We start from the raw sequence: 126,603 nt of genomic DNA on the forward strand, positions 1-126,603 counted from the left end.
GGAAATGGGATGAATTTATGTTTAACTTAATATACATACCATATAGATGTTTACATACAGAACTATTTATAGATGTGTGTGTGTGTATGTGCGTGTGTGTGTGGTTTAGTATTTACACACACAATTTTTCTTCTGTCAGCTGAGCAGGCCTAGAAGCTACAACATCCCAATATCAGTGAGCATATCCAGCACCCAGATCTTGTTTTCCAATACCCCTCTCCAACAAAAGGAACCAGGACTCCTTGGAAAAATGGATGGTTCTAGAGTTGGGAAAGGAAATATACAAACAAGCCTGGGATCAAAAAGTAGGAAAGTGCTCACACATACACAATACACACAATGGTGAGGGCATATCCAAGAGCAAGGATGACAGCTGGAAAAGCTCCTAACAGCCGAAGTTGGAACAATTTGAGCAACTAAAGTAATATTGGATTATAACTCAAAGTATAAAATAAATGCTCCTGAATTCATACTGATACAAATAAGGACTAAATAAATAATCAGAGAAGACTAGTCAAATCTCCTGTACAGAAGAATTCCAAATAATTTATGCACATAGTTGCCCTCAAGAAGTAGAGCATAACACCCAGTCCTTAAATATGGGTTGTGCATAGTGACTTCCTTCCAAAGATTACAGGGTTGGGAGTGGATGGACAGATTCACTTTAGAAGGGAGAAACCTGACAGTCGGTGGTGTCTCAGTCAGGTAATCAAAGTTAATATCATCGGTGATAAGCCATGTTGATATCATGTCCTTTGGATACAATATGATGAGAATGGTGCTGTGCCTCTGTGGTCTTTCTCTTCAAAACATGTAACCCAAGTGTCATCACCAAAGAAATATCAGAGAAATCCCAGGTGAAAGACATTTTACAAAATACCTGAAAAGTATTTCTCAAAACTGAAGATAATAATAAAAAACACAAAAAGTGTGAGAAATTGTCATAGCTAAGAGGAGCCTAAAGAGACATGACTACTAGATAGAAAGTTTATTTTTTAAACCCATGGAAACAATAAATGTTAGATAATGCTAGCTAGAACACAGAACACCTTGAAGAGTCTACTCAAATAAAATATAGGCAGGAGGGATAAGTTGGGAATTGGGATTGACATATACACACTACTATAAAATGGATAACTAATAAGAACCTGCTGTATAGCACCAGGAACTCAGTACTCTGTAAAGACATACATGGGCATGGAATCTAAAAAAGAGTGACTATATGTATATGTATAACTGATTCACTTTGCTGTACAGCAGGAACTAACACAACCTTGTAAATCAACTATATTCCACTGCTGCTGCTGCTGCCAAGTCGCTCCAGGCGTGTCCGACTCCGTGCGACCCCATAGCCGGCAGCCCACCAGGCTCCCCCATCCCTGGGATTCTCCAGGCAAGAACACTGGAGTGGGTTGCCATTTCCTTCTCCAGTGAGTGAAAGGGAAAAGTGAAAGGGAAGTCGCTCAGTCATGTCTGACTCTTAGTGACCCCATGGACTGCAGACTACCAGGCTCCTCCATCCATGGGATTTTCCAGGCAAGAGTGCTGGAGTGGGGTGCCATTGCCTTCTCCAATATTCCAATAGAAACTAGTTAAAATAAAATGTATAGAAATACTTTTTGATAGGAATTTTTCATTCAAATTCATTCATTATAAATACAGACTGAGGATAATAAAGCTGGATCTTTGGATGAACAAATGACAGAAAAGTATACATTTTAGTAAAATCTTATTTTAGGGTGACAAAATAATCTCATCAAATTCTTATTAAAAGAAGATGATTAGAAACTAGTGTGAATGATATCTTATCTAGTATCACCACTTCTAATTTAAAAATTTAAGCCTACAAATAATATGAAAAGACATTAGATGTTATTCTTGTTGAGTATTAAAACACTGGGGGAAAATGAAAATTTCCTCATGGAATAAACTCATAATGTTTTATGCCCCCAAAAGTCTAAAAAGCAGTTTAATCCCAGACCCATTCCCTGCCTCACCAGACAGGTGGTAAACTGTTCTGCACCTCAGCAGAAACCTGAAGCTTCACTATCTGAAGATAAAATAAGGATTTCCAGACAGGAAGAGAGCAGACATAAATGAGTATGGAGTATTTAAAATAGGGATGAAATGGAAATTTACTTATTAGATGTTGAACTTCTAGGCTTCTTCTCCCATTCAAATCCCAAAGTACTAGTAGCGAGGTCCAGCAAGGACTGGATAAGAAGTCTCCCCTCAAAAATGTTGGCCCAATTACCCTAGAAAGAAGCACACCCTCCCCTCCCCCACATCCCCAAACACAAACACAGACAGAGTGTACAGTCAGATTCTGGTGTCTTCCTCAGACAAGAAGGCAAACAAGAATCCCCTGTTGTTAGGGGAGAGCCTCTACTAAGAAATAAAAGCACTTTGGAAAAAAACAGAGGGTTGCAGGGAGAGGAACACTTCAGGAAAAAACTGTCATGAATATCTTCAGAGAGATGGGAAGAATTTTTCTATACATGAAACAAAAAGAAGGAACTATTAAAAAGAACATGTAGAGAACAAAAATGAACTCTTAGAAGTTAAACATATAATAATAATAGAAGCTCAGTACATTAATAAAATAAAAAGACACGTCAAAGATTGAGAGAAAATATCTGCAAAACACAATTTGATAGAGGCTTATGTCTAAAATATACAAAGAATTCTTAAAACTGAACAATAAAAAAACCAACCAACTAAAAAATAGGCAAAAGATGTGAACAGATACCTTCTCAAAGAAGATATATTGATGGCAAATAAACATATGAAAAGATGCTCAAAATTATATGTCAGTGACTTACAAATTAAAATAGTGAGATACCGCTATACACCTTGGAGAAGGAAATGGCAACCCACTCCAGTACTCTTGCCTGGAAAATCCCATGGATGGAGGAACTGGTGGGCTACAGTCCATGGGGTTGCAGAGTCGGACGTGACTGAGAGACTTCACTTTCACTTTTTTCTCACTATACGCCTATTAGAATATCTGAAAGCCTGATCACACCAAATGCTGGTGAAGATGCGAAATGACAGGAACTCTTATTTATTGCTGGTGGGAATGCAAAATGGTACAGCCACTTTGGAAGACAGTCTGAAATTTCTTACAAAACTGAGTATAGATTTACCATACAATCCAGAGATGGTGCTCCTTGCTATTCACTTAAATGAGTTGAAAACCTAAGTCCACACAAAAACCTACACACAAAGGTTTACAGCAACTTTATTCAGAGTTGCCAAAAGCTAGCATCAACCAAGATGCCCTTCAGTAGATGAATTAAAAAGTATCATTACAGCCCAGTCTCTCAGCTCCTTCACAGTAGCTGTCTCTTTGGCCTTTTTACGTCTTCATTTCCAGGACTTGAATTTACTGCCATGCCCTGAAGAAGGGAAGCTCTTTGTGGGAGGACTCAACTTCAGCCCTGATGGGCGCACTCTGGAAGATCATTTCAGCATCTTCTGACCTGTTTCTGGGGTGGTCAAGGTCAAAGACTGGAAGACACAGCTATCCCAGGGTTTTGGTTTCACCACCTTCAACAGTCCAGAGTGTGCCTCTGATGCTATGAGAGCCTTGAATGGAAAGTCTCTGATAATTGTCAGATCCATGTAGACCACTCGGGCAAGTTGGCCTCGGGGAACAAGAGGAGGTGACTTTGAGCCTGTGGGTGTGGTCACAGTTACTCTAGAGGAGGTGGGGACCGGGACTATGGAAGTGACAAGTATGACAGTTGACCTGGAGGATATGGATATGGACATGGAAGATCCACAGACTATGGTGGCAGAAGTCAGGGTGGTTATGACCACTATTTAGGAGGAAATTACAGGGACAATTATGACAACTGAGATGCATGCACATCCCGTGTAGATACACAAGAATAAAACTTCTGATCCAGGACCATCCTTCCAAATGGCTGTATTTATAAAGATTTTTGGAGCTGCACGGAAACATCTGTTTTTAGTACATCTACCTCTTTTTTCAATTGAGCTCCCAAGGTAGCTTGTTAAAGACCTTTCAGAAAGCTCCATGTGTTTTAAAATTTTTTTTCTCCTGTTTAAAGAAAAATTCTGAGACATTTGTAGAGTCTGGGTATTTTTTTCCTTTTTTACCACTTTTTCAGTTCAGGCTCCCAGGGTTATTTGGTTCTGACCAAAAAAAAAAAAAATGTTTAACTAGATGGATTGTTTTAAATAAAGCACATCTAGGAACATTTTTTAAAAACCTGTACACAATTTTTAATCATTGTTGGGAAATAATTTCCAACGGTTAACTATAAGAAATCAAGAACATGACTGAAATGTGAAGTGAAGTACTAGTCACTCAGTCGTGTCTGACACTTTGCGACCCCATGGACTGTTATAGCCTGCCAGGCTCCTCTGTGCTTGGAATTCTCCAGGCAAGAATACTGGAATGGGTTGCCATTCTCTTCTCCAGGGGATCTTCCCAATCCAGGGATCGAACCTAGGTCTCCTGCACTGCAGGCAGATTCTTCACCATCTGAGCTACCAGGGAAGGCCAAGAACATGATTACTTAGAGGTTTTTTCACTGCAGCACTCTGTCTGATTATATGGAAGTTTCTTTTTTTGTTTGTTCGGCTGTGCTGCATGGATTGCAGGATTTTAGTTCCCTGACCAGGGATTGAACCTGGGCCACAGCAGTGAGAGATGGAATTCGTAACCCCTAGGCTGCTGGGAAACTCCCTCATTTTTTTCTTAATACTGAAAATAAAAAATGTTCTGTTGTGTCTCACGTAACATTTAGGATATCCTTCACCAGGATGATTAAAAAGATGAAACCTGAAAACAAAACAAAAATAACAACACAAGCAAGTTATTTTGAAATATGCAAGTAAATACCAGAATTGTTTAAACAATTGAAAACGGTTGCCTCTGGGGAAAAATTAATAGTGAGGATGGGGTGGAAAACTAGTTTTTGTTGTAATGACAGAAGGATTTGCCTCTTAAGCCATGTTAGTGGCTCCCTGTGATAAAAATTAAAAAATTAAAATTAAAAAGAAAATGACTGTAGAGAAAGGAAGAGACACAGATAGACTGAGCACCAGCTCGGAGTCAGTGTCGCTCCAGACCTGTTCTCATGCTTTGTCTCATGCAAACCCCGTCTGCCATAAAGGCATCTACCACTTTCCTATGATCCAGATGAGGAAACAGAGGCCCAGAGACGCCAAGAGCCTGCCTGGGGACACACGTCTAAGAGCTGCTCAATCTGTGCATTCCTCTGTTTCCACCACTTTCAGCAGCTCCTACTAGCACATTATTATCATTTTCTCTGGGTTAGTTCCTCTACGGAGAAAAGGTCTTCCCCCAAAGCCTTCCTCCAGCCTCTGCTGACTTGGGGACAGAACTTTGTCAGTGACTTGATACAATCCAGATGGAAGGTTCCACTTGGCTCCCAAAGCATGCCTTTTGGGAACACTGAGATTTGCAGATAAGCCTTGGGATGTGAGTGGAGAACAAGTAAATAGGAGGGGATGGAATATGAAGGCTGAGAGAAGGACAGTCACTCGGGGATGCGTGTGAGCCTGACGGAGCAGCTCCTCCACAGCTGTCAGGCCCACGGCCAGGCTTTGGGGCTCGGCCACCAGCCCAGAATCTTAGAGTCACAGACACATGCGCTCCACCCATTCACAAATTCCGGAAACGCTTTTGAAGACCCAGGGGCAGGCAGTGGGGTGGGAGCTAGGGTATGGTGTTGAATCAGACACAGACCTCTGCCTTGAAAGGTTCATAGACTAGCAAATGAGACAGAAACATGTACAGATGGATAGCCAAATATTTATGATCCAGTGGGATCATAAATAAACATTACAGGGACAGAGTACAGGAAGAAGACAAAAGAAGAGTCCTTGTTATGGAGGAACTGACATAGGGCTGGGTCGTGATAAATGAACAGACGCATGCCAGCAAAAGAAGTTGGGAGGGGCCCCCTAGGCAGAGAAAAGAGCAGGTGCAAAGGCACAGCAGCTCGAATGGATGGTGAATCACAGAAGCACGATGAAAGGAGCTCTCACGGCTCTTTGGAGCAGCCCCGTGGAGCTCGGAGGAGCTGTGTCCTGAGATATGGCATTCATTCCTGGTCACTCTCCTTCCTTGTGCTGTGACCTAAACAAAGTCATCTTGCCTTTCTGAGCCTCAGTTTCTTCCTATATTATAATGGGGATGGTTTATTTTGATTTTTTAACAACATGAAAATAATATATTACACTGTAGGTTTTTTTTGTAATTAAAAAAATGTTATGCCCATTATGTCATGGAAAACAAGGTTCTTGCTCCAGTCCTTTCTACCACTGACTCATTGCCTCAAGGAAACCTCGTTTAACCATTTATCTTATTATTTAGGTGATAAGCCTCTGAAACACTAAATAAAATGCTGATGGTTCCATTTATTTTTTAAAATATATGTTTATCTTATTTATTTGGCTGTGCCGGGTCTCAGTTGCAGCAAGAACATGGGATCTTCACCCTGCAGCTGTGGCGTGTGGAATCTTTAGTTGTAATGTGTGGATTCTTAGCCAGCATGTTGCCTGACCAGGGAACTAGAACCCAGGCCCCCTGCATTGAGAATGCAGAGTTTTAGCCACCAGGGAAGTCCTGTGGTTCCATTTGTTGATTTACGGACTTTAGGTAATCTATGGATTCCCTGGTATGACAAACAAAAATTTAGTTCACAAAACATCCTCCTTTTTCTCTTCCTCCGTTTCATCACCTGCCTGTGAATCTGTCTAGTCTATGTCTTCTGTTTACCTCTGAACATTTAAAGAATGTACTTACACTTCTATCCCTTGTTTTATCAACTCTAGTCAATATCTCAACAATCTTGAATGAGAATGAAGCTATTAACACACCTACTTTTTATTTCACTTCCCCATCTCTAACACAAGTATTCCGCTGACTATGCATTTATTTTTTTATTGTCAAAAATGTTAACATTGGCATTCTATCTTCAGTCATCACTAAGTTTCTATGCTCTGTAAATTGTTTCTAAAAGTCAAAAATAGTGTTTACATTCTTATGACTACATATGGTTTCCTATGTAATCAATAGGATACTGTAATTACACTGTGAGGCAAATGTGATAACCACTACACTGCGGAAACTATAATTACATTGTCTCTATTTTTTTTTCTTTTTTCCCTTGGAGCTTATAACTGCCTTTCTTTCTCCTTATATCGTCTTATTTTGCCCTGTCCCTAAGTTTTTCCAGTGTCTCAAGGATAATACGGAAGCTAGAGAATTTCTAGATTGTAAGCGCCTCGGGAGCTGGCATTTTCCTCTGTTTGGGCACTGCTGTGTATCCTCAATCTGCCATCTTGAACCTGAAGTCAGAATAGTTTTCAATCTACCTCTCAAGAGTATTTTAAAACTGCAGTTGTACCAAAACAACTTTATATATGTCAAGTACTATCAATGTAAAACTGTTATTTCCATTATTTCTATTTAATTTTATTGTTTTTGTTTAAATGCAGTAAGCTTCTCCATCACTTCCCAGATGAATGACTTCTTCAAATTCTGTGTGTGGTAACGAGAGGCTCACTTTCTATATTTAGGCATCTCTGATTCCTAGAACATCTTTCCTCTATGAAGTTTACATTTTCCTCACTGAAAGTTCTTGCTACTGGGTCTAGTTCTTCTTTCTAGTGTCTCAGAGTGTAGGGCAGCTCACTTCTTCATGGACCAGTCCTTCAGGACAGCCACATCACGACCTTCTTGGTGCTCATGTGTAGAATGTACTCCCAGCTCCTTCCTTCATCACCCCACCATGCAACTTTCCACCCTTCACTCGCATGACCTTGCTGCCCAAAGGGCAGCACCTACAACTGTCCACAGGTTCTAGGCCCATCTGAGTCCTCACAGCAGACAGTAGATATATGAATGGCATCATTTTCTTAAACTCTCAACCCTTAAAACATCATGAGGACCAAATGTAGAAAACCACCACCTCTCTCTTTCATTTAAAATGTCGTGTATCGATATTACACAAAATACGTACCAAAAGTCCAGTATTGATACTCTGCCTTAGTACTGCAATCACAACACAGCCGCCTAGCATGGAGTTGTTCTCAAACCAAGTCCTCACATCAGCTTGCTCCCCAAACTCCAGCCCAAGAACACAAGCTGGTCTGTGGTGAATTTTTCATTTGTTTGCACAAAACAGAAAAACTGAGGGCAACAGAATGAAAGTTCCATAAAGTTAAATTTATTAATGCAGAGGACTTTTCTTTATTTGGACACTCTGTTCCTCTTCCTTATTTTGGTATTAAAATAAAAAGTATCGATATTAAGATGTGTATTAAAACTGTTTTATAAAATGATGAGTGATTCCCACTCAAAGGTTCCAGGAACTACATTTTGGGAAAACTGAAGTGCAGATCAGATAATATTCTAATGGACTTCTTGGAAACTAAAATGTGGGGAGTCTTATGTAGTCTTCCAAATTGCAGACTGCGGTGGGGTAGATGGTACTTACAGGCCCTATTCAGTCCTGTCCGACTCCTTCCAACCCCACGGACTGTAGCCCGCCAAGCTCCTCTGTCCATGGGGATTCTCCAAGCAAGAATACTGGAATGGGTTGCTATGCCTTCCTCCAGGGGATCTTCCTGACCCACGTCTCCTGCTTGGCAGGCAGATTCTTTACCACTGAGCCACCTGAAAGACTTTTTAAAGATACGTTAATTCCATGTGAGAGGCTCAACCTCCAAGAATCAAATATGCTGTGTTTCCTCAAATGATGAACCCATTACAGAGAAATGACTATGGAGAACAGGGGAGAAAATGAGGAAGAGGTTTGATGGGGTAAGATCATGGAAAGCCTTCAACATTAGTTTTTGGTGCTGCCTGTGTATGAGAGGAAGCTGGGCTGAGTATGAAACATGCATGTTCCTGGGCCCCAGCTCCTGATGAGAGGTCTGGAGCAGGGTCCAGAAATGTATGTGTCTACAGACTGGTACCCGTGTGAGGGCTCTAAGGACCACACTTTGAGAACATGGAGTGCAGATGAGACCTGTCCACGAACAGAAGACCTGGAAGCTACAGATATCATGCATAGACTCAAACCTCTGATCAGATTGAGGGCTAGGAGCTGAGAACCTAGAGGCAACTCCTTACAGGCTCGGAGGAATGGGGGCGGGGAGAGCGGAGCTATCTTCTTTCTATCAGAGGAGAGGACATCCCAGCAAAGCCCCTTGTCCTCCCCCTGGTGTCTGAATGAGATACTGCAAGTCAAGGCTCACAGACAGAGCGATGGGTGAGCAGCTGCCCTGGGAAAGTGGACAAGGTTCAGCTCGTCTTGCCTCTTCCAGAAAACTTCTCTTAACTTTATTCTATCATCTATGCTCCTAAAGCCCTCATTTCTGAAACACACCACCTCTCTCTACCAAGCCTCCTGCTGATGTCTCTGAAATGGTTATTTTAATGCTTGTGGGGATGTAAAAAGCTTTATCTCAGAAAGCCTTGGGGATACCTTCTAAGCTGGAGATATGCATATAGTACTTAGAGTTATGAAGATAGCAACCAAGGAACAAATGCCAGCGATGCAGCTGGACAGGGAGAAAGGGAAAAGGAAGATAGAGTAATCTCTCATCTAATACAGCCAAACCTCGAGAGTAGATAAATTAGGATACAGCAGAAAGGTTGCGTACTCTGACTCTCCATTTCTATGACAGTGTGCAAAAGGCAAAATCTTGCAGACATAAGTTGGATCAATGGTTGTTAGGGAAGATTTGGGGATGAGCTGGAGAAGGTAAATGCTTTGTAATCAGACTTGGAGGCAGGAAGAGTGGAAAATATACTGGGGGGCAGAAGTGGGCTAGAGAAAGTCCCAGAAAGCATTCTACCTCTTAGGCCATGCCATAACGGTGGGGGAGAAACTTTTGGGCCATGCACAGCACTCTCCCAGCTCTGCCTTGGCAGCTAACTAATGTCTTAGGGATGTGAGAGGCCCAGGAAGAGACGCTGCCAAGGATTTCAAGAGGGGAAGGTCATAGGATCTTGTGTAGGAGTGAGAACAACAATAAGAGCAGCTGATGAACTTGTCTTCCAATGCAGGAGACATAAGAGACACGGGTTTGATCCCTGCATCAGGAAGATCCCCTGGAGGGGGGCATGGCAACCCACTCCAGTATTCTTGCCTAGAGGATCCCATGGACAGAGAAGCCTGGCAGGCTACAGTCCATCAGGTCACAAAGAGTTGGACATGACTGAGGCAACTTAGCATGCGTGCAGTACTTGACTCAAGCTTCCCACGCGCCAGGCATTGTGTGCTATAGACATCTAATCCTCACAGATGTTTTTGGCATTATTGCTGTTGTTGTTCAGTCTCTAAGTTGTGTCCGACTCTTTGTGACCCCATGGACTGCAGCACACCAGGCTTTCCTGTCTTTCACTATCTCCTGGAGTTTGCTCAAACTCATGTTCATTGAGTAGGTGACACTATCCAACCATTTCATCCTCTGTTTCCCCCTTCTCCTCCTGCCTTCAGTCTTTCCCAGCATCATTATTATCCCCATGTAACAAAGGAAACTGCTGGATCCCAGGCACGGTAGGTAGTCTGCACAGAGTAACACAGCTAAAAAGAGAGAAGAGGATTTGAACACAGGCACCTCTGGCTCCAGTGCCCTTGCCCTTACCCAACACCATGCAGGCCATATCCCATCATCCCAGTGATGGCAGAGTCTCTTCTGCCACCTTCCTCCCATGTGCCCATCCTGCTTTGGCTGGCATACTTCTGTTGGTGGGTACTCACAATTTCCCAGGGAAGGTCACACCACAATGGACTTGAAATTGACCTCAATGCATTTACCCATAACCCAGTTACTCCTTCCAGTCCTGAGTCCTTCATGCTGCCCATCAAACATTTCCATCAGCTCCTGGGCACTGGGGGGTTTGCACTTCCAGCCCCCTGAAACTACATGCTTCCACGTGACTTCCTTCAACCAATAAAATGTGAAGTTTTAGAAGCCAGTGTGCGGTTCACCTCTTGCTACAGTGTTGAGGGTAGTGGAGGGAGAGAGGGGGCTCTAGCCGAACTATTTCGAATCCTAAAATATGATGCTGTGAAAGTGCTTCACTCAATATGCCAGCAAATTTGGAAAACTCAGCAGTGGCCACAGGACTGGAAAAGGTCAGTTTTCATTCCAATCCCTAAGAAAGGCAATGCCAAAGAATGCTCAAACTATCGCACACTTGCACTCATCTCACATGCTAGCAAACTAATGCTCAAAATTCTCCAAGTGAGGCTTCTAGAGTAGGTGAATGGAGAACTTCCAGATGTTCAAGCTGAATTTAGAAAAGGCACAGGAACCAGAGATCAAATTGCCAACATGTGTAGGATCATAGAAAAAGCAAGAGAATTCCAGAAAAACATCTACTTCTGTTTTATTGACTATGGCAAAGCCTTTGACTGTGTGGATCACAACAAACTGGAAAATTCTTCAAGAGATGGGAATACCAGACCACATGACCTGCCTCCTGAGAAATCTGCATGCAGTTCAAGAAGAAACAGTTAGAACCAGACTTGGAACAACAGACTGGTTCCAAATAGGAAAAGGAGTACATCAAGGCTATACATTGTCACCCTGCATATTTAACTTATATGCAGAGTACATGATGGCACCCCACTCCAGTACTCTTGCCTGGAAAATCCCATGGATGGAGGAGCCTGGTGGGCTGCAGTCCATGGGGTTGCGAAGAGTCAGACATGACTGAGCAACTTCACTTTCACTTTTCACTTTCATGCATTGGAGAAGGAAATGGCAACCCACTCCAGTGTTCTTGCCTGGAGAATGCCAGGGTCGGCGGAGCCTGGTGGGCTGCTGTCAGTGGGGTCGCACAGAGTCGGACACGACTGAAGTGACTTAGTAGCAGCAGCAGCAGCAGCAGAGTACACCATGAGAAACACTGGGCTGGGTGAAACACAAACTGGAATCAGGATTGCTGGGAGAAATATTAATAGCCTCAGATATGCAGATGACACCACACTTACGGCAGAAAGTAAAAAACTAAAGAGCCTCTTGATGAAAGTGAAAGAGGAGAGTGGAAAAGTTGACTTAAAACTCAACATTCAAAAAACTAAGATCATGGCATCTGGTCCCATTACTTCATGGCAAATAGATGGGGAAACAATGGAAACAGTGTGAGACTTTATTTTTGGGGGGCTTCAAAATCACTGCAGATGGTGATTACAGCCACGAAATTAAAAGACGCTTACTCCTTGGAAGGAAAGCTACGACAAACCTAGACAGCATATTAAAAAGCAGAGACATCACTTTGCCAACAAAGGTCTGTCTAGTTAAGGCTATGGTTTTTCCAACAGTCATGTATGGATGTGAGAGTTGGACCACAAAGAAAGCAGAGCGCCAAAGAATTGATGCTTTTGAACTGTGGTGTTGGAGAAGACTCTTGAGAGTCCCTTGGACTGCAAGGAGATCCAACCAGTCAATCCTAAAGGAAATCAGTCCTGAATATTCATTGGAAGGACTGATGCTGAAGCTGAAGCTCCAATATTCTGGCCACCTGATGCAAAGAACTGACTTGTTTGAAAAGACCCTGATGCTGGGAAAGATTGAGGGTAGGAGGAGAAAGGGATGACAGAGGATGAGATAGTTGGATAGCATCACTGACTCGATGGATGAGTTTAATTTGAGCAGGCTCCAGGAGTTGGTGATGGACAGGGAAGCCTGGCATGCTGCAGTCCATGGGGTTGAAAAGAGTTAGACACGACTGAATAACTGAACTGAAGTGAACTGAGGGGAGGGGAGGGAGGGTGGGGAATCATGTCTGGAGGAAAGCCCCCTTGGCTTGGATTCCTAAATGACTAGGATGAGCGGAGTCCCTCCTGTCCCGTACTGGGACATGAGCAAGAAATGAGCCTTGAGTGTGTAAGCCACTGAGATTTGGGGATTGTTCATCATCACAGCCAAACCTAGCCTGTCCTGACTGACTTGGTCCCACAGAGTAAGTCACTATGCTCCAAGCCAGCACCAATGCAGCCTCCTCTGAGCCTTCTCTAAGCTACCCACTCCTGTCTTTTCAACTGAGCCTCTTAGGACTGAGTTTGCTGACTTGTCACCTGATCTTTTCTTCTGTACAGACTGCAATGTGAGAACAAGTCCAGGCGCAATTGGCAAAGCCCATTACCTCTCCCCACCTCCTCAGCCCTCGGCCTCAGCCTTGCAGTGATTATACTGAGCTTGAGGCAGGCAGAAAAGGCTAGTCTTGTCCCTGGGTTCCATTCTGACCTGCCTGTTTCCAATTTTTTGGTGGTGGTGATTTAGTCACTAAGTCGTCTCTGACTCTTTGCGACCCCATGGACTGTAGCCCACCAGGCTCCTCTGTCTATGGGATTTCCCAGGCAAGAATACTGGAGTGGGTTGCCATTTCCCTCTCCAGGGGATCTTCCTGACCCAGGGATTGAACTGACATCTCCTGCTTGGTAGGCAGATTCTTTATCACTGAGTGACCCAGGAAGCCTCTGGGCCCTGGCTAAAGACAGAATTTAGGATTTAGAATTAGAGTGACCTGGATTTATATCTTGGCTCTGCTACTAACTTACCGAGTTACTGTGGGCGTTACTTAACCTCTCTGAGCCTGTTTTCAAAAAAAAGATGTAAATGATAAGACCAACCTTGAGATAGTTGTATCAGCCAAGCGCCCAGCTCTTCCCTGGTATCTAGTGGGCCTGTACAGATGTCATTTCCCTTCTTTTCCTCCTAAACCCCATGTCTTTCAGGCTCACAAAGCGGGGGGAGGAGAAGGCATTTTTGGAATGAGGCCCAGGCGGCTCCTATACCATTGCAGTGCTCCCTGAGTCTCAGGCCAGTCGGAGGGCCCCTTCCACCTCCTCTCCCAGGTTGCAGCTGTCTGCTCCCCCTACCCCCATCTCAGGGGGGCTGCCCCGTGGGGCTGGGAGAGAGGGAAGTGGACGCCAGGCTGCAGATGTTCAGAGCTCAGAGAAGGCTGCTGAGCTAATCCCAGGGCTGCTGGCGAGACTGGGCCAGCGCCTCAGAAGTGGGCTTCCAAGAGGCCCTCTCCTGCCTGCCGGCGGCCTGTGGCTCGGCTCGAATTTCCAAGGCCCCAGCTCCGGAACAGCTGCATGGCTTCCCCTCCCTTCCTCCGTGTTCTCTCCTCTCTTCTCCTGACATGAGTCAAGGAGACTGTTGAGCAGGGCTAGCCAGGGGTCTGGAAAGAATCCAGAAGGCTCCCAGACACTCAGCTCAGGTCTCTGAAACCCCAGGGAGCTCAGACACATGGGGTTTCTCGGGCCTCTCTGCTTGTTTCCTGCGGCTCTTCATTTGGCCAAAAACCTCAGGACTGACTTTGATGTTTGGATTGGTGTCTGCCCCTTTGCTCCCTGCCTGGCTGGCCTTCCCAAGATACCTCCCCAGTGTGGCAGGCGGAGCCAGACTTGGGGTGGGGCCTCTTGGTTCAGCGGCACCCCCACCTACAAGCCTTCCCAGCCTCATCCTCCCCACCCCCAGGTCCCTAAATATCTCCCAGGGTTGAACCTCTGACTTCCCTTTCCACACCCCCATCAAAAGCCCCCCACCCTGCCCTCCAGCAGAGGTGTGTGTGTGTGGGCGCTCGCCACCGTTTCCTGAACATTTGGTACATGAAAAGCTTGTTTTCTTTTTTCCTCAACTATCTTGCTTTTTCCTCTCTGACAAATAAGGAAATGGAAAACCAGAGAGACTAACTTCTTCACAGAAATATGAAGTGGCAAAATTAGGATTTGAACTCACTTCTGATGTGCTGATGACTTTTGAGCCCGTGGGCCCTCTCCACCCAGCCTCCTGGCCTGGTCAACACCAGTCCGGTCCCCTGGCCTGGAGCACACAGTGGGGCTGCATGATTCACCCCGACCTGGACCATGAGTGTCCCACGAGCCGTGGATGTGTGTGCCCTTTCAGCTGAACACATTTGGCCAAGCGTTGGAATGAGGAGAGGATGATAGAGGATGATAGAGCTGGTGATTTAGGAAGCGGGCGATGGGAGGACCAAATCGACCACCCTCGGCTGGGTTCCTGTCTCCAGCTCAACACATGCTCCTTTTCATGCTGGGAGCGATTCTGAGTGAACATAAGGGTCCGTTCAGGTGTGACCTTGAAGCACAAGCCAGCTGCCACTCAGGGATCTGACCCACGCCCGTATCCTCCTGGGCGGGGCAGGCTTGTATCCATAGGGCCCTGTGTAAGGAGGAAGACTGGGAGTGGGGCAGAGGGGAAACTTGTCTGAAGTGGTTTGGGAGGATTATAGCCCTGCCATGGCAGTGCAATGGGCTGAGTTGAGGTCTAGCCACCCATGGAAGAGCTGCATTGTAGGGGCACTGGGAACCTCACAGCTCCTCCTCTGTGAAGGGGCGTTATTTTCTCATCTGCTCAGTGGGGGGTGGTATACAGTAAGTACTAGCTAAATAGGGATGGCGGCATTAAGCTGAGTGAATCCCTGGAAGGACGGACTCGGCATGAGGGGGCTTAAGAACCCTCTGCCGGCACTCAGGGCTGGCCTGGAATTGAAGATGGGTTGAATCTCAGTGATAGAAGAGGAAGGGGTATTGGCGGGCCAGTGGTGGGATCTGGAGGCAGTAGAGGTTGGGGAAGAAGGGGTGGTGCTGAGATTAATGCGTTAACTCAATTTATGAAAATTAAAATTCATGTTATAGAATTCACTGCTTTAAAGTTATAATTAAGTGGCATTTAGCACATTCACCTCCAGTACTCTTGGCTGGAAACTCCCATGGGCGGAGGAGCCTGGTGGGCTGCAGTCCATGGGGTTGCGAAGAGTCGGAGACGACTGAGTGACTTCCCTTTCACTTTTCACTTTCATGCATTGGAGAAGAAAATGGCAACCCACTCTAGTATTGTTGCCTGGAGAATCCCAGGGATAGGGGAGCCTGGTGGGCTGCCGTCTATGGGGTCGCACAGAGTCGGACAAGACTCAAGTGACTTAGCAGCAGCAGCAGCACATTCACAATAGCATGCAACTGCCACCTTTACCTAGTTCTAAAACATTTTCATCATCCCCAAAGGAGACCCCTTACTCATTAAGCCATCGCTCCCCAGTCTCCCCTCTGCCCAGCCCCTGGCCACCACCCAGGCTGTTTTCTGTTTCTTGGATTTACCTATACTGGTTCAGATACATGGATTCAAACAACATGTGACCTTGTATGACTGACTTCTTGCACTCAGCGTAATGTTCATCCATGTTGCTGCATGAATCAGTATTCCATTCTTTTCTTATGACTGAACAACATTCCGTTGGATGGATACACCTCATCTTGTTTATTCATCATTCAACCATTCTCATTGTTGGTGGATGTTTGGGGTGTTTCCTCCATTGGACCCGTTTTGAGGCAAAAGTCACTAATAAGCTGAGGTCCCGCCATCATCACTCAAACCTTAGAGTGAGTAGCACTTCAAGCAAGTTCCCCCATGAAGTCACAGTCCCCCTATGAAGTCCTTTCCTGCCCAGGCAGCTGCTATGGTGGCCGCAGTGGCATGCTGGAGCGGCTGCTGGGCAGCATGCCCTGCAGAGCAGCTGAGTCGCTTGGCCTCCATTCAGATCCCCTGACCCAGGGAAGAGGGAAAGAGGATGGGAAGAGAAGGGAAAGTGGAGGAAAGCAAGCTGAGCATGAGTTCCCACGGAGGCCTCTGGAAGCTCCTGGCCTGTGAGTAGAGTCCACCGTGTAGGAAGCCTAGCTTCCTAGTGAGACACTAGAGCCCAACTGACCACCATCAGCTGGACGGGGCTTGTCCGAGTGGGGAAACTGAGCCCCAGGGAGTGGCAGTGGCTTGAAGAACCTGGAGCCAAACCAGAGATCAAAGCTGGATGATTCCCAGCCTTGGCGGGCTCTGCCCTCCTGACATCAGCATGGGGCCTGGTGCAGGCTTAGAGGGGCTGCCCCATCTCTCCGGTGGGCCTGTTCCTCAACTGGAAGCAGGTAAGGGGTCTGTCTCTTTCTATCATATGTGGGGGACAGAAGAGGAAGGAGCAAGCACTGGATCTAGAGCCCTGGGTTCAAGCCACCCTCCAGCAAGCCCTCCCACCCTCACAGCTTCCCTTCCCCACCCCCCACCTGTAAAGTGGAAACTTTAGCTCCCTGGCAGGTGGTGATGGGGTCCAGACGAGTCCATACATGGGACACAGGTAGCAGGCTCTAAAGTCCTATGCCAACTCTTGGTTCACTGTGGCCCCAGCAGGCAAGATCTGGCCATCCTATCCTGGAAGAAGGGCTGTCCCAAGAGTGTGTTTATCTCACCCGGCTCTGGGCCAATAACGCACTTGATCCAACCCGGCCCCCAGCCACAGCTCCAGCCCCAAGGAAAGAACAGCACCCCGTCTGTATTAATCGCCTCCCCCGACTCCGTGCCAGACTTGGGCTAAATTAAATGCATCCCCAGCCAGCAGCTCCGTCCCCAGAAACTGAACACATCCCTCCCAGCTCCCCTCCCACCCACAGCTGTGCCCTCCCATGAGGCCGGTGGCTGGGAGCCTGACAGGCCTCGATCCGAATCCCTGGAGCTGCCCTCTGGCCTCTGGCTGACCCCAGCAGGACCGAGTACACTCCCCAACACCCCTCACCATGGCTTGGCCTAGGTGGGAGGTTGGCATCAAGTCCCTCCATCCTTCCTTCCTTCTTTCCACAAACATTTTGAGTGTCTTCTAAACATCCTGCTTCCTCTCCTCTAAGTACATGAAAAACCAAACACGTGCCTGCCCTCCTGGAGCTTACATTCTAGTAAGGAGAGTTAGAATGAGAGACAAAGAGGAAACAAATCAGGTAAATCACACAAAGTGTTAGAAGGCGAAAAGCACTCTTTTAAAAGAGATAAAAGACACCAGCGTGAGGGGTCAGGGTGCAGGTGGGTGAGCATGAAAGGCGATTTGCCATCTGAAAGGGGAAGGTGGGCTAGGCCTCACTAAGAGGCTGACTGCCGAGGAGGCCCGGCCGTCCCCACCAGTGAGGCTGATGTTTGTAGGGCGCTGGTGGCAGGTGCTCGTTCTGACCGTTTCCAGGGGCGGGGAGGGCAGAGTTGTTGACGTGGCCATTCCATCCAGCTCCGGGCTGGCTCCTCCCGTCCTAGGCAGGGAGGGGTTCTCTTGTGGGTGGAAGTCCCAAGGGAGCAGGGCAGCTGGCCTGGCCCAGAGGGGACCTGCAGTTGGGGACGAGCCAGTGTGAAATCCCGGTCTGTGCCAAGGATGCCGGCCTGTTCAGAACAGAGGAAGCCCCAGCTGACACTGAACCAGGCCTCAGCTGGGCAAACTGACCAACGAGGTGGGGACGCCGGGGCGAGCACCTGGGAGCTGCAAGCCACGACACACACACTGCTAAGGTGTGAGCCTCCTGTCCTGGCTGCCTCTGTGCCAGACCTGCCATCTGCACATACACACACTCACACACACACACACACACACACACACTTTTTCTTTCTAGCACACATATGGCATATCACGCATCCATCAGCACACGTGAGAATGTACCCATAACACTCACTGAACCAGCAGACTCAGAAAGACCCACGATCACACTCATGTACAAGAATATCACAACACTGACACACAACACACATACACAATATATCACACACGCACCAACCATTATGTCACACACATTCACACTCCCACACACCCTCAAATGAAGACTCAACACACACACACACACACAACTCCACACACACATGCTACTCCGCACAGGCACACACATACCACACATCACCAACACACATTATATACCCAGTCATCACATAACTCACACGCCATACACACCCCACACTTTGTGGTAAAGTACAGGCCTGAAGAGTCCAGACAAGCTCTCTGAAACTGCCTTTGTCACTCACGGAACTGGGCCACCATGATGTGTCCCCTGACAACCAGGGCAGGGAGGAGGGAGACCTTCAGCATTTTCTAAGTGTTGTTTCATAAAACGTCCACTAAAGAAGAGTTTTTCTTTCACCATGCAGAGGTCTCTGGGACAAGAAGAAGATCTGGCATAAATACCAGAAACTGGGCCTTACTCCTAGCCTGGCTGGCTCCGAGTGACACGTCACTGGGTACGTTTCTCTACCCCTGGAAAGCTCGGTTTCTTCATCTGCAAAATGAGAATGAAAAATGTTTATTCCAAACTTCTCAGATGGAGTGAAACTCTGAGAAATTGCTTTGTAAGCTGAAGAAATATCAACACAAAATAGACGTCAGAAATTCATACAAATGGTCTAAGCTTTGTTGTTCCTCCCTCATCCCCACCCCCTCACACTTCCTGTCAAGTCCAGGCATCCTACACTCATCAGGGAGGCTTGAGCAGTGGCCCTGGCTGCTTCCAGGGGAAGCTTAATGGAGTTACACAGGAAGTGAGATGGTGCTGCACGATGGGCCATCTCTGTCTTCTCAATTCAGAACCCAGCAGGAAGTGATTCTTACCAGCAACTGCCATGGGCTGTCAGGGGCTGAGAAGTCACAGCCACGATGGGGAGAACACCCACTGGGGAGAAGACACAGAGCCGCAGTATCCTAACCCAGCCCCAGCCTGCCCCACCCTACTCGGGGCTGACACTTCGCAGAGATCACTGGAAGGACATTCACACTGGAAGAGAGCTTCTCTGTGCAAGGTAACAGCTGCTCTGAGCCATCACAGGGATGGGGGTCCTAGGCAAGAAGGGAGGAACTAGGTCCCTGTGGAGTGCTATCAGAACATGCAGTAAGCTCTTGAAGCCTTCTCAAAGATGGGGACTCTGTACTTCTCAAAATCCATAAAGGCTGTAATAAGTTTGGTGGGCACAGGACCGCAGCTGGAGCCACTTGCTACTTTGCATCTCTCTCAGGTAACAATCCTCAGGGCAGCCGTGTGGGCTCAGGGCAGCAGCCCTGTGTCTTCGGGTGACAGGCTCTCCACAGCTTCTCTGCCCTCATCTTCATGGTCCAAACTGGCCCACTGATGTGTCTGCATTCCAGACAGCGGGATCCTGTGGCACAGCCTGCAGTCTCGATCACAAAAGGCAAGGAAAGGAGCCCTTACACTGCTCATTCTCTGTTGTCGCCCCTTCCACGTTTTTCTTTCCTTGTCTCTTGGCTCTGTGCTGGGGTGACCTCATCCCTGCAGACTGAGTCCTCCTGGCTCTTCAGCCTCTGGCTTCTGGTTGGGTTAATGAGGAAGGGGAAGGGGGATTCTGGAAGGTAAAAGGAAAGAGCACTGGGCTATCTCTCCCGTGCTCCCCACTCTCTTTTCATCAGCATGTCTCTACCTGCAAGTGTGACCTCCATGATCAGGGTTCCCTCAGGAGACCCCTCCTCCATGGCTTCTGCTCTCAAGGGGCCTGGAATACAATTTTCTCTCCTAACCCCTTCAATGGGGGCTTCCCCTCGCTGCTAGTCTCTACGAGCCTCTTGCTTCCTTGCCTGTTCCCCTAACCTGCCCACACTCTGTCAATAGTTTTTATTACAGCATCTTCGTGGGCACCACCTGCACTGGTTCTGTTTCCTGAAGAGACCTTAATGGACACAGCCCTCAAGGGAAAATGATGTCTAAATGCCTGGAGCAGATAGAATATGCTGGACTCTTGCAATCTAAGCTCTGGACCATCAGCAATGACTCTTCTCCCTCCTTTCTCCTTGCAGATTCTGCCTTCTCCTACATTTCTTTCTAGATGTGCCCTGTGTCTCCACAGACTTAACCTGAACACATAGGTGGAACTTAGCACCTTCCCTCAAAAGAATGCAATCAAACCTTCCACTTCAGTACCTGAATGAGTTGGCTGAGAAGGGAGGACCCAGGATGAAGAGACTGATGTTCTCAGCCTCCATCAAAAGCTTGGGGGTCTCAGGCTCACCTATCAACATCCCATCTCTTGCAGAAATCACACGAGCAGCCTCTTTGGAGGATGGCCAACCAATTTCTGCTTGTGCCCTACTGGTGACAGGGAGCTCAGTGCCTCTTGAAGCAGTCCATTCTATTTGTACATGGCTTGCTCTCAAACTAGTGAGAATCAAAGTCTATCTCCGCCCAGTTTCTACCCACAGGACACAGTCGTGACTGTTACACAACTATGGTGACTGAAGATGTCAGTAACTGTGTCCTCCTGAGTCTCCTTCTCTCCATGCATCGTGTGTCTAACCCAGCCTCCCTATTACTTTCAGGGGCCTTCCTCCCTCCCTCCTTCCCTTCTTTCCCTGATATAAATAGTTTACAGACTATTTCCTGGGGAGATGGAAGAAGAATAACATCTCACCTCACACAGCAGAAACTTACTAACATTTCCCCTTAAACATTTTGATTTTCCTTTCAAAATTCCTTTATCCTTATGTATCTTTCTGTATCCTGCTGATACTTACCTTTCTTCCCCTTCGCTGTCCCCTTCTCCAAAGTGGTCGTGTCTGTCCCCCTGGGACTCAGAATCCCTCCATAGCCTCCAGGCCCACAGCCTAGTCTGTGAGACTGTACTTTTCTCAGTCACCACCAGAGGTCTCCCTACTTGAGTTTGGTTTGCACCCATCTCAAGCCGCAGTGAAGATAGCTGTGAAAAGAGAAGCGAAGGGCAAAGGAGAAAAGGAAAGATATACCTATTTGAATGCAGAGTCCCAAAGAATAGCAAGGAGAGATAAGAAAACCTTCCCCAATTGTATGCAAAGAAATAGAGAAAAACAATAGAATGGGAAAGACTAGAGATCTCTTCAAGAAAATTAGAGAGATACCAAGGGAACATTTCATGCAAAGATGGGCACAATAAAGGACAGAAATGGTATGGACCTAACAGAAGCAGAAGATATTACAAAGAGGTGGCAAGAATACACAGAAGAACCATACAAAAAAGATCTTCAGGACCCAGATAATAATGATAGTGTGATCACTCACCTAGAGCCAGACATCTTGGAATGCGAAGTCAAGGGGGCCTTAGGAAGCATCACTGAGAACAAAGCTAGTGGAGATGATGGAATTCCAGTTGAGCTATTTCAAATCCTAAAAGATGATGCTGTGAAAAGTGCTGCACTCAATACGCTAGCAAATTTGGAAAACTCAGCAGTGGCTATAGGACTGGAAAAGGTCAGTTTTCATTCCAATCCCAAAGAAAGGCAATGTCAAAGAATGCTCAAACTACTGCACAATTGCACTCATCTCACACACTTGCAAAATAATGCTCAAAATTCTCCAAGCCAAGCTTCAACAGTATATGAACCATGAACCTCCAGATGTTCAAGCTGGATTTAGAAAAGGCAGAGGAATAAGAGATCAAATTGCCAACATCCATTGGATCACAGAAAAAGTGAGAGAATTCCAGAAAAACATCTACTTCTGCTTTATTGACTATGCCAAAGCCTTTGACTGTGTGGATCACAATAAACTGTGGAAAATTCTGGAAGAGATGGGCATACCAGACCACCTGACCTGCCTCTTGAGAAACCTGGATGCAAGTCAGGAAAGAACAGTTAGAACTGGACATGGAACAACAGGTTAGTTCCAGATCAGGAAAGGAGTACATCAAGGCTGTATATTTTCACCCTGCTTATTTAACTCACATGCGGAGTACATCGTGAGAAATGCTGGACTGGATAAAGTACAAGCTGGAATCAAGATTGCTGGGAGAAATATCAATAACCTCAGATATGCAGATGATACCACACTTATGGCAGAAAGTAAAGAGGAACTAAAGAGCCTCTTGATGAAAGTGAAAGTGGAGAGTGAAAAAGCTGGCTTAAAACTCAACATTCAGAAAACTAAGATCATGGCATCTGGTCCCATCACTTTATGGCAAATAGATGGTGAAACAATGGAAACCGTAACAGACTTTGTTTTGGGGGGGGGGCTCCAAAATCACTGCAGATGGTGACTGCAGCCATGAAATTAAAAGAAGCTTGCTCCTTGGAAGAAAAGTTATGACCAATTTAGAGAGCATATTAAAAAACAGAGACATTACTTTGCCAAGAAAGATCCATCTAGTCAAAGCTTTGGTTTTCCAATAGTCATGTACGCATGTGAGAGTTGGACTATAAAGAAAGCTGAGCTCCAAAGAATTGATGCTTTTGAACTGTGGTGTTGGAGAAGACTCTTGAGAGTCCCTTGGACTGCAAGGAAGTCCAACCAGTCCATCCTAAAGGATATCAGTCCTGAATATTCATTGGAAAGACTGCTGCTGAAGCTCCAATACTTTGGCCACCTGATGTGAAGAATTGACTCATTTGAAAAGACTGATGCTAGGAGGGATTGAGGGCAGGAGGAGAAGGGTGAGACGGTTGGATGGCATCACCGACTCAATGGACATGAGTTTGAGTAAGCTCAGGGAGTTGGTGATGGACAGGGAGGCCTTGCGTGCTGCAGTCCATGGGGTTGCAGAGTCGAACATGACTGAGCGACTGAACTGAACTGAACGGAACAAGCAGCAGTGCTCTTTGGACTGTAGTTTTATCCATGCTCTTCCCTCTCAGAACTGTCCTTGTACCAGTGTCTATTTTTAGCCATCTGGGCTAAAATATCCATCTATAGAGCTCTTAATCATCTTTCAGATATCAGCTGATGTGGGGTCTCTGGGAAGCGTTCCTGACACCCCCCCTTACCACTGTGGTCCTGCACAGTGAGGTAATACGGCCTCAGCATCCTCTGGACTCTGACTACAGTACTCATTGCATGGTATCCTCCGTGAAATGGCTTTTCCATCCTTGAACATCTGTGCGGTGGACAGTCTCAACACCAAGTACAGGCCTTGTGTAATATACTGAGCAACATGAAATAGGACTGTCACCTCCCGTGTCCTTGGTTTTGCGTCCTTGTAGCTAAAGATGGTAAAGAGGTTTTGCTTTATTTTAGTTTTGGCGCCAACCCAAATTCCCATACTTTACCCCAAGGATTCTTCCTGAATCAGATCTTCCCTAATCCTGAATTTGTGAAATTAGTTTTTTGAATCCAAGGAGAGAATGTTAACAAAGAGAGAATTTCTCCTTGTTCATTTTGGCTTTTCATCCATCTTTACAAGATCTCTGTGGATCTTGAATGTGTCTATAGCACAGATCCCCAGGTTTGGTGTTCGTGAAGTGTTAGTCGGTCAGTCGTGTCTGACTTTTTGTGACCCCATAGACTGTAGCCCACCAGGTTCCTCTGTCCATGTGACTTCCCAGGCAAGAATACTGGAGTGGGTTGCTATTCCCTTCTCCAGGGGATCTTCCCCACCCAGGGATTGAACCTGGGTCTCCCGCACTGCAGGCAGATTCTTTACCGACTGAGCTGCCAGAGAAGCCCTTGATGCAAACTATCAGCTTTAGTAAATCTAGCCTGTCAGTATCAGTTATCACTGTCACAACTGGTGTTCATGGAGCTCCACTGTACACTTGTTAAGGCTGTACCTTCCCCTGTGACCCCTAGCTGGAGCCTGAATTGTGTGTGTTTTTAGTCTCTCAGTCATGTCTGACTCTTTGTGACCCCATGGGGTGTAACCTGCCAGGGTCCTCTCTCCATAGAATTCTCTAGGCAGGAATACTGGAGTGGGCTGCCATTCCCCTCTCCAGGGGATCTTCCCAACCCAGGGACCAAACCCAGGTCTCCTTCATTCCAGGCAGATTCTTTACCATCTAGCCACCAGGGAAGCCCAGCTGGAGCCTACAACCAGCAAGACACAGCAGCTTCCTCTCCTTTGAAGGCCCGCTCTGAACAGTTCTGTTAGCTGTCTTTATTCTCAAAGTCAACCAAATTCTAAGATACTCTCCCATAACCTTGGACACACAGTAGGTGCTCAAGAAATGTTAGTTCCCTTTTACCCCATATGATGATCTCAATACCTTCTTGTTACACATTAGTTCAATGAAGAAATTATGTCCTACAAGATACAAAGACTTTAAAAGTACATTGACTTCATCAAAAGAAAAAAATTAAAAAGACATGCTTTCTTCCCAGAAGGAGCTTAAATTAAGATATAAAGAAACAAGTAATCAATGATAAGTTGCTGTAAACACGTGTTACATGGTCCCTTCTTCCAAATTTTTGAAAATTCTTTATGTAATTAAATTCCTGTGATATTTTAGAATGTAGTGGTATCTCAGTCCTCCTGGGGATAACCATAAACAGAACAAGCATTTGTACCAAAGGAGCCAGCAGTAAAAAATCTGCTGGCAATACAGGAGACACGGATTCGATCCCTGAATCAGGAAGATACTCTGGAGAAGTAAATGGCAACCCACTCCAGTATTCTTGCCTGGGAAATCGCATAGACAGAGAAGCCAGGAAGCCTGCAGTCCATGGGGCTGCAAAGAGTCAGTCATGGTTGAGCGATGAACCACAGCAACACGACTGCTGCTGCTGCTAAGTCGCAACGACCCTAAAGTGAAACCCACCAGGTGACAAGCACCACTCATGTACAGAGACCCGCCAATAGACGTCTAGTGTCTCACTGAAGTATTTCCAGAAATCATCACAGAGTTTTAACGTAAAAGATGGAGGCCAAACAAAAACAACCCACCTGCAAAACAACTTAGAAAACACAAAAACCACACAGGTAGAAGAAAAACTAAAACTATGCCAGTCACATACTCAGAAACAAGAGCAGGTAGTTAAAAAAAAAAAAGGAATGGTCACAGGACAAAAATATCCAATGAATTTTCTTTAAGAAAAAGCAGAGATGACAATTCCATAGAATATAAAAGTAAAGGAATTCTCCAAAACTTAGTATGAGAAGAAAAAGAAATAGAAAATGGGAGGGGAAAAAAATGAGAAAATTAGAAAATTCGTCCAGAGAGGCAGCATTTGATAAGTAGAGCTTCCAGAAAGAAATAAGAGAAAAACAGATTAAGGAAAGACTTTTTCGGTAAATAATTAAAAAAAAAAAAACCTTTCTGAAATAGACAGGCGTGAGTTTTCAGGTTGAAAGGACACCCAAAGCGCCCTGTGAAATGGACAAATTCATACACAATACACCACCAGGATATTACAGACCCCAGGAATAAAAAGCAAGTTCCTAGAAAAAAATTGAATAAAAAATACAAAAATATCAAGACTTAGACATTAGACTTCTTAATAAAATCATACCCCATAGGCAAAGCAGGTATGCCTTCAAAACTCAGCAGAAATGTTTTCCAACATGAAACTAGATATCCAGACAAAATATCACTCACGTTTGTGGGTAGAGATATTTACACACGTGCAAGACTTCCAAAAACTTACCTTCTGAGAATTCTTTCTCAGGAAACTAGTAGAGGATGTACTGAAAAAAAAAAAAAAAGAGTAAATCAGGAAGGAGGAAGTTGCTAAGGGATCCAGGAAAACAGAAGAAAATGGCAACGAGAATGCCCAGGATGACTGTTCAAAAAAACAAAAAAATTCAATCTAGCAACCGTGCAGCGAGCCTGCAGAGCCAACACAGAAGAGGGCAGGTCAGAAAGCTCCAGGCCAGGAAAAGGATCTCCAAGGCACTGCTATTTACAGAATATTTTACATGTGATGTAAGAGTTGGGAATGAAACATTCTGAGTACATAAACATATTGAAATTACTAAAGAAAAAATTATTTATTCCAAGAAAATTTCTAAATGCACAAATTAGGAAAAGTAATTATGGTATACTTCAAAATGACTAACAATTACAGAGTCACCTTTGGAGGGAAATTGAAATGACATCATCTCACCCCACCAAATTAGCAAAACTTAAAAAAAACTGACAATATCAAGTGCTTGCAGTGAATCTGGTGAACAGGAATACCTTCCCTCCTACACACACACACACACACACACACACACATGTGAACACACGCACTTTTAACATGAGTTTTGACTGGTGGAACCTCTTGGGATAAATAGTAATTATCTATAAAGTTGAAAATGCACATGGTCTGCCACCCAACAATGCCACTCCCTGATTATATACTTGACAAAAATTATGTGTATGAATGTCCAAGGCAGCAAGAAACTGGAAACAATTCAAATGTCCATATGCTGTAGAATGTGTAAATAAATGGCAATATGTTCATATAATAGGATACTTCGAAGACAATGATATGGCTCCTATTAAAGTTGGTGGAGTCTACACAGGTGTTTGTTTCATTCTTCCTTGAAGAAATCTTTCCAATTCCTCTGTCCCTGCCCCTGACCAGACGTCAGGAGTTGAGACACCTAGAGATCTGGAGATTAACTGGCTTCACAAATAAGGGGACAAGAAGAGGACACGTGTCAGGCTTTCCATGGGTGTCTTCTGAGACCCTCATCTTGGTCTGCCTAGGGTGCCCTCCTTTCCTTCTCAGTACCCACCTGTAACAACCTCTTTTATCTTTTAACGGCCGTCCTTCCAAATCCTTCGTTCATCCACCTGATGAGAAAACTGAAGTTGAGAGCAGCCGAAGCCTGTGCTTGGGGAACACAGCCATTGAGAAGCAGCCCTGGCTCTCTGGAACCCATGCCCTCTTTACAGGCAGCGTGCATGCCCAGTCTCTTCAGTCATGTCTGACTCTTTGTGACTCTATAGACTGTAACTCGCCAGCTCCTCTGTCCATGGAATTTTCCTGGCAAGAATACTGGAGCGGGTTGCCATGCCTTCCTGCAGAGGATCTTTCCGACCCATGGATTGAACTCACGTCTCCTGCATCTCCTGCACTGCAGGCAGATTCTTTACCACTGAGCCACCAGGGAAGCCCTTACAGGCAAGGTTCAAGGATAACTTATATCTGCATTCAGACCACCCTTGAAGAGGGTGGATCCTTTATAAACAGTGCATGCTTTTGTGCTCAGCTGTGTCAGATTCTGTGACCCCATGGACTGTAGCCCACCAGGCTCCTCTTTTCACAGAATTTTCCAAGCAAGAATACTGGAGGGGTTGCCATTTCCTTCTCCAGGGCATCTTCCCGACCCAGGGATCAAACCCAGGTCTCCTGGAAGTCTCCTGCATTGACAGGAGGATTCTTTACCACTAAGTCACCTGGAAAGCCGCCTGTAAACAGTAGGTGCTCAGTAAATGCCACTTCCTCTCTCCGATCCTTAGGTGAGTTTAAATTTGTTGCTGTTCAGTCACTCAGTCGTGCCCGACTCTTTCCGACCCCATGGATTGCAGCTCGCCAGGCTTCCCTGTCCTTCACCGTCTCCCCGAGCTTGCTCAGACTCAGGTCCATTGAGTCGGTGATGCCATCCAAGCATCTTCTCTAGTTCTAGCACTGTAAAACTGTGAATATTTGGGTGCTGCTATACAAAAGGTGACCAGCAGATGGCAGAATTGAGCTTTCCCGGCTCCTAACGTCCCTATGGCAAGGATAAGGGGAGAAAAGTTGGTTGTCCTTTTGCCATCTCCGAACTCCGGAATGCCTCCGAAATGCCCATTGCTCCCGTTTGAAGCACCGTCCTCCCACTCCTTTGGTGAAAAGATGTAGTGAGCATCTGCAGAAGCTGCAGTTTGGGACACGCTGGTGGAAGAACACAGGGAAATCCAACAAGGACTTTAACCTTTTACTCTCTGCGTGTGCTCGGTCTTGCCCAACTGTTCGCGACCTGATGGGCTGCAGCCCGCCAGGCTCCTCTGTCCATGGGATTCTCCAGGCAAGGATACTGGAGTGCGTTGCCATTTCCTTCTTCAGGGGATCTTCCCGACTCAGGGATCGGAACCCTCCTTGGAGGCTTAAAATGCTGGTGTAAAACAGTTGCAGGGAAAGTGGCTGACTTAAGGTTCCAGTTTTCGCTTGGGGAAACTGAGGCTCAGAGAGCCAAGGTGATGTGCTCCGGAACACACAGCTAGGTCAGATTTTCTGGCTCCTAATTCAAGGGACCAGGTTAGTTTCTCAAAGGCAAAATCTACTCTGAAGGCACTTTCAGTTCACATACGCAGACAGGAAATCTGCAAGTTAAAAAATAATTCAGAATGCCCCACCTCCCCGCAAAAGTTCAGTGCTTTGGGAAGGCTTTCCTGTAGTTGCCTTGGATCCATAGAGGAGCCTACATTTGGATAACTTCCCCTCCAAGTGCTCTTCACCTGAGGTCTGTGAACACCCTAGGAGTAGTATCCCCTCCCAACCCCAACAAGCAAAGGAAATTATCTATATATGAGCACATGCATGAGCATATGGATCCACACTAATTATGTTCCCAGCTTTCTTCAAATGCCCCAAGGTGTCTGTGCTAGTTATTCATGTATTTTCCTCAACTCCAAGTTCACTCACCAATACCTACTCTGTGATAATGGGCAGAATTCCCACAGGCGACTCTCCTCTACAGTGAGCATAAATGCTATAACGTAAGCTTTCTTAGGAGAGGGTGCTGGGAGAACACCGCAGGAGGAAGGGGCAGTTCTTGCTGGTTTGGGCAGGCGGAGGGCATCCTGTGGTGCTCTGCCCCAGCCACGTGCCCAGAAGGGCCTCCAGTGACTTTTGCAGTCCTGCCTGGCCTGGTGATCACTTTCCCATGACCCTCCCAATACAGACACTGTACGTTCTGTGCCACCTGCCTACACCGCCACTCAACTCCCTCTATCTGTCCACATACCCACCTACCAGGTTGCTTTCTGCTTGTCCAGCAGATGCCAATTAGCTTTGGCCCAGGCACCAGCTAATCTCTCTGCCTCCAGTGGGGCCATGACACCTCCTCCAGCAAGGTTTGATCCCCAGCCTGGGGAGGGACCTCCTTCATGGGCCCTCTTTCTCAGCTGAAGGAAGAGTAGCCCTACAGGGGTCCACTTATGTTTTAGATATTTATGATGTGTCCTTAGTATTGTCTCTTTGTGACCCAGGGACTGTAGCCCCCTAGGCTCCTCTGTCCATGGGATTTTCCAGCAGGAATACTGGAGTGGGTTGCCATTTCCTCCTCCAGGGGATCTTCCCAACCCAGGGATTGAATCCTGCATCGGCAGGTGGATTCTTTACCGCTAGCTCCACCAGGAAGACTTTACATCCTATAGTTACTCTTTGATCATAGTGTATGTAATACTCTTCATATCAAACTTCCATTTCTTAAACCCTATGTGGTTTCTGCCTCCTGATTGGACCCGGAGTGATACTTGTGTACTTGTGGCCCTTAAAATATTAAGATCCATCTGATCTAGCCCCAGATATAACAAAAATATAAAACTCACAGCTCCCTGCTGAGCACACAGAGAACAATGTGTTACTACCATATGTTGGGGATGGAGGTCAGTTTCCCTGTTGCCACAGAAGGTTGGCAGCTCTGGACAATCTCCCTTACATGGTCTCTCTGGCCTGCTTAGCTTAGCTGCATGCTCTCTGGTGGAGCAGTAAAATAACGAGCAATTAAGAGCATCATTTACAGAGCACACATTTCAAATGGCATGCAAGGGTTTTATGTGTACTATTAGCTCCATTTTACAGATGGAAAAAAAAAAAAAAAAAGCAAAGATCTAAAGAAGTTAGAAACTTGCCCAAAGTTTCACAGTTGGCCCAGGGAGTGCTAGAATTTGAACCCCCAGTATACCCAGTTCCAAAGCCCCAAACTCTAAGTGACCATGATGTATTTCTTCATAGCAACTACCCATTGCAATGTCGAGCTCTGGGCTAGATGATTCACAGTGGTTATATAATGTATTTCCTGTAGTAACTGTGTTTGGTAAGCAGTTCTATACACTTAGAGATGAAGAGAGCTTCTTATCCAAGGTCACTTAGCTAGTGAGTGTGGAGGTAGGGTTTGATGTTAGCTCTCTGACTCCAGAGCCTTTTTTTTTTTTCCATAATGTTGGAATTAGTAAGGACTGTCTTTATTAAACATACAAGAGCAGGTATAAAGAAAATTGTTAAAAGACTTGATTACACACATAGGCTGAATTTCATACCCATATACATAAGTTGTTGTTCAGTTGTTAAAGCGTGCCCGACTCTGTCACCCCACAGCCACAGTACGCCAGGGTCCTCTGTCCTCCAGGATCTCCTGGAGTTTGCTCAAATTCATGTCCATTGAATCAGTGATGTCATCCAACCATCTCATCCTCTGCCACCCCCGCAGAAGACTTTACCCTAAACAGATACTATAATAACAATCTCTAATGGCAAAAGATAGCAAAAATAAAATTTAAAAACCAACAATGGCTTGGAAAAAAAATTTATATATGTGCAGTGTGAAGTTCAGAGCCCACATTTTTAACTTCTACAGTGTACTATTTCCCAGCTCATATAATAGATGTGAACTTGGGGTAAGAATGCACCTTGACCCGGGGACCACGATGAAACAAACAGAAAGCACAGGGTGCTTGACTTCATATTCAGTGCCCATCGGTTTCCAATCATGTCCTGTGTGTTACCTGATAGGAATCTGATGAGGGAGAAGGATATAGGACCAGCTATGTCTTTCTCCTCTTGCCATTGCCCTACTACACCTGACCCTAAACCTCACTCTAAGGAAGAGGGATGATCTGAAGGCACCTCTATAGGACTGGTTTGGAGGAACCTATGTTTGTCTCCAACTCTCCTCCAGGGGATTCTTGGACACTTAACATGGCAGGTATGGTCCCCTAGAGCATCTTGCCAGTCCTGTATGCTCTGATTCCATGCTCAACCTGAGTGATGAGTCTCCTTTGTATGATCTCGTAGTTATTCTCTGGGCTTCCCAGGGGGTGCTAGTGGTAAAGAACCTGCCCGCCAATGCAGGAGATGTAAGAGAACTGGGTTCAACCCCTGGGTTGGGAAGATCCTCTGGAGGAGGGCATGACAACCTGCCCCAGTATTCTTGCCTGGAGAATCCCATGGACAGAGGATCCTGGTGGGCTATGATTCCATAGAGTCATAAAGAGTTGGACACAACTGAAGCGACTTAGCACACAGGTACACATGGTTGTTTTAGTGACCTAGCACCTGATAGAGGGAAAGATGACACAGTATAAGATTCAGAGTATTTGCAGCTTGCTAAGAAAAATCAACCATTCCAGATAGTAAGACCAAAGAGCAGATTCCCTTCTACGAGAGGTCCACATGGAGTGGCCACTGTGAATGATTCCACTAAGCGATGCCCTCAACAACATCCCAACAACAGATAGGGGATCAGTGTTCAAAACTGTATTATGTATAATGTTCCTGAGTGTAGGTCAAAGGCCTCCAGCCAAAGCAGAAAGCATGGAAAGGACTTCTCCAAGAAGCCATGAGTTCTAGTCAAAGACCAGAACTCTACTGCTGTGGCTGAATCGGTGATATATTTAAGAACACATGTCTAGAGATTGAACAGAATACATACTTTATAGGCACAAACAGCATTTCACCTAGCCAAGCTTTTGAAAAGTCCTTTGTGGCTGTGGGTTTTAGATTCTACTTGGAATGGTGGTGCTTTCCATTGCCAGTTAAGAAATGAGCCGCATGCCTTAATAATAAACTGGGCTGGGACTTTGATTCAGTCCTCTTATGAAAACTCAGGCGCCGACAAGTACATGTTCCTAAAAGAAGGCCAACCCACATCCCCTCCAAAGTGCGTCAAGGGAGTCCTTGCCGGCAGAGCCAAGATTTGCTTTGGGAGGAATTTTGAGAGTTGTCTAGCCATGCAACAAGTAATGGAGGTAATTGAAGCCCCACAGTTCAACATCCTAAAGTGAGACAGCAATAAAAATTAGCCTGGAAAAATGGTAAAGCGGGTTGCTAACCATCTACTCTGTTTGGCAACATGTGCAAAAATCTGCAGCACATTTCATTTTGAGCAACAGATCCTGCTAGTTAAACTGGTTGTGGAATGTCCTCCCAAAGTAACTAAATAAACTTACTATTTATAATTATTTTCTATAAATCTCCCTAAAGTTGGAGGCTATCTATTAATATCATAATTATTATTTCAGATCCAGAACTGGTAGCCCTTGTTTCCGGAGATAATTAGTAGTATCAACTGTCTGTTAAGACTATTCCTGGTCCATGACATGAAAATCAGGTAATTTACATCCCAGAGACTGCTGGGCTTTCTGCTTTCCAGAGCAGGGCAGGATGGCATGGTAAGACCACATTTAACTACCTGCCTGACCCAGACACTGACCCTGCAGAACTGACTCTGGCTGGTGGGCTGCAACTGAGTCCAGCAGGAACATCAGTGGTTTCAACAGCCAAAAGTGGTTTCAGTTGATTAAAGATCGAGTTAAGAATGATCTAGTCAATTTACTAGACTATTTACGGCCCAATCATAATTGCTGAATAAAGCTAACTGTGATTGTGTGCCCAGTTGCTCAGTTGTCCATCTCTTTGCAACCCCATGGACTGTATCCCACCAGCCTCCTCTTTTCATGGGATTTTCCAGGCAAGAACACTGGAGTGGGTTTCCACTCCCTTCTCCAGGGATCTTCCTGATCCAGGGACCAAACCCACCTCTCCTGCGTCTCCCGCATTGGCAGGCAGATTCTTTATCACCGAGACACCTGGGAAGTGCTAAAGCTACTTAGATCTTTAAAAAAGAAGAAGAAGAAGAAGATCAAGTTAATAATAAAAGAAGCCAGGACACATCTTTAGTTGACTGGGCTGGAAATTACAAATAATGTAGACCATATTTTTCGCTACATATGGTGTCAGAGGCTGGGAAAGGATCAGCAAAAGTCATAAACCATTTAATCCAATTTTTGGCAGACTTTGTCTCAAGACCCTATAAATTATAGCAGATGACTATGCATGCATGGAGAAAGTCAGGCTTGTAAATTATTAAACCAAAGCCAAACTGATAGATGTTGCTCATACTTGTTGGAGCAACTCACCCTAGTTTGCCAGAGACTTTTCCAGTCTGACTCTGAATGTCCAGTGTCCTGAAAAACCCTCAGTCCCTGGCAAACCAGGATGGTGGGTCACCCTATCTGGAGCCTTCCTCACAAGCTGGTGATCCTAGGCTGGACATCTACATTTGGGAACTGCCTGGAATCTCTGCCTGGGAGTAGGGTTTGTCGACCAATGGAGTTTGCTGCAGGCTGTTTAACCGTCCATCAGTGCTGACACTGAGGGAAACAGTAAATAATCAGTCACTGAAGGATGTTTGTCTGAGATGCTCATTTTCTGCACAAATGAATCCTCCAGTTCCCTGCTTGTGGATGGTAAATCAGATTGCTGACTTCCCAGGGTCTGAGGTACCATTATTCAATATGCAAATTTCTGTTTATTCCTTGCTTAGCCCAGTATCTTACCTCCTTCTTTCAAATTCATTGCCTTATATTTCTCCAAAGAAGACATACAGATGGCTAACAAACACATGAAAAGATGCTCAACATCACTCATTATCAGAGAAATGCAAATCAAAACCACAATGAAGTACCATCTCACGCCGGTCAGAATGGCTGCAATCCAAAAGTCTACAAACAAAAATGCTGGAGAGGGTGAGGAGAAAAAGGAACCCTCTTATACTGTTGGTGGGAATGCAAACTAGTACAGGAACTATGGAGAACACTGTGGAGATTCCTTAAAAAACTGGAAATAGAAGTGCCATACAACCCAGCAATCCCACTGCTGGGCATACACACCGAGGAAACCAGAATGGAAAGAGACACGTGTACCCCAATGTTCATCACAACACTGTTTACAATAGCCAGGACATGGAAGCAACCTAGATGTCCATCAGCGGATGAATGGATAAGAAAGCTGTGGTACATATACGCAATGGAATATTACTCAGCCATTAAAAATAATACATTTGAATCAGTTCTAATGAGGTGGATGAAACTGGAACCTATTATACAGACTGAAGTAAGCCAGAAAGAAAAACACCAATACAGTATATACTAAGGCATATATATGGAACTTAGAAAGATGGTAATGAACTTCCTGATGATCAAGCTGGTTTTAGAAAAGGCAGAGGAACCAGAGATCAAATTATCAACATCTGCTGGATCATGGAAAAAGCAAGAGAGTTCCAGAAAAACATCTATTTCTCCTTTATTGACTATGCCAAAGCCTTTGACTGTGGATCACAATAAACTGTGGAAAATTCTGAAAGAGATGGGAATACCAGACCACCTGACCTGCCTCTTGAGAAATCTGTATGCAGGTCAGGAAGCAACAGTTAGAACTGGACATGGAACAACAGACTGGTTCCAAATAGGAAAAGGAGTTCGTCAAGGCTGTATATTGTCACCCTGTTTATTTAACTTATATGCAGAGTACCTCATGAGAAACGCTGGACTGGAAGAAACACAAGCTGGAATCAAGATTGCCAGGAGAAATATCAATAAGCTCAGATATGCAGATGACACCACCCTTATGGTAGAAAGTGAAGAGGAACTAAAAAGCCTCTTGATGAAAGTGAAAGTGGAGAGTGAAAAAGTTGACTTAAAGCTCAACATTCAGAAGACGAAGATCATGGCATCCAGTCCCATCATTTCTTGGGAAATAGATGGGGAAACAGTGGAAACAGTGTCATACTTTATTTTTTGGGGGGTCCAAAATCACTACAGATGGTGACTGCAGCCATGAAATTAAGAGACGCTTACTCCTTGGAAGGAAAGTTATGACCAACCTAGATAGCGTATTCAAAAGCAGAGACGTTACTTTGCCAACAAAGGTTCGTCTAGTCAAGGCTATGGTTTTTCCTGTGGTCGTGTATGGATGTGAGAGTTGGACTGTGAAGAAGGCTGAGTGCCCAAGAATTGATGCTTTTGAACTGTGGTGTTGGAGAAGACTCTTGAGAGTCCCTTGGACTGCAGGGAAATCCAACCAGTCCATTCTGAAGGAGATCAGCCCTGGGATTTCTTTGGAAGGAATGATGCTAAAGCTGAAACTCCAGTACTTTGGCCACCTGATGTGAAGAGTTGACTCATTGGAAAAGACTCTGATGCTGGGAGGGATTGGGGGCAGGAGGAGAAGGGGACGACAGAGGATGAGATGGCTGGATGGCATCACTAACTCAATGGACGTGAGTCTGAGTGAACTCTGGGAGTTGGTGATGGACAGGGAGGCCTGACGTGCTACGATTCATGGGGTCGCAAAGAGTCGGACACGACTGAGCGACTGAACTGAACTGAACTGAATGATAACCCTGTATTCGAGATAGCAAAAGAGACACAGATGTATAGAACAGTCTTTTGGACTCTGTAGGAGAAGGCGAGGGTGGGATGATTTAAGAGAATAGCATTGAAACATGTATATTATCATATGTGAAATAGATCGCCAGTCCAGGTTTGATGCATGAGACAGGGTGCTCAGGGCTGGTGCACTGGAAGGACCCTGAGGGATGGGATGGGGAGGGAGGTGGGAGGGGGGTTCAGGATGGAAACACGTGTACACCTATGGCTGATTCATGTGAATGTATGGCAAAAACCACCACAATATTGTAAAGTAATTAGCCTCCAATTAAAAAACAAAAACAAGAACAAAAACAAGTTCATTGCCTTACATGTACCATTCTGCAGTCCCCACAGTTCAACATATGTGACAAATAAGTCTCCCTTTTCCCATATCTCCCTGAAGGAAACAGAGAAAGTGATCTAGAGTTTTCACCCATGCCCTGCAGCCCTGTGAGCAGTCTTACATGTACCTTACATTTTCAAGGGCTGAGTCTTGCTGAGACTCTGGGGGTGGGGTGGAGAGAAATAGCTGGCTTCTCCTGGTTTTCTCCCCCTGGGGGCAATTGACATTTTGAGAGAGATTAGAGCTGTATAAGCTGCTGCAAAGGGAGAGGCAGAGCCTGCCATCTGAACTGTTCCTCCCTACAATAGCTTGCTTACTTCTGCAAATCCTACAAGAACAGATAACGACGTAAAACACTACGAAGTAAAAACATGTGAAGCCTCTCCCATGAGGAATCCACGGAAACCAGGGGCTTGCAACTTCATGGTGGTGATTCTGGCAGCTGCTAAGCCGCTTCAGTCGTGTCTAGAGATGGCAGCCCACCACGCTCCCCCGCCCCTGGGATTCTCCAGGCAAGAACACTGGAGTGGGTTGCCATTTCCTTCTCCAATGCATGAAAAGTGAAAAGTGAAAGTGAAGTCGCTCAGTCGTGTCTGACTCCTAGCGACCCCATGGACTGCAGCCCACCAGGCTCCTCTGTCCCTGGGATTTTCCAGGCAAGAGTGCTGGAGTGGGGTGCCATTGGAAAGCAAATAGCTGCCAGAGCTCTAGCCTGGACGCCTTGACAGAGGTGGTATCTCACTGGAGATATAGAACCCAGAGGGAAAGCAGATTGAGAGGGAAAGATGGTTAGTTCACTTTTTGACATTATAAGTGTGAGTTTTTGGAGGAATATTTTGGTAAAGGTATATAGCAGTTATTGATTCACACATTTGTAATTCTAGTATCAATCCCCTGTTTAAATGAAAGAATTCAAACAATCCAAAGGAAGGTAGAAAAACAAAAAAGAAACAAAGAGAAAGTATATACCATGTGATATTCAACATATCATGCGCCACCTGTAAGGCTTAATGCCTCTTTTGTTGCTGGATCCAGGGGAAGGTCAAGGGTGGGGTACTGTAAGATCTCAAGGCAACAACTATTTACTGAACAGGATGGAATTTTTTCAATTTGTTATATCAGTCCTGAGCGCATACACACACACACACACACACACACGTACACACACACACACACATACACAAATATAACAACATAAAAGGGGTGGATATAAATCTCAGTATTTCTGTAGTCATTATCCATATAAGCTGGTTAAACTCACCAATTAAAAGCAGATACTCAGATCTGTTTCTTAAATCTTGTAAAAAATAATTGTATGGCCTTTCCAAGAGGAAACAACAACAAAAGATTCTAAGAATAAATAAGTCTAACATTCAACTCTAGAAACCAGATAAAGAAAACTAGAGCAAGCACGAAGAAAGTAGAAGGAACAAAAGTACCAAGATAAAAGCAGAAATAAAAGGAATAGATCCTTAAAAAAAAAAAAAACAGGATTCACATGATTTTAAAAATTAGAAGATTCCCTAATTGGTAAAGAATCTACCTGCAGTGCGGGAGACCTGGGTTTGATCCCTGGGTTGGGAAGACTCCCTGGAGAAAGGAAAGGCTACTCACTCCAATATTCTAGCCTGGAGAATTCCACGGACTGTATAATCCATGGGGTCGCAGAGAGTCTGGCACCTACTCAGTGACCTTCACTTTCACTTTGCAAAGTCTGACAAGACTGATCAGCGGACTTTCTGGACCCCAGCCTCTCACCTGCCGCTCATTTACCCCGGGGTCCTTTTTGCAAGTCTCTATTGTGTGAGGTATTTACAACTTAATATTTTTTTCCCATTAAAGAAGAACTGTATTTAGTGCTCGCTTCGGCAGCACATATACTTAAGAAGAACTGTATTTAGAGTAATGGGATTTTCTTTTGTGCCTCTTCCTGAGGCACCTAGTACTGGGCTGGTCATGTTGGCTGGGTCACCTTGGCTGTATTCAACCATGGTCAGTTGAGTGAATCAATGTGAAAAAGATTTAATACAGTACTACTCAGAGGTCTACAGCACCTGACAGTTTTACAAGGCACTTACTTTCCCTTGCTTCGATGTTGCATCAGCCCTGAGCAAGAATGAAGTAGAGGTTACTTTACATATTGTTTAGATTAATTTGAACATTTTACAGGTGAGAAAACCAATGCTTGGAGAACGCATCCCTTCCAAGTGTCAGAATGGAAACTAGAACCCAGGTGTTTGAACACCAAATCTAGTCTTTTCCCCACATGGTGTTCCTATCAAGTCACAAAACCCAGCGGCAACTATTCTGGCTTCCAGGGGCTCAGTTATAAGGCAGAAAAGTTTGTGCTACACAAAGAAAGAATTCCAGGGTAAATGACTTTACTTATCTATCAACGTCGTATTTAAAAGCATTCGCTCAGTCAGGAGAAAAATGAGCCAAAAAAAAAAAAAAAACCAAAAAACAACTCGCTTTTGCAATTACCTAGAAGCTGGGACGCACAGAGTCGGACACGACTGAAGCGACTTAGCAGCAGCAGCAGCAGGAGCTGGGAACACCGCGGGTCGGGGGTGCTGGGTGTTCAGGCTTTTGGGCTGGACCGGTGCCACGTGAACTTACCAGACAAAACCCCCAGCCCAGAGAGAGAGCCATGCAACAGATAAGCCCTCCCCGCCCCCGCCCCCGAAAAGCTGCGGGTTCGGCTGGGCGCTTCAAGCGGGCGCCCGCACTAACAACGCTGCAGGCGCCCCCATCAGAGTAACAACAATCCTGCCAGAGTCGCCTTGTGCCTCTGACCCTTTCTGCTCTTTTTCTGCTTCGGGGAGCGTTTCCTTCGAGCCGCTCGCGAGCCATTGGCCTGCATTTCACCCTCACCCGCCCAATCATCTCCAAAAAATGCAGTACAGTCCCAAAAAAGAGCCGCGCCTTGGGGGAAGTGGGGGTGTTGGAGAGGCTGCGGAAGATGACTGGATGGATACCCAGGGTTCTTAGCTGGGCTCCTGCGGCCAAGCCTGCACCAGGGACCCTGAGCGCAGCACACGGACCTGGCATCCTCCTCGGCATGTCCAGCTCCTTCGCTATTAAAATGCAAATCGAACCAGTAGCTTTGTTTTTAACGGCCCCAAATGGGCAACAATCTAAAAGTCCCTTGTAAGGAGCTAAGTAACAAAGAATGATGACGCGCAAAACCGCTCCTATTGTGCAGCGGTTGGGAAGAACCAAGTTGATCCCGGTGCACTTGCTACCTAAGACCCTCGAATATATAGTGACTAAAAATCCACGTTGCAGAAAAACACAGCAGCAGCGTTTTGTAAACAGTACATCTACCTGCTGTACGAAAGATACGCCTGAAAGTGGGCTGAGAGAATGAAGGCTGAATTTGTTTTTTAAAACTATATTATGGATGCTTAGTCGCTTCAGTCCTGTCGGACTCTTAGCGACCCCCGGGACTGTAGCCGGCCAGGCTCCTCTGTCCAAGAGATTTCCCAGGCAAGAATACTGGAGTGGGCTGCCATTTAAATAATATTTAATATACATTATATTTTAAAATAAGTACAATAAACATACTAATATATTATATAGATGATCTTTTTTTTCAACAAATAAACTTTATTTTCTAGAACAGTTTGTTACAAAAAATTTCAGATAGAGTTCTCATAAACTCCAGTTTCTTCTATTAACATCTTTTATTAGCAGGGTGTTTTGCCACAATGAATGAGCCAGTATTGATGAATTATTATCAATTAACCTCCATACTTTATTCAGGTGTCCTTCAGTTCAGTTCAGTCGCTCAGTCGTGTCCGACTCTTTGCGACCCCATGAATCGCAGCACACCAGGCCTCCCTGTCCATCACCAACTCCTAGAGTTCACTGAGACTCATGTCCATCGAGTCAGTGATGCCATCCAGCCATCTCATCCTCTGTCGTCCCCTTCTCCTCCTGCTGCCAATCCCTCCCAGCATCAGAGTCTTTTCCAATGAGTCAACTCTTCACATCAGGTGGCCAAAGTACTGGAGTTTCAGCTTTAGCATCATTTCTTCCAAAGAAATCTCAGGGCTGATCTCCTTCAGAATGGACTGGTTGGATCTCCTTGGCAGTCCAAGGGACTCTCAAGAGTCTTCTCCAACACCACAGTTCAAAAGCATCAATTCTTCGGCACTCAGCTTTCTTCGCAGTCCAACTCTCACATCCATACACGACCACAGGAAAAACCATAGCCTTGACTAGACGAACCTTTGTTGGCAAAGTAATGTCTCCGCTTTTGAATATGCTATCTAGGTTGGTCATAACTTTCCTTCCAAGGAGTAAGCGTCTTTTAATTTCATGGCTGCAGTCACCATCTGCAGTGATTTTGGAGCCCCCCAAAATAAAGTCTGACACTGTTTCCACTGTTTCCCCATCTATTTCCCATGAAGTGATGGGACCGGATGCCATGATCTTCATCTTCTGAATGTTGAGCTTTAAGCCAACTTTTTCACTCTCCACTTTCACTTTCATCAAGACGCTTTTTAGTTCCTCTTCACTTTCTACCATAAGGGTGGTGTCATCTGCATATCTGAGGTTATTGATATTTCTCCTGGCAATCTTGATTCCAGCTTGTGCTCCTTCCAGTCCAGCATTTCTCATGATGTACTCTGCGTATAAGTTAAATAAGTAGGGTGACAATATACAGCCTTGACATACTCCTTTTCCTATTTGGAACCAGTCTGTTGTTCCGTGTCCAGTTCTAACTGTTGCTTCCTGCCCTGCATACAGATTTCTCAAGAGGCAGGTCAGGTGGTCTGGTATTCCCATCTCTTTCAGAATTTTCCACAGTTTATTGTGATCCACACAGTCAAAGGCTTTGGCATAGTCAATAAAGGAGAAATAGATGTTTTACTGGAACTCTCTTGCTTTTTCAATGATCCAGAGGATGCTGGTAATTTGATCTCTGGTTCCTCTGCCTTTTTTAAAACCAGCTTGAACAACTGGAAGTTCACTGTTCTTAGTATTTATCTAATGTCCTTGGTGACTCAGACGGTAAAGGGTATGCCTGCAATGCGGGAGATCCGGGTTCAACCCCCAGGTCGGGAAGGTCCCCTGGAGAATGAAATGGCAACCCACTCTAGTACTCTTGCCTAGAAAATTCCATGGATGGAGGAGCCTGGTGGGCTACAGTCCATGGGGTTGCAAAGAGTCAGACATGACTGAGCGACTTCACTCACTCACTCAATGTCCTTTTTCCAGGATCCTATCCAGGATACCAGATTACATTTAGTTTTCACATTTTCTCAGGCTTCTCTTGGCTGTACCAATGTGTCTCAGACTTTCCTTGGTTTTGATGATCTTGACAATTTTGAGGAATACTGGTCAAGTATTTTGTAAAATATCCCTGAACCAGGATTAATCGTGTTTTTCTCACGACTAGATTAGGATTATGCATTTTTGAAAAGAAGACCACAATCTGTACATACTATCACTGTTGATCTATCATTCTTGACGTTGACCTTGATCAGCCGGCTGAGATATTAATAGTTGACTGCAATGGCACCCCACTCCAATACTCTTGCCTGGAAAATCCCAGGGACAGAGGAGCCTGGTGGGCTGCAGTCCATGGGGTCGCTAGGAGTCAGACACGACTGAGCGACTTCACTTTCACTTTTCACTTTCATGCATTGGAGGAGGAAATGGCAACCCACTCCAGTGTTCTTGCCTGGAGAATCCCAGGGACGGGGGAGCCTGGTGGGCTGCCGTCTCTGGGGTCGCACAGAGTCGGACACGACTGAAGCGACTTAGCAGCAGCAGCAGCAGCAGTTTCTGCACCATAAAGCTTCTCTCCCCCACCTCCACTTCCATCCTGTTGTGTCACTTTTTAATGTACAGAGTCAATAAGGAAGGTACACTGAGCTGGAGGGGGCTTGGGGAAATCCCCTCCCCCGGAGTGAGGCGCAGGGCAGGACAGGTCAAGGAAGGCGGTGCGGCGAACCGGTTCTTCGCCGACCTACTGGCGCCTGCCGTAACCTCTCGCGGCGGAAGGCCTGTGGCTTCCTTCCCAGACTAGCCGACACATTCCGTAGTGTGCTGGCCCAGAAAGACTCTCACCTGGGGGCGGGGCCGCGTGCATACCACGCCCCGGCCCCGCCCACCTCGGCCCCCGCCCCTCCGTGGCGCACGCGGCCCCGCCCCGGGGCACGTTGGTCCTCGGCCCGGGGTTTTCCGGCCAGTGGGCTCCTCCTCCGGCCCCGCCCTGACGGCTGAGGAGCCTGCGGGTCGCGAGTTCCCTGAGTGCTCCGAGTGTGGAAGTGGGACAAAACTCGAGGCCGGTTGGAGGTGCTGCGCCTGGGACGCCCGGAGAGAGAGCTGCTTCTGCCCGCGTCCCACGTCTCCCCTCGCGACTCCCCACTGCCCCGTGGCCAGGTGAGTGAGGGTTGTCCGGCTTGAGGCGGGCACGGGACGGGGCGGAGGCAGGGCGCCGCGACCCCCGCCGGGAGGCCCCGGTCTGCCCCGCGCCACCTTCAGCCCGGCCCTGCGGCTTCCTGGTTACACAGCATGGGGGTAAAGGCGCGGGTGTCGGGCTGTCCCGGACGGGCTTCGTCGGCCTTCCTGCCCAGCTCTGTCAGCGGCTGGGGGCCCTCCTTGTGGGGTGGGCGGTGCACAGGCGGGGCCCCAGTGGCCAGGGCCGCGTGATTGTGAGGCTCCGCTGGGGTCCGGGGCTCAGGGCCTGGGAGCCCGTTAACCTGCGACAAGAAGGCGGCTGGCTGGTGTGGGGATGGCGGTGGCCACGACCTCCCTGACCCCGCTGACTTCTGGACAGTGTGTGTATCCTTCCAGAAAAGGCTTCTGTTGAGGAGACCTAGGAGGGCTGGCTGCCTTCAGGAACTTTCCTCCGGAACTGGAAAGACGGAAATTCCTGGGAGCTGCTGCTGTTGGAGTTGATTTATAAGGCACTTTATTTGAGAGAATGCGGGATCCACCCCTGGTGCTGTGTTCACCTGTGTATTTACCTTCTCAGCCTGTTCCTTCATCTCAGCCTTGAGCTACAGTTTCGGGGAGGGATTCTTGACTTCTCTTCCCCCTGAAAAAGCTTTAAGAAATAAAGAGTATGTTGATTTAACGGAAAGTTGTGCAGTTCATCCATTTGAGACTTTGGGGAGCAGAAGCTTAGCTAGACAGTTCCAGCCCAAGCTGGGAGCAGTTTGCCTTTCACATTTCTGTCCCTTCCCCTCTAAATCAGCGACCTTTCTTTGGCGATGGGGTATTTTAGGACAGCCCCAGGGTATCTTTGGTAGCCAACCACTCTGCCTTCCCTCTCTGCCTTCACTTTGCTCCCCCGCTGCTTTGACCTGGACTTGGAGTGACCCTTCAAGGGGTGAGCCTCTGCCCAACTCCCACAGCAGGAACAAAGGCTTAGAGGGCAGTGCCGGGCTGAGTCCAGGCAGGGCGTGTTATCTTGCTCATCCCCCAACTGGCTCTCCTTATGTTCCTTCCTTGTTTGAGTCAGTTGTTGGGGATGCCAGGAGAGTTAGCAGGGCCCCTCCGCACAAGGCACTCTCCTTGCCACAAGGTTCTCCCTGACAGGAGAGACCAGGTGAGGTTGCAGGGCCGTATGTTGCCCCCGGCATGGGATGCACACTACTTTGGGCATCTCTTCCAAATCTCGCCTCTTACCAGTCTCTGTGCCTTTGTTTCCTTATCTTTAACGTGGGGGTAATAATAATACCTGGAGCTTCCCTGGTGGCTCAGTGGTAAAGAATCTGCCTGCCAGTGCAGGAGACGCAGGTTCTATCCCTGGGTCAGGAAGATCCCCGGGAGAAGGAAATGGCTACCTACTCCAGTATTCTTGCCTTGGAAATCCCGTGGACGGAGGAGCCTGGCGGGCTGCAGTCCAAGAGGTCACAAAGAGCCAAACACGACTTAGCGACTAAATGACGACAGCAACAATAATAATACCTACCTCCCAGGGTTGTTGTGAGCATTAAATAAATTAATATACTTAATAACCATACAGCTCAGTCACTGATCTGAATAGGTGGTGACCATGCTCCTGTGTCCCAGATAGACGTAAAGCTTACAGCAGGGCCTGACACATTAGTATTCATCTGTAAGAGTCAGTAATAACAATATTTATTACTCCCTTCATGCAGCTGAAGGTCAGCCTAGTTGAATTGCTCTTCTCCTGACCTGTTCCTCTGTCTTCGCTCATGCTGTTCTGCCCTCCTTCCCCCAGTTCTGCCTGTTACTCATCGCCCTTCTAGGAGCCATCCAGGTACCTGGAGCAGGAAGGGGCAAGACATGTGGTCAGCCCACACAGCCCTCTTCCACTCCTTTAACATCGCTTCTCAGTATTCGCCGTGCAGTAGTGATTGTACAGCCAACATCGCTCTGCCCTGTCCTCTGTGTCTGGAGGGTGGGTGGTGTTTCTCACTCGTGTCTTGGTCTCACAGCATCCAGAAAGGACCTTGCCTGATGTTGGTACTCAGCAGATGTTAGCTAAGTGAAGAGACAGGCCAAGGATATTTGACCTTGGAAGCTGAATTGGGATAGGCAAAAAAAAGAAAAAGTGGGAAGAGTGAGATGGAATTGAGTTCAGACTGAGAGGTGGGCATAGGAACTGGCAGAGAGGTCAAGAGGAAGTCCCCGTGGACTCCTTTATGTTATCAGGTCCAGGGTTGTTGTCAGGGCTTGTCCTGGATCGCGGCACCTAGAAGGCTACGATTGATTAGTGATGCCTTGGCCATGTGATTTGGGGAGGATGGGTAGCTTGGGGTGGTAGGAATGAGAGTTGAGCCAGAATAGGTGAGTGTGGGATTTTCCTGGGTATTCACTGCAAAAAAAACAACAACAACAACAACAAAAAAAACTGGTGTGAGCAGGAGGTGAATGTAGAAACCAAATCTGTGCTGAGTGCTGGATCTTCAGAGAACCGAGGGCCTTTCTGGATCTCACTGTCTTTCCTGCTCTTTCCTCCCTCTTTTCAGCTGCTGTCTTTTCCCCCTTGAGCAGTTCCTAGCACTTGTCCCGTGGTGGGCACTGGAGGAAGATTCTGTGTGTAGGTGTATTTCACAATCTCAGCTAAGTGAACGGATTCAGGTTTCTCTGGATTTTTCTCAACAGCACCTTGTGAGCCCATGGCCTGTAGAACATGAGGAAATCTGAGGGATACCTAGACAGGAAAGGTCTTAGGAGAAATGGAGAAACTGAAATGTCTTTGTTGGGAATTCGCATTTTTAAAAGCAGTTGTTGAAATTCAACGGAGCTTTCTAATAACGCTGAAACCATACCACAGGAGGCCTGCTGACCCTGACCCCGGGACCCCGTGAAATAAGGTCAGATGTCATGTGGTGGTTTGGGAGGATCTTGACAGTGTGGCGTGAATAGTGACTCAAACCACAGCTGACTTTGCTCCTGATGTGAGAAAGTAACAGGGGGGCAATGGAGGGGTGAGGAGGCAGAGGTCCCATCTGTGCTGGGTATCCTGGGACAAGCCACATAGCCACACAGGGTCCAGTGTTCTGGGTAGTAAAATGGTTGTTTGCAGAATCTGGTGAGAAGATGTTTGCAAAAGGGGCTTGAGATCAGTTAGGGGGTGGCGATGGCAGTGTTGATATCTTGGGTTGCTGCAAGGAATCTTGAAGCTGGGGTTGGAGTGTGTGGGTGGTAGGTAGCTGACTCCTGGTTCTGTGATTTGAGTTCTAGTCTTCCAGGGGCTTGTGGTCCTGAAGGTGCCACTGCCTTAGCAGGAAAAAGGGGGTGGAATGACTCCTGAAATTGAGAAGGGAAGTCAGGTGCCTGGAGCCTCTTACACCTGTAGCATGGGCAGAGACTGGCTTGGAGGACAGTGAGTGAGGGACGAAGAGAAACTCAGAGCTGATGACAGGGAGGTGGAGGTTAAGCCTGGGGATGGCATCCTTGAGGAAAAGGATGTGTCTGTGAGGGGGCTGGTGACAGCCGACTGAGCTTGCTGTGTTCACCTAAAAGGTCATGGCTATTTTAGGAAGCTTGTGACAAGGATGTTGCTGTTGAACTCATAGTTAGTGAGTACCCACTGTTTGCCTAGCCCTGTACTGTGACCACAAAAGCAGAGGCCACCCCCACCCACCCTAGGTCGTCCCTGGCTGTTTTGTAGTACAGATGTAAATTAATTTATTCAACCTTTCCCTTATTGCTGGGTATGGAGGCTATTGACTATTTTTATAGTTTGAAACAGTGTTGGAGTAAATAGTCTGTGCGTGGTCAGTCGCTTCGGTTGTGTCCCACTCTTTGCAGCCCTATGGACTGTAGCCCGCTAGGCTCCTCTGTCTATGGAATTCTTCAGACAAGAATACTGGAGTGGATTGCCATGCCCTCCTCCAGGGGATCTTCCTGACCCAGAGATCAAACCTGGGTCTCCTGCATTGCAGGCGAATTCTTTACCACTGAGCCACCGGTAGGAATCTTTATAAGGAAGAGTTAACACTTTATAATATTAAGTCTTCCAAATCAAGGACAGATTACAGGCCTTGTGATATAGAATGTCTTCATTAGATACTAAGAATAGGATTCTAATTGGATATGCTGGAGGTATATATCTCATAAAATATGTTATATAATTTGGAAATTATTTGTAAATATTTTTTTAAAAATTCTACTTTTTTGGTCATTAATTTCAACCTTTACTGTTACTCATGTCTTCTTACTTTTTGCTTATTTCATTGCTCTAGTTTTCATGTCTAAATTGGTTCATTTATTTTTAGTTTTTTAATTTAAAAATTATGTAGAGCTCAGCATTTTCTTCTGAGTACCAGTCTAGCCAGTGGGCCTTTATATGAAATGCTCATCTTTCCATTGCTTCCTAGTACTCTGTAGATCAGTTCTGATCCAAGGACTTTTTAGAAGGCAGGATCTTTAATTTCTGCGGCAGTTTTGGGGCAGTCTGATCATATTTTAATGTTGGCTGCTAGTTCTCTTGGCTTCCTCGGTGGCTCAGCTGCCAATGCAGGGAGATGCGAGAGATGCATGTTTAATCCCTGGATCGGGAAGATTCCCTGTATGAAATGGCAGCCTGCTCTAGTATTCTTCCCTGGAAAATTCCATGGACAGAGTAGCCTGGCGGGCCGCAGTCCATGGGTTGACGCAACTGAGCATACAGATACAGTTCTGTTGCGGGAAGGTGCTTGGCAGAATCTCTTGTGGGACTGTATTAAGATTTTCTTTGTGGCCAGCTACATGATCAACCTGAAGAACTTTCCTGACACATATTCTCTGTGGCACACAGACATCAGATATTTCTGTGATCTTGAGGGTGCCCTCTGCATCCTTGCTTATTGAATCTTTTTTTTTTGAGTGAAACTCGACTTACATTTGCTCTGGATTTGTGAATTTGGCGTGCGTGTCTGGTGTATACAGCTTTTCAAGCTCATTTTTGTGGATTGTACCTTGTGTCATTCGTTACGTATTCTGTACCTTTGGCCTTAAATTCCATATTATCTATTTTAGGAGCATATATTGTCAGTAATCTGGGAGAATTCCTTTGTAGTCCTGAAATTAGTAATTAAATGCATTTTATAGGACAGTAAGTAAAAGGCTCAGAAATTTGGAAGCAAGCCTCAGTCAGGCAGGGGGTACGCCACACCCTTTAGTTCCCACTGAGGCTTATGCAGAGTAGGCAGTGATCAGGCTCTGCCTGCTTCTTAGACTCATGACGACTGTGAGCTCCCCCTTCTTGTCTGTCCCAGTGGCCCCCACGATAGCCAGGTTTTAGGAGGGGTGGATAAAAGGAGGTCAGTTCGCAAAACCCAGGAGAGGACCTCTGACTTTGCGGTTGGTTCCTCCCCTATCCCATAGGTCCAAGTAGATGGCTCTCACTCACAGTTATATTTCCTTCCTCATCTACAGCAGCAAAACAGACTCTCTGTTCCCCAAGGGATATGACAAAATAGTACACAAAAATGTCCCAAGACCAAATGTCAGCTATTAAGGCTTGGGCCCCAAGTTTTACAATCTTTTCTGTGCTTGTGTTTTAAGTCATGTAAACTATTTCATGGAACTAGAATGGCCTAAGCCTTGTTGTACCATGAAATCCTAGTGAGTAGTTTTCCAAGTCCTGTGTTTCCAGATAAAGGCAAATGGCTGAGAAGTGGCTGGAAAAAACCCTCAGTCTGCAGAGGCAGGGTTATTGGAAAGTTCTCAACATGGTTTTAATATTAATATTTCCACTTCTGGTTTTTCTCCGTGCTCACCTAATATGTCTTTGCCTTAATTTTCAACTTTTCTTTAAAGTGTTTCTCTTGTAATCAGCACATGACTGGGGTTCAGGGGAGATGGCAGGAGGCAGTGATAATAACAACAAACCGAACTTGGTCATTTCTGTCTTTGGTAGAGAATTCGGACCGTTTGCATGCCAGGAGGTCTTGATTGTATTTCTTGCCTCTTGTTGTCTGTTTATTATTTATTACACTTGGATGTTGTTTCTTTCCTACTTCCTGCTCTCTTGGTTGAGTTTCTCCTTGTTCCTCTTCTTCACCCACCTGCATCAGGATTCAGGTTTGGCCATGATTTAAGAGGAGTTTCTCTCTCCCTCTATCTCCAGAAATTGGAGTCCAGAGTTAATAAGTGCCTGTTCTGTGAGGTTGTCCAGGCACCAGACTCCTTAGGCACAGTTGCTCCTGGCGTTCTTCAGGGCTTTAGTTCTCAAACTTGAGCACATTTATGGATAATCTGGAAGGTTTGTTAAAACACAGATTCCTGGGCCTCATCCCTGAAGGGTCTGATTTAGGGGGTCTGTGGTGAGGCCCGAGGAATTTCCTTTCTAACGGCACTCAGGTTGTGCTGATGCGGCCGGTCTGGGGACCATAGTGCTGCTCTGGCTTCCCTTACCTGCTGGCCCAGGACAGCTGACTTCCTGACAGAGTCCTGCCTTGCTGCCAGGGAAGCTCGGAAGCGTAGTCCTAATTTGGGGCTGCCATGTGCCAGGCTACTGGTAAGTGTTCTGTTATGGAAGTGAGATGGGCAGATGGTTGAGGGGGGACAACCAGAAGTTTCTGGAACACTACCCACTGCTGTCCTCAGTCTGAAACCACTACTGTGCTTGTCGGTTTTGCCATTTTCTAAGCCAGCCTTCCTCTGGTTGGGAAATAAGAATGGGGTCTTATGACAGTGGCAGGCCGGCAGGCAGTGCAGAGGAGGGCAGCGGCTGAGCCAGTGGGCTGGTGACTAAGCAGGCTCCTGCTTTGCTGATGCTCTGAGGGTTATCACTGCTTCCAGGCCATTCCCAGTGGTCGGATTTGGCAGCCATGCATTCTGCATGTGGAACCACCTTAGAGGCCCTAGTGATGTGGGGGCAGGTGTCCCTCCAAGACCCAACTTTGGGATAGAGAGTATCTTAACTGTGCTTTCTTCTCCTGACTGACCTGCCTCAACTCCAGGTGTGACACATTAGTAACTTATTTCTGGGAAAGCGTGGGGACAGAGGCCATTTGAACCGTGAGCTGAGTTAGACTGATGGTCAGTGCAGCTCCTGATACCCCAGAAAGATCAAAACAAGTGGCTGCCAATGCCTGCTCTCTGCTCTTGTTAACTCGTAGGCAAGAACCTGGGGAGAAGCAGTGCCACAGAGGCTTCCCTGGGCAGAGGACAGTTTCTCTGTGACTTGATGACATGGGACTTTATTTGTAGGCAGCAGGGTCACCTTCTCATTCTGTCTTTCCCAGGATAGGCTTCACATTTCCAAGTCCATTCTCCAACCCAGGAAGGTGGAGTAGAACCCAGCAGCGTGAGTGGAGGGGAGCCAGCTTGGGCCTGGGTGCATTGGCCTGGAGGTCAAGAAACATGAGTTGAGTCTCTGCCCCGCCCCAGCCAATGGTGAGAGCCCAGGCAGGCTTTGCTCTCCAGGCCTTGGCTCCCACCTAAGTAAAATAAGCCAGTGGAGTCAAAGGGTCTCCTGAAGGTCCCTTCCAGCTCTGATGTTGTAGGATTCCTGTGTAATCCCAAAGCTAGCACGCTGGAAACTGACTTTATTTCCCAGCGGTGTCTTTCTGAGCCTGCTTGCTCATGTTCAGCCTCTTGGTCAGGCCTGGACACTGGCCCGTGGCCACTCTCCTAGCTTGCTGTACCCGGAGCTCCTCCAGGTGGGGCCACCACAGGTGCCAGCCTCCGCGGGGGGCAGGGTGGGGGCAGAGTTGGAGGCACTGCTTGTCTAATGATTGACGTGTGCTCCAGCTATTCTTGATTCACGGGTGTGTGTGGGGGGGAGTTGAACGTCTTAACAGCACCTTCTGTGGGCTTTCTATTCAGTGCTTGGGAAAGGATGGTCTGGGTTGGTAGGGTGCTGCCTTGGGGCTCCCTTGATCGCTTCTGGGGCTTGATGACCTCATGACCCACACCTCGGAGGTGAGGCAGTGCCCCGGCAGAGTCAGGAATGTTCGACGCCTCTTACGTCACTCAAGGTCCGGCCTTGTCGTAGGAGGGAGAGACAGAATGTTTTAGATGAGTTCTCTCTGCCCCCAGAATTCTGGAGCCTCCATACCAAAGATGTCACTGGGACAGGTGCCACCAGGGTGTGAAGGAGGTATAATCAGGACCCACTGATGTCCTGTCAGGAACCTCGCAGTGCCCTGCCCGTGCTAACTGGTGCAGGAGGAGAGAAGAGGCCTGTCCTACAGCCGCGGCACCGACTCTCGCTGGGAGGCCTAGAAAAAATAATTCTGGCCCTGGCACACGTCAGGTGTGTGATCCTTGCTTGTCAAGAACCATCTCTGAGCCGTAGTCCTCTTGAGGTGATAATACCTATCTTGTAGGATCGTTGGTTAATGAGGGTTGGTTAATGAAGGTTAATGAGATGATACATGATGAAGTAATATGTGTTCCTCAAATAGGAAATGGCAGCCCACTCCAGTATTCTTGCCTGGAGAATCCCATGGACAGAGGAGCCTGGTGGGCTACAGTCCATAGGGTCGCATAGAATCAGATATGACTAAAGCGACTTAGGTACTGGAAAGAGGGGAGTATTATTAGAACACTAGAGGACGTAGAAAACATTTTAGGCCAAGTGGTGGTAAGTTCCAGAAAGAGAGGTGATTGTTGTGGGTGGAGAGATCAGTGTGGGTTTCCTGAAAGAAGCGGGCCTCCGTCTGGCTTAAAGGAAAAGCCAGAATTGACTTAGGTTTAAGGAGGGCAGACAGAGGAGTAAAGGACACAGGAGGACAGGCTAGGTAGAGAGATGACTGAGCAGAAGTTCTGAAGATGGAAAATGCTGAGGTATTGGCTTGACTGAGCTATGAACATGCATTTCCTGCTTTCTTGCCATCACATGGAGACCTCCAGGGACCTTCCATTTTCTTGTTGTGGTACAGCCCAGGGCTGCTTGGCAGGTCTTAGGGTTCCACCTGCACATCAGTCAGGCCCACCTGAGATCTAAAAGAGCATCACCTCCTCCACTGTGATCTGTAGGCTCTGGTGGGGATTTCTTTTCATTTTCTAGCTGAACAAGGCTGGCTGGGGACTCGGTCACCATTAGAAGAGCTGCCCTTGAGAAGTGCTATTTGAAGGAGAGGTTTCTGGGACTTCTAGGCAGGGTGGGGTGCTCCGCTATTTGGAGCTGAAATAGGTACTCTCTCAGGTCTTCGAGAGTTGAAGGGACCAGGCCTTTCCAAAGGCATTTGAACAGGCCCCAGGTCTGTAGAAGCCCCAGGGACTCTCTGCTGCCTTTTGATGTTTTGACTTGTCCTCCATCCCTCTCCCCCAGTTTGTTGTGAGAGGATCTGTGACTGACTTGCATATGAAGGTGAGGTGGGCCTAGCAGGGCCCTGGGTGAACATCCGTGCCTTTCATTACGAATACAGGTGCCTGCAGGGACAGCCCTGTGGGGACAGTGGGCAGCGGAGGCAGGCATCCCTGGATGAAGGAGCAGCTGCCGAAGCCCTAGCTGTGTGCCACCACGTGGGCTCCTGGTGTCCAGGCCTCCTCTTTTTCCATTTAAAACAAAATTTAAGTTGGAGAGACTCTTTTGCAGCCCCGCCCCTTTCCTCCCCACAACAAAATTAATCTTTGTGAACTACAGAACCTCCAAAGAGCCCCAGGTCTTGGGCAGCACAAGTTGACTACCATGCATCCCTTGCGGGCTCACTCATTTCACAGATGAGGGAGAGGTGCCCAGGGGAGCCTTGGGTTTGCCAGGGCCCATCAGAGAGAAGTGGGTTTCCTAAACACATATCCTTTCTGCTTCCAAAGAGCCCTTTCCTGATTCTCAACCTTAATCTCCATTCTGCCTGGGAGTGGCTCTTAAAACACTTGGTGAGTGTTTTCCTGTGACTATCAGCTACAGGAGAAGGCAATGGCACCCCTCTCCAATACTCTTGCCTGGAAAATCCCATAGATGGAGGAGCCTTGTAGGCTGCAGTCTGTGGGGTTGCTAGGAGTCAGACGTGACTGAGTGACTTCACTTTCACTTTTCACTTTCACTCATTGGAGAAGGAAATGGCAACCCACTCCAGTGTGGGTTGCCTGGAGAATCCCAGGGACGGGGGAGCCGGGTGGGCTGTCGTCTATGGGGTAACACTGAGTCGGACACGACTGAAGCGACTTAGCAGCAGCAGCAGCTCCAGCTAGAGGGAAAGCCTAGTGTAGGCCAGAGCTCTGTTTTTTTAACACCTGTTCTCAGGGGAGTCTGGCCCCAGCGTTGGGTGCCTCTTTGAGCCCAGAGGTGAAATCATTGTGAAACTAATGAAACGTAGGGCTTCCCTGGTGGCTCAGACAGTAAAGAATCTGCCTGCAGTACAGGAGACCTTGATTCCATTCCTGGGTAGGGAAGATCCCCTGGAGAAGGGAATGGCTACCCATTCCAGTATCCTTGCCTGGAGAATTCCGTGGACAGAGGAGCCTGCTGGGCATACAGTCCTTAGTTGAAGTCTCCCAACCCCCACACCCTAGTCATTTGCATGTGGTCTCTCCAAGGCTGTGGGAGAGGCCCTTGCAGTGAATTTACTAAGTCATATAGTTTTGTAGAATTTGCAAAAAAAAGCATCCTGTTTCTGGCATCTTAAAAAGGGCCCCTAAAATTATATAGGCTTCAGGCTCCATAAAACCTTGCCTCCCCAACTAGAGATGCTGTGAAAAGTCAGCAACTGGTTGCGGTCCTGCCTTTTGGACAGTGGGCCCTGGCTTGGAGGCAGGAGTGGAAGGGTCCTGAACCAGCCCTGGGAGGGTCTTGCTGTGTCACCTCGCCCCGTCACTTCCCCTCTCTGGTTGTCAGTTTCTGCATTTGTGAAATAGGAGCCAAGGTGGGGTGGGCAGGAATGAACTGAGTCATCTCTAGGCTGAATGAGCTCTGGTATTCCAGTTGCTCGGTCCCGGCTGGTTGGGTGTGTTCACCTACAACACCCACCCAAGCATCACACTACCCACATTTTCCCTCCCAGGAGCATTTGCATTGCTGGCTGGGTGTGTCTGGCTGGCCATACAGAACCTCCTCACAAGCCCCAGGTCTCACCATGGTGACTGTTGCTGATAATACAAGCAAGCAAAGCTTTATTGACTGAGTTCTTATTCCCAGACATGTAGGAGATGCATGTACCTGGGCCTTCCCTTCTTGGTGGAATGGTTTTTCTTGTGGTCTTGGGGTTTATTGCATCTTCTGCTGAGTGAGTTCAAACTGTGCACTGATCTCTTATACAGAGGGAGCCTTTTCAAAGAGCATACCATGGAAGGATCTGGAGGGAAGGAGAGAAGTAGTGGTCTCCGTATGAACTTGCTTTCTATTGCTGCTGTAGCAAAATATCCATATTTAGGGGCTTAATATCACAGTGCCTTTTTTTTTTTAATAACCATTTTTAGCTGTCTGTCTGGTTGTTTTAAGTTGTTGTTGTTCAGTCACTAAGTCATGTCTGACTCTTTGTGACTCTTTCATAGACCCCATAGACTGCAGCACACCAGGCTTCTCTGTCTTTCACTGTCTCCCAGATCTTGCTCCAATTCATGTCCACTGAGTGGGTGATGCAATCCGACTATCTCATCCTCTGTCTTGACCTTTTCCTTCTGCCTTCAGTCTTTCCCAGCATCAGAGTCTTTTCCAGTGAGTCGGCTCTTTGCATTAAGTGGCCGGAGTATTGGAGCTTTAGCCATAGTCCTTCCAGTGAATATTCAGGGTTGATTTCCTTTCGGGTTGACTGGTTTAAAGTTGCAGTGCAAGGGACTCTCAAGAGTCATCTCCAGCACCGCGTTATTGTACAACCATCACCACCGTCCGTCTCCAAAACTTTTCATCTTCCCGAACAAACTCTCTCCCCGTTAAACATTAACCCCCAATCCACTCTCCCCTCAGCTCCTGGCATCACTGCTTCTCTTTGTCTCTGAATCAGACTACTCTGCTTACCTCGCTTCAGTTGAGCATGAGGACTCAGTCTCTTCAGTTGTGTCCAGCTCTGTGACCCGGTGGTCTGTAGCCCTCCCATCTCCTCTGCCCGTGGGATTTCCCAGGCAAGAATACTGGAGGGGTTGCCATTTCTTTCTCCGGGGGGGTCTTCCCAACCCAGGGATTGAACCTGTGTCTCTTGCATCTCCTGCATTGGCAGGTGGAGTCTTTACCGCTGGTGCCACCTGGGAAGCCCCTCACATAAGTAGAATCATAGAATATCTTTTGTGACTGGTTTATTTCATTCAGCATAGTAACCTCAAGATTCACCCATATTCTAGCATGTGTCAGAATTCCCTTCCTTTTTAAGGCAAAATACTCTTTTGTTATGTATACACCGCATATCGTTTATCCATTCATCTGTTGATGGACATTTGGGTTATTTCCACTTGTTGACTGTTGTGAATAACAACTGCTGTGAACATGGGAACACTGGTGGACAAATGTGTTTGAGTCCTGCTTTCAGTTCTTTGGGGTGCATTTATGGAGTGGAATGGCTAGGTCATGTGTTTAATTTTTGAGGTGCTGCCCTCCTGTTTGCCTCTGCGACGGCCCCATTTTAGCACTGCCTTCTGTTGTACGGTTTTGTCTCACGGGTCTCCTGGTGTTTGTTGGCAGGATTATGTCTCCTTTGGAAGCTCTGGAGGAGGATCTACTTCCTTGTCTTTTCCAGCTTCTAGAGACCATCTGCATCCTTTGACTTCTGGCACCCTTCCTGGGAGGATGGAATCCCTCTCAAGCTTCTCATCTCTTTCTTTTCATCCTTACCATAGCTAGGAAAGGACTCATAGGCCCGCCTGGATAATCTATAGTATGTTCCCCATCTCAGGGTTTGTAGCCTTGATCACATCTGCAAATTCCTTTGTCGTTTAGGGCAACATAGTCACAGATTCTGGGGGTCAGGATGCTGACTCTTTGTTGGGGATATTTTTGACAGACCTAATCCAGAAACTTCATGGTGCCTTGATCATGGGCTTTGAAAAGCACTCCTTTCTTTCCCTTCCCAGCTTTGTCTTGAACCATCTGAGACCGTAACGATTGGTTAGATACTCCCCTTGCTGTGTGGGCTGGACACCTAGCAGACACTACATAAGTTGGGATGTCTGTTCAGGATCTTTGATGACCCTTTCGGGGGGAAAGGGTCTCCAGACTTCAGAGCCTGTGCTCTTTGGCCACTTGGAAGGGTACAACCCAGGCTGAATTGGTGACAGAGCACAGAAAACGGTCCCTATTTTACAAGTCTTCCCTGTTCTCACTTCATTCAGTCCTCACAGTAACACCAAAGTAGGTCGGCAGGTCATATTTACAGTAACACCAAAGTAGGTCGGCAGGTCATATTTCTGCAGATAGAAGTTCAGAGAAGTTAAGTTGTTCTGGAAATGTCACACAGCATATGGTGAAGTTAGGACCTAGACCCTAGCTACCAAGCTACTGCTTCTTAGGAAGTAAGTTAAGATTAACTGAGCACCTACTGTATGCTAATAAGTACATGGTGGATAGCTTCATATGCCTCTGTCAGTGGATCAGACCCTCACGGCCGCATAGTAAGATGAATGTACCTTCCCCGGTTTTAAGGAGAAAGGCTCAAGGTCGCGGTGCGTGCTGAGCTCACAGCCAGCAAGCGTTAGAGCTGCTGTCATTGGGCCATGCTTTCACCCGGTTGCCCAGCAGCAGTGTTAGAAGATGGCATCAGGGCTGGTGGGCCACGGGTAAGGTTCACATGACAGAGCTGAGAAGTCTCTTACGACGGTCCTGTGATGTTTGTGGCTCGATAGGGGAGTGTGGGTTGTGCACAGATGGAAGAGAGAGTAATTGGAGGTGGTACAAGAATCTGCGGAGGACCTGGGGTTGAATGTTACGAGACCCAGTGTTGGTGATGCTTAGGCTGCGTGACCTGCATGAGCTGTCCAGCCTCCCTTTCCCCACCAAGACCAAGGCGGGGTTCAGAGAAGGAGCTCCCCAAGTGCCCTTCCAGCTGAGCTGCTGGTTTTGTTGTGCAGACAGTACCCTCCACAGAGCTTGGAGGGTGCACCCCTGTGGGCCCCGGTGGTTCTAGAGGAACAACTCTTGGGTTGGACTTTGCAGGAAATGGAGGGGCTTGAGAGCTAAGTCGGGGACAGCAAGGAGGCTTTCTTTACTCTCAGAGTTGTGCTTGTTAAATCAGCTGATCCTGAGGAGCCCGTTCTGATCAGGCGGTGTAATTGCAAGCAGCTTCCGCATGCGGAAGTGGTGAAATTGACAGATACAGGCCTGCCTCCCCAGCCCCAGAGGCACTTAGAAACAAACCTCCGTTTCCCTTTGGGGGAGGGGTAATTTCCTAATAAGGTCCTTGCCACACCTTGGACTTAAGTTGGTGGGGGTGGGGGGGATTTTCTGTCACTGCCTTTGTGACAGAAAATTGTGTCCGTCAGAAGAACCTTGGTGACTCCAGGGACCTCAGCCTGATCTCCTGTCACAGCCTGGATGTCTGCCAGATATTGACACCATATCTGGATTCATCTGCTTCCTCTGTGGCCACTTTTCATTCCTCAGAAATCCTGAATCAGGGTTGGCATTTGACTAAGTGTTGGTGCTTCCAGAAGCCTGTTTAGTGTGGGCATCTGTCAAAAGGGGCCCTTGCCATGAACTGAAGAGATGCAGGTTGGCCAGGGCTGTGCTGGGCAGAGGGTGGCAGAGAGGCTGCCTGCGAGGCTGTGTCTGCCTGCGAGGCTGTGTCTGCCTGCAGGTGCCTTTCCGTGGAGGCGTCTGCTCCTGCCTCGCTCCCTCTTTCTCAGTTCCCAGGACATGGTCTGGGAAGGTCCTAAGAGCAGAAAAAATGGTTTCTGTCAGGGCCGAGCCCAGAGTGGGCATACAGGCAGCAGGCTCCTAGGTACTGGTAGGGCTGAAGCTTTGTGCAGACTGAGGCTCTGCTTCTGCCAGTCACTCCTCCCGGGGCAGGTTTCTTCTTAAGTTCTTTTCAGAGGTGCTTCCTCCTCCATCACCTCCACCCCTGGCCCCTGTGTGCCTGAATGCGTGTGTGCTAAGTCGCTTCAGTCGTGTCCGACTCTTTGCAGCCCTATGGACTGTAGCCTGCCAGGTTCCTTTGTCCATGGGATTCTCCTTGTTGCCATGCCCTCCTCCAGGGGATCTTGCTGACCCAGGGATCGAACCTGCCTCTTTTATGTCTCCTGCATTGGCAGATGGGTTCCTTAGCACTAGCATCACCTGGGAGGCTCCACGCCCCTCACCCCCAGCTTTTTTCATGGAGTTTGGACCAAGCCCCTGGGCACCTCGGCCTAAGGCAGGAATAGAAAGAAAACATTGCCAGTTTCCTGTTGGTGGTTTCTGAGGGAGATTGGAAAATCCAATACAGCCATCCCCACCCAGGGTCTGCTGCTAGGGGCTGGGCTTGGAGTGGAGAAGGAACCAGCAGACTTTACTCTCCACGCCGCCCCCCCGCCCTCTGCCCTTCACACTGTCCTGACTCTCCAAGCTCTTGTGTTCCACCGCATGCCCTCCCTGCCCCCACATCTCTCATCCTGAGTATTATCCAGTGGTCTAGGGTCCTCCGGGACCCTCTAATCTAACCTGCTGTTTTAGGGAAACTGATATAGTGAGAGGTTAGATGACATATAGGGCTTTCCTGGTAGCTCAGCTGGTAAAGAATCCGCCTGCCATGCAGGAGACCTGGGTTAGATCCCTGGGTTGGAAAGATCTGGAGGAGGGAACGGTTACCCACACCAGTATTCTGGCCTGGAGAATTCTGTGGACTATAGGGAGTCGCAAAGAGTCGGACATGACTGAGTGACTAGAACTTTTTGGGGGCTTCCCTGGTAGCTCAGCTGGTAAAGAATCTGCCTATAATGCAGGAAACCCTATTCGATTCCTGGGTCAGGAATATCCAGTGGAGAAGGGATAGACTACCTACTCCAGTATTCTTGGGCTTTCGTGGTGGCTCAGCTGGTAAGGAATCCACCTGCAATGCGCGAGACCTGGGTTCAATCCCTGGTTTGGGAAGACCCCCTGGAGAACGGCTACACACTCCAGTATTCTGGCCTGAAGAATTCCATGGGGTCTGTATAGTCCATGGGGTCGCAAAGAGTCAGACACGACTGAGCAACTTTCACGATGATATAATGAGAACATATTTGATATTAAGCTGTTATTATCTGCACTTTACAGATGTGGAAAAATGAGGCCCAGAGTATTAAATAGCCTGCCCAAGACCGCACATCCCAGTGCAGCAGAGCTGGGATTTGAACTTGGGCCACCTGGCGTCAGAGTTCATGTTCCTCCCACCACCCTAGACTGCCTTTAGTGAAATACCTGAGATCGCAGTAAAGCCTAGGGTCCTGCTTCCTGATTCTGTTCTGTGTCATCAACCAGTGTTTTTAAAGTTTCAGTCTTTGAAATAGTAGTTTCTGGGGCTGGTGGGCCCTTGAGGAAGTGCACTGTAGGGGTGAAATCCTGAACTTTGGGGCTTGGCTGCCTGGGTTTGAATCCTGGCTCTTCATTTACTAGCCATAACCTTGGGCAAGCTGTGTAATCTCTCCACACCTCAGTTTGCTTATCTCTAATACAGAGATCATGATCTTAGTGTTATATGTCTTAGGGAGTTGTTGTAAAGTTCAGTTTCATATTTAGCACTTAACAGAGGGCCTAGTACATAATGAGTATTTGATAAATGTTAACTATTATTGTTGTCTAGTAAGTTTGGGAAATTGAGGGGTAAAGTTAAGCAGGCATCTGTTAGAGAACTTCTCAGAGTCTTTAATCCGCTATCAAAAATGAGCACTTTCCTGGAAGAGGATGTAGTAGGCAGCAGTTTTCAAAGTTTTTGGACAGCTAGCCTCTTTTTTTAAGTGGGTACCTGGTAAATTCCCACTCGTGAGACGTAAGTTGGTGTCGGGGAATGCAGTTGAGGGAGCACTGAGCTCTGTATCATGCTCCCTGTTTCTGCTTGGCTGGGCTGAGCTGGAGATGCACCAGGCTAGATCTGAGTGAAACTTGGAGGGCTTGTGTGTGGTAGAGCTTGGCTGTACCAGGCTTCTCTCCCCTCCTCCCTCTAGGTATGGGTGGAGGCCTGTGGTGTGAGCTGAGGCACCTGAAGGTTTCTGGAACCTCCTGGCCATGAGGAGTGACCTTGGCTGACCCCAGTTCAAAGCAGTTACTGCACTGTCTTCCTTTTGCCCTTGGAGGAGAGAGAGATCTTAAAGTAGGTCATTAATGGCAAGACCGATTGGGACCACCAAACAAACCAGCCCAGCCCAGGTGGCAGTGGTCACAGGTTTTGTAACACAGCCCTGTTTTGGGAAGGCAGGGAGGCTCTGCTCTCTCTCAGGAAGGTGGAGTTCCGCCTTGGACCCTCTCCCATGTGTTTGTGACTTGAGTAAGCTGGGTCCCTGGCATGTTTTAGCTGCAAAACCAAGGTGGTTGGAAACTGTTGGAAACTGCAAATTTCTTTCCAGTATAGATATTTTGGGAGCCTCTAAGTCTAGGATTGGGGTGAAAACCTGAAGAGGCATCACCTTCAGAAGTTGTAAAGTCCAACTAGGAAGAGCCCTGAGAGGTGAAGCCACCGGTCACACCCAAGGTGTGCGGAGGTGAGGGCCTAGCTCCAGGTCACTGGTTGGGGCCCTTTTCCGTGTGAGATTCTTTGAACTGAACTACCGTAACTAGTCTTGCTTTGGGCCCCTTGTGCACCCTGCTCTGGGTCGTTGCCTCCCAGCTGTGTGTGGTGGTCAGGAGCTGTTCAGACCAGCTCAGGGCTGGCTAACTGTTCATCTTCCCAACAGCCAGGTACAGGAAGTAGGCCAGGGAGGCATGTGGTTGACTAATTACACCAGAGCCTGCCCAAACCTAGCTTTGAACTGGAGCGAGAGTCTGTTGATAGACAAATTTCTTTCTTGTTTTTAAAAAATTCTACATCTCTCTCTATAAATATGAACATATAAAAACTATATATACACATGTATGTATTGGCATTTTGTGTGTGTGTGTGAAATTGAATTTTACTTTGGAAGCCGCTCAGTGGTGACCTTTGGTTAGGGGATTAGAGGGGAGAGTGAATTTTGCTTTTCTCTTTGTGCCTTTCTGTTCTGTTTGAATTTCCATACAATGGGTTTATATTCGTTTTATTTTTTTTAAATAATTATTTACTTATTTATGGCTGTGCTGGGTCTTTGTTGCTACCCGGACTCTTCTCTAGCTTCGGCAAATGGAGGCTAATCTGCGGTTGCGGTGCGTGGGCTTCTCATCGCGGTGGTCTCCTTTGGGTGTGGAGCACAGGCTCTAGAGCGCGCAGGCTTCAGCAGCTGTGGCATGTGGCTCCGTGGCTGCAGTTTCCGGGCTCTAGAGCACAGGCTCAGTAGCTGTAGCACTCAGGTTTAGTTGTTCCACCGCATGTGGGGTCTTCCCGGATCAGGGACCCAACCCATGTCTTCTGCATTGGCAGGAGGAACAATAGGATTCTTCACCACTGAGCCACGAGGGGAGCCCTATTTCTAATTTCTAAGTGTAATTTAATTTACGGAGCAGCTTTAGGCTCACAGCATCACCTCGCCCACTATCAGTATCTCATATCAGAGTTAGAGTTGATGACCCTGTATTGACATACCATTATCGCCCAAAGTCCATGGTTTATTGCTAGCATTCACTCTTAGTGTTGTACATTCTGTGGGTTTTGACAATATATCCACTGTTTTAGTACCATACAGAATGGCTTAACTGTCTTAAAAATCCTTGGTGCTCTGCCTGTTCATGCCTTCCTTTCACTAACTCCTGGTAATCACTGATTTTTTAACTTCTCCATAGTTTTACTTCTTTCAGAATAATGTACGGTTGGAATTGTGCAGGACATAACCGTTTCAGGCTGGCTTTTTTTCTCTTAGTAATATGCATTTAAGGTTCCTCCTTGTCTCTTCATGGCTTGACAGCTCATTTCCTTTACTGCTGAATAATATTCCACGGTCTGGATGTACCACCGTTTATCCGTTCACCTTCTGAAGGCATTTTGGTTGCTTCCAAGTTTTGGCGGTTATGAAGAAAGCGGCTGCGAATATCCACGTACAGGCTTTTGTGTGCACATATATTTTCAGCCCCTTTGGGTGAATAGCGTGGAGTGCTATTGCTAGACCGTAAGCCGAGAGAACGTTTAGCTTGTAAGAAACTGCCAAAGTGCCTTCCAAAGTGGCTGTACCATTTTGCATTTCCAGCGGCAGTGAAGGAGTTTCTGTTGCTTCACACCCTCATCAGCATTCGGTGTCATCGGTGTTTTGCATTTAGGCCATCCAAATAGGTGTGTGGTAGTATTTCATTGTTTTTTTAATTTGTAATTCCCTAAGGCTGTATGATGTTGAGCCTCTTTTTCGTATTTTTTTTTTTTTTTTTTGCCATGTTTATGTATTTTTGGGGATTGTATCTGTTCAGATCTTTTGCCCATTTTTTAATTGAGTTTTCTTACTTTTTAAAAAAACTTGAAGTATAGTTGATTTACAATGTTGTGTTAGTTTCAGATATACATACTGTTGAGTTTTTAAGAATTGTTTTTATGTTTTGGATAACAGTCCTTTATCAAATGTGTCTTTTTAAACGTTTCCTCCCATTCTGTGGTTTGTCTTCTCTTCCTTTGATTTTTAAAAAGAAACCAGCAGGGATCATCTGGACTGTGTGGCGTAAGCTCTACATTTAAGTTTTTGCATAAAAACAGATTGAAGATTTAACATTAATGAACTAACACACAAATAAATACTCTAGCCCCGAGACTGGGAAGGGGTCATCCCAACAAAGCATGCGCTCTAGTCCAGGCCCTGTTGGTTTGCTGCTGGGCATTGGGCGGGAGGTCTCACAGCATGTGACTTCTGGACCAGGAAGAGCTCCAGGTTTCTGCCTCCTCTCAGTGTTAGCCTGCTGCAACCCTGGCCCTCTGGGGAGGACACTGCATGATCCTTGTGCCAGGCATGCATGGCCCTGCCACCATCCTTTTTCCTAACATATGTCTCCATCTCTCACTCTTGAGGTGGGGGAATGATGACTAGGTCAGGGTAGTGAGATACCTCTCGTTCTGGGTTATTTTGCCTCTTCTCCCAATACAGTGTTTCTAGATTGCTGTGTTTGAGGACTCCGGGTGCCTACTCTTGTGGAATCCTTGAAATGTAATGGTATTCTTGTGTACATGTACACAGTTTTAGGGAACAAGCCACTTTATAGGCCTGGAGAAGCCCCCTGTGTACCTGCTGTTTGCTTTCAACATTCACCAAGTAAGCTGAGGCTTGGTCTCAAGGGACCCTGGGATGCTCAGATCTTGCTGTTTATCCTCAGAGTTTACTTACCGCTGGGAATAAAGACTAGATAGAATAAACTAGAAAGTGTCCAAGTACCTTAAAGAAAAAAGCGTTTCCTAGATTGTGGACTGCAGAATCAATTACGTCAGAATCCCTGGAGATGGGGATAGGGTGCTTGTTTATATTTCACATTCCCAGGACCATCCCAGATTGAAGTGCCCAGAATGACTGGGGCCAAGGCCTAGGCATTTTTAGCAAGCTGTCCAGGTGATTCTCATGCATGAGAAAGCAGTGCTACAGAAACTGGTCCAGAGTCAAGCAGCATCAGCATTTTGGGGCCAGTTCCCAAACCCACCCTGCAGAGACTGTGGGGCCAGAACCTGACAGTCTGGGTTAAAACAGTCCAGCAGGTGATTGTTTTGCAGCCTGAAGCATGAGAAGCCCTAGTTTAGCCAGAGAGGGCCACAGCTGGATGAAATTGGGTGCACAGCTGCAGGTAGATGGTCCCAGTGAGGAAGGAAGGGAAGGGTGGTATTTGTGCTGCATCTTGAGAGGCAGTACTTGAGGTTGAAAGTTCCCCAGAGGCTGGTGTCTAGGAACTGGATTAGTCCCGGAAGAGGCCAGCTGCCTGTGGCACCTGGAGGCCCTCTCCAATGAGTCCCAAGACAGAGTGCCCTGATGAGAGCCGGCACAGAACAGGGATGTGCCTGGCCTGTCAGAATCCCGGCCTGTCCACTCTGTGAAGCATCCCACTCAGGCACCTTTTTTCTTTGTTAAAGGGCAGAAGTAGGAGGAAGGCATTGGTCAGCATGGAAGGTGTGATATTTGTAGTTCCCAAGAGAAAGCAGATCTGCAGGATTATAATCACTGTATTACCTTCTGTTGTGCAGAGTGAGGGTTGGACAGAGTGGAGGGGAAGGTGAAGGCCCCCCCACCCCACTATGCCCTGCCCAAACTCCCCTCTGAGTCGCATATGGTACCCCGGGTGCTAGACTAACTTTGCCGAGGGCAGTGGACCCTGATGGTGACCTCTTGAGAAAAAGTGGAGGCTAGAGTATGTAAAGCCTGGGCCATAAAAATTTCATAATTGTCACAAAAAGAGGGGGGCTTCCCTGGTGGCTCAGTAGTAAAGAATCCACCTGCCAGTCAAGAGACATGGGTGGAATCCCTAATCCTGGAGGATCCCACATGCCTTGGAGCAACAAAGCCCATGCACCACAGCTATTGAGCCTATGCTCTGGAGCCTGGAAGCTGCTGACTGCTAAGCCCACGTGTGCAGCTGTTGAAGCCCGAGCGCCCTGCAGCCCGTGCTCCACAACGAGAGAAGCCAGTGCAACAAGAAGCCCACACACTGCAGCTGGAGAGTAGCTTCCGCTGGCCACGACTGGAGAAAAGCCTGCGCGGCAACAAAAGCCCAACGACCAAAAATAAATAAGTAAAATTATTTTTAAAAGGTGAGGGGAAGACTGTAGATGTTGGGAGTCTTAAGAGTTGCCTGCTGATCTAGGACATGTCGTCGTTGGGAAGGGGCGAGTCAGGGCACTGGGAATGAGGATTGGGCCCCCGAAGGTCTCGACCCGGGCTCTCTGGCTGCCTTTGCTTTTCTCATGGAGGTTCCTAGACAGATAAACTGGAGCGCTGTAGGCGGGTGGGGGATGGGGAGAGATGTGTTACATCTTTATTTGACAGAGGCCCTCTTCCTGCTGTCGTGAACTAGATGAGGAAACAGGTGTAGATCGGGCTGTGGTAGAGTTAGGTGGTCCAGTAACTGATTGAGTGGTCCTGGGTGGGGAGGGGTTGGCGGCGACAGTGTAGGAGCGCCTTTTCAGTGTCACTCACTGGGAAGAGCGCAAATGCCGTTTTTTCCCAACCAGTGAATATAAAAGAAAGCTGAGAGAGAGTGCTAAGATGCCTGATACCGGCCCGGGTTGCAGGAGATCTTGTAGGCAGGAGCAACAGGTAGAATGGGGGGGAAATTCAACAGGAGTCAGCACCCTGTCTCCATTGTCCAGAACATGCAAGTGTTACCAGTGCAGGGAGGCTGGGGAGCTACTGCCGTGGGCTCTCCACACCATACCTGGAGCCTTTGCTTCCCAGGGAGCTCTGTGAACGAGAAGGGAGTGGGCCACAGGCATGGAACTGCCTCAGGCAGCAAATGGTGGGAAGCAAATGAGACTGTTCTTTCAGAAGAGGGGAAGACTGGAGGTGGGCTTTTGGGGAGAGGGGAAGCCAGGGGGCACGGGAGGAAGCGCTGTTCCTTGGATGTGGGATTAGACCTGGCCTGTGGGACCCTCCAGGGTCTGGGAATGAGCACCATCTCCCTGTGAGTGGCTGGGGCTGGCCTGCGGCCCGGCCCAGGCAGGAACCCTAGCAGTCCTTCCAGGTCCAAGTTCTGTGGTGTGTTTATGTAATAATCCTAAGCCCAGGCTCAGAGCCGGGCTGCCTTGCACTGAATGGACCCTGTGTGAGTTATTCGAATCTTGGAAGAACAGCCACAACCTCAAGTGAGCTCAGAAAGCCCTACCTGAATTGGGTCTTTTTTAAAGTTGTTTTTTTAATAGGCACACATGCATGTGGCAAGAAATGCAAATATAAACAGTGAATTTCATTTCTATTCCAGTTTTCCCCTCCAGAGGCCATCAGTGTTACCCAGTTTCTTGTTTAACATTCCAGGGATTGTAGGGTGTGTGTGTGTGTGTTCAGCACTAAATTTGTACATTTTCTTTTTTTAAAGTTAGCGTACGCACAGTACTACACCTTGATTAATAATGGCGATCATTTCAAATCGCCACTCATAGAGCTGGCTAATTCTGAAGTGTATAATATAATATATAGATACATGAATGTAATATACAGAGTATCCCTTGTATGGATCCGTTGTGATTTATTTAACTAGCCTCTTGCAGGTGGGTATTTAGGGATTCCTTCCTGTTGTCATAGTAAATGTCACAGTTAAGTGCATCTGGGAAATAGGTTTCCAGTAGAGTTTCTGAGTCAAAGACTGTGTCATTTTTAATTTCAACATCTCTGTTTTTACTCGGCGAGCCTCACCATGTTAGTGAGCATGAACGTCTAGTGTTCCTTTTCTGTCGTAGTTTGCATCATTTGAGTTTCTCTAAAGGTTATTGGTCTTTTTCTTACCATAAAACGTTTTTCCTGAGTTTGTCTTTTCTCTTGTCTTTATGTTATTTTCCTTATTTCGGTCTTACACAGAAGCTTAATTTTATCTTTGGGGATAAGGGCTACTTCTGAAGTCTGAAGCTTAGGTCTGGCTGACATTTTACTTTGAAGTGGGGAACAGGGCAGTATCCTGCTCCTCCGTTTTGTTTTCCCATCGTGCTGTGGGTGAGGCCGCCAGGCTCATTCCTCTGGGAGGTGGTCTCCAGGGAGAAAGGTGTCACGAACAGGACTGCAGCTCCTCTGGTTTTCAGACGGGCGGCTCCTCTTTATTCCACGAGGAGGTTCCTGGCCCATCCATCAGTTCAGATCCCCAGGGTGTTGCCTCACCAGCGAGGCCTCAGGGTTCTGGCACAGGGGTCAGACTGAAAGCAGCGCACTGGGGACCTTAGTCGCCACATTGCAGCGTGCTTGGGAGGAGGTCTTTGGCCCACACCACGGGTCGCCGATTCTTGCTCTCTGCAAGGTCACTAGGCCACCATCTGGCCTCCCATTGCAGTCACCCGTGGACCCACTGACCCAAATAAATTACCAAGCCCAGAGGGCTGAGAACCAGACTCGTGGGGACCAGTGGCACCTTAAGGAAGCCCTTCATCTTCCTTAAACAGCGTGCGCAGTTCTCCAGTGCAGCCGGGAAGGGCGGCCCAGAATTTTGTAGGTAGATAATGGTGTCTGGGGGAGAAGGCAATGGCAACCCACTCCATTACTCTTGCCTGGCAAATCCCATGACAGAGTAGCCTGGTAGGCTGCAGTCCATGGGGTCACTAGGAGTCGGACACTACTGAGCGACTTCCCTTTCACTTTTCACTTTCATGCACTGGAGAAGGAAATGGCAACCCACTCCAGTGTTCTTGCCTAGAGAATCCCAGGAACGGGGGAGCCTGGTGGGCTGCTGTCTATGGGGTCGCACAGAGTTGGACACGACTGAAGTGACTCAGCAGTAGCAATGGTGTCTAGAGAGGTGTTTCTCAGAGTTCCTGGACCAGTAACATCACCTGGGAACTAGTTAGAAATACGAATTCTGGCTCTACTGACTCAAACCCTGCGGATGGAGCCCAGCAGTGTGTTTAACAAGCTCTCCAGGTGGGTTCTGACACACACTGCAGTTTGAGAACTAGCTTGGGGCTGGGTGTGCAAGGAGGAGCTGCTCACCTGGGCTCAGCAGGTGTGATTGTTAAGGAAGCCTACAGGTTTCCTCGCTTTCACTGGTCCTTCGGTGCCTCTTAAATTGTAATAGCCACTGATTGGCAAGAGTAAGCAGGTTTCCTGATGGTCTGAGACTGTAATATCACAGCAGCTCGTGTCCCTCCGGGCAGCTCCGCTGGTGTGAGACACGGCAGAAGGATCTGTGCAGAGAAGGGTTTGTGAGGGCAGGTGTCCCACCATCACCAAGAATTCTAGGTTCTGGGCCTGTCTCCTTCCCTCACTGCCGACCTGCAAGGCTCTTGCCCTTTCTGAGCTCCATCTGTAGGGACAGGATGGTACTGCCTTGCTTGATCAGATGAGCCCTCCTGAGGGCTCTCCTTACTTCTGGGGATGGTCATCCCGTACCCGGGGATTCCCTTGGCGGGTGAACCAGAGGCTGGAGAACAAAAGTGTAGTTTGGGGCAGATCCAGTTTGGAGCCCGCTGTGGACTGCTCAGGGTCTGTAGGTTGGGCGCAGGGAGATGGGAGCATGGGCTTTCCCCAGTGCTGGATGGATGGTAACAAAGAAATCCAGGCAGATAGACCTGGCCCCCTGAGAATGAGATGGGAGAACAGCGTCACACGTGCAGCATCCCTGTCAGCACAGGTGGGAGTGGAGCCTGGGTGAAAGGGGTGTACAAGGTAACTCACCAGCTAGTGGGTGGCGAATCCTGTAATGCCCCGATTGCTGTTTCTGGCAGGGGCCTGGTGGGTAAAGGGTGAGCTGGGTTGCCCCACCCCAGGTCAGGCCTGATGCAGCTCCTCCTGCTGGGGCTGGCTTGTGGGTGTCACTGTTCTCCAACGAGCCTGAGCACACTTCACTCTTTCCTTTCAGATCTAGCCATGAGCTACCCAGGCTACCCCCCGCCCGCAGGTGGCTACCCACCAGGTGCACCAGGTAAGAAGGTCTGGGGCCTGTGGGGGAGGGATTGCCCTCTCTTCAGAGGGTCTAGGCATGGAGAGTGGGGGAGTGATGGTGCTTTCCAGTCATTTCCTTGCTCCCTTCATACCTGCACAGTGCAGCCAGATGGGAAGGGGCTGGAGAAGAGCTTGGGTCCTGGGGCCAGGTGAGGCCAGGGTTTGAAGCCACTTATGAAAAGCCAGGGTGAGGCCAGGCCCCAGTCTCTCGCTTTATTAGCTGATAGGAACAGACGAACATGTTCCATTCTCTGAGACTCAGTTTTCTCCTTTGCAAATGAATTCAAGCGTCTCCATCACGGGGCTGGCCCAGACAGGGCCGCGATAGCCGGGTAGAGGCTCTGGCACGGGGTCCTCTGGAGCACTGCGCGGTGGCACTTGCCCCGTCGCTCCTCCTGCCCTATGCACACGGTTCGTGGTTCCCAGCAGCAGGGCCCCTGCGCGCAGGACGGGGAGGTAGTCGCTGAAGGTCAGATGCTGCTGCTGCAGCTGCTGCTGTGGGCCAGTAGCACTTCTACCTCTATCGGCACCTGAGCAGGAAGAGTGGGAACTGGCAAGTGACTCTGGGGAGCTCTGTCCTAGGTGTCCCGGAGCTGGAAAGCCACGCTGGAGGCCCCCAGGGCCTTTTCGCTGCCATGGACAGGGCTGTTTCTGACGGGCCAGCCATGATGCTAGCTGCTGTGCTACTTGTGAGGGCTACGGTGAGGGCTGTCACATGAACACTCACCGGGCTCCCAGCTAAGCCCTGACTGGCAGTAACTCTCTTAATCCTCCTTATAGCAATCGAGGCCATCACCAGTTATCCCCACTTCACACGAGGAAGCTGAGCCAGGATGGCTGAGTGCTCGCTCAGGGCACATGCCCCGGTCCTGCTGGTGTCAGAGCTGGGACTTCTTACTGCTGTTCCCCGACTGTCCTCCTGACAGCCAAGCCCTGTCTGCCTCTGTCCTGTCATCCTGCTTCTCCCTGCCTCCTACAGACGTGTGGTGACAGCATACAACCAAATCAGCGGGACAGCCCACCCCACCCGCTGTGCTTTTCCGTCACTCTGCACTCTGAGTGCTCCCTGAGCTCCGTACTCTGCTGGGCTCGGCACAGCCTCCCTGAGTGACCTGTCTGTACTCCTGGTCCATGGTGGTGAGCCCAGGAGAGCAGGTCTGCCCTTGGCCCTCTGCCTTCATAGCCCACAGAGAGTCTTGGGAGTGTTTGCTGAGTGGTCCTTCCTCCCTGAAAAGTGGGGAAGGTTCCTTATTTATTCTCTTCTCTGGCAGCAGGATCAGGCTAGACTCTGTTGCCTGAGTGTTTTCATTGTTGCCTGTAGGACGGCCCAAGGCCCTGCTTGGCCTCTTCTCTGACCGCCTGGGAGCTTGATGTCTCTGCCTTGTCCTCTTGGTGGGTGATCGGGGGGCTGATGGACTGGGTGTTGCTTTCAGGTGGCGGTGCCTGGGGAGGTGCTGGCTACCCGCCACCCACCATGCCTCCCATTGGGCTGGATAATGTGGCCAACTATGCAGGGCAGTTCAACCAGGACTACCTCTCAGGAGTGGTGAGTCCAGCCCGCCCACTGGGCTGCCCTGGGGGCCACTCTCGTGGGACCAGAGGGAGAAAGGCTGCGGGCTTCCACGGTGTCAGAGGGGTGTGTGTTACCCGAGGGCACGGAGGGTGTCGAACCGTATCTTAGGACAGAAGGGTTTCCATCAAGGCTCCCACCAGTTCACTGTCCCTCTGTGCGTCTCGTTTTTCTTGACGGTAAAGTGAGGGGTAGGGGAGTGTGTTGTGCTGTGTGGTCTTCCAGGTTCCTTTCAGCGCTGAGGGATTGGGTCGGGGTGAGGAATATGCATTGTGCACCTTCTGTATGCGCTCAGCATAGGGACGGGAGGAGGGTGAGGGGGTGTGTGTGTGTCACGCACGTGTGACTGATGCAGGTGTGTGTTGTCTGTGTTTGTACATGTGGATGACTGTCCTGGTTGGGCCTGGGGGCAGGTAACACAGGCAGGCGTGCTACTTTTGATTTGCTTATAAAATGGTGGATTTTATAATCTAAAGATAAACGTATGCGCAGTGTAAACAGTGCAACCACTACATAGTCTAATTTGCACCAGGCCCATTGTAGGTGCTGGGGATAGAAAACCCCAGCCTAGGAGTGCCTACCATCCACTGGGGGGAGACAGTGGTGTTGTGTTAAAGCGAGTGTGGCTGCTGTGGTGCACAGGCAGGTTAAGGGGTCAGTGGTGCAGGCGGAGGGCATGTGGGACAGGTGGGTGGGCTCGGTGGGCCTGCTGAGAGGCTGGTGGTGCTCGGAGTCAGCTTGAGCCGAGTGTGGCTCCGGGGCGCCCGCTGCAGGCTCAGGGTGGGGAAGGGCAGACAGACGATGGAGTGTGGCCTTACCTCTCCAGGGCTGTTAGTCTAAGGCTCTGCTTTGTGGACTTTCAGGCGGCCAACATGTCCGGGACGTTTGGAGGAGCCAACGTGCCAAACCTGTACCCGGGGGCCCCTGGGGGTGGTTACCCCCCAGTTCCCCCGGGGGGGTTCGGGCAGCCCCCTCCCGCCCAGCAGCCTGTTCCTTCGTATGGAATGTACCCGCCCCCTGGAGGAAACCCACCCTCCGGGATGCCTTCATATCCGCCATACCCAGGGGCCCCTGTGCCAGGCCAGCCCATGTTGCCCCCTGGACAGCAGCCCCCAGGGGTCTACCCTGGACAGCCGCCCATGACCTACCCTGGACAGTCACCAGTGCCACCTCCTGGGCAGCAGCCAGTGCCAAGCTATCCAGGGTACTCAGGTTCTGGGACTGTCACCCCTGCCGTGTCCCCCGCTCAGGTAAGTGCCAACCCTGTGCTGCTGCCTGTCCAGGCCTGGCCCTAAGGGCCAGAGACACGTGGCCTAGTGTCCCCTCGCAGGGATGCGGGAGGGCTCAGCCCTGTAGCTCTGACTTGTGGTTTTCAGTGTCGCTTTCTCACGGACTCCCCACCCCTGCTTGCGCTCCTGAGGGCCCAGGGAGCCGCCCTGTTTGTCCCAGCTTGGTTAGAGGGTCCCTGTGCGAGGCGGGTCTGAACGCTCCAGGTACTCTTCATTCCTCTTGTGTTATTTACAGCCTGGGTGTTGTGAGAACTGTCTCAAAAGGCCTTTGCCCAGTGGCTCTTAGTCTTTAATCTCTGGATGTGCCCTCCCAGACTCAAAACCAGCCCCTTTGAGTGTGGAAAATTGTTGGCGGTTCTTTCAGGACTGCTCTTGGCTCATTTTGGAGAGCAGTTCATGTTTGCAGAGCCTAGAATTCATTGTCATGGTTACACAGCCAAACCAGCCAAGCACAGGGCTAGTGGAATGTGGTTGACTAATATTTTTAGCCAGAGGGTCCATTCCCCTCCTTCCCCAACACCCACACATCCCCCTACCCCTGCCCTGCTCTGCATCATCCCTCTCTGCCTTCCCCTCATCTTTCTCTCAGCTTATTTCCTCTGTTAAAGCCAGTTTGTCCTAGATCATCCATCAAGGGAGAGTTTAGGCAGGAAAAATCCAGTGTGCTTGGAGCATAGCCGTCATTTGAGGAAGAAGTCCAGCAGGCAAGAAGGTCCTAGAGTCCAGAACACAGTGCCAGGAAACCAGAGTGAATCCAGGAGGTAGCCGGTCTGCATGTACCATCGTGAAGGCTGGACACTTGAAGGCATCCCGGAGGAACACCTGTTTCTGATGTGCACAGAGTGGGCTAAGCAGGCCTGTTAGGGGAGCCCCGATGTGCAGTGCTGAGGCCTTGAGGAGAGGCTGGAATCCTGTTCTGAGGCCTCCCCTTCATCTGGAGCCCTGGCCTGGAGGACCCGGGCATAGGGTAGATTTTCAGCATCAGGACTCAGCTCTAGGTAGGCTCCTCGCCATGGGAGCCCGGCAGATGCTTCAGTGCCAGGACACGAGGACAGGCGATGGTCACATTAGGCCGACTCAGTGTTGAGTCTCCTGTGCTGTCAACTGCAGGCTCCTTCAGGTACCCCAACTTTTAGAAGAAAGGTCATTTCCAGAGTCTGGACAGGCAGTCTCACGTCTAGGAAACGCAGCATCTTACTGTCTGTCTGTCTGTCTGTCTGAGTAGTTTGGAAACCGAGGCACCATCACAGATGCATCTGGCTTTGACCCCCTGCGAGATGCTGAAGTCCTGCGGAAGGCCATGAAGGGCTTTGGTGAGAGACCCTGGGTGGCACGAGTCCCAGCTGCCTCCCCCCTGACTCCCTCGGCAGTTACACAGTGGCTCTGTGGGCTGGGGTCGCTGGGTGGAGGCGGCCTGGCCCCGTGTTAGAGAAAGAGAGTGGATGTGGGGATGTATCGCGGATGCTCAGGAGAATTGGAGGGCCCAGGCCAAGAAAGTCTCTAGCCACAGAACATCCCTGTGACCCCACGCCCACTCCCACCTCTCCTTCCACCAGGGACTGACGAGCAGGCCATCATTGACTGCCTGGGTAGTCGCTCCAACAAGCAACGACAGCAGATCCTCCTGTCGTTCAAGACAGCATATGGGAAGGTGAGTGTTGGTTCCTGGGACCCACAGGGAAGGTCAGGGGTTCCTTTCTGAATCAGGGCATATCCTCCTGATAGGAGCAGCCTACTCCTGCTTTTCCCTGGGACCTGGATCTCCTAGATGGACCGTAAGGCATGTTAGGGCATTTCTTGGTGGCTCTCAACTGATGGCATCTTCTAGAGGCAAAGGATGCTCTGAAGCAGAAATCCCAGAGTCCACAGGGTACTGAAGTTTGCTGAGAGGTGCCCAGGGATCTGGGTTCTGTCCTGGCTCTGCTGTGACTCACCGAGACCATGGGCAAGTTATTTCTCTTTGAAGGAAGAGGCTTTAAGTACTGAACACATAGAAGTTTGAATTTGGGGGCTTTTGGATCTTATTAATGGAAAGATAACCACTGAGTACATATAGGCTAGTACATGCAGGCTAGTGTTCTGGCCTAGTGTCTCTCCTACGTTAATGGGCTATGAGTTCCCTGGGAATCTGGTTCAAATGCAGGTTACAATTCTGTAGGTCAGTCTGGGGCCTGAGGTTTGTCTTTTCTGTAAATGCTGCTGGATCTGGGATATTGTTCCCTATTGGTCACCTCCGTGGATTCTCAAAATAGGTTTTTTTGTTTGTCTAAATGTCCAATTAGGATTTGATCAAAGATCTGAAATCTGAACTGTCAGGAAACTTTGAGAAGACAATCTTGGCCCTGATGAAGACCCCTGTCCTCTTTGACGCTTATGAGATAAAGGAAGCTATCAAGGTGTGTATGTTCTGGCGTGTGGGCATGATGGACAAAGACCTAGACCACGTGTGTGTCTTAGCTCAATTAGTAGCTACTGTTGTCAGCACAGCTCCTGGGCTCCAAGTGCTGTAGAAAAGGGAACTTCTGGTGGCTCCTCCAAGAGGCAAATGAGGCATCACTCATCATCAGGGAGCATCTGAGTCTCTCTGCCTTAAATGGTGGGAGCTGGGGTTCAGAGGAAATCAGTGATCAGTGGTAGTAGGGGTGGGAGGAGTGGCTGACGTCATCCTCATTCATCAGGACTCTGTTGTTAGCAGATAACAGGACACTCTTGAGGAGCTTAAGCAGAGCCAGGGTGTAGAATCAGGAGGATAGAGACAGCAGCCTGACTCGGAGAAGGACGGGACTGGGCAGCATTTCTCATGCCTGCTGCTTGAGTGTCTGCTTTATTCTTCCATCTGCTTCTGTGCCTCTCCTTCTTTGGTACAGCATCCTTGTGGGCCCCTCCCCGAGTACCTGTCAGAGATCCAGCCGCGGAAGAGGCCAGCTGTCCCTTGATCCAAATTCCGAACAGGAGGCAGGTTTTGATGGACTTTGTTTGGGTTCAGCCTCCCCCTAGTCCTGTGACTGCCAAGACCCTCAGCAGGGGTCCTGTGGATGGGCTGGGGCCACTCCCACAGATGGGGGAGTCCTTGTGAGCTGAGCAGGTGCCCCAGAAGGAATCTAAGATTCCTCAGGGCCTAGTGGGCACAGTGACTCTTCCTGCCCCGAAGGGACATCCCCTGAAACTAGGTTCATCTCTCCGTGGGTGTCAAAAGACACAACTAAGCCAAGGAGCAGAAGAAAGTGACTCTGTGGACTGCAGCCTGCCAGGCTTGTCTGTCCATGGGATTCTCCATGGGATTCTCCAGGCAAGAATACTAGAGTGGATTGCCATTCCCTTCTCCAGGGGATCTTCCAAATCCAGGGATCGAACTCGAGTCTCCTACATTGCAGGCAGAATCTTTACTCTCTGAGCCACCAGGGAAGCCCAAGAAGCAGGAGAAGGATTTATTACTTGCAGCAAGTAAGAACGTCAGGGGTCTTTCCCAAAGCAGTGTCTCCTGGAACTGCAAAATTGGGGAAATTTTAAGCTAACACATACATATTCATGAAGGGGCTTGAATGGTCCACAGAGTCCATACCTAAAAAGGTCAACATCATCATCCCTTAGGTTCCAGTTGTTCTGGTGGTTGAGTGCCCAAGGGGGTTTAAATTCTGTAGAACAGCTCAAGAAAGTGCTTCGGGCTTGTCTTTACCATTGACGCAGAACCCAGGGTCTTTACATATGTTTTGTTATCTTGCCTATCGCTCTGTTGTTCCCTTAAGGACAAGTACTGTGGCCAGGCTTAGGTCACAAAATGGTTTAGGCCAGAAATGGTTTCTCTTATGTCAAGAAAGTCCTTCCTCATTCTCTTGCTTCCAGGACACCTACCATATGTGCCCCCAGTATCACTCCCATTTTATGGTCAAGGAGCCAGAGGCACAGAGAGGTGAAGTAACATGCCGAAGGTCACACAGCTAGTGATCATCAGAACCAAGAGGCAACCCGATGCAGAAGCCAGGCTACTGACCCTGTCCCCTGCCTCCTCACTGTCCCTTCCTCAGCTGTCTCTTCCATCCTCAATGTTGTTCCCTTTCCTTAGGTGTCTCCAGATGCTCCCCTCTCCACTATGGGAGTCAGGTTTTCCCACATGTTCATGCTCTTGCTTTCAAACCGTTTTCTCAGTTTGTCACCTTATTCATGGACTGAATTGGAATAAAACAGATCTAGGTCCGCCTCTCAGCCCCACCATTTACAGTGTGGTCTTGGACAAGTCACCACACTTCTCTGATTTCTTGGTGTCCTGGAAGATGGAATGGGGATAATCCTTCAAATGGACCTCTATTTGTCACCATGTTGCTATCTTTCCTGGGACTTTCCTGGGACTGTGTGGGGAGTTTGGCTGCTTCAGGCCAGGGTAGCAGCAGCAGCGTGACAGGTGGGTCTGTGTCTGTGGCCTCTCCCACTGGGGTTTGTTTCCTGTGGGATCATGGCACCTGCTCTCCCCTGCGTGCCAGCAAGGAGGCTGTCACAAGCTCCTGCTCTGTCATGCGCTCTGGCTCCGCAGGGGGCGGGCACTGATGAAGCCTGCCTGATCGAGATCCTGGCCTCCCGCAGCAACGAGCACATCCGGGAGCTGAACAGAGTCTACAAGACAGGTGAGGCTGGCCCCAGGGCCTCACCCGCCTGGGCCACACCCTCTCCCTCCAGGGGCCTGAACTCTTCCTTCCTGACCTTGTCTCCTCATCTCCTGCCATCCCTAGTACACTGGGCTTCCATCCCAGGCCCAGCCCTGCTTGCTGTTTACACAGAAGCAGGTAGCTGGGGTTAAGGGAGGGCTGAGGGAGAACCTGGGCGTGACTAGGGCCAGGTCAGCCTGGGAGTCATAGCCCTCCTGGTCTCCAGCTGTATGTTCCTGGGGGCCGGGTGGGCCACCTGTCTCCTCGTGCCAGTGCTCACTGTTGGCTGTGTGCAGTGGGCAGCTTGGTCCACGGAGCTACAGGGTGGCCCTTCCCTGCATCTCCCTTTCAGAATTCAAAAAGACCCTGGAGGAGGCCATTCGGAGCGACACTTCAGGGCACTTCCAGCGGCTCCTCATCTCTCTCTCTCAGGTACTTTCCCAGGGCAGAGCTTGGGCCTACGGTAGGGAGAGGTGGACGTCTGAGTCACGGGGAAGAGGAGCAGGGATGGAGGGAGGGATGTGACTCCAAGGAGTGGCCTTGCCTCACAGCCTGCTTCCTTTCAGGGAAACCGGGATGAAAGCACAAACGTGGACATGACCCTTGTCCAGAGAGATGTGCAGGTGAGTGTGATGGCCGCTTCCCTGGCTTCCTGAGCAGGGGCGTTTCCCACTTCCGTGTGTTATGAGGGGTGGAAACAGCAAAGATTAGGAGTGGATTCCAGACTCTCTGAGTTTCACAGGCTCTGCTGCTTATCAACTGTGTGACCTTGAGCGGGTCACCCCACCTCCATAGTCTTCAGTCTCCTGCCCTGTAGGAGGGACCATGTGGGATAATATTAACAGTTGGTAGATCAGTGATGGATGTGGGATTTCATGTGACTCGGTACTTGTCTTGTGTTTGATTGACTAGACCATTATTCTGTTAAGCTTTTGATTTGAACCTAGAAACCAGCTGCCATGTTAGTTGTGGAGCCTGAGAATTCTGCCCTTGTCCCCAGCCTGGTGTGAACTGCAGACCAAAATGGGAACTGTCTCTGGCCGTTTCCTCTCCTTGTCCAGGCATCCAAGCGCCTCTCAAGAGGAGTTTGGGTTTCCCACTGATGATGTCAGACCACCGTAGCAGTTCTGGTTGGAGAGGGCCCTGGCTTCCTGGTGGGCTGGCGGGCACCAAGGTGTCCAGGTGAGGACACTGAGGCCCAGGAAGGCAGAGCTGTGTCCCAAGAGACCTGGAGGCAGAGCCTGGACAGAGGCCCAGACGCCTCGCTCACTCCCTGTGCCCAGACAGCGCCTGCCCCTGCCCTGGTCCCGGACCCCTCCTTAACATCTCCCTGGCTTGGGACCCCCATTTCCATAACTGAACTCAGGGCTGGACATCCTCAAAGCCCCAGGCTCTGGCCTTGGCCCTGTGGGGATTTTCCCATTGCTGTTTCCTGTCCAGGCCGTTTCTTAGCTCAGGCAGAAGTTGCCTTGGTTGAAGGGTTTCGTGCCAACTACTCTGCCTTCTTACCTCTGGACCTGCTTGGCTTCACCTTGATTTGTGGGGTCTCTGAGCCCCTGATGGGCACCTTCTGCCCTCAAACATTTGTGCCTTTAAGTCCACGAGCTGCTGCTACCTGAGGCTCGGAAGGCACTTTGGAGCTGTCTGGTTCAAAGGTTACCAATTGGCATATATACTGAGCTTAGACCTTAAGAGGAAACTGCACATTCTTCCCATTTACAAACATAAAATGGTGTATGCAATGAAATGGTAGGCACCTATCACATGAAGTCCCACATCCATAGCTGCGATCTATCAATTGTAATAGTTACTGTCTTATGTGTTTCCGCTTCTAGATAGGGAAACTGCCTTTAAGATGAGAAATTTCATATGGACATCTGGATTTCTGGCTCCTCTGGTAGCTCAGTTGGTAGAGTATCTGCCTGCAGTACAGGAGACCCAGGCTCAGTCGGTAGAGAATCTGCCTGCGGTGCAGGAAACCCAAGTTTGATCCCTGGGTTGGGGAGATGCCCTGGAGAAGGAAATGGCAATCCATTCTAGTATTCTCGCCTGGAAAATTCTAGGGACAGAGGAACCTGGCGGGCCATGGGGTTGTAAGAGTTGGACACGACTTAGCAACTAAACCACTGCATGAAAAGTGGATCTGGGGGCTGTGAGCCTTGTTTCTCTGTCCTGTTCTCAGCTGAGAAGCACCTCTGTGTAGTCCCCATGGTCCCCACCACTCTCCGGCCTTAAACTGCCCTGATTCCTGCATTTAAGTTACCCAGTGGCCCCTTCGGGCTTTCAGGTTGGTGACCCTGAATCTAATTCACGCTTCCCACGTTAGAGCTGAGAGCACTGAGAGGGCCAGTGACCTGCCTGGAGTCCCGTGGCAAGAGGGTAGTCGAGCTAGAGCTGAGGCCTGTGTTCTCCTTTGTGCTGCTGCCCCTTGGTTCCTTGCCTGTCCCGGACCCAGCGGCCTCGGCTCTCCTGGCCCAGGGGATGTGTGGATGGCATCTGTCTCAGCACAGTGAATGGAACTCAGCTGGGGCCCTGCCCCCCTTTCCCACCCCTCTGGGCTTCAGGGCCCAGAGATTCTGCCCAGCTGTCCTAGGTGACCTGGGCCTGGAGTCGGGGGTGAGGCCTGCATGCCTATCTGTCCATCTTCTGTCCAGGAGCTCTATGCAGCCGGGGAGAACCGCCTGGGAACAGATGAGTCCAAGTTCAATGCGATTCTGTGCTCCCGGAGCCGGGCCCACCTGGTGGCAGGTAAGGCTGTCCTGGCTTCCCTGTAGCCAGGAAACGGATTGCAGAAACACTTGGCAGTTCCTCACTGCAGGGGCCTTTCACTTCCTTGAAAGAGCCCCCTAGTGGCGATTTACAGGATTTTATCAGCGTGTTTCCAGCGTATGCTGGCATCTGGTTCTGAGGAAAGCGAGGGAGGAGGTGAGAGAAAGGGGGTCGTCCTGATGGTTGGTATCTTTACCTGCTAGAATTTTTTCAGAGTTTTTTTGTTTGTGAGCAGTTTTTAATTTCTTTTTTTTTATTGAAATATAGTTGATTTATAATGTTGTGCCAATCTCTGTTGTACAGCAAAGTGAATTAGTTTTACACATTTATACATTCTTTTTAAAATTTTCTTTTCCATGGTTTATCCCAGGAGATTGGATATAGTCCCCTGTACTATACAGGTGGAAGCCCTGCTGACAGTTGCATGGACTTAGGTGTCTATCTTGAATAAAACAGGGAGCCAGTGGAGGGCTTGGTGTGAGGGAGGGGTGTGATTTGACTTAGGTTTTGCAAGTGTACTGGCAGTTGTACTGAGAAGAGTGACGGGGTCTGTGGTGAAGAAGGAAACCAGTTAGGAGACGGCTGCGTCAGTCCAGGGGAGCAGTGATGGTGGTGTGGACAGCTGGTAGGGGCCGGTGGTGAGAAGGGGTCAGATCCCGGCTCTGTCTGCGGATGAAGTGGATGTGGGGTGTGAGAGAGAGAAAGGACCCCGGGATTTGTCCCCGCTGTGCCAGTGGGAGAGGGCGGGGCCCTTGACTGAGAGTGGGAGGCTTTAAGGAGGGAGGGAGCCAGGAGCCACAGATGCCGTGCAAGCCTCTAGGTTTGTGAGCCCGGAGGGCTGAAGAGGTCTGGCTAGAGGTGGAAGTTTGGGAGCTGAGTGGGTTGAAGGAGTTTGAGGCCCCGGGACTGCCTTGGGAGGGAGCGCAGCGGTCTGAGGACAGGGCTCTGGCCATGGCAGGAGACTTAGGAGGGACACCCAGAGAAAGGGGTGTCCTAGAGGCCAGCAGGGTCAGCGTATAAGAGGGCAGGTGAGGATGGGAACAATGACCACACCTAGCCGCGGGGTGGGATCTCCAGCACCCACTGTGTGCATGCACTGAGCCTTTAATAAAGGCCAGTAGACGCCATTCTCCCACTTTACAGATGAGGAAGGGGGTGAAGGGCAGCTGGGGAAGTCAGGTACCCAGCTGGTAATGTGGCAGAGCTGGCGTTTGCCCTCAGCTGCCTGCCTCCACAGCACACACGTGAGCCTCTGCACTGCACTGTAATGGAGCGTGTGCGCACACATGTTCATCTTGGTCATTAGTTATTTTTATAAGTATGAAATGTGTTTGTAGCACATCAGAACTGCACGAATGATACTAGTCAGGAGAAAAGAGCTGAGCTGAGTTGGGCACAGAGGTAGGAGGAATCATGATTCTGATACGCACACGACAGCAGTTTGGAGAAGACAGAAACTGAGACCTTGGCCAGGGAAGAGGAGGTTATATCCTGGGGGCAGAGCTCAAGGTAGGACCCGGGTCTCCATGGCTCCACCTGCCTCTCTTGGAACCTGTGGGTGCTCAGCCCAACCCAGGGTAAGCTGGGGTGCCGGAGTGGTGGTAGCTTACAGTCAGATTGAGAAAGACCGACGCACAGAATGGAGAAGGGCTGGGACTGGAAGTGGTGGGTCTGAGAAGAGCGTATTGGTGTCAGGGCTCCTGGACAGGGGATTGTGGTACAGTGGGTAAGCGGAGGCGCTGGTAAGGGGACTGAGTGAGCAGGCCGGGGGGCGGGGGAGTGCACTTGCCTGGGGGTGAAGAACCGGCAGGCTTGAGAGCTGGGCCAGTGTGGTCACTGGGACCGCCTAGGGTGCCAGGAGCAGAGTGGGAGGGGCTCTGGGAGGAGGCAGAGCTCTCACCACGCGTCCTGTCCGAGTCAGCTCGGGCTGCCATAATAAAATACGACGGGCCCGGTGGCTTAAACAGCAGAAATCTGTTTTTTCCCAGTTCTGGAGGCCAGAAGTCCAAGATCAAGGTGCCGGCAGTGATGGTTTCTCTTGAGGGCTCTCTCCTTGGCTCGCACGTGGCCCCTCCTTGCTGTGTCTGTGTATGCTCTTAGTTCTGTGTTTACAGCCCTGGTGTTTGCTTGTGTGTTCAAATCTCCTTTTCTTATAAAGACACCAATCAGATTGGATTCGGGCCCATGCTGAGGGCCTCATTTTAACTTAATTACCTCTTTAAAGACTATCTCCAAGTACAGTTAAATTCTGAAGTCCTGGGAGTTGGGACACTTCAACAGAGGAATTTGGGGCGAGCGTCAGGGACAGAATTCAGTTCATAATGTGTCCCTCTGTCTTCCCACTAGTTTTTAACGAGTATCAGAGGATGACAGGACGTGACATTGAGAAGAGCATCTGCCGGGAGATGTCCGGGGACCTGGAGCAGGGCATGCTGGCTGTGGGTAGGTGTCTCAGCCCGCCTGCTGGGGCCTGGGGTGTGTTGTGAGTTTTCTGGGTGCTCACCCACCCTCTGGTTGAGGACGAGCATAGTGAGAGGGTCCAAGATTGTTAAATCCAGCTGCCAACGCAGTGAAATCAGGCTGCTTCCTGGATCACTGTGTAGTTGTGCCCCCAGCGGTCTTGTTTGTATTTCAAGCCCAGCCCCGGGGAGGGAGCTGCAGTGTGAGCACCAGTGGGAGCACGACCAGCCGCTCTCCGGGAGGAAGATGACTCACATCCTGCCAAGTCTTCTCTAAAAATACATCCCTGCAGGCAGTTGTCAGATGTTTGTGATGGAAACACGTGGAAAGATTTTTTTTTTACTTGCAACAGCAAAACAGGCCCTGGCTGAGGAAAGCTGGCGTAGCTCCCAGGACGCTGTGCGCTTCCCACAGTGCCTGGGTTCTGTCCTCCAGAGCAGGGCCTGGCAGGCTCTAGGCCAGTCCTCCCCCAGCCCTCCACCTGAGAGTTTGGCCCCTCTTTATACCCACTTGGGACTATCACAGGTTGTCCATCTTCTGCTTTGCTTTTCTTGGAGCTTTCTCAATGGGACAGGTTCCCCTGTGTCCCCCATGGTAGGTATCATGGCCTGAGAACCCTAGTTAGATATTCATTCTGCTCAGACATCCTTCCCCCCAGTGTCACGCCATCCCAACAGGTCCCCTCCTGCCTGAGCAGCTGTATGATTCCTAACTAACATCCACATTCCTTCCCTACACAGCTTCCTCCATCACACTGGTTACCAAGAAAGGGGTTGTATTGGTGTCCAGGCTCTGCCTGTTTCTATTCCAGAGGGCTGGAGCCAGGATCGTGGGATAATTGAGCCTAAAGGAGATGAGGGAGGAAGATGGATGCAGTGGTGTGTTTGATGGACAGTCGGCCTTCTAAGAGGAGGCTGTGTGCTCCATGCCCCCCTAGACTGAGTTTTCTGCAGATCAACTTATGCTTTCTCTCTTCCAGTGAAATGTCTTAAGAATACCCCAGCCTTCTTTGCTGAAAGGCTCAACAAGGCCATGAGGGTAGGTAATCCCCAGGTGCAGGGTCTGGGTGAGGGGGGTATCTCAGCCCATCCTGTGATTGGGACCTTGCTCAGGGGAGGAAGCTTGAGGAAAGCCAGCCTTCCTCCAGAAGGGGCGGGGAGGGGCCCAGGGCCTAGGAAAGGTAGGGACTGGATGTTGAGGAGGTCCATAGCTCACGCCCTCGGGCCACTCTCTTTAGGGAGCCGGAACCAAAGACCGGACCCTGATCCGCATCATGGTGTCTCGCAGCGAGATCGACCTCCTGGACATCAGAGCAGAGTATAAGCGGCTGTATGGCAAGTCGCTGTACCACGACATCACGGTACGGGCCTCCGGGGGCCGTCTGGGCTGTCTGCCTGGCCGCTCCCCCTGTCCCCTTTGCTCCTCCTCCTCACAACTCCTATGGGCTTGGCCTCAGCCAAGCGTGGGCTTCTCGTCTGTGGTCCTCTACTTGCCCTCGTCAGCTTTCACTTGTTCGCCTGCATGCACAGCAGCAGCTTGTCAGCTCCTGATAGCAGGGGGAGTCTTGACCTTGTTCTCACCCCACCCTCCATCCCAGCATCCAGCACAACTGCTGTTCAGGAAATGGTTGGCAGAGGAGGGTCCACAATCAGCACGAGACTCACAGTACCACCCCCCACACACATGTACACCTGGGGCCTGGCCTTCAGAGTCCAGCCACCCTGTGGATCTGGCATCCATCAGTGAGAACTCAGGTCCCAAGCCCCCCAGAGGGTGCATGGCTCTGGCTCCCTGACGAGTCACCTCTTTCAGCTTTATGGTGGGGGCAGCACAGGAAGGCAGTTCAGAGCAAGAGCTCGGGGGTCACACCACTTGGGGTCCAGTTCTTGCTTTTCTATTAATATTCGCTCACTGTGTGATCTCACACAGCTTGCGTAAACCTCCCTGAACCCTAGTTCCATCACCCTTAAGATGACCCCACCCCAGAAGTGTTGGATCTTGAAGGGAGTGGCCCATGTGAAGCGTACTGTACGACATATGCGTGTCTAATAGACTTGAAGGGAGTGGCCCATGTGAAGCGTACTGTACGACATATGCGTGTCTAATAGACTTGAAGGGAGTGGCCCATGTGAAGCGTACTGTACGACATGTGCGTGTCTAATAGACTTGAGGGGAGTGGCCCATGTGAAGCATATTGTACGATGTGTGCGTGTCTAGTAGACACTAGTGCCTCTTTATCACTGTGTGCCAGGGACAGTCTGACAAATTGGTTCCTATTGCAGAGCGGTGGGGAGGAGGGGCTTCTGATAGTCAAATTCTGAACTCACATGAATCCTAAAATTGAAACTGCCACACCCAGGTCCTGATTTCAGACTCACTGGTGTTTGATGTTGGGCATCTTTTTGAGAGAAGCTTCTCTCTCTCTTCTTGGCTATAGAAACAGTGCTGCCGATAGCAGTCTTGTGTGTGTCAGTAGGCTGTGGGCATCTGGAATAAGGCATAGGCCTTGCCCTTAAGGAAGAAAATGATCAGAAATTAGCTCACTGTGGCCTTACTTCTAAGTGCAGTGGACAGTTGGATGAGAGCTCAATGTGAACCGGGAGCCGAAATGGTAACTGTCTCCTCCACTGGACGGTCGTATCACAGTAGATGACATTTCCGGTAGAGGACACGGTGGTGCCTTATGGTATAATCCCCGTTGAGTGCAACAGAAATGCACTGGGCAGAGGCCGCCATCAGTTAGACCTGGGTAGGGGTGTTTCTGGCTGTTTAAACATTTTTTGTGTTTGTTTTTCAAATTCTGACTTTGATCACTGGGGTGAATACAGCTTTCAGTTTTTTTGGTGGAGGAGACTAGGGAGGCTGAGCTGCACTGTCCATGGTCCATGCACCTGTGAGGCCAGCATGTGAGCTGCTCACCTGCTCAGCAAAATGGGAAATTCCGTAAGATAGGGCCACCTCTCTGTAAGGGCACTTTGGGCAGAAGAAAATCAAGAGCCAGGAAGCCAGAACTGGTCAAGCCTTTCTTAATTTGATGTCTTGCTCCTTTCTGTGACCAGGGAGACACTTCAGGGGATTACCGGAAGATTCTGCTGAAGATCTGTGGTGGCAATGACTGAGCAGTGGCTGGTGGGTCACTTCTGTCCACCTGCTGGCAACAGCAATGCCAGGAAAAGGCCAAAAGAACGTTTGTCTGTTTCTAACAAATCTACAAAGTAGCCCCCAGGTGTCACAGTTCAGACCAACTGTAGAGCCTTGGCCCCATCTCCTCCCCCGCCCTCGATCCGTGCATTGTGCTTGTGCCCGAGAACCTAGTCAGTCTCGAACTCTCTCAGGACGCCTCCTCCCCATCCCGACCCCTCACAGCCTCTTGCAGCTAAAGTAGATGTTTTGTTTCCTGACTCATGCAGTCATTCCTCTTTGCTTATGGTTGAAACTCTTGGCTTCCTTCTAGTCATGTAGTTTTGTATGTTTAGAGGTTTTTTTTTTTTTAATATATAGTTGCAGACAGTTGCATACACATCTTTGCTGCATACAAAGTTTGGATAAAAGAGGTGGGGGGTTGGAGTGCCATGTCTTCACTGAGGAGTAAAAGGGAAAACCTTTCAGGATAGACTCTGCATCTGGTGAAAATGTGTCATGAGCTTTGTTGTTGCCAAACTCACTCCTTTTTAGAAAAGAAAAGGCCAGAAAGTCATCTGTTCTTTCTTCTACACAAACCACAAGAACAAAGCCAGCTCCCTGCCAGTGACAGGGCTTCTTGTAATTGAGAATGTGCCTTAAACCTGAATGTTGATGGCCAAATGCTGTTTCCAAATTAAAGTCAGCCAGCTCTGGAACGTTCTGGAAGTGTTTTCCTGGTGCCAGTTTGCTTTCTCATGCTTCATGATTCTGCCCTGTAGCTTAGGGGTTCCATCCTTATTAACTCGTGAAAAGTTATATGGCTTTAAATAGAAACTTGTGCTTAGGAAACCCTGAATGTAAGTAATTTGCAGGGACTGGGCCTTAAGGACATGAGAAATGGGGGTTCCTGAAATCTTTGCTCAGGGCCTGGATGCTGAAAAGGCACACAGGGTTGTGGGTAAGACGTGGGTACAGTGAAGTCCACTAGGGCAAGGAGGAGGAGTGTGGCCCTTCCCCCAGGTCTGGAAGGAAGGCCACAGGCAGAAGGGAGTGTGCATGACTCCTGGGGGTAGCTTTACAGCAGAAAGTCGGAGAGGCATGAGATCAGCTCCTCCCCGCAGGGACGCTTCGGTGTGAAAGGGGGCTCCAGGCATGGTCTCACGGTGGGCCCTTTGCCCCTTTGTTGGTCGTATCAGGAGAAGTCGAGTCCAGAAGGGGCAGACTTTGTAGAAATCATTGTGTCTCATCCAGAAGCCCAGAGCTTGTCTTCTGGTCAGTGGTCTCCACTCCCTTCCTGGTTTTTTATGTTGAAAGTTTAGAAAGGAGAGAAGCCAGAGGCTAGGGTGTGAGCCCAAGTCTGCTGAGCCCTAGCAAGGGCTCTAGGGAGCGCCTTGTCCACAAAGTAGACATCTGCTTTGGGACACCAGTTTGTTTCCTCCCTGCCTTCTGGACACAGAAGAGGAGATGGCCTAAGGGGCATGAGCTGGACAGAGCCTGGTCTACCCTACCAGAGAAGGCTGCTGTGGGCTCTGGAATGGGAGGCAGGCAGGCCCTGCTTGTCAGTTCAGCTCTGCCTCAGTTCCTGTGCCTGGAGGCCCTTGACCAAGATCCAGCATGCTTGGCCATCCTCGTGCTTTGTCAGGGAGTTATATTCCTAGCATAGAAATCAAGCAAAATCGTTCCCCCAGGCAGATACTAGCTTAAAATGTTTGCTTCATCAAACCTGAAAGCTCTCTGCTTGTGTTCTTTTAAAAACAAGGACATCGTTTCTCATTCCTCCACCTGGCCCTATACAGGGTTCACTCTCAGCAGAGGATCCAATCAGTCAAGCCCCCAACTCTACAAGGGGCTCTTATCCCCTCCCACTCCTTGGAAAACTCACTTTGGCCTAATACTGGTGTCCACTCTGAACCCAGTGCAGCCCCGAAGCAGAAATAACACTGGTCCAGGAGTCAGGCATCCCTATTATGGCCTCAGCTCAGCTACTGATTGGCTGTGTAACCTTGGGTAAGTTAATTCTCCTCTTTGGGCCTAAAATGAAGGGGAGACTAGATCAGAGCTTCTTAAACTTCATTGTAGTCAGCAAAAATGGTAGAGTAGGGAACTTGAAAAGCCTATTCCTCCAAAAAAGTGACAAGATGGTAAAAACTGTCAGAATCAACTTTATGAGAAATCTGACAATGAACTGAAAGTTTGCAGCAACCAAAAATAAAAAGCTTTAAAAAAACAAAAACAGTCTTGGTAAGAGGGTCTTGGGGCATTCTCACTTACCCAGCCTTATCCTCCTCATCCCAGCTTGCAGCCTCAAGAACAGCATCCACAGTCCTTTATAGGTTCTTAGCAATGGATGGAGCAGAATGGACCTTGTTCTCAAGAATTATGGTTGGTTGTTTTGATCTGTCTGGTTGCTTCCAGGAAGACTGACTCAATGACTTTCTTGTATTTTACCTAATTCGGAACTCTCGCAAGGTGCAGGTGGCAGCCCTCAGGGACATTTTGAAGGCAGTTTCATTAGCACTAATGCCTGGAGAGAGGGGTAACAGTTGGGGCAAACGGGTGACAGGTTGAAAAGTTTGGGGAGCACAGGCTGACAGTGTGATGCTTTGCAGAGTCATGGTTTTGGAGTGCTCCCACTAATTCCTGGGGATCTGGAAGGCCAAACGCATGTTCAGGGCTGGGCATATGCTCAGAAGACTTGCCTCTGGCAGACCTTCAGGCTCTGCATTTGCAGGAAGTGAATGCTACTGCAGAGTCACAGACTGGCTGGCTGAGTATCAAAAGATTGCCTCCAGTACACACACAACACATATGTAAAGACTGGGAGATTGGGGTTTTGTTGTTCCAGGAGTTAAAGGAGATAACATTGAATCACTAGAGGCCATTAAGTTAGCTGAACAGATATTTCAGTGGCCACACTTGACAGAGAATACAAACTTTTAAAAATCAGTTCAGAAAGTCACTAGACAAACTACAAGAAATTCAGCAGCAGCAACAACAAACTCAGGAAGGGGAAGAATATGATTTCCAGAGTTTTCACGTAATGTTCAAAAAATGCCCAATTTTCAACCAAAATTACAGGGCATGCAAGGAAACAAAGTATGACCCATGTACAGAAAGACAAGATCACAGAGGTTCAAGAAGATATTTGAGAAAGCAGAAGAAGGAGTTGGCAAACTTCAAGATAGGTCAATTGAGATCTCCCAATCTGAGGAGAGAAGAAAACGGAGCCTAAGACCTGTGGGACATCATCAAGTATATCAACATACACATAATGGGAGTCATGGGAGAGAGAAAGCAGAAATATTTGAAGAAACAGTGGCTGGAATCTTACAAATTTGATGAAAGACATTAATCCACACATCTCAGGAACTCAAATCATAAGGGGTATTTTTATGAAGATCTCCTTTGAGACACATTATAACCAGAGTGTTGATAGACAAGGAATTGTGAAGTCAGCAATAGAGAACCGACTTGTCACATACAAGGGATCTTCAAAAATATTAACACCTGATTTCTTGTCAGAAACCATGGAGGCTAGAGGGTTATGGGATGACATATTCAATGCACTGGGAAAAAATGTCAACAGGAGTCCTGCTGCTGCTGCTAAGTCGCATCATTTGTGTCCAACTCTGCGTGACCCCATAGACGGCAGTCCACCAGGCTCCCCTGTCCCTGGGATTCTCCAGGCAAGAACACTGGAGTGGGTTGCCATTTCCTTCTCCAATGCATGAAAGTGAAAAGTGAAAGTGAAGTCGCTAAGTCGTGTCCGACTCCTAGTGACCGCATGGACTGCAGTGCACCAGGCTCCTTCATCCATGGGATTTTCCAGGCAAGAGTACTGGAATGGGGTGCCATTGCCTTCTCCCCAACAGGAATCCTATATCTAGCAAAATCGTCTTCAAAATTGAAGGAAAACTTAACATTCCTAGGTGAACAAAAATTGAGACAAGTTTTTTGCTAGTAGACTATGAGAAATGCCAAAGAAGGTCCTTCAAACTGAAAAGAAAGGAGACTGTAATTAAAATCCACATGAAGAAATAAAACATTGTTAAGGTATTAACGTGGCTAAGTCACTTCAGTTGTGTCCAACTCTTGCCATCCTATGGATGCCAGGCTCCTCTGTCCATGGGATTTTCCAGGCAATAATACTGGAGTGGGTTGCCATTTCCTACTCCAGAGGATCTTCCTGACCCTGGGATTCAACCCGCATCTCTTATACCTCCTGCACTGGCAGGCAGGTTCTTTACCACTGTGCTACCCGGGAGGCCCATAAGTACTTTATATTTAAAGGGAGTAAATGCTCCAATTAAGAGGCAGATGTTGGCAGACCAAGGGCACACCCTAATAAAATTAACCCATCAAGACATAACTATAAATACATACACATCTAACAGTAGAGCCCCGAAAAGTCAGAAACATGACAATGGAAGGGAGGAGGAGTTAAGCAATAACACCTTACTTACCCTATTGGATAGAAGAGACAAAAGGAGTAAGATACTTTAGGAATAAATTTAACCAAGGTGGTGTAAGACACACACACAAAATTCCTGTGCTCATGGATTAGAAGACAGTACTGTGGAGACAGCAATACTCTAAAAATTGATCTATAAGTTCAATATGTATCAAAACTTCAACTGCCTTTTGTCCATGTGGACTGGCTGATCCTAAAATCCATAAGGAATTGCATGGAATTCCTTAAAAAGCCAAAAGAGTCTTGAACAAAGAGAACTCATAGTTCTTAATGTCAAAACTTGCCACAAAGCTGTAGTAATTCAGTGTGATACTGGCATAAAGAAGGTATATAGAAACATGGGCTAGAATTGAGCTGTAAACCTTATACTAGTGATTTTTGACAAGGGTGCCAGGGCCATTCAGTGGGGAAAGAATATTTTCTTCAACAACTATCCACAAACCAACTAACGAAGTTGAATCTTCACCTCACACCACATATAAACATTGACCTGAAATAGCTTTAAACAAAACAATGTAAGAACTAAAGCTATAAAAATCTTAGAAGACAGGAATAAATAATTCATAACTTTGGATATGTCAATGGATTCTTAAGATTGATACCAAAAGAACAAGCAAAAAATAGATAAATTGAATTTCATCAAAACAAATTTGGATATCAAAGGACACTATCAAAATAAGACAACCCACAGAATGGGAAAAAACACTTGCAAATCATATTTCTGATAAAAGGTTAGTATCCACCTTAACATAAAGAACTCTTAGAACTCAACAGCAGAAAAACAACCTAGTTTTTTAAATGGGCAAAGGATTTGAATAGACTTTCTCCAAAAAAGATAACAAAAGTGACTCACAAACATGAAAAGATGTTTAGCATCACTGCTGCTGCTGCTGCTAAGTCGCTTCAGTCGTGTCTGACTCTGTGCGACCCCATAGACGGCAGCCCACCAGGCTCCCCCCTCCCTGGGATTCTCCAGGCAAGCACACTGGAGTGGGTTGCCATTGCCTTCTCCAATGCGTGGAAGTGAAACGTGAAAGTGAAGTCGCTCAGTCGTGTCCGACTCTTAGCAACCCCATGGACTGCAGCCTACCAGGCTCCTCCGTCCATGGGATTTTCCAGGCAAGAGTACTAATCATTAGGTAAATGCAACTTAAAGCCATGAGATACCACTTCACATCTAGTGTGATGGCTGTCATCAGTGAGATGTGTTGGGGAGGATAAGGAAAAAATTGAAAATCTTATATATTGCTGGTAGGAACATAAAGTGGTACAGTTGCTTTGCAAAAATGGTGAATCTTCAAAAACAAAGAGTTACTGTTTGACTCAACAATTCCATCCAAAAGAAATGAGAACACATACCCACCCAAACTTATGCATGATTGAATGTTCATAGTGTTATTCAGAATACCCCCAAAGCGCAGACAACCCACGTCCACAGATTTGATGAATGGATGAATAAAATGTGATATAACTACATAATGGAATATTATTCAGCTGTAAACAAAAATGAAGTATTGATACAACATGGATGAAGCTTGAAAACATGGTAAGTGAAAAAATGTCAGACACAAAACATTAGTGATTTCCAAGGGAGGGTGAGAGAGGGGATGGAAAAATGACTGCTTAATAGTACAGGGGGTGATGAAAATTTCTAGAATTAGGTGGTGGTGATTGCACAACACTGTGAATCCACTGAATCTGTACCATTTTAAATGGTTAAAGTTTAGAATTTTATGTGAATTTTACCTCAGTCAAAAAGGTAAAAAAAATTTAATGTGCACACACATCGCGGGGGCAATCTCATTAAAATGTAGATTCTGGGTAGGGCCTGAAATTCAGCATTCTTGATAAGGTCCCAGGTGACTCCTTTTTGGTTCACCCATGGCCACATACTGAGTAACAAGGCTACTCAGAGGGCCCTTCCACTGTGCTGCCTTAAAATTCTGGGCCTCGGGTGCCTCACCTCTTGAACCCACCCCTGCCCTGTCCATCCCTGCAAATAAGAAGAGTGGAAGCGTGCAGATGGACTGGTGCTCCTAGGTCTGAGTCTGCAGGGGTGCGAGCCTCAGGGCATGGGGACAGATGGAGAAGGGGCTGTGGCTGCAGAGGTCACTGTCAGCAGATACAGAGAGGACCAAAGGAGTAGGTTTTATTTTGCACAAAGCTGAGGAAGCCAGGCCGGAACGCCTGTTCTGTTCTCGGAGGAGGGCTATTGTGTCACTGCCAGTTGCTGGGCGGCTCCAGCTCTGGTGCTCAAAAGCGATCTGAAAGAGAGGGGGCAACCTGGGGGGTGAGTGAACGGGTACTGACTGCTGCCTGCCCTCCCCTGCCAGTCCCCCAGGGACTCCTGTGCCAGGAACACAGAGCTCAAGGAGGAGGCAGCTGCTCCGAGTTAGGGTGGTGCTGAGAGTGGAACTCTGCCAGGTGCCCTTTCCTGATGCTGGGTTACAGCAACCCCGGGGTGTGGGCAGACCACTCTGTTGGGGCGGGTAAGGGAGATTCCTCCCAATTCTGTCCCAAGGAGAAGCTGGGGACTCCCTGGCTTGTCCAGGTTACACGAAGTGGCGTAGTCGTCCCCACCCTGCTGCCCAATCCCAGAGGCTGTCATCTCTGCTCCCCAAGCTGCTCACCATCTCCATCTCCCAGGAGGTCGGGGATCGGGCTGAAGGGCCCCGGGGGCAAGTTCCAGGCCAGCTCCTCCAGCTGACCCAGCAGGCCTTTGACTTCTGCCTCCAGGTGCTCCACCGTCTTCTCCACCGTCTAGAGTGAGGAGAGAAGGCGGAGGACAGTAGGGGAGTGAAGACAAGAGTGGGGTCAGTCTTGCTTCATCAGCCACATCCTCCGGAGCCCGTGGCAGCAAGTAGGGTGCAGCGGGAAGAGAACTAGGTGCCAGGGGACCTGGGTCCTCCTGGTTCACGCACTGCCCCCACCTGCCTCTCAGCTCCCAGATGACAAGATTCGAAGGGCTCACTCAAGGCCACTTCTGGCTCTCGCGCTCAGGGGTTTCGCTTAATCACTGGTTTGGGGCGTGGATGGACTCGGATACCTTTTCCCTTTTCAAGATGACACCCCTGGGAGCTCACATTTCTTTTGTTGCCCCGCCCCCTGGTGGCGACTCTGCCAAATGACCGTTTTGGCATTTTGAAATTTTCTTTATTCAGGGTTCTTTTTTTGTAAATGAACCCCTTTAGTACTCTGGTAAAACCTATAGACTCCCATCAGAAGAATGCTTTCATTGAGAAAATAAAATATATAGGATTTCCAAGGACATGCTGCTACTGCTGCTGCTAAGTCGCTTCAGTCGTGTCTGACTCTGTGCGACCCCATAGACGGCAGCCCACCAGGCTCCCCCGTCCCTGGGATTCTCCAGGCAAGCACACTGGAGTGGGTTGCCATTGCCTTCTCCAGTGCATGAAAGTGAAAAGTGAAAGTGAAGTTGCTAAGTCGTGTCTGACTCTTCGTGACCCCATGGACTGCAGCCTACCAGGCTCCTCCGTCCATGGGATTTTCCAGGCAAGGGTACTGGAGTGGGGTGCCATTGCCTTCTCTGTCCAAGGACATACACTGCATTAAAATATTAAAGTATTTACATTTTGATATAAAACGTATTACCTTAAGTAACAGCAGACCTAACAACTACTGAATTTTTAACACACTGATTAGAATAAATTGAGATATAAATTGAGATATTCGCAGTGACTATAATGATATGAAATTATCTGATTTCTGTTGATGACAAAGTCAAGGTACAATTGTTTTTTGTCTATAGTGAATGAGAGCGCTAAACTTTAGCTAAAGGTTTGTGAAATAAAGTGCACACAAGTTTATGGACCTCGAGTTACAAGCAGTAGCTGTATAACAAAACACAGTGACTGAATTTCCAGCTTCTCATCTGGTGAATATGCAGAGATCCCCTGCTGGGTGCAAGCAAGTTCCCAGGGGAGGCAGGGTCTGTTGGGGGCTGGCAGCCTAACAGTACAGGTACGGCTTGGAGATGTTTAACATGGTGGCCAGGGAGCAGGACTGGCCTAGATCGCCCCAATTTTCAAAAACCAGATTGGCTTGAGCCCTCCAAAGCCACCACCAGCCTGGCAGATGGTCCTGAAGCTGCATGTCTTCCCAGGTCACCCTCATTACCTCCTCTATGACGTCCAGCCGACTGTGGACAGCCATGTATGTGTCACACCCTGTGCTCTGAGCCGAGTCTCCTCGGGAGGGGATGAAGGGTTCATCAGCTGTGGGAAAACAAGTCTTGTCACTGTGGGGCCCTTGGTTTCCCTGTAACATTAGAGTCTCTTACAAAGTACCTGGCTCAAAGGAGGTGAGTCCAGGAAACAGTCCAAAGAGAAGCAGAGAGGGCCAGGATGTGAATGTAGGGCTACCCTACTCATTCATCTCTAGGGCCATGGTCACCTACAGACCCAAGCGGGCATCCTCAAGGAGGTGCGGCCTGAACTGGGTAAGAAAAGGAAGGGAAGGAATGTTTTAGCCGGAAAGAATGAATGTGCAAAGATAGACATGAGGTAGCATGGCTCAGTGCAGAAGCCCTAGGGTGTCTGGAGTGGCTGGAAAGTACCAGGTGGCTGGGGGATGAGACTAGAGAGGTGGATGATGGAAACAAAGCTGGGGTCCTAATCAATCATGATGTTTGTTTGGGGGGTTATTTTAACAGGAGAGTCATGTAGTCGTATATGAATTTTTAAACAGAGAATGAATTGGAGAGATTCATCTTTAAAGGCAGGAAGTATCATAGTAACCGGTGTAAGAGCTGGTGAAAGGAGACAGCTGTAGGAAAAGAGGAAGAGTATGTGTGGAGATACTTTAGAAATAGCATTATGTGCCACATGGTGTGCTCAACAAATGCATAAACTCAGCCAACCTCTACAACCAATGACTATCCACAGTTTACACATAAGGAAATTGAGAGGGGTGAAGGGATACATCCAGCATCACACACCTAGTAAGTGGAAGCTCTGAGGCTCAACCTGTTTAACATCATTTTCCTCCCCACCATTGGCTCCTCCTTGATTGTTCCTGGCACCAGCAACCTTCACACCAGAAGTCTTAGAGCCTGGTTTTGAGCTCAAGTTGCGGGGTTGGTGGCTCTGAGATGTTTTCAGGGCATCCAAGTTGGCTGGGTCCTTGGAAAACATGGACACTCAGGAAGGGGGACAGTGCTCCAGAAACAAAGAGAAGCCAAGCACTTTAAAGAGGATGAAACCGCATGGCCTAAAGAGGCACTGGGGCCTAGCAAGATAAAGTCTGAAACACAGAGCAACAGAGAAGCTGATACTGAATGCCATCCCAGCGCTTGGAGTAAAGAGGTGCCAGCAGACCAGAGTCGTTGCAGTGGGATGAGAAGGGAAGGAAAGGCCAAGAGAAGGAAACAGAGATCCTAGAAAACATTACCACCAAGCTTGGCTGTGAATGGAGATCAGATCACAAGGTCTAAAGAAGTGTTTATTGTTATTTCCAGGTTTTTAAGCATTGAAGAAACTAAACCATGCTTTTAGTCTGAGGACAGGAAGAACCTAGGAGGACTGAAAGAATGCATGTCCTGAAGAGATACGAGGCCACAGAATCCAGAAATGGTGGTGGGGTGGGGGTGGGGGGTCACACGTGGAAGGAAGAGAGAGGACATGCAGCAGAAATGGGTAAAAAGTTCTACTTAAAAGGGTCAAGAAGTTGAGCGAGTCCCACCTAATAACCGCTCTTCACTCGGTGAAGAGGGGAATCATCTGCTGAAAACTCATGCAGGGTTAGCAAAGAGGAGAGTTCGTTGTGAAGTTATTGGGAATTCTATGAGCAGGCTGATACACACAGCCACTAAAATGGGAGCCATGGCAAGAGTACTTTCACCATGGAAACTGACACATGCGTTGTTTCCCAAGAGCCAGTGTATCAGCACCCCTGGGTAAGAAGCCTGAATAAACAGAGGGGGTGAGGAGAATGATGGAGGCAGTTTGGAGGATGGTAGGGAGTGACAGCGCCAAAGAAGCCCCACCCGGGCAGCTCAGCAGGTGGGTGTTAGCAGCAAAGACAGATGGGTGGACAAGCTGAAACCTGGGAGTCCAGGGGATGAGTGTGGTGAAGGGCAACAGAAGAGAAAGGAGCTGAGGACTCAACCATCCAGGGCTTAAGTGGCTGAGTTCTGGAGTCTAGGCTGAATAAGGAAGGGGAAAAGGCCAATCAGAGGACTGATAATTGGGAGAAACGGAGGGGCTGAAGGCACTGGAGGTCTCGATGCAATGATGGGGGTAACAGAATTTACTGCATTTTTTAAGAGATACTGCAATTTTTAGCTTTGAGAGGTGGAGCAGCTTCACAGTGACAATACTAAGGCTGTGGGCATCTGAAGCAGAGTGGGGTAAGAGTTATTGGACTTGATCTTTGTAAATGCAAAACTCTTGTAACTCTAAAACCCCAGTGTTGACTGGGTTGCCCGAGGGGACATATAAAGTTGCCTAGAAGGTTGGCAGGCCTTGAAGTAAGGATGGAGATGATAAGCCATTTTGCTGGTGATGAATGTGTAACTCTGAAGGCTGGGTGACTTGTCCAAGATCACACAGTTGGCAAATGACTGAACCCCAAGCACTCTGGCCTCCTCCTGGCCCCACTAGCTGGTCAGCCAGCTGGTTTTCTGGAGCTCTGCCAGAGCCCCCATGCCCTAAGAGTCTCTGGTCCCAACTCTATCTGGACCCCAGGTCTTCCACACAGGGGTGAGAGCCAAGCACAGGGACAAAACTTCCTTTCACTCTGAGCGTCTTTAGTGGAGAACAATTTTGGTTTTTACTTTCTGCTTTTTATTACATCCATCCACTGAACTTAGAAAAACCACTTCAAAAAACACTGGTCTTCTTGTTGACTTTGGGGCGGGAGGGGATGTGATAGTGGCACTTTGGTTATTTTTTTTTAAAGGAGCCTTTTAGAGATCTATCCTGAAATATTTATAGATACAATGCTATTATGTCTTGGCTTTACTTCAAAATAATCCAGGCCTGGGAGTGGGACGAGGCATGGGCGGGAGTATTGGACATTGGTCAAGGTTGACCAAGACTGGTAATTGTTGAAATTGAGTGATGGCGTCATGGGATGGGGGTTGGAGGGTTCACTCTGCTATTCTACGTTTGTATGCATGGTTTGAAACTTTCCACAATATAAGGCAGTTGTCCAATGAGGTTGTCAGCAAAAAGTATGAGTCCCTGTGGGCTTTGTGCATTGATACAAAATGTTCTGGATGGGTGTTGGGGGGTGTTCTGAGAGAACCCACCTGGAGGGCTGTGCTCCATTCTGGGTCATTCACTGAGAGAAGGCTTTGGACAGGCAGAGGCAGGTGTAAAGGGGCCACTGTGAAGGAACTCCAGATGTTGACTCATGTGTCTCAGCTAGGAAACCTGGGGTGCTCAGCTAGAGATAAAGGACTTGGAGGGGGCAAGCAGAGCTGTTCTCAGCCACACAGAGGGCTGCCTGGTCTAGGTCTGTGCCCACACACATTCTGCAGGCTCCGCCCAGAGGAGCCTTTGGCCAAGCCTTTCCCTTGAACCCCACCTGCCCTCTCCCAGACCCTATACTCTCCTCCCCCTCCCCCAAGCACTTAGGCCAAGAGGAAGCAGGGTGACCCTGCCGGCCAAGCGGGGCTCTATCAGCCCTCTAAGTCACAAGCAACATGAATCTGCTCCCCTTGCTCAGCCTAAAACACCCTGTTCTCTGCGTGTCTGTGATGAGGCCTGACTTGGCTCCTAGACCCCTCCAGGGAAGAGGCTGGGCTGAGGCTGCTCTCCACATCACACGGCAGTAATCCGTCGCATCTGGACACAACTGCGCCCTGGGCTGCGGCACAACTGTCTATGAGCTCATCCAGGCCTCCCGGGGAGCTCTGCTGAGAGGGCGGGTAGGGGTTTGGGGGTGGGGGTGGGGTGGCTGGGAAGAGCCCGGCCACCCTGCCCTGCCGCGCCCTTCCCCCACGGGGTTTCTCAGGGCGCTGACCTCAAAGCCTGAAAGCAGAAAGCACACTGCAAGCCTCTGTTCTCAGCCGCGCACTGGTGCGGCCAGTGGGAACTTCCTGCTCCCTGAGCCTCTGCTGCCTCCTCAGAACAAGGCTTTTGGGGCAGTGGGGAGGGCGAGGCGCTCCCGAACAGATGCAGCGCACCCAAGGTTCGTTTCTCAGACCTCAAATGAGCTACCAGGACAGAACCGCGATGAGTCTAAGGACAAGTTGCTTGTCTGCCCAGAAACTCCAGGAAGGCAAGAGTTAGGCAAGGACTCCCTTCGCACTGTCTTGCCAGTATGGAGCTCATGATAATGCCTGCCGGCCTCACGGGGCTCCAGGGAAACTCAGACCAGAGGAAGAAGAGTGGGGGAGGTGGCAGGTTATCCCGCCTGACCACGGAGGGCCAAGGCTGCGGTTCCCAGTGTTCCCTTTCTCTGCTTCCCCCGTCCCCTGCCTGGCCAGTTGGGGAATGGACCTTCTTGGATGCAAGGTTGTTTTCCTTGGCCTGGCGCCTGCTCAGGGCCTGTGTGCACCCTGGACTGCGCCTCGGGTGGAACATCGTGAGAGCAGGCTGCCGGTGGCGGGTGGGGTGGGGCCAGAGGCCCAGCGCAGGCGAGGGGTAGACGCTCCGGTTAAAGGGGCGTGGCCACTGGGCCCCCAGCCTCTGATACGGCCCCCTCCCAATGACAGACATAGAACTTTTTTTCCTCTAGACCTGAACACTCACTAAGAAAGTGCACAACTCAATGATTTCTGATCCTGAAAAGTGCTGCTCTGACCAGCTACACTTGTAGCCTGGGGCTTAATTCTATGTGACCACATTCAGTATAATATCTAATAAATTTGACCACATTCAATATTTGTATTAAAATTTCTGCTTCATTCCAAACCAGTGTTGTTGTTGTTTTTAAGCAGAAGAATGTTATTTTCAAACAATTATATGAAGAACTCTAATCTGTGGACCTGCTCTGGCTGAAACAGGAGAAGGCTGCTTAAGCCCCCTCAGAGGGAGCTCAGATACTGGGAAACTTGTATTTTGGGAGCGATATGTTTTCTCCCTTGTTCTCTGGTCATTTTCCAGAGGTGGATTTGAGCCTTGCCGGTGACTCTGAGAGCTTACCAATGCAGTCAGCGGGTGGTTAAAGTGAGGATACAAGCTGAGCTGCTGTAACAAAGAGCCCTCCCTCGCCCCCCAGTCATACACGTGTTTCTTTCTTTCTCACTTAATCAGTTCAGAGGTGGACTGGCTGATGCTCCGGGCTGGCAGGCAGCTCTGCTCCCCCCAAGGCTGTACAGGAAACCAGATTCCTTCTACCTCAGAATCCTACGTTTTTTAATCCACTGGGTTATAAAGTACTAGAACATTCCTAAACCCCCACCACACCAAGGCCTAGGAAGCCATCCAGGATAAACTTCTCTCCACATGCTGTGAACAGAACATGAGGTTGGGAGTCAGAGGAGTGGTCCCACCTCCACTGCTGGCTGACTGTGCTCGTTGCCTCTCACTCAGCTTCTTCTGCAAGGGATCCTCCCTGCCCTGTCTACTTGGCAGGACTGCTGTGCTGATTCAAGGGGATTCCACATTTGAAGGTATCTGAGAACTGCCGGATGATGTGCAAATGCCAGGTAAGGCATTCACCAGGTGGGTTGGAGACTGAGCAGGTCAGTGTAAGCCCCTGTGGTCTTCTCTCTCCACATGGAGCCAGTGTTCTTCACTAGGTAACCCTGGCTAGGTCTCCTCAAGGTGGGGAGGCATCTGCTCTGGGACTACACTGTACAGGGGTCCAAGGGGTGCTTGGGAGGGGCTTTGCCAACAAGCACACCGAGGCTTCAAGGCTGACCGGATTTTCTGGGCTCTGTTATAAGCCAGTCCCACTTGCTGGATCCTTGGTTTCTCCACCTTTAGAATGGGTACAGCCATACTCTATATTTGAATCCACTGTCAATTTATGATCACATTACATGCCAAACTTTTTGTTCAGTGCTTACCTGCATTATTATCTCATTTAATTCTATCTATAAGCTCAGTACTCTTACATCACTTTTTTATAGATTAGAAAACCAAAGATCAAAGAGGTTGGGTCATGCCCAAGACTACACGGCTAGTAGGTGATGGGGACAGGATTTGAATCCTACCTGCTTGACACTATGCTATGCTTTGGGAGTTCTGTGATGAATTAAGGGCCTCCCATCTTGGGATCTCAGCTGCCTCCTCTGTAAAATGAGGGGCTGGACAAGCATGGGGCAAAAGGGACCTGTACCCACGACACCTGTGCACCTGTCCTGAGGCCCAACAAGAGCCCAAATGTGTACATTGGATCAAATTGTCTTTGAGAGGCTCACTCCCTGTCATCCATTTTTGTAAGAAGAAATGCAGTGATCCTTACCACGCATGCTACGTGCTAAGTCACTTCAGTTGTGTCCGACTTTTGCGACCCCCTGGACTGTAGCCTGCCAGTCTTCTCTCAGTCTTCTCTGTCCATGGGATTCTCCAGGCAAGAATACTGGAGTGGGTTGCCATGCCCTCCTCCAGGGGATCTTCCTGATCCAGGGACTGAACCCCAGTCTCTTGAGTCTCCTGCATTGGCAGGCAGGTTCTTTACCACTAATGCCACCTGGGAAGATGTCTCACCATAGTTCGAGCATCTTCTTTCACCCAAAGCCAAAAAGCAGAATCCCAATGGAAGACAGTCCACAGGGACCTGGAGTGATGGTGGATTCCTATAGGCCGAGGCATGGATGAGAATGGCTAATGGGACTACGCTCTAGGAATTGAGACCCCTCTGATAGCAAAATAGAAAAGGAACTCAGCTGAAGTCTTAACTTAAAAAAAAATTCTCTACAAATAACACAGAACTGTCTATTTCACTCAACACATAAAAGACTTTATAGAGCAATACGAAAAATCCTAATACCACAATTGAAAAGGCCAAGACAATTCGCAAGAATTAGAAATGACCAATATTCATTTGAAAAAAAAATTGAAAAAAAACCCCACCAAACTTGGCAGTAATCAAAGAAATTAAAATTAAAGCAATAAACCACATAAACCATCTTAAAGCATTCTTGCAAAAAAAGTCTAATTGGAATTAGACAATGCTTCTAGATCTAATTCCCAGTTTATAGACAATACAGGGAAAAGGAGAACATTAAAATGACATATAGAAGATGCAATCAGCTAAAATTTAAATGTGAAAAGCTATACGACTAGCAACGCAGTTTCTTTACCAAATTTTAAGAAAAAAGAGAGAAAAGAACCTTCTAAAGAAACTTAAAACTTACTAAAAGAAACTTAATGGACATATCAACCAAAACCCAAATGTATCCACCTCGTTTGAATCAAACAGACCAAATATAAAACCATGACACCATTAGGGACATGAATCCTGACTAGATAGCTGATGATATTAAGGAATTATTGTCCACTTTTAGGGAGTGACAGTGGTATTTTAGTTATTAAAAGATTACTGATGCTTTAATAATACATAAGGTAGTATATATAGATGAAAATACTTAGTGCCTGGAGTTTCCTTTAATCTGAGGGAGCAGAGAGAAGGTGGATTAGATGAATTAAGATCTGTCAGGAATCCATGGAGGTTCCTTACACTATTCTGTGTGTATAGCCAAAAGATTTGATAATCAACAGTTTAAAAAAAAATGGTATAATTGTCTGAAGTCTGAAAGGTTATATAAAAAAATGTTTGAACACAATGTGAAATTACATAAATACATTTATACTTTCTTTTTTTCTTAATCTGAAGCAATGAGCATGATTAGGAAGAAAATAATGTTTAAAATGGCTTTAAGACAAAACTTATATACCAGTCATAGCTAAGGGGCCACAGAAGGTCAGCCACTGTGGGCAGTGGCCAGCTCCTCCCTCTGGGGGAGCACAGACTCAGCTTTGTCCCCTCAGCTCCTGGAGGTGGGGACTCTGGAAAGAGGGGGCAGGCGGTGGGCCAGGATGTAGGGGGTAGGGGGATGGCACTGTGGGCCGGGCTCTATGCTGGGTGGTCTCAGCCACTCCTCACTCAGCCTGTGAGGAAGGGGTTATTGGTCCTCCTTTGCCAACCTCAGTGGAGAAACTGGCTGAGAGAGGTCAGTGGAGCTGTCTGAGGGCGCGAGGGAAGAAGCCAATGTGTGTTCACAGGTGTTCTGCGCTGGGCACTTCCCTTTCCTCCAGCTCTCTGGGTGGCTACCATTCTCCCCAACTTACAGAAGAGGAAAGAGCTCCAGAGAGGTGGCATGACTCACCCAAGGCCACTCAGCCGGGGGCTGCCAGGAGCAGGACTGGCCTCAGCCCTTTCCCTGGTGCTCCCAGTTCCCTGCCAGGGGAGCTTCCATCCTAACACAGGGCACTTCCTCTGGCTCCAGGTGGATGGGGGAGCAGCCTGACAGAGGGCAAGGGTGTGGCTGAGGGGGCAGGAGACCTGCATGCCTGGGCAGACTGAGCCTTCCCCTCACCTGTACAGCTGTGAGCACCAGCTGTCTCTGGTTGAGGTTGGCAAGAGAGCTTGGGTAAATGTCAACTGTAAAGTGGTACATAAAGTGCAGAGTCTTGGGGTGGTGGAAGGAACATCTGTGCGTACAGTACAGTTAGTCCTTCTGCAGCCTTCCTGTCCGAGCCTCACCTGTGAGGGGACAGCTCTATGGCTGCTGTCAGGGGAGCTAGAGGGGATAAAGCACTGCAAGGAACCCAGCCTGGAGCACCCAGAGGCCTTCCTGCGGCCTCCTCCCCACCCACCCAAGGCTGCTCCAGCCTTCTGGGAAGCTCTCCAAAAGGCTGACAACGGGTCTCCTCTCCTCTACTGCAGGACCTCCTCAGACTACCAGGCAGGTGAAGCCGAGACCTCCAGGGGCCGCCTGCCTGGCCCCTACAGCTGGGCCGGACCAGACCGGGGTCGTCTGCCTGCTGGAGCTCAGCATCCCAGTGAATTCCCCAGGAAAGGAGGCCTGGGTGCTTCGCAGGCCCGCCCCACCCTGCAGACCTGACCATTCACCTCCTGATCCTGGCCCCTTCCTCTCTCTCCTCCCCACCTGGGGCATTGGGTTTCTCCACCCTCTCTCCTTTTTTTGTTTCTCTCGGATCTTCCTCTTTTCCTCAATATCCTCTCTGCCTCTCTCCCCTTTCTCTTGCCATTTTAGTTCCTCTGTTTCTTTCCCACTAAACTCCTTTTTCTGTCCTCATACACAGTTCACACCCATCTGTTTACCTCCGAAATCTTTCAGTCCCAGCCTCTCCCTTTCTCTCTTTATTCTTTCCTTTTTCTATGTCCCTCTGCATTTTTCTGTTTCGTCTTTCTTTTTTCTCTCCCCATCGCTCTCTCTCCCTCCCTTTATCTCCCTCTTTCTCCATCTCTCTCCATCTGGCTCCGTTCCCATCTCCCTCCCTCTCTTCTGCTCCTTCCTCGAGGTCCGCGGTCTCCCTAGCCCTCGCCCCGCTCCCGGGCCCCACTCACCGGCGAAGGCGCCCGGGGCGCGGAGCAGGGCGAGCCCGGCCAGAGCGCAGAGCAGGAGCCGCATCCTGCCGGCCGGCGGAGCGCAGCGCCGCTTCTGCCGACGGCCGCCCTCCCCGCCCTCCCCGGGATCGCGCCGGCCCGCCTGGGAGGAAATGCTCGCAGTTCCAGCCAAGATTCCTGGGCGGCTCCGGGCTTTCTGGCTCCAGCGAGCCCGCCCCCTCCAGAGACCCCGCGAGCGGAGGGGCGATGTGCCAGGCTGGGCGTCTCCCCAGGAAGGGGCCGCGCTCTGAGCCCCCTCACCTCCCCCTGGGCTCGAGCACAGAAGAGGATGATGGAACCGGAGGCCCAATGATCCGTTATGAGCCCATTTCACAGACCAGCAAGTTGCAGTTTCCAGAAGTGCCACCTACGCCTGTGGCACAGGATCTGAATCCCTAACTTCACGGAGTAATCAGCTCTGATGACATCAGATAGTGTCGCTCTGAGAGGGAGGCTCAGAAATGGAGGGTCTGCATTCCACAGAAATTTTGTCCTTCTAAAGGAGTAACAGTATTGTTAAAAGATACTTTCCAAAGGAATATAGTGGATTTGTTATTGACCCGGGTTCTTAAATAGAAATTGATGGGGACTTCCCTGGTGGTCTAGTGGTTAAGAATCCACCTTGCAATGAAGGGAACCTGAGTATGATCCCTGTTCAGGGAACTAAGATCCCACACACTGAGGAACAGCTAAGCCTATATGCCACAGCTGCTGAGCCCTAGAGCCACAAGTTGAGAGTCCCTTTGCCGCAATGGAAGATCCCACATGATGGCAACCAAATAAATTAAAAAAAGAAATTGATAAAATGCCAGATGAGGCAAGGCTTTATTGGATCTCTTACCTAAGCACGCCAAATAATAGGTATGGGTGCCCTTGCTTGCTCCCTGGGGGAGGGGGTGAGCTGGTCCCTAAATGACTCCAGGGTTGGGGTGGATCCGTGCCTGGGCTGGAGGGGTGTGTTTAGGAGGTCTGCACACCCTCTTGGTGTGATGAATAGTACCCTGCTTTTGTTTCTGACCCCTGAGAAGTGGCAGTTGGGTTTTTGGTCTTTTTGTATCTTTTTGTTTCTAGTTTGTACAGCCACACAGTTACTTTTAGTCCCCTATAGTTTCTTTGTATTTTGTTGCTGGAGAAAACAGTTTGTCCAGGAGCAAGCACTGCAGCAAAGGGTCCCAAGTCCCAGCCTGTCTCAGATTTAGGTGTACTAAGATGGAATGATCTCTAAATGTTGATGAGATGAACATGAAAATAAAAGCATTACAGTAAAAATCCCCAAATGTAGGCTTCCCTGATGGCTCAGCTGGTAAAGAATCTGCGTGCAATGTGGGAGACCTGGATTCGATCCCTGGGTTGGAAAGATGTCCTGGAGAAGGGAACATCTACCCTCTCCAGTATTCTGGCCTGGAGAATTCCATGGACTGTATAGTCCATGGGATTGCAAAGAGTTGTAGAGGACTGAGCGACTTTCACTTTCCATATATTATTCAGTTCCATATATACACATTTTGTCTGAATTTATATTAGGAACTGCATAGACACAATGGCAACCCACTCCAGTACTCTTGCCTGGCAAACCCCATGGACGGAGGAGCCTGGTAGGCTGCAGTCCATGGGGTCGCTAGGAGTCGGACACGACTGAGCGACTTCACTTTCACTTTTCACTTTCATGCATTGGAGAAGGAAATGGCAACCCACTCCAGTGTTCTTACCTGGAGAATCCCAGGGACGGGGGAGCCTGGTGGGCTGCCGTCTCTGGGGTCGCACAGAGTCAGACACGACTGAAGTGGCTTAGCAGCAGACAAGGAATTGGGAGAGTTTACCAAGCTGAGGGAACTGGACTTGAATCTAGCCAGGCTGGCCTCTTGCTGGATATGTCAAAGATTCTTACTAAGCCCAAAGGAGAGGCCAGCCACTGAGAGCAGGGCTCCAAGGCACACCCAGTTACACTGCAGTCTATATTGCAATTGTGCTGCAGGTGGCGCCGTTTACATAAAATACTTCTGCAGTGGGGAGACCTGAAGTTGTAGTACTGGCAGCCCTATACATTTTTGCACACTGGATATTTATCTTTTAATATTTTGACAGTTTGATGATGAAAAAAATGACCTTGTTATTTTTATTTACATGCAATTTTTTATGAGTGAAGTTGAGTTTTATTTGCCTATTCAAATACTTTTTTTTCTTCTATTTTCCCTCTTTCCTTTATGTATTCTGATTATTAATCTGATATATTAATATCAGCAAGGAGATCAAACCAGTCAATCCTAAGGAAATCACCCTGAATATTCAATGGAAGGACTGATGCCGAAGATGAAGCTCCAGTACTTTGGCCACCTGATGTAAAGAGCCGACTCATTGGGAAAGACCCTGATGCTGGGAAAGACTGAGGACAAGAGGAGAAGGGGGCGGCAGAGGATGAGATGGTTGGATGGCATCATTGACCCAGTGAAAAGCATATATTTTCAGAGAAGATATATTTGATTAGATCAGAAAACTGCAGATCCCAGGTTGGAAGGCAGGTGGACCAGATTCTAAAATTCATGCTCTGAAGCATCATCAGGCCCCAGGTGAGTAACTAGATACTGAGGAAATCTGGAGGGAGGTGGAGGTAGAAGAGGGCAAATTGGGTCTTTGGAGGCTCAGAGTGGCAAGTTCTTAAGTTAAGGAAAGACGACCCATAACTGCCTGCGTAGTTAAAGTGCTGTAATGTGCGAAGTCATCCTTTCCTCTCATGCTTCCGCTCTGGCAGTTACCACCAAGATTCACAGTTGAACCCTCACTTGGAGTATGATGCTTGGAGAAGTCAGGGGGTGGCCTGAGGTCACACAGAAATGTGGAGACTTGCTCCCAGGATACCCATTGGCAATGCTGCAGGATGTGTGTGGCCTCCCAGGCTGGCCTGTTGTGGTGCTAAAAGGGGGTAGGGGGCATCTGGCAGGGCTTGCTCCCCCGGCCCACACCCAAAGGCAAGGGGCCAAGGCAAACAGTTAGTGGGAGCTGGCCATCTCTCTGGAGGTGGAGCGGAGGAGAGGGACTGCCAAGCTGGAAGGGGCTCAGTGGCTGGGAGGGTCAGAGTCCACAAAAGCCTCCTTGTCTTCTTGTCTCTGCGCAGACAAGACTGGTTCCAGAAAGGTCTTAGCCCCGCGGGGGCCAGGCCACCCCCACTCCACACACTTGGAGCAGGGCTGCTAGCCCATGGCCACACATGTTACAGGCAGAGAGAATGAACCAGTGGAGTGTGGGTATAGTTGCCTCAGACATTACTTTGCCAACAAAGGTCCATCTAGTCAAGGCTATGGTTTTTCCTGCGGTCATGTATGGATGTGAGAGTTGGACTGTGAAGAAGGCTGAGCGCCGAAGAATTGATGCTTTTAAACTGTTGTGTTGGAGAAGACTCTTGAGAGTCCCTTGGACTGCAAGGAGATCCAACCAGTCCATTCTGAAGGAGATCAGCCCTGGGATTTCTTTGGAAGGAATGATACTGAAGCTGAAACTCCAGTACTTTGGCCACCTCATGCGAAGAGTTGAGTCACTGGAAAAGAGTCTGATGCTGGGAGGGATTGGGAGCAGGAGGAGAAGGGGATGACAGAGGATGAGATGGCTGGATGGCATCACTGACTCAATGGACGTGAGTCTGAGTGAACTCCAGGTGTTGGTGATGGACAGGGGGGCCTGGTGTGCTGCGATTCATGGGGTCACCAAGAGTCAGACACGACTGAGCAACTGAACTGAACTGTAGAGGATAGAAGGTGCAGGGGACCTAACAAGGTGAGATTTAAGAGGTCTTTTGTGTTTTGTTTTTGTTTAAAACTCTATCCCCTTTCTGGCAAACAGTCCCAAATCCTCCCAGGTAGGGGAAGATGTAGGAAGGTAGGGAAATCTGCTGTGTACAGGCCTAATGTTAACCAGTATCCCGTCAGTAACTGTCATCCCTAGATGCCGACATTCACTGATGCTGACATTCCTTGATTCCAACTTTATGTCAAGCACCATTCCAAGCACTGTGTGATTGTTTCTCAGGTCATCCCGGCTGGTACTGTGTGAGCAGCATTCTGTGGTTATCCCGGAGGTTGGTAAGGGCAGTTTTCCACCCAGTGTTTTTTGAAGTGTGATGAATCCACATTTAAAAGTGGAGGAAACCAGCTTAAAGGTATCCTCCCTGCTTAGTTTTGAGATATTTTTTACACAGATTCACATTGCTCTGTGTCAATTCAGTCCATTGTCAAGGCCATAGACATTTCCCAACAATGTGTTCATTTATGACTCCAGGGTCCTGTGGACTTGGGGGTAGGGAGTCGTCTGGCATTTCCCCCAGCTCTGTGAGAACGTTATCAGTGTTCTCTGGGGGCGATGATCTCATTTTGCTCAAGGCTGGCGCTGGGATAAAGTATAAACTAAGGACACTCTGTGTAGTGATGTGGGTTCTTGGACACTTTAATCAGCAGAAAGTGATAAGAGGCCAGATGAGGAATGCAGGCAAAGGTTTACTCGGACTTGGACTTGTGCTGCAGCAGAAGGGAGTGAAAACAAGTAACAGGTGTCCTTGCTTGCTCCGTGAGGGAGGGGGAGCTGGTCCTTTAAATGGGAGGGGAGGGGCAGATTGCAAGTTGAATTAGAAGAGTGGCTTGGGTGGTGTGCCCACCCCTTTGGTGGTGCTGCAGGCAGGGCTCACGCACAGTATCCTGCTTTTGTTTCCATCACTTCCTAAAAGGCCGTTGGGTTTATAGTCTTTTTGTATCTTGTTTTTGATTCACTCCAACCGCAAGATGCAGTCATTTTCATAGTTTTATTTGTATTCCATTGCTCCAGGAGACAGTTGGCCAGGTGCAAACACTGCCATAAAGGTCCAAGGTCAAGTCAGATGGCTGACTATTCAAAGCATTTTGGAGTTAGAATCCATCAAAAGAGGAGTTCAGCCACTGACTCTGCCCTTACTGGTCGCGTAGCCTTAGGTGAGTCGCAACGGCCTCACCAGCAAAGAGGGAGTAACAGTAAGAAATGAGAATTCCCTCACCTGCTTCTGAGAAGCTTTCCTGGGCTGGTCACTGTTGTTTCCTCACCTTATTTGTCTGCAGGTTGGGAGTTTGCTGAGGGTGGAAAAGGTGCGGGCAATGCACAGGCTGGCAGAGGCCCTCAGATGAACTTCAGGGTTTTCAGGTGTTACCAAGCCTGAGCTCGAACAGCTCGCAGCAGGGCAGGCCAGGCCAGTAAATTGAGAGTAGAGTTGTTGGGGCAAGGAATATTGACTGTATTTGGAAAGCTGCAGGCTGAGAAGATGGTGGACTAGTTTCCCAAAGAGCCATCTTACCCAGGTTTGGATGCTAGTTTCTTTTATGGAACAAAGAGGGGGAGGCCAGGGTGTCAAGTGAAAAAGGAGATAAGTTGTTGCAAAATATTCGCCAGATGTTTTCTGGCCAATGTGTTAATTTCTTCTTTCCTGAAGCCATTCTCAGATGGGCCTGGTCAGGATGTTTCTTGTGAGTTTAAACAAAAATATTTTAGCTTAGTTCTCAGGCATGTGAGGCAGGGTTCTCGGAGATGGGCTATTATGTATACTTTAAGATGATGGTCCTGAACCTTTTTGGCATTAGGGACCAGTTTCTTGGAAGACAGTTTTTCCATGGACACTGGTGGTGGGGGTTGGGGGGAGATGCTTGGGGCAGGCTGTATGGTGAGCATTGGTTCAGACTGAAATGTGAGTAATGAAGGGGGTGATTCAGGCAGTAACTTGAGCCAGCAATGGGGATCAGTGGGGAGCAGCAGATGCTTGGCTAATTCGCCTGCGCCTTACCTCCTGCCATGCAGCCCGGTTCTTTTTTTTTTTTTTTTAATTTATTTATTTTAATTGGAGGCTAATTACTTTACAATATTGTATTGGTTCTGCCACACATCAACATGAATCTGCCATGGGTGTACACATGTTCCCCATCCTGAACCCCCCTCCCACCTCCCTCCCTGTACCATCCCTCTGGGTCATCCCAGTGCACCAGCCACAAGTATCCTGTATCGAACCTGGACTGGCGATTCTTTTCTTATATGATATTATACATGTTTCCATGCCATTCCCCCAAATCATCCCACCCTCTCCCTCTCCCACAGAGTCCAAAAGACTGTTCTATACATCTGTGTCTCTTTTGCTGTCTCGCATACAGGGTTATCATTACCATCTTTCTAAATTCCATATATATGTGTTAGTATACTGTATTGGTGTTTTTCTTTCTGGCTTACTTCACTCTGTATAATAGGCTCCAGTTTCATCCACCTCATTAGAACTGATTCAAATGTATTCTTTTTAATGGCTGAGTAATACTCCATTGTGTATATGTACCACAGCTTTCTTATCCATTCATCTGCTAATGGACATCTAGGTTGCTTCCATGTCCTGGCTATTATAAACAGTGCTGTGATGAACACTGGGGTACACGTGTCTCTTTCAATTCTCGTTTCCTCAGTGTGTATGCCCAGCAGTGGGATTGCTGGATTATAGGGCAGCTCTATTTCCAGTTTTTTAAGGAATCTCCACACTGTTCTCCATAGTGGCTGTACTAGTTTGCATTCCCAACACCAGTGTAAGAGGGTTCCCTTTTCTCCACACCCTCTCCAGCATTTATTGCTTGTAGACTTTTGGATAGCAGCCATTCTGACTGGCGTGAAATGGTACCTCATTGTGGTTTTGATTTGCATTTCTCTGATAATGAGTGATGTTGAGCATCTTATCATGTGTTTGTTAGCCATCTGTATGTCTTCTTTGGAGAAATGTCTGTTTAGTTCTTTGGCCCATTTTTTGATTGGGTCATTTAATTTTCTGGAATTGAGCTGCAGGAGTTGCTTGTATATTTTTAAGATTAGTTCTTTGTCACTTGCTTCATTTGCTATTTTCTCCCATTCTGAAGGCTGTCTTTTCACCTTGCTTATAGTTTCCTTTGTTGTGCAGAAGCTTTTAAGTTTAATTAGGTCCCATTTGTTTATTTTTGTTTTTATTTCCAATATTCTGGGAGGTGGGTCATAGAGGATCCTGCTGTGATTTATGTTAGAGAGTGTTTTGCCTACGTTCTCCTCTAAGAGTTTTATAGTTTCTGGTCTTACGTTAAGATCTTTAATCCAGGTTGAGTTTATTTTTGTGTATCGTGTTAGAAAGTGTTCTAGATTCATTTGTTTACAAGTGGTTGACCAGTTTTCCCAGCTGCTGCTGCTGAGTCACTTCAGTAGTGTCCGACTCTGTGCGACCCCATAGACGGCAGCCCACCAGGATGCCCCGTCCCTGGGATTCTCCAGGCAAGAACACTGGAGTGGGTTGCCATTTCCTTCTCCAATGCATGAAAGTGAAAAGTGAAAGTGAAGTCGCTCAGTCATGTACAACCCTCAGCGACCCCATGGACTGCAGCCTTCCAGGCTCCTCCATCCATGGGATTTTCCAGGCAAGAGTACTGGAGTGGGGTGCCATTGCCTTCTCCGAGTTTTCCCAGCACCACTTGTTAAAGAGATTGTCTTTTCTCCATTGTATATTCTTGCCTTCTTTGTCAAAGATAAGGTGTCCATAGGTGTGTGGATTTATCTCTGGGCTTTTTATTTTGTTTCATTGATCTATATTTCTGTCTTTGTTCCAGTACCATACTGTCTTGATGACTGTGGCTTTGTAGTAGAGCCTGAAGTCAGGCAGGTTGATTCCTCCAGTTCCATTCTTCTTTCTCAATATTGCTTTGGCTATTCGAGGTTTTTTGTATTTCCATACAAATTGTGAAATTATTTGTTCTAGCTCTGTGAAAAATACCGTTGGTAGCTTGATAGGGATTGCATTGAATCTATAGATTGCTTTGGGTAGTATACTTATTTTCACTGTATTGATTCTTCCAATCCATGATGCAGCCCTGTTCTTAACAGGGGTTGGGGACCCCTACTTTAAGGTATAGACAACATCCCTTTAGTGATTAACTTGTAGAAAAAGCAATGGAATACAGAGGTAAAAGTAAAAGAAACAAATCCAATATGGAGTCAGATTCGCTCTTCCCTATTACACAGGGAGTCAGGAAAGTCAACTGCAGACCAAGCAAGGGCTGACTCTGATCACTCTGACCAAGCAGCTGACTCTGCTTCCTGAAGTAGGTGTAGAGTTTAAGGCCTCATCAAGGAGGTCTTTGAAGATGAGTAGGGTTCTTCTTTTCTCTTTATTTTTATTTTTTTTTAAATTTTATTTTATTTTTAAACTTTACAATATTGTATTAGTTTTGCCAAATATCGAAATGAATCCGCCACAGGTATACCTGTGTTCCCCATCCTGAACCCTCATCCCTCCTCCCTCCCCATACCCTCCCTCTGGGTCGTCCCAGTGCACCAGCCCCAAGCATCCAGTATCGTGCATTGAACCTGGACTGGCTATACAGCATTGTGTTTCTGCTGTACCACAAAGTGAATCAGCTATATGTATACATATATTCCCTCGCTTCTAAACGTCCCTCCCCCACTCCACCCCCAAAATAGGGTTTTTCTAAGCAGTATGTATTATGTGCCATGGAAATTGGTGGGGTGTAGCTAGGTGACAGGAGGAGAGGATCCATAAATCTGGGGAATGTTTGGTCAGGTTATTGAGGGCCTTGAATGCCACTTTAGGAGAGTCACCCTTTATGCTGTAGGTAGAAGTGCTGGCAGGGATTTTGGCTGAAGGATGACTCAATCATGCCAACCCCCTTCTTTTTAAAAAAATCTTTTTCTTTTGAAATAAGTGTAAACTTACAAAAATTATACAGTGAGTTCTCGAATATTCATCAACAGCTTCCCTAAATATTAACATCTTACAAACTACAGTAGAATTATCAAAGTCAGGAAGTTAACATTAACACAATACTATTAAATAAGCTATTGGGGCAGTCAGAGCACAGGTTGGAAAAGAATTTCCAGACACAGAGCGTTTCAGAAGGGAATGAGTTTATTAAGAACAAAGAGCTGAGATAATATGGGCACTGCGAGCACAGCAGGCTGACCTCCTGACAGACCAGGGAGAATTGACAGTTTTTGTGGGTTAATAGCTAATGTTTATAGCCTCAGTGGCACCCCACTCCAGTACTCTTGCCTGGAAAATCCCATGGATGGAGGAGCCTGGTAGGTTGCAGTCCATGAGGTCGCTAAGAGTCAGACACGACTGAACGACTTCACTTTCACTTTTCACTTTCATGCATTGGAGGAGGAAATGGCAACCCACTCCAGTGTTCTTGCCTGGAGAATCCCAGGGACGGGGCATCCTGGTGGGCTGTCATCTCTGGGGTCGCACAGAGTCGGACATGACTGAAGCGATTTAGCAGCAGCATAGCCTCAAAGAAAATTCCAGCTGGAAAGTTGGTGTTAGGTGATTGGTTGGGATGCTATAGAGTTAGTAGCACATATAGAGTGTTTACTGTAGTGGGCATCTTTGCCTAATTGAGAGTCAGGAAGCTTGTTAGTGATGATCAGGGACTTTTGGCAATGGTTACAAAGGGACTCAGCTTCGGAGGTGACCTTGATTCTGGACTCCACTTCTGTGGCCTTGGTGCAAGGCCTCACACCTGTGGCCTTGTGGGGTGGGAGGCAACATAAGCTACAGACTTTATTCAGATGTTGCTTGTTGTCTCACTAATGTTCTTTTTCTGGCACAGGATGCAATCCAGGATCCCACATTGACTCAGTTGTCATATCTCTTTGCTGCTGCTGCTGCTGCTAAGTTGCTTCAGTTGTGTCCGACTCTGTGCGACCCTATAGATGGCAGCCTACCAGGCTCCACCATCCCTGGGATTCTCCAGGCAAGAACACTGGAGTGGGTTGCCATTTCCTTCTCCAAAGGGCTCCTTTAATTTAGAACAACAGCTCCTCAGTCTTTTTTCTTTTAAATCTCTCATAACTTTGACAGTTTTTAAGAGTTTTGGCTAGTTATTTTTGTCCTTCATAACCTTGATACTTCTGAAGAATATTGGCTAATTAATCTTTAGAATGTCCCTCAACTTGAGTTTTTCATGAAGACTTTGAGGTCACACATTTTTGGTGAGAATCTCACATGAGTGATGCTGTGTTGGGCTTCTCTTGTGCTTCAGCTGGTAAAGAATCCACCTGCAATGCAGGAGACCCTGGTTTGATTCCTGGGTCAGGAAGATCTGCTGGAGAAGGGATAGGCTACCCACTCCAGCATTCTTGGGCTTCCCTTGTGGCTCAACCGGTAAAGAATCTGTCTGTAATGTGGGAGACCTGGGTTCGATCCCTGGGTTGGGAGGATCCCCTGGAGAAGGGAAAGGCTACCTACTCCAGTATTCTGGCCTGGAGAATTCCATGGAATGTATAGTCCATGGGGTCACAAAGAGTCGGACACGACTGAGTGACTTTCATTTTCTTTCTAGTAAGTCACATCAGAAGTCACATGGGATATTGCTCTGTCTCATTACTGGTGATGTTAACTTTGAAAGATGATATGGTAAAGGTGATGTCTGCCAGGTTCCTTCATTGCAAAATTTCTGCTTTCCCTTTTGTAATAAATGAGTATCTTGTGGGGTGATCACTATTATACCCACCCTCAACCTGGTGGAGGGAGCCTTTCTCCCAGGCCCTCTGGGCTGAGGATTATCTTTTCAGGCTCTGATGGGCCTAAAACTGACCTATCTCCTCAAATTTGGTTATTCTTATGGATCTCCGTTTCCATGATATAAGCCTCATAGATGGTTGGTGGGAATGTAAATTTGTACAGCATTCGTGGAGGCCCATTTTCCAGTTTCCACAAAAATTTTAAATGTGTATACTCTTTAACTTTACAATTTCACTTAGATAATGAAACACATGTACACAGAAGGCATATGGTGTACTAAGGAGAAGTTAAAGTTAACAAATTTCCCTTTTCTCCATTTTTGATGATAGCCTTCCTGACACGTGGGCTTCCCTGATAGCTCACATGGTAAAGAATCCACCTGCAATGCTGGAGACCCCGGTTCAATTCCTGGGTCAAGAAGAGCCTCTGGAGAAGGGATAGGCTACCCACTCCAGTATTCTTGGACTTCCCTTGTGGCTCACCTGGTAAAGAATCCGCCTGCAACGTGGGAGTCTTGGGTTCAATCCCTGGGTTTGGAAGATCTCCTGGAGAAGGGAAAGGCTACCCACTCCAGTGTTCTGGCCTGGAGAATTCCATAGACTATACAGTCCATGGGGTCGCAAAGAGTTGGACACGACTAAGTGACCTTCACTCATTCTGACATGTGTGAGATGGTATCTCAATGTGGTTTGATTTGCATTTCTCTTGGACTTCCCTGCTGATCCAGTGGTGTAGACTCCACACTTCCATTGTAGGGGGCATAGTTTTAATCCTTGGTCACAGAAGTTAGCATGGTACATGCATGTGCACTAAGTTGCTTCAGTCATGAGGTGTGTTCACTCTTTGCAATCATATGGACTGTAGCCCACCAGGCTCCTCTGTCCATGGGATTCTCCAGCTAAGAACACTGGAGTGGGTTGCTGTGCCCTCCTCCAGGGGATCTTCCTGACCCAGGGATCTAATCCATATCTCCTGCGGCTCCTGCATCGCAGGTGGATTCTTTACCACATGGTGCAGCATTCCCCGCCCCCCAGTAATTTGATTTACATTTCCCTGATGATTAATAATGTTAAACATCTTTTCATGTGTCTATTGACTGTCTGTATGTCTTCTTTGGAAAAATGTCTGTCTAGATATGCCCATTTTAAAATCAGATTGTTTGTATGAGTTGAGTTGTATGAGTTCTTTATATATTTTGGATATTAGCATCTTATCAGGGACCTTCTTGGTGGCAGAGTGGATAGGAATCTGCCTGCCAGTGCAGGAGACACAGGTTCAATCCCTGGTCTGGGAAGATTCCACATGTGGTGGAGCAACTAAGCCCATGAACCACAGCTGCTGAGCCTGTGCTCTGGAACCTGTGAGCCACAACTACTGTGCCACATGCTGCAACCGCCAAAGCCCATGCACCTGTAGCCTGTGCTCTGCAACAAGAGAAGCCACCACAGTGAGAAACCTGGGTACCACAACAAAGAATAGCCCCACTTGCCAAACTAGAGAAAGTCTGCCTAAAGCAGTGAAGACCTAGTGCAGCCAAAAATAAATCAATAATAATTTTTTAAAAAGGCATTGTATACACACACACACAAGTTAAAAAAAAAAATATATATATATATCAGATATATCATTTGCAAATATCTACTCCCAGTTGGTATGGGCTTCCCTGGTGGCTCAGACAGTAAAGAATCCACTTGCAATTCAGGAGACCTGGGTTCAATCCCTGGGTTGGGAAGATCCCCTGGAGGAGGTCATGGCAACCCACTCCAGTATTCTTGCCTGGAGAATCCCATAGACAGAGGAGCCTGGAAGGCTACAGTCCACGGGGTCACAAAGAGTTGGACATGACTGAGAGACTAAGCACTGCACAGTTGGTAGATGGCCTTTTCCTTCACTGTGCAAAACCTTTTTAGTTTGATATAGTCCCATTTGTTTATTTTTGCTTATTTTGCCTGAGACATATCGAAAAATGATATTACCAGTACGGATGTCAAAGAGCTTATTGTCTGTTTTCTTCTAGAAGTTTTATAGTTTTAGGTCTTACATTTAATTCTTTAATCCACTTTGAATTCATTTTTGTGCATAGTTTGAGAGAGTAGTCCAGTTTGATTCTTTTGCATGTGGCTGTTCGGTTTTCCTAACATCATGTTAATGAGGTTTTCTTCCCCCATTGTATATTCTTGCCTCCTAGCATAGATTGTTTGGATTCGTTTCTAGGCTCTATTCAGTTCCCTTGATCTGTGTGTTTGTTTTTGTTCCAGTACCACACTGTTTTGATTACTATAGCTTTGTAGTATAATTTGAAATCATGAAGCATATTACCTTCAGCTTTGTTCTTCTTTCTCAAGGTTATTTTGGCTATTCAGGGTCTTTTGTGCTTCTGTACAAATTTTAGATTTGTTCTAGTTCTGTGAAAAATGTTCTTGGCATTTTGATAGGGATTGCATTGAATCTGTAGCCACTATGGAAAGCAGTATAGAGATTCCTCAAAATATTAAAAATATAATTACCATATGATCCAGCAATTCCACTCCTGGGTAGTTATCCAAAGAAAACAAAAACATATCTATCCCTGCATTCATTACAGCATTATTTACAATGGCCAAGATATGAAAGCAACCTAATTCTAAATGAAAGTCACTCAGTCATGTCTGACTCTTTGTGACCGCATGGACTATACAGTCCATGGAATTCTCCAGGCCAGAATACTGGAGTGGGTAGCTGTTCCCTTCTCCAGGGGATCTTCCCAACTCAGGGATCGAACCCAAGTCTCCTACATTGCAGGCAATGCTTTACCAGCTGAGCCATGAGGGGAGCCCAGAAAGCAACCTAGTGTCCACTAATAGATGGTGATGTGTGTATGTGCATATATATATATATATATATATATGCACACCAAATGGAATATTAGTCATAAAAAGAATGAAATCTTACCATTTGTGACAACATGGTCCACCTGGATGGTATTATGCTTTGTGAAAGAAGTTAGAGAAAGACAAATACTGTATAATTTCACATATATGTGGAATCTAAAAACAAATGAACAAACATAGCAAAACAGAAGCAGAATTATAGAAACAGAGAGCAAAAAGATGGTTACCAGAGGGGATGGAGGTTGGGAGAGGAAAAAAGTAGGTGAGAGAAATTAAGTACAAACTTCCAGTTGGAAAATAAATGAGTGACAGATATGAAATGAATAGAGTAGGGAATTAGAGTCAATTAGGTAATATCTTTGCATGGTGACAGATGACAACTAGTCTTATCATGGTGATCATTTTGAAATGTATAGACACATCAAATCACTGAGTAACAGGAGCTAAGACAGTGTAGATCAATGATACTTTGAAAAATCCAAATCACACAAACTCATAAAAAAAGAGATCAGATGTGTGGGTGGTCAGAGGGGGAACTGGATGAAGGCCGTCAAAATGCACAAACTCCCAATTATAAGATAAATAAGTAATAAGGTTGTAATGTACAAAATGATAAATATAGTTAACACATTAACACTGCTGTATGTTATATATTGTATGAAAGTTGTTCAGAGAGTAAATTCTATGAGTTCTCATTAAGGAAGAATTTTTCTCTATTAATTTTGAATCTATATGAGATTATGGATGTTCACTAAACTTATTGCAATAATCATTTCATGATGTATATATAAGTTAAATCATTATGCTGTGCACCTTAAACTTACACAGTGCTGTATGTGAGTAAATCTGTAAGTAAATAAATGGATTCTATCTATGTACGCCAGCATGGAATTACCTGCAAGATTTACTGTTGAATAAAGAAAGCAAGTTGCAGAAAAATGTGCACAATACAATCCCATTATGAACCAAAGTACATCTGTGAATCTGTATGCATGTATATTATACACTGTTTTATACATGTCTCTCTCTCTATAACTGATATTTAGAAAAAATGCTCAGTCAGCTGCTAAAGGTACAATCTCTGTTATACACAGGAATTAGGATGACAGTGAGGGTACTAATTAACTGGCAACTTTGTGTTAGACATTTCTCATTGTTGAATGATTTGATGTGTCACAGCAAGCATGGGATATCTTTGTAATGGCAGTTACAACTCCTGTTGCAGCCCCACTCCTCCTTGTCCAGGAAAGGAAACTGAGGCCCAGAGAAAGGGCCTTGCCCAAGTCTAGCTGGGAGGTTAGCAGCGCGATGAGAAGTAGATGAGAAAGCAAGGCTGGGAGGGACCAGAAGTGAGTAGATGACAGCCAGTTGGGGAGACCATGTAGAAAATGTACTGTTTAGGGAGAAGAGGGGCTGGGCCCTGCCTCCGCAAACTCTGAAAGCTCTGTGGTCCTTGAGAAAGTGGAGAGCAGAGTTCTGCGCCCCAGCACAGGACACAGATCCTGAGTATGGCGGAGGTGGCCACAATGCTGACTGAGGAAATGCTGCTGAGGACAGTCTAACTGCAGCTGAGGGTGAAGAGACACAGGGAGTGAGTGCCAGAGAGCAGGCTGGGACAGCCCAGGACCCACTGATTCCACGTTCATTGCCCTCATTTTATGAATGGGACTGAGAACAGATAAGAAACCTACCCAAGGTCACACTGGACTCCAAAGCCCATTCCTCACTGTGGATATGCCTCTGGATATGAAAAGTGCATTTTACTAAGAGTTGATCCCCAAACTAGCGTGTGACACTTACCTACACTTACCTAGGCCTTGAACATCCTTTAAAAAAATCACACTTAAATTGAGAATTTTTGCAACCAAAATTTGAACAGCACTGAACTTGACCAAGAAGGAACAAAAACAGAACAGAAACGAAAAAAGAGGAAGGAAGAGAAAAAAGAAGGTATATACAAGTGTTGATATTTTATCTCTGGAATAATTCTGCTTTAACTCTGTTCCCTAGGACCAACGAATAGATGAGTGGAGAATTCTAAACTGTTCCAACCAGTCTGAAAATTTTATTCTTTGTAAATCTAAAATATATTGAAATTTTTGTGTGTTGTGCTGAAGCTTAAATGGGGTGCTGAAGTTTCATGTTTCTGACTGAGATATAAATTTAGTTTGAAAACAGATGTTCCAATGATTGGTTTCTCCTCAGGGTGACTACTTGAACCTGAATTTCCAGTTTGCCCTGATAAAGAAGAGAGGATCCTGGAGGGAATTCTTGGGCTGATGGCCTGGACAAAGGTTAGTAGGTGGGAATATGTACTTTTGGGTCAATATTAGTGAAGAAATTTGCCTGAAGGGGCAGAAATACTGATTCAGGATCGATAAGAGGTAAATTCCATTGTGTGGGGCAAGGTTACATTCGAATTTTTAAAAGAGGCAGAGAATTTAATTTTAAATAATTGCTACTCTTGTGGATCTCTAATTTGTTGTCGTTCATCAGAAAAAATGTGTATATATATGTTGTATCTGAAAACCAAGGGACATAAGTGAGCTACCAGGGTCATAGGAATTAACTCACCAATTAAGGAATGTTGCTTGTCACCCGTTTCTATAAGACTCAAGTCACTAAATGCCACTTCAGTTATTGATGGATAGCACACTCCGGAAAGAATTCAAGGTGAAGGTCAAGAATGAGGCACTCTCTGGTCTGGGAAAACTGGCAGAACAGGCCCTCAGATAGTTAGATATTTTCAGGAGAAATTTTTATGAACCCAGATTCTTGCATCAGCCCATGGTTAGAAAAGCACTGAAATAATTAGCTGAGATATCTGATTCTTGTGACTGATAGCAACATTCTGCAGAGATGTGTGCCTGATTGCACATACTCCTCCAAAATCACATACCTCTTCAGAGCAGTTCTTCAAAGCAGTCTGAGGGGCTGTCTCCTGGGCTGTAGTTCTCATTAAGACACTGAATGATCTCAGCTCACAGGTCTTATGTTGTATATGGATATTAGTTAAGCTGAAAAACAAAACAAAACAACGTTGAGAACTGGCCTGGAAGTTAGGACAAGGTAGCTATTTCCCAGCTCTGCTGCTCTTTGCTGTGTGTGCTTGGGTGGTTAGCTCACCCTCTCTGGGTGTTAGGGTCTGCTTTTGCAAAATGAAGTGATGGGTGAAAGGAACTCCAGTGATGGCAGCTCCTTCCTGCTCACATCACAAGACTTAGGAAAGCAACCTTGTTGGCAAGCTGGCTGGCTGCATTCCATGCTCAGTTGTTCACTTTGGAGGAAGATGTAGCTGGAGGCAGTCACATCGCCTTGTACTCAAGAGCCCAGGCCAGAGGAAGGCATGCCCATCCTGGCTGCATCAGGGGCTGGAGGCAGAACTGGGTGATGGTTAAGAGCTGGGGGAGTCAGAGTAACATGGTTTCCAGTCTCAGTTCTGCCGCTTTCTAGGTGAGAGATCTCTGGTAACTTGCTGTCTCTGACCTGAGTGTCAAATGCGGATGTTAATAGTAACTGTGTCCTCTTGGAAGTTGTTGAGAGAATCAGATGAGATGTGTACAAATGCCTAGAATAGTGCTGGGCACATATTATATATACAATCAATGGTAACTATTATTTGATTTTTAAAATAATTTTTAAAAATCTATTTATATATATTTGGCCATGTCAGGTCTCAGTTGTGGCACACAGACTCTCTAGTTGTGATATGCAGTTGCAGCCCTCGGGCTCTCTGGTTGTGTTGCTCGCACTCCAGAATGCATGGGCTCAGTAGCTGTGGCATGTGGGCTTAGTCGCTCTGTGGCACGTGGGATCTTAGTTCCCTAACCAGGGATCTAACCTATGTCCCCTGCATTGCAAGGCAGATTCTTAACCATTGGGCCACCAAGGAAGTCCCTATTTCTGTTGTTTTTACTACTCAAAATCAAATCTTAACTTCTTAACTAATATAGAAATTCTTGGCTTGGCATGCTGGACAAGTGGCTATCCTCACTCTTCTTGAATACTTCCAGTGAAAGGAAACTCACTATTCCCAGTAAATCATTTCACTAACCAATAGTGCTTCTGGGATTTCATGGAATTTTAAAGCTGAACGCTTATGTAAATCTCAGGTTTAACTGCCTCATGAAGAAACCCAATTTCAAGAGGTAAAAGATTTGCTCAAGGCTGCGTGGCTAGTTAGGTGGCAGTGGCTCCTTTCTTCCAGTCTTATTTACTACGTCCATTTTCCTTAGTGCATTTGAGCTCTTTGGTACTGTATCCACCCGTGCCCCCCACTCTCCCCAGAGAACAATTCCTGGAGGCCCCAGGCTGTCTGCTGAGTCTTTTTGGATCCCAGATAATGATTCACTAACTCATCCCTGGACCCAGGGATGAAAACCTCTATTTTAGAACTTCTAAATGAATAAGGCTGAGTTTTCCTTGCTACTTTTTAGGAGGCAATCCCCTCCCTCCACCCAAGTGTCACAGGGATGATTCAGTTTCGCCCCATTCCTAGACACAGCCCTTTCCGCTGCCCAGCTCTCACTAGTTCCCCTGGCCTCTTAACCTCCATCCTGATGCTATTTAAAAAACGCCTGGTTTCACAGGCCCTGAAGGCCAATGTCCATTTCCCTACCTGCTCCACCTAGTCTGGCAGTATCTTCACACCAGACGTGGTACTTCTGGGGATAGTTACAGTTGACAAGGATTTGGATCTATTTTTGCCATGGTGATTATAGAAAAATAGCATGTGTACCTGCTCAGGCAAGGGGTCGGGCCACCCCCAGATGCCCTCAGTGCCACTGACTTGACCTTGGATGTTGCAACCCTTCTGCCCAGCTCACTGGCTCTGTGCTCCTGAGCTGGCCTTCCCCCTCCACCTCTTGAATTAACTTCTTACGATGAGAAATCAGAAAGCATCATTGCAATCTTTACAAGGCCCAAGCTTCAGTGGTTTCAGAGGAGGCCTCTCTAACCAGTTCCTGGTTAGACTCATGTTCAGATGGAAAACGTATTTTCCTTCTAGATGCCAATTCAAAGGGACGTTTTGAAGCAGCAGAGAGTGATATGGCAATTCTAATGTATCTGGTGGTTAGCCAGCAAGACCAGATTTCATGTAAAACTTGCCTCTGAGGCAGGGGTGACGTCCCCCTTTTCTCCCTGGAGCACTTGTACGTCTGAAGACAGCAGAGATTGATCCCCTAAAAAGTTCTTTGAGTCTCTAATCCTTTTTATTTATTTTTGGCTGTGCTGGGTCTTCATTGCTGCATATGGACTTTTTCTCTAGTTGTGGAGAGCGAGGGCTCCTCTCTAGTGGTGGTGCGTGGCCTTCTCATTGCAGGGGCTTCTCTCGTTGTGGAGAATGGTCTCTCGGGTACATGGGCTCAGTAGTTGCTGCTCTTGGGCTCCAGCATGCAGGCTCAGTAGTCGTGGCACACGGGCTTAGTTGCCCCGTGGCATGTAGGATCTTGCTGGCTCAGGGATTGAACCTGTGTCTCCTGTATTGCAAGGCAGATTTTTAAACACTGGACTATGAGAGAAGCCAGAGACTCTAATCCTGTTAATAGTTTTGTATATGAAAACAAAACTATTAAAAGGATTTAATGGTAGACTAGCTTCCGTGGTAGCTCAGAGGGTAAGGAATCTGCCTGCAATGCAGGACATCTGGGTTTGATACCTGGGTCGGGAAGATCCCCTGGAGAAGGGAATGGCAACCCACTCCAGTATTCTTGCCTGGAAAATCCAATGGACAGAGGAGCCTGGTGGGTTATAGTCCATAGTGTCGCAAAGAGTTGGACACAACTGAGCGACTAGCACACACACATGTGGTAGATTGTTTCCTTCAATGTTTTTCATTTGGGCTGTGATCTAATCTGCAGTATAGCTTTTATCTGTAGTAGCTTTGCCAGAAGTGGGTTGCAAAGAGAGTTTGTATTTGCTTGTGCCAGAGATCCCAGGGATGTATCACTCAATCAGGGTCATTTGCAGTTTTCTGAATTGTGACTTCCTGAACTGTGTGGTTAGGATTTTGGGAGGAGAGATATCTTCCCTGTTTAAGCCTAGGCTGATCGAGACGGGTTTTGTTATTGAGTGAATATTTTACAAATTTCCATTTGCATTATTCTTTCATGATAATTCAAAACTCACACTTTCTGATTATTTAGGCCAATCCCACCACATCACCTTGGGGCCCAGCAGAGTATCAGCTCAGACGTTTAGTCTTGTTCTGTCACTTAAGCTTACTTTGTTTTTTGCCTCTGGAGGTCAGTTACTTCCTTGAAAGCTCATCCATGCATTTAAAAGATTCTTGTTACAGTTTGTCTGAATATTTAGTGGAAGGATTGTAGAATTATCTATTCTGTTAAACACTAAGAACCAAGAATCCCCTAATATCCTTATAAATACTCTCTTCTGTTTTAAAAGGCAATATGGATTGCTTGCTTGAGGTAGAAAGCAAGTAATTTCTACACAAGGATTTAGATAATGGAGTTCATTTTAAATAAGTATTTCACAGAGCAATGTATTTCACCATGAATACATTATCGTTGCATCTGTAATTTACCAATTACAAACCAATTGGTTTGTAACCAATAGGCTACAAACACACATGTAACAAACATAGGTTTCGGAGTCACGGGGATCTTGGTTTGATTCCTGGTTCTGCCACTCACTAGCTCTGATTGTTAACAAGCTACTGAATTTCATCAGGCCTCAGTTTTGTAACTGGAAATATGGGCTGGCAGGACAAACCTCTTAGGGGTTAAAGTGAGGATTAAGTGAAAGAATGCAAACAAGGCTCTAAGCATAATGCCTGGCCACCCAGTGACTGTTCAATGAATGTTTCTCTTCTTGTTATTAACATAGAAGTCATTCTGTGGGATTCCTGCAAATTCAAAGGATATAATGGGATTACACAAGGAATGCCTGTCTCTGGCCTACCCTGTGTGTGTGTGTGTGTGTGTGTGTTTGTGTATTTAATACATACATTATTGTAAGTTTTACTGATATTAATCATGTATATTTATAAAATAAATTTACAGATAGTATAAAATACACAGTTGTCTTTCCTACAAATCCAATATAGTTGATTTTCCTCCCAGGATGCTCTTGAATCCATAGTCAAACCATGGGTGCATTTCAACCTTGATCTGACAAATGAAGTTGCATCTCAGTCTGCTCTTTTCCCGATAAATGGATTGTCTTACATATGATAAGATCTACTGATAAATTCACTCTTGTACAAACTATGTTCATTGAACTAAATCCGCTTTCATCCTGGGCTCTAGTCATTCAGACGGAAGTTTAATCTGCATTATTAATATTTTCTCCTTGACTTTCTTAAATCTAGATAAGCAACAAAATAATAAATCAACCAATACAGCATTCGCCAATTTCCTTAGTGTACATGTTGTAGCCACGCGTTCCGGGAAACAAACTCACTCAGAAGGACAATGCAGATAGTGGAGCGCAGTTTATCACACCGACGGGCCCAAGGCAGAGTCTCCTCTTAGCCAAGGACCCCGACCAGCATTTGTGAAAATCTTTTATACCCCATGTGTACATGTCCGAACCCACCACCCCAAATTCCTTGAGACTTACATCAACCAAGGAAAATACGATCCCAATAACCCCATCATTCACGTCCTACGTGCTCATGTGCCCAAACAAACAATTAGCCAATAGTCAATAAACCCAAGGTTACACTCTGATAGATACAGAAAAGTGTATGGCCTGTTTGGAGGAAGGGGTGATTAGTGTATGTTTTCTCTTAGGCGCTGAGTAACCTAGATACGACCTTCAAGATTCCCCGGTCTGGAGGGGGTCTTAACCTTCTGTTGTTGTTTTCATAGGCACTAAACACAGAGTTCAGAGTCCATTGGAAAGGTGGCTGAGCATGATAAGCATGAACAGGCCTAAAGATGGAGTCTTTATTGCACCCTGGCTCTCCGACTGCCAGTTTGGGAGAATGACATCAACCTTCGGGTTACAAAGTTCATAATACATTGTAAAATTCAGGGTCCACAAAGCAGAACTATCAAGGCAACTATAACAGTGGTAAATACAGTTTTCCACCAATCGCCCTTCACCCAAGATAAGACCAAAGTCCAGAAAGGGATGTTTTCATTTGACATTGCTTTTACCTGGTTTTTCTTGTCATCTAAAGCAGTCGATACATTGCCAGATAAGTCAGGAATGTATACAAAACATTCAACCTTAATTATAGCACAGGTCCCTCCTTGAGCAGCTGTGAGTATGTCCAAAGCCATTCTATTATGAATTACCGTTTTTCTCATTTGGATTTGCTCTTCATTTAAGGCTTGGATGACTTTTGTTCTATCTAGGAGGGCCTGTTTTGTGAAATTAGTCAAGGCCTCTACTTTAATCATGATATCTGTTGTCCCTATAGAGGATATGAATAAGGCAGCAATATACTCATATCATTGAAACACGGATCTTGTCCACCTAGCATGTAAATAAGGTAGATTTACCGGGGCTTGTTGTAGGTTAGGCTTTTATTACACTGGCATTTATATCAAATGTAACCCCATGACCCAAGTCTATTGACTATAGGTCTTACACCAAGAAAGCAAGGAGAGGAAAATCTCTTTCTGTCATCCCAGAAAAGAGCAGAGTGGTTTGAAATCTCCTTGGCAGAGCGGTGACACCCACCAAGGAAGTCCCTCCATCACTGACAGAGGCACAGCCCTACATACCCAGCAGTGGAAGTCCATCCATCACTGACAGAGGCATAGCCCTACATACCCCGCAGTTGGAAGTGCTGTGGAAGTCTGCATAGGAATGTGCCCATGAGATGAAAACATTGTCCTGAGTTGAAACGGAAGTTAAATTCAAAATCACGTTGATGAGGCCAAGCAGCAGGAGTTGATTGTGCGGCTTCATCCTGAAGGGGCTCGTCCAGGATCTTCTTTTGCTTCTTCCTTAGGATAGTCTTAGTCTCTCGAGGGTCAGTGGGGTCCCTCTGTGCAGTCCATTCACCATTTTTTGGGTCTGTGTGGTATGTTCTCTTAACCCTCGTATGATGGATCCAAGGGACAATACCTGTAACTTTAACTGCAGTAGGGGTAGTTAGAATAACACAAGGGCCCTTTCACCAAGGGGCTAGAAAATCATGTTTCCAATCTTTGACCCATACTTGGTCACCAAGCGTAAACTCATGAATCTGTTCCCCAAGGGGGAACGGCACCCTTTCTTGTACAAACTTAGTTACCTGATTTATTACCTTACCCAGTTCCATCTGCTGTGAAATCCTATCCCCCTTTACCTGAGGCAAATTTGTTGACACCTGTTTTATTATGGGAGGGGGCCTCCCACACACAATTTTGTATGGAGAATAGCCTTGGGACCATGTGGTCATCCTGAGTCTGAGCAGAGCCATCGGAAGCAAGTCCACCCAGGAGCAGTCAGTCTCTATGATCCACTTGGAGAGTCTCTTTAACGTCCAGTTGGTTCATTCTACCATCTCAGAACTCTGGGCCTATATGCCGTGTGCAGTTTCCATTTGATGTTTAAAGTTTTGCTTACTTGTACTAAATCAGCTACAAAAGCCGGGTCGTTGTCTGAACCAATGCTGGTAGGAAGTCCAAATCTGGGAACTATTTCCGTAAGCAGACACCGGGCTACTTGTGATGCTCCTTCAGTCCAGGTAGGAAAAACTTCTACCCATCCCGAGAACGCACATACCATGACCAGCAGGGAACAGTCATGTCGGTGAGGTTTCATTTCAATGAAATCCACTCCCAGGTGTTCAAAGGGCAGCGTGCCTTTCAGCTGAATACCCGGAGGTTTTTGTCTGAACACCGAGAGGCAGCATTAACCTGTGAGCAGGCAGCATGGCCTAGGTGGGTCGCTTGGTGTGTTTGGCTTACCAGAGTGTGTGCCAGCTCCTCTGGTGCCAATAATTTACCACTTGGCAATTCCCACCATCCCTTTTCAGTCTTGGTGGCCCCTTCTGCTTTGGCTAACCTGACAGCCATTGTCCTTGTTTTATCAGGCTACTGCCATCGGTATATAGGACCCAACTAGGGTCTGGAACCTTGTGTCCTTTAAAACAAACCCCAGATACCTTACCTCCACCTTGCAGATCTGTGCCTTCTTCTTCGGTACCTGGTAATCTGCTTCCATCAGCAGCTGGAGCAGTGCTTTTTTCCCTTTCCAGCATTTTTCCTTGGTCTCAGCAGCCAGCAGCAGGTCATCCCCATATTATAGGAGCCAACATCCATACTCTTCTGGATGGAATGAGTTCAGGTCAGAAGCCAAGGGTTCCCCAAAGATGGGTGAAAGTGAAAGTGAAAGTGAAAGTGAAGTCGCTCAGTCGTGTCCAACTCTTTGGGACCCCATGGACTGTAGCCCACCAGGTTCCTCCCTCCATGGGATTCTCCAGGCAAGAACATTGGAGTGGGTTGCCATTTCCTTCTCCAGGGGATCTTCCCGACCCAGGGATCGAACCTGGGTCTCCTGCATTTCAGGCAGGTGCTTTAACCTCTGAGCCACCAGACCCGGGGATGGCTGGGGAATTCTTAAACCCTTGTAGGGGAGTCCAGATGAGCTGTTGTTTGGTGCCCCTGACTGGATCTTCCCATTCAAAGGTAAAGATGGGCTGTGACGCTGGGACGAGGTGTAAGCAGAAGAAGGCATCCTTGAGATCTAGGCGACTATAAACTTTAGTCCTTGGCGGGAGGAGGCTAAGTAAGGTATAGGGGTTTGGAACAGTGGGGTGTAAAGTCATAGTAGCCTGGTTGACTAGCCTGAGATCCTGTACAGGCTTATAGTCCTGTCCTCCTTCCTTTTTGACTGGCAGGATTGGTGTATTCCAAGCCGACTGGTACTCTACTAGAATGCCCGCTTATTTCAGTCTATTGATGTGGGGCAGTATGCTGGCCCAGGCCTCTATCGGTAGCGGGTACTGGCACTTTCTAACCAGGATGGTGCCTGGTTTGAGTTCAGTTATCACTGGGGCTTGATGTTTAGCCAGCCTGGGGGAGAGGGGGTTTTGTCTTCCGCCCAGACCTCAGGGAATAATTGAGTTAGCTCTCTCTCATGCTCTTCTGGCCCACCCGAGGTTACACTCTGATAGATACAGAAAATTTTATGATGATCAGCATGAACAGGCCTAAGATGGAGTCCAGACCCTATGAATTCCTTCTTCTTACATATTCCTGTTGTGGACAATTTTAAGCTACCAACATGACATTACCAACTACCAAGCAGAGAA

The 126,603-nt window shown here is 47.7% G+C and overlaps 2 protein-coding genes, 2 long non-coding RNA genes, 1 other non-coding gene and 1 pseudogene across 10 annotated transcripts; 3 read left to right on the forward strand and 3 right to left on the reverse strand.

The window, feature by feature from the left end:
• The window catches only part of LOC107131936 (RNA-binding protein 3-like), a 16,053-nt pseudogene extending 12,048 nt beyond the window's left edge, over nucleotides 1–4,005 (forward strand).
• Nucleotides 4,006–17,824: 13,819 nt separating this feature from the next.
• LOC104971021 (uncharacterized) lies at nucleotides 17,825–39,639 on the reverse strand. 4 transcript variants are annotated; one of them, XR_009493268.1, is made up of 6 exons: nucleotides 38,748–39,639; nucleotides 26,163–26,202; nucleotides 21,353–21,534; nucleotides 19,445–20,190; nucleotides 19,042–19,115; nucleotides 17,825–18,180 (listed from the first exon to the last, which is right to left on the reverse strand). It is a non-coding gene; the product is annotated as an uncharacterized lncRNA (long non-coding RNA). The 4 variants fall into 4 exon arrangements; XR_009493269.1 differs by having other exon boundaries at nucleotides 20,040–20,190; nucleotides 38,748–39,630; XR_001495364.3 differs by having other exon boundaries at nucleotides 17,825–19,115; nucleotides 38,748–39,638.
• LOC132344146 (uncharacterized) lies at nucleotides 19,546–30,319 on the forward strand. The gene is made up of 2 exons (XR_009493270.1): nucleotides 19,546–19,632; nucleotides 20,639–30,319. It is a non-coding gene; the product is annotated as an uncharacterized lncRNA (long non-coding RNA).
• Nucleotides 39,640–42,483: 2,844 nt separating the features above from the next.
• Nucleotides 42,484–84,735, forward strand: ANXA11 (annexin A11). Of its 3 annotated transcripts, none has more exons than NM_174502.3 (15): nucleotides 42,484–42,659; nucleotides 68,086–68,148; nucleotides 68,751–68,869; nucleotides 70,602–70,988; nucleotides 72,253–72,340; nucleotides 72,584–72,678; nucleotides 73,310–73,423; nucleotides 75,556–75,646; nucleotides 76,020–76,099; nucleotides 76,234–76,290; nucleotides 78,322–78,415; nucleotides 80,783–80,878; nucleotides 81,876–81,934; nucleotides 82,134–82,256; nucleotides 83,956–84,735. In NM_174502.3, the coding sequence occupies exons 2-15, from the start codon at nucleotides 68,094–68,096 to the stop codon at nucleotides 84,013–84,015; spliced, it is 1,518 nt and encodes a 505-aa protein (NP_776927.2). In that variant the 5' UTR covers nucleotides 42,484–42,659; nucleotides 68,086–68,093; the 3' UTR covers nucleotides 84,016–84,735. The 3 variants fall into 3 exon arrangements, with proteins under 3 accessions (NP_776927.2, NP_001422312.1, XP_024842301.1); NM_001435383.1 differs by lacking the exon at nucleotides 68,751–68,869 and adding an exon at nucleotides 69,602–69,714; XM_024986533.2 differs by lacking the exons at nucleotides 42,484–42,659; nucleotides 68,086–68,148; nucleotides 68,751–68,869; nucleotides 70,602–70,988 and adding an exon at nucleotides 71,218–72,147.
• A 5,231-nt stretch (nucleotides 84,736–89,966) lies between these two features.
• On the reverse strand, nucleotides 89,967–102,035 carry PLAC9 (placenta associated 9). Its single transcript, NM_001038521.2, is given in 4 exon segments — nucleotides 89,967–90,754; nucleotides 91,121–91,250; nucleotides 92,628–92,725; nucleotides 101,940–102,035. Coding segments are annotated over 4 exon segments (303 nt in total). The 5' UTR covers nucleotides 102,004–102,035; the 3' UTR covers nucleotides 89,967–90,743.
• Nucleotides 102,036–125,816: 23,781 nt separating this feature from the next.
• Nucleotides 125,817–125,894, reverse strand: TRNAF-GAA (transfer RNA phenylalanine (anticodon GAA)). The gene has a single exon. It is a non-coding gene; the product is annotated as a tRNA-Phe (tRNA).
• Between the last annotated feature and the right edge of the window lie 709 nt (nucleotides 125,895–126,603).

The sequence above is a fragment of the Bos taurus genome, chromosome 28 (genome assembly GCF_002263795.3).
Source record: "Bos taurus isolate L1 Dominette 01449 registration number 42190680 breed Hereford chromosome 28, ARS-UCD2.0, whole genome shotgun sequence".
NCBI classification, from domain to species: Eukaryota; Metazoa; Chordata; class Mammalia; order Artiodactyla; family Bovidae; genus Bos; species Bos taurus.

Excerpts from the sequence above, each read along its gene's own strand:
- ANXA11 (NM_174502.3), top strand. The coding sequence starts at position 68,094 with ATGAGCTACCCAGGCTACCCCCCGCCCGCAGGTGGCTACCCACCAGGT. Across the intron at positions 72,341-72,583 it reads GAAGGCCATGAAGGGCTTTG|GGACTGACGAGCAGGCCATC; the intron begins GTGAGAGACCCT and ends TCCTTCCACCAG. Across the intron at positions 75,647-76,019 it reads GAACAGAGTCTACAAGACAG|AATTCAAAAAGACCCTGGAG; the intron begins GTGAGGCTGGCC and ends TCTCCCTTTCAG.